The sequence below is a fragment of the Zosterops lateralis genome (genome assembly GCF_965231275.1).
Source record: "Zosterops lateralis genome assembly, chromosome: W".
Lineage (NCBI taxonomy): Eukaryota > Metazoa > Chordata > Aves > Passeriformes > Zosteropidae > Zosterops > Zosterops lateralis.
In genome coordinates this window covers 30081074-30225252 of record NC_139801.1, presented here as the reverse complement: position 1 = coordinate 30225252, position 144179 = coordinate 30081074, and the positions used below count along the sequence as shown (strand labels likewise).

Here is a 144179-nt window from a genome sequence, read left to right as displayed (position 1 = left end):
GAGCTTGCAAAGCCACTCTCCATCATTCATCATCAATCCTGGCTCACTGGGGAGGTCTCAGATGACTGGAAGCTGGCCAATGTGATGCCCATCCACAAGAAGGGCCAGAAGGAGCATTGGGGAAACTACAGGGCAGTCAGCCTGACCTCAGTACCTGGCAAAGTTATGGAACAGATCATCCTGAGTGCCATCACACAGCACCTACAGGATGGCCGGGGGATCAGACTCAGCCAGCATGGGTTTAGGAGGGGCAGGTCATGCTTGACCAACCTGATCTCCTTTTATGACCTGCCTGGAAGATACAGGAAGGACTGTGGATGTTGTCTATCTGGACTTCAGCAAAGCCTTTGACACTGTCTCCCACAGCATACTCCTGGAAAATCTGGAGCCCATGGCTTGGACAGGTGCACTCTTTGCTGGATTAAGAACTGGCTGGATGGCTGGGCCTAGAGAGTGGTGGTGAACAGTTCTGCATCCAGTTGGCGGCCAGTCACCAGTGGGGTCCCCCAGGCATCAGTGCTGGGGCCTGTCCTGCGTAATATCTTCATTGATGATCTGGATGAGGGGATTGAGTGCACTATCAGTAAATTTGAAGACAACAGCAAGCTGGGAGCATGTGTTGATCTGTTGGAGGGTAGGAGGGTCCTGCAGAGGGACCTGGACAGGCTGGATGGTTGGGTCAAGTCCAACAACATGAAGTTTAACAAGTCCAAGTGCCAAGTTGTTACGGATTTCCTCAGGAAAGGAGGGCATGATGTGTATTTAGACCTTCTTGAACTACCCTCACTGAGGCCTAACTGAGGCCTGGTTGAGGCCTAGCTGAGGCCTAGTTGGGACCCAAGGCCTACGACACAGCAAAAATTTCTCAGTTTGTTGTGGCGTAGTTAGAATTAGGTATTAAGGTGTTTGGGAAAGATAATAGGGTGTTGAAGGTCACTGAATAGAATTGTTAGCATGCAGGTGTAAGCTACCTTAAGGGTAAACCTAATAATGTATGTTTACATTCTTTGCTCTGCTGTGTGCCAATGAAAAAGTTGTTACATGTATAAACAATGTAGAATAGTTTATAAGTAGCTGCACTGCACGTAATAAACGAACTTCGTAGAATTAACCATACTGGTCGTATCTGCATTTGTCTAGTCTAACCCTCTCTTATCAGGACCCTGACTTCACTTGACCCTCCTTCCAAAGGTGATACACCCTCTTTTTTTTCCTTAGTTCCTTCAAAAGCTCCTTGCCCATCCAGGCCAGTTGTTTTCCTCGTCAACTCATTTTTCAGCACATAGGGACAGTCTGTTCCTGTGCCTTCAAGATTTCTGTTTTGAAGCACACCTATCCTTCCTGGACTCCTTTGTTCTTAAGGACTGCTTCCCAAGGAACTCTCCGAATAAGTCTCTTGAAAAGGCCAAAGCCTCCCCTCTGGAAGTCCAGTGTGTATGTTTTGTTGATGCCCCTCCTTGCTTCAGCAAATATTGAAAACTATAATTTCATGATCACTGTGCCCCAGACAGCCTCCAACCATTACATCTCCTGCCAACTCATGTCTATTTGCAAACAGGTCAAGTGTAGTCCCTCCCCTGGTAGGCTCACTCACCAACTGTGAGAAGACGTTGTCCTCCACACACTAAGAACCTCCTGGAGTGCCTCTTTTCTGCTGTGTTGAGTTCCCAGCAGATGTCTGGTAGGTTAAAGTCACATACAAGAACAAGGGCTGGTGATCTTGAAACATCCTCCAGCTGCTTGTTGAATAAGTTATCCACCTCTTCTTCCTGGTTGGGTGGTCTATAACAGACTCCCAGCAGGATGTCAGCCTTATTAGCCTTCCCCAATTCTTACCCATAGGCACTTGACTTTACCATCATTAGTTTCACTTTCCATGACATCAAGAGCATCCCTAATATAAAGAGATATCCCTCCACCTCTTCTCCCTATCCTGTCTCTTCTGAAGAGCTTGTAGCCATTCATTGCAGCACTCCAGCTATGTGAGTTGTCCCACCACGTTTTTGTGATGGTGACTATGTCATAGCTTTGCTGCTGTACCATGGCTTCCAGCTCCTCTTGTTTGTTACCCATGCTGCGTGCATTAGTGTACATGCACTTCAACTGGGCTGCTGATTTCACCCCTGGCTGTCGATTACTACCCTTGGGCTTGTTTCTGGAGAGCCCAGTTGCATCCACTTACCCCTTCAAACCTGGTTTAAAGCCCTCACAATGAGTTCTGCCGGTTCATGGGCTAAAATCCTTTTGCCCTGAACAGAGTAGCCCATCTGGCTCCAGCAGGCCAGGTGCTGTGAAAGTTGCCCCATGATCAAAGAACCCAAAATTCTGCCAATGGCACCAGCCCTTAAGCCACTTGTTGATAATGTGGGTTCTCCTGTTTCTTTCATCATTTGTCACTGACACTGAAGGGACTGAGCAGAACACTGCCTGTGCTCCTGCCCCATCAACCACACGACCCAGAGCCCTGAAGTGCCTTTTAATTTCCCTGGTGCTCTTCTTTTCAATGTCATCACTGCTAGCCTGGAGTATCAGCAGTGGGTAATAATCAGAGAGCTAAATCAGCCCAGGGAGTCTCCTGGTGGCATCCCATACCTGGGCCTCTGGGAGGCAGCAGACCTCCATGTGGGATGGGTCTGGTCAACATACAGGGCCCGCTGTTCCCCTCAGAAGGGAGTCATCCACTACGACTACCCTTCTTTTCTTTTTAATGCTAGAGGTAGTGATCCGTCTGACAGATGTAGTGTAATTGGGAAGCTCACTGGGCAGATCATTTTCTTCTACATCATCTGGCTGACCCTCTAGATCCAGGGCCTCATACCAATTCTGAAGTGGCACCTGGGTAGATGATGAGGGTCAGGAGGAATTTTTATTACCTACCTGTGGAGGGACCCATTTCCATTACCCTTCATCAATGAGGTCTCCTCCTTCTGCCTGATGGTAGGAGGCATGGGAGTCCTCTGACTCCTGGTGGGCTTCTCTCAGGGATGGAAGGGTGAAGCTCCACCAGTCTATTTCCCTTTCACTTTCCCTGATACTCCTTAGTCTTTCTACTTCCTCCTTAAGCTCGGCCACCCGAGGAGATCATTCACCTGTTCGCAGCACACGCAGGCATCTTTTGCACCGGCCCCTGGTACTACTGACAGGATCAAACACTCCTCACAGGAAGGGTCTGGACAGACACGTCCATCTTGGAGGGTTCTATTTGGCTTGGTACACTTTTCCTAGGTATAGATTTTGATCATTTCGACCATTGCTGAAAGAAAAAAACACAAAAGCAAAACCACCAACCAAAATCAAGATAAATAAAATAAAAACGCCACCAGCAGGAGGATGCCATCAACCCTGCCTGCTCGCCCTGTCTGTGCAAACTGCCATGCAAACTGCCATGCCACACCCTCAGAGACGTGCCACGCCCCTGTTTGCTCACTCCTGTTCTTTGCTCTCCAGGTTGCTGCACTCGCTAGAGTCTTCTTTTGATCACACCTCCCATGGCTGGAGGAAGCCCCACCCTGTGCTTGAATGGCTAGCAAGAACAAGGAAAGCATCTGTTCAGCTTCCTTTTAATCGCATCTTCGATGGCTGGATTGGTAGTCTTTGTATTGCTCCCATCAAGAAATGCAAAGGCTAGGCCCTTGCTACTCTGAGGTAACCAGCCTGGAGCAGGCTGGGATGACTGTGGGCTTCCTGCTCCATCCCTCTCCACACCAAGCCCCTCTCTCGCCTCAGAGCTCAGATACAATTTGCTCAGAAGAGGTTACATGGGGAAGCTGTTCCTTAGGATCTGTGGCTGCCCAGGCTGTGTGGCTCTTCCTCTGAAGTGTCTGTCAGGGAAGTTGGGGCCAGTTCAGAGTTAGAGACTGAGCCTCAGGCCATCTTGTCCTTCAGCCTGATGCTGAAGTGGTACACATAGTGAGTGAGGCAGGGATAGATTTACCTGTGAAGTTAAAAGGAAAGAAGGAAGGAATCTTTTGTTCATGTCAGTGCTTCATTGTGCATTAAGAACTCCTAAACACATGATGGGGCAGCAGGTGAGCAACCCCTTTACCCATATGAGTTGTGGCAATCACTAATAAATACCTTCTCCATGCTGGGATCTTGCATTTCTTTTAATGATGAAAAAGAGGTGTTATGTGGCTAAGACAAAAAAAAAAAAAAAAAAAAAAAAAAAAAAAAAAAAAAATTTTGTCCTCTGTTCTGCTGGAGCTGTTTTCAGATCCCAATCCACCAAGCTCACAGCATCCTTTCTGGGCTCCCCTACCTTTCGGCAAGAGGCATTTTAACACAAGGCTCACCATGTTGGATACATTTTTTTTTTACCCCTTGCTGATGAAATAACTTGGAGTGGGTCCAGAGGAGGGGCACGAAGATGATCAGAGGGCTGGAGCATCTCTCCTATGAGAAAGGCTGAGAGAACTGGGATTGTTCAGCCTGGAAAAGAGAAGGCTCCAGGGTGACTTTATTGTGGCCTTTCAGTACCTGAAGGGGCTTGTAGCTGTGTGTCTTTAAGGAGTGGAGCTGAAGCTGAGCCCAAAAGGCCTCTCTCATGGAAAAGCCCCTTGGGAATTCTCAGGCAGGGGGATCAGCTACCACACCTACACACACCACACGTCTAGCTCAGCTAAGAGAAGGCTCTGACCTTGGGTCAATTCCAGCCAGGTTTATTGCAGGAGCCAAAGGGAGCCAGGGCCAAGAGGGCAAACCCTGCCCCCCATCTCCCCTTAAGTAGAGGGTCTGGGGGCAGGGCAAAGGGCAGGTGAGGACATTGACCTGCAGCCAATAGAGACACTCCGAGGAGGAAGGAACCACAAGGCCAAGGTCATTGAGGGGGGGCAGAACCGGCCAAACCATTGTATACAGAGCACATTGGAAGTATCCCCTCAGGCAGGAGGGGTAGCTAGGGTCTGTCTTGCCAAGGCCAGACCCTGGGTATTACATTGAGTGGCTGAAGGGACTCCGCAACTCCCCTGTTTTTTCTTACTAAGAAGACACTTCCAATGGATTTCTGTAGGAACTTGGCTAGGCAGGGAAGCACGAGCAAAACAATAAAAACCATAATTACAACCAAAGGATCCCTTTAACAAGGGATGAAATCCATCCTGTCAGTCCCCATTGTCCAAAAAGTTTGTTGATCCAGTCCGAGTTCTCAGCCTTTAGTTCTTTCACTTGCTCTCTCAGCTTCTGGATGTTAGCATGGATGGATTCTGAGTGCGAGGAGAGGTTGAAGCAGCACATTCCCTCAAAGTCTTGGTAGCCATGTCCATGAGCAAGCAGCAAATAGTCTATCACGGCCTGGTTTTGTAGGGTTGCATGCCTGGTAATCTCAGTGTCACTAAGCATGTCACTGAGTGCAGAGGAGGTGGCGTTTGCCTGCTTACTAAGCCAACACTCCAGGTGAGAAAGCTCACCAAGAGCCTTTGCTGTGGCCACCCAAGGTAAAAGGAGTGAGACCACAACTCTTTCCTTTATTCCAATTGTAAACTTGGCTACCTCAATTTTCATCAAATTCAGAATATGACCTCTTTTGGCTTGCCAATTTCCCCTTTTGTTTCCAGTCCTGAAGTAGAATTATGTTTGGAGTGAGGGTAGTAAGCTGGCCAAGGCTACAGGGACCCCATTGAAGGCGTGAGGGGATCCCAGCCCATACTCTGTCTCCACAGATAAGAAACACTCTCCGAGGCAGCACTTTGGGATGGAGTGAGGACATGGAAAGCTTGGGGCTGGTATAATTGCACCAATTTAGGAGGGTATAATTTTTGTTAAATGGGGTCACATCCTTCTTGTGGGCAAACCTAATAAGTTCACGGTGGGTCAATAGCTCATTGGGAGGTTGATATTGAAATTGAATGCAGTAATGGGCTTTAGAGGACCCTAATAGCTCTAATTCTTGGGGTTCCTCTGGTGTTTGTGGTAAGGACCATGTCCACTCGTCCCAAGTGTCTACTGGATTGAGTTTCTTATCTGCATATGGGTATTCACTTGCTGTTAGAGGAACTCCTACTAGGCATGTTGACAGCGGGTTTTCCACGCTGCCCATGGACAAGCATAGGTTGTCTTGTTGTAGAGACTTGACTAGTGTGACCCAGATGTTGTGGTTGGGCTGAGGGACAATCCATGCAAGAAGGGTGAGGAGCATCCAAATTTCTACTCGGAGTAGTTGGGGAATCCCTGCTGCAGGAGACATGGCAGGATACTTGTGGATGATGAGATGATCTGTGAGTTTAAAAAATGACATTTTAGACCTGTTTAAATATAACAGCCCCTTGTATCTTCCCTCTTAACCCCTCAGTTTATACTGAGTAGAAAGAGCATAGGAAAACAGGAGGGGATAGCAGTGCAAAAACCAAAAGAGAGGTAGCAGTAAGGTAAACAAAAACAAAACAAAAGGTAACCATGTAACAATTTGGGAATGAAGTTGAGAGAGTTCTGTAGTTTCTTGAGGTACTGGAGGCTCGTCTTTTTCTGCAACGAATATCCATAGTCATACTCCTTTTCCTTCTTCTCCACGCTTCTCAAGCTTGACCTCCTTGCTGTGTCTGAGGTTCCAGAGAGGTGTCTCTGGGTGCTGCCTTCAGCGGTTCGATGTACAGCTTGACATTTCTGCCTGGAAGCCACCTTGGCTCAGAATCTGTGGACACACAAGCATAACCTCTCCCCCAAGTTATTAATTGGAATGGACCCATTATTTGCTTTGATTTGGGGTCCTTGATTAGCACAGGAGGTTTCTCCCAGAGCTGTGCTCTGCTTGTGCTGGAGAAGTGCCTGAGAATGGGCGGGTTTGGCTTGGTGAAAGAATTGTTAAGAAAATTGATAACATAATCTTTGCATAATCTTTCTATGTTTGATAGTGTTTCAACACCCCCACGCTGCTGATCAAGGACTCTCTTGAGAGTATGGTGAGCCCTTTCTACAATAGATTGCCCTGTTGGGGAGTGGGATATTCCTGTGTCATGTTTCACCCCCCACTGACTTAGGAACTGTTTGAACATTTTTGAGCCATAAGCGGGACCGTTATCTGTTTTGACGGCTCAGAGAATACCCAGGGTGTAAAAAGCTAGGAGGAAGTGTCGGATAATATCTTTAGTCTTTTCTCCCGAGTGTGCTGATGCAAATATAGCCCCAGAAAATGTATCTATGGATACATGAATGTATTTCAGTCTGCCAAAAGGTGCATAATGTGTGACATCAGTTTGCCATAACTGTAAACTCTCAAGGCCTCAGGGGTTAACCCCAGCCCTCAGAGATGGCAGTGCATACTCTTGGCAGTTGGGACAGGAATCTACTATTGTTCTTGCTTGTTCTCTTGTGGTTTTGAATATTCGGACTAGGGCCGGTACATTTTGATGGAAAAACTGATGGCTCAATTTAGCCTGATTGAAGATATTGGGTAGGGTGACTTGTGCTGCCATTGCTAAAATGTCAGCTCTCCGGTTGCCTTCAGTAATGGGTCTGGGGAGGTCAGTGTGTGACCTCACATGCATAATGTGGTATGGTTGTTCCCGGTGGGAGAGGAGGAATACTAGCTTTGAGAGCAATCTGTATAGATCGGGATTAGCCACTTCTTTTAACAATTAATGTTCTCCCCTCTCAACTATTCTGATAACATAGTCCGAATCAGTGACTAAATTTAGAGGTTGTCAGAACTTCTCAAAGGCTCTGACAACAGCTGCTAATTCTGCTGTCTGTGAAGATACCTGAACAACTTGGACATCAGATTCCCACTCCTGAGTGTCAGGATTTTTCCAAGTCATAACTGACATGTGGGAACTCCCTGAACCATCAGTAAAAACTGTCAAAGCCTTGAGAGGGGTTCTACTATTCCATGAGCTCGGGACCAAATTAAAACAAGTGTTAAATAGTTTATGCTTTGGAGGGTGAACAGAAATTTGACCTGAATAACTGTCAAGGGCGAACTGGAGATGTTCATTGGTTTGCAGCACAGGTTCTAGACTGTTTAATGTTACAGGGAGATATCTGCATGTGAATTCTTGCCCTGCTAAGGTCCTGAGGTGAGCTCTGGCCTTAATGATAAGCTGGGCCATAAGCTCCTGAGGTGTAGTGATGGTTTTGTTTGCTTTATGTGATTGGAACCCCCATTCTATGATTAGTAGCTGATCCTTTAGAGTAGGGTCCCACTGAAAAATGAGTCCATGAAATCTGGATGTCTTACCCAAAATGATGAATTGAAAAGGCAGAGCAGGATCAACACAGTGGGCTTGTCTTGTGGACAGTGCCTCTGATACCTTTCGGATCACTTCCTGGGCTTCCGGTGGAGTGGTTTGTGGGGAGTTGAGGCCAGCAGGGCCTCTCATGAGGTTGAATAGAGGTGCAAGGTCTTCAGTCGTGATCCCTATTCGGTTACTGTCCTGGGTTGCAGTGTAGGATGTACACAAAGTATTTATTCTATCACGATCTTCATGAACTATAAAAACCAAGTGGGGCAGCGTTCTTCCCAGGCCCCCTGCCTTTGGGCTGTCTGCTGTTAATGGCCCATCAATGCCTTGCCCATGACTCACAGGTAATTCCCTCCAGGAGTTATCTCTATTTAATGGGCCATCAAGGACCCACTTCACAACTCATCATCCCATTGTGAGATGCTCTGCCCAGGGGGAGGAGCCAAGCATTCCCACCTGGATATAAGCTGGGATTTGGGACAGAGCAAGCAGCCCTTACCTACTGGATTCCCAGAGGACCAGAGCTACCAGACCTTTCTACAGGATCACTGCTTCAGGAAGACCACCTCATCTGGACTGCTTCCACCATCCTGCTCAGTTTGTATTCTGACTCTCTCAGTGATCCTTTGTGTTATTGCATTTATTTCATTTTATTTTTACCTTTTTACCTTTCTTCTTATTAAATTGTATTTCTGACTTGGAGTCTCTCACTCATTTTGCTTTCAAACCACGACAGTTACTCACACAGTTTATACTGCCACAAGCTGTTGAACTACTGTCTCAAATACCAGCTTATATCCAGGTGAGAATGCTTGCCTCCTCCTCCTGGGCAGAGCATCTCACAATGGGATGATGAGTTATGAAGTGGGTCCATGATGACCCATTAAACAGAGATAACTCCTGGAGGGAGTTACCCGTGAGTCATGGGCAAGGCATTGATGGGCCATTAGCAGAAGACAGTCCAAAGGAAGGGGGCCTGGGGAAAACACTGCCCCACTTGGTTTAACAGTTCATGAAGATGGTGATAGAATAAATACTTTGTGTACATCCTACACTGCAACCCAGGACATAATCCACCCCTTATTCTATTAACGTCTACATCATATCCAAATCAATACATTCTTACAATAAAACGTTACACACTGTTCTCACTTAAAAATAAGTCTCCCTGTGGTACACAACGGGTTTCCCCATCTTTCTGCATTACCTACCAAGTGTGACCAGGTTCTTGAGCAAAGACAATCCCACAAATGGGTCTGCCTTTTCCTGAGGTGGGATTAATCCGAACAGTCTTCCCTAGAATGCCTTTCATATGTACTGCAGGGACTTTATCTCCATCCACTGTGTGCAAGGGTTCAGACTGGGCAGGACCACCTCGATTAATAGACCCTCGGGTGTTGACCATCCAGGTAGCTTTGGCTAAGTTCATTTCCCAATTCTTTAAGGTCCCCTCGCCAAGTGCCTTCAGGACAGTCTTTAGTAGTCCATTGCACCGTTCAACTTTCCTGGCAGCTGGTGCGTGATAAGGAATGTGATATATCCATTCAATACCATGTTCTCTAGCCCAGGTGTTTATAAGGCTGTTTTTGAAATGGGTCCCATTGTCCGACTCAATTCTCTCAGGGGTGCCGTGTCTCCACAGGACTTGTTTTTCCAGGCCCAGGATGGTGTTCCGGGCAGTGGCATGAGGCACAGGGTAGGTTTCCAGCCATCCAGTGGTGGCTTCCACAATGGTCAGCACGTAGCGCTTTCCTTGGCGGGTTTGGGGAAGGGTGATGTAGTCAATTTGCCAGGCTTCCTCATACCTGTACTTCAGCCATCGTCCACCATACCACAGAGGCTTCACTCGCTTGGCCTGTTTGATTGCAGCACAGGTCTCACAGTTGTGGATGACCTGTGAGATGCTGTCCATAGTAAGGTCCACCCCTCGGTCACGGGCCCATCGGTATGTTGCATCTCTTCCCTGATGACCTGAGGCATCATGGGCCCAACGAGCTAGGAACAGTTCTCCCTTGTGCTGCCAGTCTAGATCCACCTGTGATACTTTCACCTTGGCAGCTTTGTCCACCTGCTCGTTGTTACGATGCTCCTCATTAGCCTGGCTCTTGGGTACGTGCGCGTCTACGTGTCGAACCTTCACAGTCAGTCTCTCTACTCGGGCAGCGATGTTCTGCCAAATGTCAGCGGCCCAGATGGGTTTTCCTCTGCGTTGCCAGTTGGCCTTTTTCCAGCAATTCAGCCGTCCCCACAGAGCATTAGCTACCATCCATGAGTCAGTGTAGAGATAGAGCCTTGGCCATTTCTCTCGTTCAGCAATATCCAAAGCCAGCTGGACAGCTTTAAGCTCTGCAACCTGACTCGATCCACCTTGTCCCTCAGTAGCCTGTGCAACTTGTTGTGTGGGGCCCCATACTGCAGCTTTCCATTTCCGGTTAGCGCCTACAAATTGGCAGGAGCCATCAGTGAAGAAAGCGTATTGTCTTTCAGTCTCCGGTAGCTCATTATATGGTGGGGCTTCCTCGGCACGTGCTACTTGCTTTTCTTCTTCTTCAGACGATAATCCAAAAGTCTCCCTTTCTGGCCAGTTTGTTATAACTTCCAGAATCCCAGGGCAATTTGGGTTTCCGATACGGGCGCACTGTGTGATGAGAGCAATCCATTTGCTCCATGTGGTGTCAGTGGCGTGATGCGTGGAGGGAACCTTTCCCTTAAACATCCACCCCAGCACTGGTAATCGAGGTGCCAGAAGCAGCTGTGTTTCAGTGCCAATCACTTCTGAGGTGGCTTGAACTCCTTCATAGGCGGCCCAGATCTCCTTCTCTATGGGAGTGTAGTTGGCTTCGGAGCCTCTGTAACTTCGGCTCCAGAATCCCAATGGTCGGCCTTGAGTCTCCCCAGGCACCTTCTGCCACAGGCTCCAGGACAGACCATTGTTCCCGGCTGCAGAGGAAAGCACATTCTTCACATCTGGTCCCGTCCTGACTGGGCCAAGGGCTACTGCGTGAGCAATCTCTTGTTTGATCTGAACAAAGGCTTGTTGCTGTTCAGGGCCCCAGTGGAAATTGTTCTTCTTGTGGGTAACCAGATAGAGAGGGCTCACGATCTGACTGTACTCAGGAATGTGCATCCTCCAAAAGCCTATGGCACCTAGGAAAGCTTGTGTTTCCTTCTTGTTGGTAGGTGGGGACATGGCAGTGATCTTGTTTATTATCTCTGTGGGGATTTGGCGACGTCCATCTTGCCACTTGACTCCCAGGAACTGGATTTCTTGAGCCAGTCTTTTAACCTTACTTCATTTAATGGCAAAACCAGCTTTCAACAGAATTTGGATAATCTTCTCTCCGTTCCTGAAGAGCTCCCCTGGGGTGTTCCCCCATACGATGATGTTGTCGATGTACTGCAGATGTTCTGGAGCCTCACCCTTCTCCAGTGCAGCCTGGATCAGTCCATGGCAGATGGTGGGGCTGTGTTTTCACCCCTGGGGCAGTCGGTTCCAGGTGTACTGCACGCCTCTCCAGGTGAAAACAAACTGGGGCCTGCACTGTGCTGCCAAAGGAATGGAGAAGAAGGCATTGGCCATGTCAATGGTCGCATACCACTTTGTTGCCTTGGACTCCAGCTCATATTGAAGCTCAAACATGCCTGGCACAGCAGCGCTCAGCGGTGGCGTGACTTTATTCAGAGCACGGTAATCCACCATCAGTCTCCATTCTCCACTGGACTTACGCACAGGCCATGTTGGGCTGTTGAAAGGTGAATGAGTCTTACTGACCACCCCTTGGCTCTCCAGTTTACGGATCATCTCGTGCGTGGGAATCATGGTGTTGCCCGATTCGAAGAAGACACAAACAAGCGAAGTCGTTTATGCGGTGCTTTATTGAGGGCCCGGGAGCCTGTGGACTAGCGTCCAAAGACAGAGCCCCATCTCACAGAAAAATCACAGGGGTTTTATATGTTTCTTTACATGATTTCTTCATCATAACAAATTCTTACTTCATTTCTACTACCTGGTACAATAATCTCTCTGACATTTAAGTTTCTGCCAAAAGGTACATTCCCTCCAAAAGGTACATTCTCTAGATAAATGAATACACTCCTTAAGATAAGTGATTATCTCTTAGCTACACTGCTTACATTACAAAATCTGCTATAACAGTTCATCTGCAGGTTACATGCGGCCTCCCAAGCCTTAGCATGACTACTACTAATGTCAATTAATGTCAACTATTAAGGTTTGCTACTATCTTAATACAGTTTATTGAATCAAATGGCAACAATTCCCCCCTTTTGAGCATTCTTCAGTCTTCTGCAAGGATGCTCAACTCTTAATTATCATCGGGTCTTTCAAATGCTGGATTTTCTTGCCCGATAGCTACTTCATATCTCGGAGGAGGCAGGTGCATCTCATTAGTTCTTGTCAAGGCTTTCATCACTCTTCTGGTACGTTTTGTTTCCTTTTCGATGACTCCTAAAACACACTTATACACTAACCAAATAATTAATAATAGAACGGCAAACAACAGAATGTACTGTATTGCTGACGAAACCCATCTAGAAACCTGAAGTCCTAAAGATTCAAAAATTTCTCCGATCCAATTATGTTGTGCTTCTTTTTCAATTTCTTTTGTTTTGGATTCAATTGTTTCTAATTGAGAGATATCTTTTTCCACTTCAATAGTCATGTTTGGAATATGGATGCAGCAATGGTCAATTTTCGGTTTTAGATACTGACACACACCATGCTCTTTTAACAATAGCATATCTAATGCCATCCTATTCTGCAAAGTCATTCGGGATGTGGCTTGCAATTGCAAATCCATATCTTTGAATCCTTTCTTAGTGGCTGCTGCTAATCTCTCAGTCTGCCTTAGCAATTTGTACAGCATTTCTCTGTTCCTATAGGCGGCTACAGGTGCAAATAGTGATTCCAAAGCCCACCCAAATTTAACTCCACCATCAGGCTCGTGCCATTCATTTTCTAGCTCAGTGAATGCATCTACTTCTCTTTTCTTCCGGTTAGATTTTAATTTTGATTGTTTCCACAGAGGGCAAAGGGTGGGGACTCCTAGAATAATTTGTGTCACAGGCCCATCTATAGGAATATGTGTAGTCCATTGCCCATGTCCCATTACCCAAACTAGATTTCCTGGACTTCTAATTGTAGTATCTCTACAACTTACAGCTCTTTTAATTCCATTGTTTCTGCTCAGTGTGGCTACTTCTCCCATAATTGTATGATTAAATTTTCTACATTCACATCCCCACTTAAGTAATACTCTAAGAGGAGCTAGACTGATCTGACTTTCAGGGGTATCACATGTAATAACTTTAGTACAATTTCAGCTTTCTCTAGTTGCTTTAATTTCTCTTGTAGAGGTTTCTGTCTTATAGACTTCCACCAGGGTTTGATTTTTACTTCCTGTCCATTGTATACACCAGCTCACTGCTCCAATATAGCTGTAATGTTCCAATAAGCTTGGACCCCATACGGTTTTCCAATCATCCCAAATCACATGCTGCTGGCTTATGTTTTGACACTTAACTTCTTGGTAAGGTTGCTTTGTTTTAACTTTTACTTCTCTATACCCATACAGTGCTGCATGCCATACTTTTTCAACAGTCACTATTTCTTTTTCTTTCCTTTCAATGTGACATACGGTAGATGTGTTTTCTATCGCCTTAGGCGGTAATGGAATAGGAATTATTCTCCACGGAATTGGTTCTCCTGCCGCTTGTGGGAGTGGCAAGCATGCTGTGATTCGGGATACGTTTTGCACTATTCCAAAATCTCTAATCAATCCTACTACTAAATTTTCCTGTTCGTGACTTTGATGTACAGCTACTTCTGTATCTCTCAGCTTTCTATGCTTCTTGTGAGTGGGCCTGGTTCCTTGTCCAACTTCTACTATTCTTATTCCATAATCAGCATCAAGTTCACATATCACTAAACACAAGTATTTTCCTTCAGTAGAGCTAATTTGAGGGTTACTAATATTCAACCATCCTATACCTTTCTCAGACTTTTCCCACCAGCTAATTCCTTGGTCTATTCTATCTCATAACTTCTGATTGTTTTCTTTCCACCATTTAACTTGCAATGTCTGATTACATTCTTGTTTTAACACAAATGAACAGTTCACCTTCAAAGGAAGTCCATCCCACATACCTTGTACGGTCCAGGGGGGTTTCACCTCTACGGGTTCCTGGGGTGGAGTGTCTTTCCTCAATTTCCAGGGCACTACTCTCAATTTAATTTGCTTATAATCAAAGCTTTCTCGGGATTTTACAATGCACATGTATATTTCCATATTCTCTTGCCTGACTTGCTTCAGTTGTAATGTGGTATTTCCTCTCTGTGCATCCTTATCCCAAACTGTGACAATATTTGCTTCTGGATAATCAGCACCTTTCTTCCAGGTTGCTTGTACCTTCTGGACTTCAGTTTTCTGGTCATTCGTTATAAAACAGGTCAAGTTTACATCCATTCCATCCATAACACCAACCACTGGTTCGGTAACTGCAACTACAACAGAACCATTAACAAGAATTGGTTTTGTTATTACCAGTAACAATATAATTAAAAATGCTATTTTCTGCGAAAAATCATCCGTGTTGGAGAGACTGAGTCTCCCATTGTGCAGGGACTTTCTTGACCTGAGTATAATGGATTCATGAGTCGATTCCTTCGACCTTTACCGCAGTGTAGGTTGTCAGGATCACTTGACGTGGGCCATCCCATGCTTCTTTCAAGGGGTGGGTGGACCAATTCTTCACATACACTCGGTCTCCTGGTTGGATGTCATGCACCGGATTTTCCAGTGACATAGGTCGGTTCCACTGCCGGGCTCCCCTTAGGGCATTAAGAGTTTTGTTTAATGACATGACATAACCAAATATTGTCTGATCACCTTGCACATGCAAATCCCCTTTCAGCACATTAGCATGGTATGGCTTCCCATATAGGATTTCATATGGGCTAACTCCTAATCGCTCCCTGGGTTTGATTCTAATTCTGAGCAATGCTAATGGCAATGCCTGTGGCCACTGTATTTTTGCCTCTTGGCAAATTTTCTTAATTTGTCCTTTAATTGTTTGATTCATCCGCTCTACCTGACCACTCGATTGAGGTCGCCAAGGGATGTGTAAGTCCCAAGATATATCTAACATCCTAGCTACCTCTTGTACTATTCCTGCTATAAAGTGTGGGCCTCTATCGGATGACAATCCTAACGGTACCCCAAATCTAGGAATAATTTCCTTCAACAGTGTTTTGACTACTTCCTTTGCTTGATTTGTTCGACAAGGAAAGGCTTCAGGCCAGCCTGAAAAAGTGCATACATACACTAAAAGATACTTAAAGTTCTGTGCTTTCAGTAATTCTGAGAAATCTACTTGCCAGTAATCTCCTGGTTCGGGCCCCACTTGTAATTTCCCTAACTGGATCTGTTTCTTAACTATTGGGTTATTCTTCAAACAAGTTGAACACATGGCATTCACCCGTTTTGCCAATGTTAACATCTGGTTAGAAATTACTTCTCTTTTTAGAAATTTTACCAGTGCTTCCGCTCCCCAATGGCATTTATTATGTTCAGTTTCTAAGATAGCTTTCATGATTCGGGTGGGAACTACAACTTGTCCCATGGCTGTTACATACCATCCAGTTGCATTCTTTTGCGCTTGCAGTAGTGATGCTAGTTTTTCATCATCTGGAGAATACTTCGGTTCCTGGATCAAATGTGGAGTTACAGGACTCACCTTAGTGGGTATCAAAGCCATTTGGGTCCATACTTCTCTGGCCACTTCTCGTGCTGTGATATCAGCCAACCTGTTTCCTCGATATATTTTTCCTTCTTCCTTCTGATGACCTCTCACATGCATTACTGCAACCTCTTCAGGTTGGTGTACTGCATCTAGCAAGGCTAGAATTTCAGTTCTATATTTGATAGTAGTTCCTTGAGAGTTCAGCAACCCTCGTTCTTTCCACAAGGCGCCATGAATGTGCACAACTCCAAAAGCATATTTAGAATCAGTCCATATATTCACTTTCCTTCCTGAGCTTAGCATTAGGGCCCTGGTGAGTCCAATGATCTCAGCTCGTTGAGCTGAAGTTCCAGGGGTCAAGGCCTTTGCCTCTACTACGGTTGTAACTGTCACCACTGCATATCCCGCATACCTGGTACCATTTTCCACAAAGCTGGACCCGTCGGTAAACAGTTCCCAATCCGGGTTTTCCATTGGGACATCTTTCAAATCAATTCGGCTGGCATACACCTGTTCAATCACCTCCATGCAGTCATGTGCTAGTTCTCCTTCTTCCTGCTCACTGCGGAGAAATTCTGCTGGGTTAACATGATTAGTTATTTTCAGATTCACATCGTCCTGTTCTCTCAGAATTGCTTGGTATTGTAGCATTCTGCTGGACGAAAGCCAGTGACCCCCCTTTTGTTCCAGAACTGCCAGTACCATGTGAGGCACAAATACCTCTATTTTCCTCCCCAAAGTCAATTTTCTGGCCTCCTGGATGAGGATCACTGTGGCCGTAACTGCCCGCAAGCATGACGGCCAACCAGCACTTACTGCATCTAGTTGCTTTGAAAAATACCCTACCGGGCGTTTCCAAGAACCAAGTCTCTGAGCTAGCACTCCCAGTGCTAATTTCTGTCTCTCATTCACATATAACTGAAAGTCTTTATTTAAATCTGGAAGGCCTAATGCCGGAGCTTCTTTCAAGGCCTGTTTCAAGTCTTCAAAGGCCTTTTTCCTTTGTCGATCCCAGTTCAGCTGCGGTTCTTTCAAAGCTTCATATAATGGTTTAGCTAGAAGTCCAAAATTCAGAATCCACAACCTGCACCATCCCACCATTCCCAGAAAAGACCTTAATTCCTGATGGTTCCTGGGAAGGGGAATAGCACAAATAGCTTCCACTCGATTGACTCCCAACCGTCTCTGGCCTTGGGTGATTTCACATCCCAAATATATTACACTTTCTTTTATTAACTGTGCTTTTTCTTTTGACACTCGGTAGCCAGCCTGACCTAGCATATTCAACAAAGCAATAGTCAATTTCAGACACATTTCTTTTTCCTCTGTTCCTAGAAAGATATCATCCATGTACTGGAGAATGACATAAGAGAAAGGTGACTCTCTTACCTCAGCAGTCTTCCACTCTTCTAATTCTTTTGCCAATTGATTTCCAAATATTGTAGGACTGTTTTCAAAACCTTGCGGCAACCGAGACCAGGTGAGCTGTCTCTTTCTTCCAGTATCAGGACTTTCCCATTCAAATGCAAAGTATTTCCTACTTCCCAATGCCAAAGGGATGCAGAAGAAAGCATCTTTTAAATCAATAACAGAAAACCATTTAAATTTTTCTGACATAGATGTTAATAAAGTATACGGATTGGCAACCACTGGGTGAATGTCTTTAACAATATTATTAATTGCCCTTAAATCTTGCACTAACCGATACTTACCATTTGGTTTCTTAACTGGAAAAATAGGAGTGTTAAATTCTGATTCACATTCCTGCAGAATCCCTTGTGCTAGAAACTGAGTTATCAAAGGAGCAACACCCTTCTTAGCCTCTAATTTAATTGGGTATTGTTTTATTCTGACTGGCTGAGCCCCTTCTTTTGATTCTACTACCACTGGCTGGGCAGCCTTTGATTTGCCAGGGTTCCCTGTCTCCCATACCCAAGGTACTACAGCTTGATCCACTTCGATGGGGATAGGAGAGGGATCAATTTCCTTTATTACAAACAATTTAGCAATTTCTTCTCCCGGAACTTCTAATTTTACCCTTCCATGCTTGAATATAATTTTGACATTCAATAATGACAATAAATCTCTGCCCAGCAATGGCTTGGGGCAATTAGGCATATACAAGAACTGATGGTCCAATTCCTTCCCTCCAAATTTCAAATTTAATGGTTGTAAAAAGGGTCTTTCTTCCAATTGTCCTGTAGCCCCTACTACCTGTATGGTAGTATTACTAATAGGTCCCAATCTTTTATTTAAAACCGAATACGTTGCCCCTGTATCCACAGTGAATTCTTGTTCTTTCCCATCAATATCAATTCTAACCTTCAAGTCCTGTTCTAGTCAGCTTTGATTCTGATAGTTTCCCAAAACTAATGCTTGGGCGACACCTTCTGGATTCATGGGGTAACCTGCTGGGCTATTCACTGGCACTCCTCCTGGTACTCCTCCTGGCACTCCTCCCAGTCCAGCTTTCACTGGACACTCATTTTTCCAGTGTCCTATCTGACGACAGAACGCGCACTGATTGGGAGCAATCCCTCCTTGCTGGGGACCGGGAGGGGCCATCCCCCGTCCTCCAAATCCAACATTCTGGAATCCTGCCCTACCACGTCCAAAGCCACGACCGCGCCCAAAACCACCTCTGCCTCTTCCTCTATCACCGGCTTGCTGCATTATAGCTAATATATTCGCCTGCTGTTTCTTGGCCGTTTCTTTTTCTCTATTATTATAAACTTTCCAGGCCACTTCTAACATTTTATCCAAGTCTCGAGTATCATGTCCCTCTAATCTCTGTAGTTTCTTACGTATGTCTTCCTGTGTCTGACCTAAAAAGATTAAAGCAAGCTGCAATTTTCCTACTTCACTGCCGATTTCCAAATCAGTGAAGCGTCTAGCAATTTTTTTAAGTCGCTCTAAAAACGCTGAAGGTGATTCATTCTTATTTTGTCTGAATACAATTTTGACCAATTTAGTGGTTTAGGCATTCCAGTCCTGATTCCTTCTACTAACAACTCCTGATATTCCCTGATAGATTCCATTCCTTCACCCCTGTTCGGATCCCATCCCAGATCATCACTCGGTACCAAGTCATTCACAGTCCCTCCAGCTAAACGCAGTCTAATCATTTCTCGAGCACGCTCTTTAATTGCCCGCAACACCATCTCTTTCTCAGTGGAATCCATTAAGGTATCTAACAAAACCTGCATGTCATTCCAATCTGGATTTTGGGTTTTAATGATCATTTTGACCACCCGTGCCACTCTTTCAGGATTCTCACGGTAACTGCCTGCTGACTGCTTCCAAATCACCAAATCTCCTGGGGAGAAAGGCACTTTCACAAGCACTTTCTCTCCTTGGGGTCCCATAGCTTCCCTTAAAGGGGCAATAAGCTGGGGCTCCCCATGATTCTTACGTCCCTGTCTAGTTTGTGCCGCGAGCGGAGTATTTCGCCGATTTTGGGAAGAAACAGGGGAAGGGGTTGGAGGACGCATAACAACCTTTTTCGCATTCCCTGGTACCACTGTTATGTTTGCCATCTCTTCTTCCTCCTCCTCCTCCTCCTCTGTACTGCTTTCAGGTAACGGTGGATACAAAGAGGAATGGGGTGAGACAGAGGGGAGGGGTGAGACAGCAGGAGGGGGTGAAGTGGAAGGCACACCGGGTGACACCATTTAAGACAAATCCTCTTCTGGTCGAGAGGTTAAGGCTAAGCACTGAACACATTTAGATTTCTCTTTACAACCCCCGCACTCAGATTCTTTCATTTCCAATACCATTATTCCACATTCAGTCTGCCACTCCTTTTTAGGGCGCAGTAAATAAAACAAGTCTAAATACTGTACCTCATCCCATTTTTCATTTTCATTCAAATACTGCATTAATGAATTCAGAGTATCATAATCCACAGTACCATTTTCTGGCCATGACGGCCCTTCTCGCTCATATTCTGGCCACCAATGATTACAATAATCAATCATCTTATCCTTACTCATCTCCTGGAAAAACCCTTCACTTTTCCACCTCTTCAATAAACATCCTAGTGGAGTATTTCCGGGTATACCCTTATTGAACTGAACCATAGACTTAAGTGCCTTGAATGGCATTTTGAACCAGTTTCACTTACAACTGTACAACAACTCGACAACCGTCCGCAACAACCAATATGCAGCGACGTACAAAACAATGATAACCACAATCAATATTGACAGTTAAACAGAATCAATCATACCACATACTTACACAACAAAAATAAATACCAGATAAATACCAGACCAATCCAACTTGCCGCTTCTCGACGCCGCGAGGGGCAAGTACCGGACCTGCGCAGCTTTTGCCGCGTCTGACAGCCGGCGCCTAGGCTTACCAGACCAACCAGACGTCTTAGCCCAATCCTGCGAGAATCGCCGCCTCGTCTTATGGGCAGGCACCCAAACCAGAACCAGAAAATAAAGCACCTTCGGGCTTACCTTTCGCAGTCGTCCGCAAGGCGCAGGGGTCGGGCACGAACCGATGACTCCCCGAGAATCACTTGGTGCCGGCGTGGAGTGGATCAGAACGCGAACTGCCCCAGCCACCTTCGGAGTCCTGCCGCGGTCGCCAGAAAACTGTTGCCCGATCCGAAGAAGACACAAACAACCGAAGTTGTTTATGCGGTGCTTTATTGAGGGCCCGGGAGCCTGTGGACTAGCGTCCAAAGACAGAGCCCCATCTCACAGAAAAATCACAGGGGTTTTATATGTTTCTTTACATGATTTCTTCATCATAACAAATTCTTACTTCATTTCTACTACCTGGTACAATAATCTCTCTGACATTTAAGTTTCTGCCAAAAGGTACATTCCCTCCAAAAGGTACATTCTCTAGATAAATGAATACACTCCTTAAGATAAGTGATTATCTCTTAGCTACACTGCTTACATTACAAAATCTGCTATAACAGTTCATCTGCAGGTTACATGCGGCCTCCCAAGCCTTAGCATGACTACTACTAATGTCAATTAATGTCAACTATTAAGGTTTGCTACTATCTTAATACAGTTTATTGAATCAAATGACAACAATGGAGTCTCTGTTAGTGCGGTATTGGTGGCAGTGTACTGTTGTTGTGGCAGTTGGTACCTGTTGTTCTTCGACTCTCAGCAGTCCCACAGCAGAGGGGTCATCTGAGAGACCAGGCAAAGTATTCAACTGTCTGATGTTTTCTTTCTCAGCTGCGGCTATCTCAAAAGCCCAACGATATCCTTTCGGGTCTTTGAAATATCCATTCCTGAGATAGTCTATGCTGAGAATGCATGGGGCCTCTGGGCCAGTCGCGATGGGAGGTTTTTGCCACTCGTCCCCAGTTAAACTTACTTCAGTCTTTCATACAGTCAGTTCCTGGGTCCCTCCTGTCACCCCAGAAATAGAGATGGATTCTGTTCCTACATACCTTGATGGCATCGTGGTACATTGGGCCCCAGTGTCAACCAACGCCCTATATTTTTGTGGGTCAGATGTGCCAGGCCATCGGATCCACACAGTCCAGTAGATCCGATTATCCCTTTCCTCTTCCTGGCTAGAGGCAGGGCCCCCCTATTCCTGGTCATGGCATACATTGTTCTCCTCCTGTACGTATGTTTCTGAGGTCCTTTCAAGAGGATCAGTCATATCATCATTCCTGTACCGCCTGGAGTTCTGAGAGACTGGGGCAACATTGATTCTAGATGGGCTTCTTGTGGTAGGTGTTTCTCTTTTCAGTTCACGTACCCAGGCTCCTAAGAAGGAGGTGGGTTTTCCATCCCACTTCTTCATGTCTTCTCCATGCTCTTGAAGAAAAGACCATAGGTTACCTCGTGGTGTGTATCTCCTCTCCCTGGCTGGGGGACGCCTGCTCCTAATGGCAGAGACTCTCATCGGCTCTGGTGAGATATGGTAAATTTCTTCCTTAAATTCTTTTAATTTCTGATTGACTTCTTCAATCAAGCTCTGGACTTGCTCAGCCAGTCTTGTTTCCACAGACAAGACATGGGTACGAACTGGGGCGGTGACAGTGTTGTTGTAAATTCTTAATTTATTAGCCAAGACATTCACTTTCTTCTCACCTTCCCTCCATTGCAGTGTTGCCAGGTAATGCGAGTACATCTCTGGACCAAGCCGTGCAAATCTCAACCACATCCGTGATATGCAATGGACATCACCTGGGCTTTTAGGAAATCTCTCGTCTTCCGAAAAAATGATCTCCAGCACAGCCAATTCCCTCAGGCATCAGATACCTTGTTCTATTGTGCTCCATTTTCCTTGGTGCACTTGGAGGTCTTCTTTACAAAGATATCTGTCTTTCACACTTGTTAGCAGTCGCTGCCAGAGGCTGAGAGGTACTTGGGTTTTCCCGATCCCCTGGTCAATGACCACATCCCGGGACAGCGATCCCAGTCGCCTGGCCTCAATTCCATCCAGAATGGTGTCATTGGCTGCAGCGTCCCAGATGCGGAGCAGCCAGGTCAGGATGGACTCATTGGTCTGGCGGGTGAATTCCCTTTGCAGGTCACGCAACTCACCCAGAGATAGGGAGCGAGTGATGATCTCTATCTTTGTCTCTTCTGCTGGCTGCGAAGGTCCTGCTGCATCCTCGTCAGTCACTACGCGGACTGATTTGCTCCTTGACTTCTTCTTCTGAGTGGTGGCAACTGCTACCGGTTTAGGTTGTTCCAGTTCAGTGACGGTTTGTGTGGGGATGCTTACGGCACCTTTGGTTCCTTTCTCCTCTGTGACAGTCTGCGTAGATGTGGACACTGTTGCCTCACTTTTGGCTTTTTTCTCTTCTCCGATGGTCTGTGTAGATGAGGACACTGTTGCCTTGCCTTTGGTTCCCTTCTCCTCTGTGTCGGTCTGTGTAGACGTGGACACTGTTGATTCAGTTTTGGCTTCTTTCCACTCTGCGGTGGTCTGTGTAGATGAGGACACTGTTGCCTTACCTTTGGTTCTCTTCTTCTCTGTGACAGTGTGTGTAGACACTGATGCTGTTGCTTTGCTTCTCTTTCCCTCTTCCTCTTCCTTAAGAACACACTGCATCACACCATGTAGTGTTTTGATCCTAAGTATGGTGCAGAAAAAACAAAGGGCCGTGCAGAGAAGACAAAGCAGGAGTAACAACAACATCATACTGTCCTGGGCATCCAGAGGGTACTCAATATTTTCAAAAACTACTGTGTTATGCCTGAAAAGCTGGAAAAAATCATTCTTTACTCCTCCTCACAGGGGTTGGGTGAGATTGTTGAGGCCCCAGATGTAGCATCCTAGACCAGAACACGAATACAAAACTGGGTATATATTCTGAATGCTGTTCATTGCCTCAGAGTTTATCAAGCAATAGACATAATAGACCAATAAGGCAATTTTAGTACCATACCCTGGTCTACACAGGAGCATTAAGACAGGCAGATAGTGCCCCATGTTCGGAAAAATATAGAGAGATAGGCATAAGACACATGTAAGCATGTTGAGCATCATAGCGAACAGGTGTCTTCTTCAATACAAATTTGCAATTCTGACTTTTCTCCGTGCCTCTGGCCCCACGTTGGACACTTAGAGCATGTCGTGGTTTGAAAGCAAAACGAGTGAGAGGCTCCAAGTCAGAAATACAATTTAATAAGAAGAAAGGTAAAAAGGTAAAAATAAAATGAAATAAATGCAATAACACAAAGGATCACTGAGAGAGTCAGAATACAAACTGAGCAGGATGGTGGAAGCAGTCCAGATGAGGTGGTCTTCCTGAAGCAGTGATCCTGTAGAAAGGTCTGGTAGCTCTGGTCCTCTGGGAATCCAGTAGGTAAGGGCTGCTTGCTCTGTCCCAAATCCCAGATTATATCCAGGTGGGAATGCTTGGCTCCTCCCCCTGGGCAGAGCATCTCACAATGGGATGATGAGTTGTGAAGTGGGTCCTTGATGGCCCATTAAACAGAGATAACTCCTGGAGGGAGTTACCTGTGAGTCATGGGCAAGGCGTTAATGGGCCATTAACAGCAGACAGCCCAAAGGCAGGGGGCCTGGGAAGAACACTGCCTCACTTGGTTTAACAGTTCATGAAGATGGTGATAGAATAAATACTTTGTGTACATCCTACACTGCAACCCAGGACATATGTTTTGAGACATTTTGGGAGCTTGGTATGTGTGGTAAGGGGTGGGTCAGGCCTTGCACTGGTGAGGTGGTACCCTGCCCCCATGCCCCCCAGCTCCACAGTGTCCGTCAATCATGGCTCATTGTAGGCAGCCCTCCTGTGTCACCTAACCCACCCCTGAGTGGATGAGAGACCAGAAGTCCCACCTGGGAAGAAGGCCCAGGATGGGCCAAGGCTTTAAGAAATCTGGCCACAAGACAAGCATATTGTCCTTTAACCCTACCTTCATCTTGGAGCCTTACATCTCTGGAACCCAGGTAGCTATGTCTGTTTTTCTATATCTTTCCTGTCTTTCTGTTTTTCTCCCTTTTTTATTCTTCTTCTAACTCTCTTTTCACAAAATGTAACATCAAATGGATTATAAGGTTCTCTGTGTTCAGTGGGCTAAGTCTATGCTAAGTGATGTTATGTTGTATTTACTCCTTTGCCAAAGTTCCTTAATTTTCTATAGCTTGCCAGTAAACTTTTGTGTATTTTTACCTCTTGGGATTATTTGGTTGGAATTTTCTCCTTTGCGCCTACCCAGAGCAAAAGAACTTTGGTTTAGCCCTAGGTTTGACTGACCAGGGTATAACACCACCCCCCACCCCACCAAGCTTCCTGACAGGTCCCTGTAGCCCTGCAGAGGGTGGAGAGGGTGCCATCAGCCACAAACTGTGACGACTGATTGCACTGACTCAGATCAGTGGGAATACTGAGACGTTTATTGTAAAAAACAAGCTGCTTTTATACACTTCTTCAAGACACCGTCTTTCCTTATATGGTATTTCTTCACTAAGCAACTCTCGGGTTTAATGGTTTCTCTCACCCAAGATTCCAAGGCTGGTGGTTCGTGTGGGTCTGAGGGAGTGTTTTTCCCTCTCCGACCTCTGAAGGATTTAAATCTGACGCAGGGCTCAGCGCGAGAATGATATGGAGTCTCAAGGTCTTGGTTTTCTTGGTTTCTCACGTTGTTTATTAATTCTTATCTTACAATTCTCTGTGTCCGGCCAAGATGTTCACAGCAGCTCGGACACGATGTGACTCCTCTCGTGATGGGAGGTCACTCTGCTTTTATTCAGATAACTACGTGGTTACTATTTACCATTTTGTGCCAATGTCTATCACCTATACTAGAAGGGTCATTTCTACTTTGCCCCAATCCACTGAAACTACTTTGTGCCCACGTCACTGCAGAAGATGGATGCCAAGGGAGAAGAAGAAGAACCCAGGGATCCATCCTAATTCCACCATCATGTCCCCTTGCATCTACATCCTAAAAATCCCAAAACTACAAAATCTTCCACACAGTGATAAACTACACTACTGTCTGTTACACATTTGTGACTTGGAATTCTTCTCTGTGATGGATGTTTTTCACATGGACCAAAATCAAAGACTGTGTCTTCCTGGTCTCTGTGCCAGGCAAACCCCCCTGCACAGACCCCAGACCCTCTTTTTTGGGTCCCAGACCTCTCTACCAAGGTCTGTGACTTTCCCAGGGCGCCCAGAGGGATGCCCTGGACTCCAACAAGCAACCTATTACACATTGCCCTGTCAGTAACATACATTAACGTCCTTATATGGGGGTGATCACGTGGTGTTCACTTGTCCAGCAGGCTCCAGCAAGCTCTTCTTTGTAGGGCGTCTGCTGTGTGGCATTTCTCCCTTTTAAGGTCTGGCAGAGACAAGCTTCTCTGTGCTGCCATGGCATGCTGCAGGTGCATCCCATGTCCTGTAGCTCAAATCTATCTTATCTCCCTCTTTTTTGTTTTCAAACTGTACTACCATAACTTTTTTCAGTGCTTGATCTACTATACAAACAAGAATCATGAAACAAAACACTTCCAACATTAGAACATGTTTGACCTACAGCCCAAACCCTACAAATCTCATGCATCTTGTTCTCTGTTTCCCAACAAGGTGATGATGAAGCTGGAGCAACCAAGGCTGGTCAGAACACCCCTGCAGATACCCATCATGGACTGGAATCTGTGGAAACACAAGCATATCTTCACCCCCAGGTTATCAATGGAAAGGGTCCTTCCTATTTTCAACTTTCAAGATTCTTGATAAGTACTTGAGCTTTTTCTAAGTTAGACTGTGATTCACTAAAATGGCGTTGGATGGGGGTTTGGTCATTCTGAATGTGATTCAAAAAACTAAGGACAAATAAGGCTTTTTGCAATCTTTCGTGGGAGGTATATCCCATCCCTACACTCCCTCTTTTTTGTTTTAACAACATGGGCTTAAAAGTGCTATAGGCACATTCAGCAATAGCTTGACCCATAGGGGAATGTGGAATATCCGTGACATGGCGCACCCTCCCCCTAACAATGAAAAACATTTGCCCTCTATTTGGATATATAGGCCAGCCCATTATCACACTTTATGGAGACAGGTATTCCAAGGGTTGCAAAAGCAGACAAAAAGTGACGCTGAACGTCTTTTGCGCATTCACCTGTATGGGCAGAAGCAAAAATACATGTGTGTGGTAGTTTAGCATAGATGTGAGGAATTTTTTTCTCTAAGGAAGTTATAGCAGATGTTGACAGTTTGGTTGACCAATTAAAGAGTTAGTAACACCTCTGGAAAACCCCAGCTGAAAATCAGAGGATCCCAGGTGACTGGTCCTTTTCCCTCCAGCCAGCAGCAGGTAACAACTGGCCCCAGCAGCTGCTCTGAGGAGCAGCAAGGCCGGCTAGGCCCCTGCCACTTTCCCCTGATAGGTGGGGGAGCAGCCCGAGGCCTGGCAAGGCCTGGCTGGGCTCCATCGGTTCTTGGTGGGGAAGGGGAGGCTGTAGCTTAACATCAGCTAATTTTAAAGCTGGATGAGCCAAGAGGGAGCCGCCAGCTGGGCCCTTGATAAGAGTTATGAGCCTGATTATCACCGAGGGGTGGGCAGGGTTCCCCCCTCCTCCAGTGATTCCTGGGCAGAGAAGAAAGGAAGAAGGGGAAAGCCCGGCTCTGAGATCCCAGCTGGAGAAGCTGCTGCCGCCTGGCAGAGATCACATGACCACTGCAGGCCTGGGCAAATTTAACTCTTTCCTGGCAAAATGAAGTTTCTAAAACTTAACCCTTCCCTCTTCCATGGAAGACAGAGTGATTTAAAATGTAGAGAGACAGCATGAGACAAAGTCAGTGAAAGAACTGATAAAGACTATTGGAAGAAGGGATGGAGGAAGTGGACATTTTTGGCTGGACTTCTTTGGATGTAAACCATGGAGAAATGGACTATTTCTTGTAATATCATAATGCTGTTTGAGGGAATGCAGGTTCTAGTCAAAGGGTTGTGTACTGATATAATTGAGATCTAATTGAGAATTGTGAATAGAGTAAGCCCTTGGCTCCTGGGATAAAATAAGGAGGTCTCAGCTTTTGAGACAAAGATAATTCTAGAGAGAAAGTGATTTGAAGCCCCGGCTCTTGGGATAAAGGGAGGTGTCTATTTCTTTTGAGATAGACACAATTTTATAGACAGAAGAAGAGAATCCTTGTTTTGTATGAGAAGAAGCATTCTTAAACAGTACCCCAAATATGCTGAGGCCCATGTGTAGCCAGGGGAAAGGCTGCTAATGGGTGGGACTGCACAATCTGCAAAAATTCTGGGCGGTGGCAGATTTATGACATTGAAAGCCACCAGACTGTTTCTCTTGTGGCAAATGTCTCCATGAAACTCTAGAGAGACTCCTGTCCCAAAGTGATGCAAGATTATGTTTAAATGGTTGCAATTGACTGAAATTCATAGCTTTCTCTCTATGTTGCGTGGGAAAGTGAACAGTTTGTGGTAGGAGAAGGGGTTGGTTTAGAAGTTTCATTTGTTTTTTTCTTTTTTTCTTTTTCTTAGTGTGTGTTAATAAAACTATCTGTTTACCTTAAGTTGGGCCTGTTTTGCCTTTTTCTCCCAAATCCTATCTCCCCGAGGGAAAAGAGAGTAGACACTCAAACCACTACACTAAATTAGGCCAAACAGAATTTGGTGAATGTGAAACCACTACAACCGTATCAATTGTAACATGAATGTATTTCAACTTACCAAATTCAGGAAAACGTGTAACATAGCATGCACTTCTCTTACTATGAACAGTAAAACAATACATCTAATAAAACAATCATCAACTTCCTAAATACTTTACCATCACCCAGAGTCTGCAATTGCTGGGGAGCCCCATTTCACAGTGAGGACCTGGAGGACCTTTCCTGGGAAAGGTTTCAAAGTTCACCTTGCAAGGGAGTCCAGCTTTTATAAGACCAAATCAGAAAGTCAAAGTGATTTGACTGCATTTTTAGTGCAGAAGCACCTGGATCTGATACTATAGTTCCCGACCAGCCAGGGCCAGGGCTTGGCCAAAGCCTAAGCCTTGACTGGGAGGGTTTCCCTAAAACACCTACAAGCAAACCTCTATTAATATCAGTTAGGAACATGACTTCACAAGAGTTTATCTTCCCCATGAACAGGGGGACAGATCAAAAGACCCAATAACTGGTAACAATACACATCTCCTTCCCATGAATGGAGACAGTGATTTAACAGACAGAACCTTGGGAATCAAAATTACAAGGGAATATTTCTGCCTACAGACAGGAACTGAAAATATGCAATAAAGAAAAGAGTTAATGGTTTTGTGTAATTTCAACTTGAAAGGACAGCTTACAAATCCAGATTATTACAGGAGCATACTTTGATGAGACTATTCTGTTATCTGGAAATCTCTGTGGAATGTATGCTTCAGTCCCTGGAGGCAGTTCATGATGCCCAACATAAATAGTCCGACTGTCCACCCAATTCTCTTCTCCAGCACAGTATCAGCTCACAAGGGTCTGCAGGAGGCTGTAATCCATGGTGGGCAGGCAGGCAGCTCAGGACGGAGCCACCAGGTGCTCGCCAGTGCCACTGGGCTCCCTGGCTCGCCTCCTCACTGCCCACATGCAGAGAGCCGCTTTCGCCCCACCGGACCTGCTGCGATGCCAGTCCGGCACTTGCTGCCGTTCCCCAGCTATACCATGTACTCTCCACCATGGAGCAGCGCCCTGTGGCCCTGCATGCCCCCTGTCGCTGCTGCCGCCACCACTACACTCTCACAGAGGGCAAGGCAGAGAGGAAATAGGCTGTTGGGAAGGGCTGCCCCAGCTCCCGCCACTTGCCGTGGCACTGCTCCAGCTAACCCTGCATAGCATGGGGTGGCACGAGCTCTTTTATGATACCGTAAGGCAAGCCTTCCCATCTGGGTGGTTGACTGGGCTGGTAAATAACTGGAAAAGCATGCAATAAATCCGCATCCCCCTCTGGGGCAGCTTGTTTTCTCACTGCTGCCCATCAATCATGCAGATCGGAGGGGGGGAAAAGATCAGGCTTGTCCTCAGGATCAAATGGACCGGGGGACCAGGGGTCATCTGGTTGTCCTCCCACAGCCCTGACAAGCTTGCCATTAGAGCCTTGTGTTTCGCACAACGAGAAGGCAGAAGGGGCTGGCGTGACTGTCGAGGCAGCACAAGAGTCCTTCATGCCACATGCACCATGAGTGCCTCAAATACTGTCCGCCACCAACACAAAAACTCTGCCAGTGCTCTTTTACTCCATGTAACTTGGTCCCACAAAGGGCACCCTAAAGTGTCCCGTCTGAGGGTCAAAAACATTGGTACTATTTAAAGTTGGATCACAGTCTTTAGCCCATAACAAGAGTCTGTTTGAATCTGTAGATTCAATTTTCCTGCTGTGTTTTTTCAAAATCAGTTTCAACGTCTCTGGGATGTCCTTTTGTTCCTGGGATACACCACTCCCCATAGTTCTTGGCTGCTTACCTTCCATCCTGCAGAAAGGTGTATTGGCATGCCATGGGCTTCATTTCAGCCCTCCGGGCTTCATTTCAGCCCGCTGTAAAGTTCAGCCGAACGTTATCACCGGTACAACCATTAGTTGCCTATTTAAGTCCCGATTCGGGAAGCCATATGTGACGACTCATTGCATGGACTCAGATCAGTGGGAATACTGAGACATTTATTGTAAAAACCAAGCTGCTTTTATACACTTCTTCAAGACACCATCTTTCCTTTTATGGTATTTCTTCACTAAGCAACCTATCACATGTTGTCATGTCAGCAACATACATTAATGTCTTTGTATGGGGGTGATCACACAGTGTTCACTTGTCCGGCAGGCTCTGGCAGGCTCCTCTCCGTAGAGTTGTTGTGGTTTGAAAGCAAAATGAATGTGAGGCTCCAAGTCAGAGATATAATTTAATAAGAAGAAAGGTAAAAAGGTAAAAGTAAAATAAAATAAATACAATAACACAAAGGACCACTGACAGAGTCAGAATACAACCTGAGCAGGATGGTGGAAGCAGTCCAGGTGAGGTGCTCTTCCTGAAGCAGTGATCCCACAGAAAGGTCTGGTAGCTCTGGTCCTCTGGGAATCCAGTGGATGAGTGCTACCTGCACTGTCCCAAATCCCAGCTTATATCCAGGTGAGAATGCTTGGCTCCTCCCCCTGGGCAGAGCATCTCACAATAGCATGAGAAGTGTGAAATGGGTCCTTGATGGCCCATTAACAGAGATAACCCCTGGAGGGAGTTACCTGTGACTCATGGGCCATTAGCAGGAGACACCCCAAAAGTCATTAGCAGAAAACACCCCAAAGGCGTTAATGGGCCATTAGCAGAAAAGGCAGGGGGCTTGGGAAAACACTAGCCCACCTGGTTTCAACAGTTCATGAAGATGGTGATAGAATAAATACTTTGTGTACATCTTACACTGCAACCCAGGACAAGAGTGTATGCTGTGTGATGTTTCTTCCTATTAAGGTCTGACAGAGACAAGCTTTAAGTTGTTTCTCAAGGTTCTATCTGTTTAATCACTGTCACCATTCATGGGAAGGACATGTGTGCGATTACCAGCTATTAGGTGTTTTCATCTATCCCCCTGTTCATAGGAAAGATACTGCTTTTGTGAAGAATGGAGCTTGTTTGGTTCGGTCGGTGGGCCAAATGTTCTAATGTAAGAAGTGTATTTTCATAATTCTTGTTTGTATAAAACAAAAAAGAGGGCTTTGTGGGAAGACATGGGATGGAGTTGAGCTGCAGGCTGTGGGACATGCCTGCAGAAGCACATGGCAGCACAAAGAAGCACATGGCGGCACGGAGAGCTTGTCTCCACCTGACTTTGGGGGCAGGAGGTGCCACGCAGCAGACCCCTACAGAGAGGAGCCTGCTGGAAGCTGACAGACAGGTGAACAGCACGTGATGACCCCATAGAAGGACATTAGGAAAGCATGTTGCTGACGAGGCAATGTGGGATAGGTCATGCAGTAAGAATTACCATATAAGGAAATACTGTGCCTTGAAAAAGTGTATAAAACCAGCTCGTTTCTTTGAATAAATGATTCAGATTCCCTGCCGGTCTGAGTCCATTTCTTAGTTGCTCACAGTGGGACAGTGACCCTTACAAGCTAAGTGGAAAGGGTCATTCCAAGTCCTGACTACACTCACCAAAAGCAAAGGTGCTGGCAGAGAACCCTGAATTCGCTGCTCCAGAGTTAAGAAGACCTCTGTTCCTGAAACAACTGGAAAACAGAGACTGATAGAAATCAAGATGATGTGATTTTAATTGTTCTTTTTGTGCCTGTTATCTGCACAGTTGGTAACCATGACTCAGATTTGGCCCCAAAATTTGCACGTGACTTTAGCCCAAAATGTATCCAAAAGCTCTTCATAAGAACAGCTTTTCAGGGTGGTGTTGAATATATGAGAATCTGGCCTGGTAAGTTTTGCCCCTAGATAAAGACTGGGCCTGTGCCCATGGGGCTGTAATTCCAAACATAATATTTGATCATATTAAGGGTTATTGAACATAGTGAAAATCAAATTTCAGATGCAATTTCAGCCTTATAAGAAGTCGTCCATGATTTGTCTGGTATAGTTTTACAAAAAACAATTACTCTCAATTTCCTACTAGCTGCAAAATCATTAACACTGGTTGTTGTTCTTATGCAGATCAGAGTGAAAGAATTATTTATAATTTGGTTGAAATTTGGAAGCAAACTCAAATTCTACATCGGGTAATTCTCAAAAGAGTTCACTGAACCTTGAATATACCTTCAGTACACTCACTTCATGGTTACCAAACTGGGCCTGGATAAAAGGAACTGTTTATACTACTTATATCTGTAGTTAGTCTTTGCATAATAGCTGGCTGTATGACACAATGGTGTGGTTAAATATGGAGTAGAGACTAGACGAGGTAGAGTCTTGTTAGTCTCTAAAAAAGAGAGGAAATGATGCCAGATGATTTTTTGCCTCTTTTTCTTTCATATATTCTCTGTATTCTTTACACACATAGTTGGAGCTCTGTAGCCTATTACTGCATTTGTAGCTAGTTTTCCCAGTACTTTTCCCTGCCCTGATAGGCAGAAAGACAAAACATATTCCAAAGCCCCTATCCTATCTTGATTCTCTTTAGAAACCTAGGCCAAAAAACAGCTCTTCAAGACACATTTTCATCAACAAGTTCAGTTTCCATCTGAGGGGGGAAGACTTAGAAGGGGCTTGAACTGGGGGAGGTGTACAGGTTTAGGGCAAATTTGGGAGGAAACCTCTGAATGGGGGTCCCTTTGAGAAGCAAACCCAAATGGCCCCTCCCCTAACTGGTCCGGGAAAGAATTTCCTTGGAGAAAAGTGGAAAAAGCTATTTATTTAACAAAAAACATGTCCACAAGCATAAAAAAAAAATAATATGAAACAATAAAACCTTTTGCCGCTCTGAAGAGAGAGAAATTGAGAAAGTCCTTTCAGTTGGTGTAGCCCGGCTCGCTCTTATCAGTTCCTCGGCCCTGGAAAATTCTGTTTTGGGTCCCGGTGGGCCGCAGGTGTGAGCTCTCAGTGCTCTTCTGGGATTTTCAGTCCAGGACAGGTTTAAACAGTCCCAAGAAAAAGAAAAAAAACAGTCCAGGGAGCTTGTCTGCCTCAGCTAGCTAAAACTAACTAAAAGCAAAAGAGATCTCTGTCCCACTGTCTGTCCATGCCTCAGACGAACACAGTCCAGGAGCAGAATGTGGAGGAGGGCGTGCAGTATCTGCAAACAAATTCTGCTCTGCTTTTTTCTCCCCCTTCGCTCTTGGAACTAGTCTTAAAGGTACAGAACTTAATATACAGCACAAACAGAACAGACAATTGGGGATACAAGCATCAAAAAATCACCCCAGGACAGGGGGGAATTGCATCACCACTTGCGCTCCTAATTGGTGATTTTTGTCAAATATGCTAATTTCCTAAACCTATAAAACTGTATTCACCCTCATGGGGGGTGGGCTTTTGTGGATGTTTTACATATCTGTCCCTGGAGGCCTCCAGTAAAGATCAACCTTTATATTACCTCCTATACTATCTCAAAAGTGTGTGTTGTTTCATTTTTAGGTTCTTAAGGCATCACCTTCATAAGCTGCCAGCATCTCCTTTTCAATTGGAGTATAGCGGGCCTCAGATCCTCTGTATCCCTGAAAGGAATGAGAAGGAGGTGTCTTTACAAACAAACTGTGGGCCTGCTGGTAGATAAAGCCAGATACTAATAGGTGAAAGAACCAATGGGAGGAACCATAAATTCCAGGGGAATTCCACTAATTCACACAGACTGTTGCTCACCCAAGGACTTGCTAAATTCCTGGACTTAGAGAAAAAGAACAGACATACAAAGAAAAAGGGGATCTGTATTAGGTGATTCAGCAAGTCTGTACCTCTCAAGTACCTCAGCCAATGGGGAAAGAGAGAGGGAAATGCAGCCAGGAGATTAGAATAAAAAGGAGGCTGTGCCCTCTAGGAATTTGAGACACCCCATTGGAAATGCCCCATGGCCTCTCCTTTTATTCAAATAAAGTTACAGAACTCCTCTATCTCCTTTTTGGATATAAACCTCTGACATTGTGGATTAATGTTCCTGACATCCCCAACCCCAAAACAATAGGGGTCGACCTCAAGTTTCCCTGGTGCTTTCTGCCAGAGGCTCCAGGTAGGGCCATTCTCCCTAGCTGCAGTATGAAAAGATTGAGGGAATTTTCTTTACAAACAAATTCTGTGTCTGCTGGTAAATAAAATTGAATACTGAGAGATGAAAGAAACAATGGGAAGAACCATAAATTCCGTAAGAATTCCACTGATTGACACAAGGAAAATAAAAAGAGAGGGGTTATACATTACAAGGGGCTCTTAGGCATTAGGCATTTCAGGAAGTCTGTACCTCTCAAGTACCTCAGCCAATGGGGAAAGAGAGAAGGACATGCGGTCAGGAAATTAGGATAAAAAGGAGGCTGTGTCCTCCAAAATTTTGAGAGACCTCAGGGGAATGCCCCATGGCCTCTCCCTTTATTCGAATAAAGTAACAGGAGTCCTCTGACTCCTTTTTGGGCACAAGCCTCTGGTGTTTGTGGATTAATTTTCCTGACAATTTGGGGGCTCTTGTCCAGGATATTTCCACCATCTGGGGGTGGTGGGCAGTGAGCGCAGCTGAAGATGCGCCTCACCCAGTTTCGGTGATCAGCTCCCCTTGCTGGTGGCTGGCACTGGACAATTGATGGAATTCCCAAGACTGTCCAGGAGACAGATGAATTCCAGACCAAGGGGGTTTGTGAAGAGTCTGCAGGGAAGGACCATTGAAAATCTTGCCGGTGAGTAAAATGGGATCTTCAGGGAATAAACCTGGTAGGGCACCCATGCAGGGTAACACAGGTAAAACAAGGCATCCATGGAAGGTAGCAAAGGTAAAGCTGGGAAGGGGTCCCAGCAAAAGGATGATGATTCCAAAATATCTCTGAAAAATTGCTTGGAAGAATGTTGAGTTGATTTACACATTCTCCCAGAGGTAATTAAGGGCATAGATGCCCAAAGGGGGCAATAAGGGAAAGTCAAGAAGGGGTCTTGACAATCCATGCCCAGGTAGGGCATTAAGGGGAGTTGAGAAGGGATCTCTAGAATCCATGCCCGGGGAGGCAATAAGGGGATGAGGCATTGATTTAGAAGAATTAAAGACTGTAGTCAAAATAGATAGTGCTGAGATAATGTAGCTAGGACTTCCCTTTTGCTAACAGAAGCCAGACTGAAGGAACTGATAATTCTTGGAAGGAACTGATAAATCAGAGAAGCTGTCAAACTAGGCTTTTGCATCCTGAATAATCAATAGACCCCATGAACACAATACAATCATAAATCAAACAGTCCTGGGAAAAACAAGATTTAGCTGTCACGAACACTAAAGGTTAAAAAGTCAGAGCTGAGGAAGACAATCTTACTTCATCATTTTGGGACCCCACCCTATAAAAAAGACCACTGACCCATTTCAAAGAACAAACTACGCATGCCTGATGGCTTTTTGGGCTAATTACCATACGAAGCGGGGGAATGGGAGGTACCAGAGTCATGAATATGCATTTGTAGTTTGTGTATTCAATACTCCTGTAGATAAAAGACCCTGTGATGATCTGTAAATTGCGCGTGTGTTTCTGGGAGCGATCCTGATCCCGCACGCTGCCCGATCCCGCACGCTGCCCGGCGTCGTAATAAACATACACTTTCTAACTTTAAACTGTTAGAGAGCCTTTGTCCGTCATAGTTGGATATTGGTATTAGATCAGTATCCATAGTTTTTTTAATAAATCAGGGAGTCAAGGAGTCTTGACAACAGGGGATGGATGGATAGTGTTGGTGTGTTGGAACAGAATTGGTTGAAGGGGAGTGTGGAGTGATGTGGTTGAGGCAAGAAGCAGCAGGACCGGGCACAGAGGTGCAGGACCAGGAGACTGGGGGCCTGTGGGGACTGTAGGGCAGCCGGAGCTCAGCGCTGGGCAGTGCCTGACCCTGCCACCCCCAGGCAAGGGCGGCAGTGGACGTCGGCCCCATGAGGCTGCGGGATGCCCCAGCTGCCTGTGGTGCTGCTGGCCGGTGCCTGCCAGAAGTGCCGGATGGGGGAGGAGCTGTTTGGACACTGTGGCAGGACAGGGACTGGCTCTGGTATACGGTGTGTGATAAAGAGAGTGAGCATAAGGAGGAAGGAATATCCAGAAAATGCAGATTGTACGTAGAAAGATTCAGATTTTCTTTTAAGAATGTTGTTTAATTCACTGGAAAAAATGAATGGTTTTGAGCTGTGGGAAAATGACTACCCACAGGCAGTAGCGGGGAGGGATTAGAGGAAGAACAGAAGTCATCCCTGGATGAACTGGTTAAAAAGATACAGCAAGTGTATGTAAAAAGGGATAAAGTAAAGGAGAAAACAAATGCAAAGGTGATGGCAGAATTTTTACAGCCCCAGAAGAATAAGCCACAGGAACTATGAAAAAAGAGTTTCACTCTCTTAGAAACATTTATAAGTTTAATAAAAATAGACAATTGGGAGACAGAGAAGCAAAAGTTCCAGCTGGGGTGCCTCACCAGAAAGCACACCCTTCTGTTTCAAATATTATGTTTTAAGGATTGCTGTTACATATTCAATAGATCTTAATGCATGATTCAAACATTTTCTTCAAGTTTTATCTGTTTCAAGTATCCCCAATCATCTTATCTGGTAGGTTTATTTGTGGGTGTCTCCACTCTGTCTGGTAACATGGGTCTCATAAATCTTTCTCCTGAGGTTTCTGATTATTTTTATTTGGATAAGAAACAGAAAGTTAGCCTTTATGCAGGGTTACAAGGTGACCCCCTCTCCCCATACCTTCTGGCTTGGTCAGTTTAGATGCTACAAAGAAAAAAAAAAAAAAAACAAAAAAACAATCCAGTCTTTTTACTGTTAACCCTCTGGTACAATCAGAAAATATACATTCATTACCTTTCTAAACTCTATTAATAAAACATAATACCAAACAATTATACATATAGTATTCATGTTAATATTTTCAAAAAGCCAACTATATAATATGCATTTATAACAGGATCCAAGGGGTCCTCTGGGACAGAGGGGATGGGGTCTGCCACAAGGATGTGGCAGAGGCATTCTCTCCTCGGCAGGGGAGAGTCGATTCAAACAGCAGCTGGGAAGGAATCTGTAGGGACACTGTGTCCTGGATTTGTGAGATAAGAATGTATTCTATTTGCCATCTGTTGGAGGTGGGGGGCAGTTATCTTATCTCTTCCAAGAACAATGTCTCCCTCCGGGGAGATGTCTCCTGCTAATGGGCCATTAAGTGACTCACTGCATGACTGATAAGGTACATCATCCCATTGTGAGATGCTCCACCCAGAAGGAGGAACCAAGCATTCCTACCTGCATAAAATAAGCTTGGTCTAAGCCATCGGCCCAGTTTTCTTCACTGGATTCCCAGAGGAGCAGCCATCTTCGCTGGATTCCCAGAGAAGCAGCTTCTTCCCTGCTGGATTCCCAGAGGAGGACCAGGCCCATCTACTCTATCACCAGACCTTCACAGAGAACTATACCCTTCTACAGGATCTCTGCTTCAGCAGCATTTCATCTGCCACTGCAGGAGGCACAGCCACCATCCACCTGGACTTTTACCAACACCCTGACTCCTCAGGGTGTCAGGTTTTCTGAGTGTATCAGTAGTTTTGTTTGTACTAATTACATTTGTTGTTCTTTTTTTTCTATTTTAGTTTTTTCTAGTAAATAACTATTATTCCCATTCCCATACCTTTGCCTGAGAGCTGTTTTTTTTTATTTTGAAATTGTAGTAATTCGGAGGGAGGGAGGGGGTTTACCTTTCCCACTTCACAGGAGGCTTTTGCCTTCCTTTACAGACTCCTGTCTTTTCAAACTAAGACAGATCTTGGCGCCCAACGTGGGGCCCGAGGGCATTGAAAGGAAAAAGGGAATAATAGTTCTTAAGTAATCTAATTGTGTGTACTGATATAGAAACATCTTTGAGTGTCACCATGTGGTCTAGCTTACCTTGGTTTGGGTGGCACGTGATCGTGGCTGTATTTCTCCCATTTGCAGGCCCTTATCTAGATATGGGTCCTATAACTAAGGCTACTGTGGCTGTTATCCAGTTTGGCTTATGGGTCAATAAGGTGAGGAATTCATGGATCTTTAACTTCCTCTGGAAGGCAGGTACATGGATTCAGAGCTATCATACACTAACTGTGTGTTTTTGGGGTTACCTTAATAATGGTACCTATTGTGAAGAAATGACACCAGGGGAGATTTTCTCCCAACCTTTTAACCATCTTTTTGGGTCTGCTCCACCAGTTTTTGAAGGGTTAAGATCCACTCTGAATGCTAATGATGTCATACAATGGGTGGTGTTGTTGATATGCCTGTTATATTTAGCACTCAGAGATAAGGGAAGATTAACATGGAGAACTACCCTGACACCTGCCCCAGAGACTAGAGATGCTGCTGTTCCAGAGCCTGACCCTGCCCCACAGTCTGTCTCAGAAATGAACCACCCAGATTGGGTGGGGGTTCTGGTTAAGGAGATACGTGAGATGAGTCAGATGCTGAAGGAGTGCATTTCCCCAGCTATTGAGAAACCCTCACTTTGCCTTCAAGAGGGACAGCCAAATAGTACAGCAGTGGAACCCACAGGTGTTACAACTGTCCAGGGTCCAGCCGAACCACAAAGGCAGTCACAGCCAGCAGCAGTTGCCCCGGTAGAAACAAGGAGGTCTAAGATGAAAGCTGAGCACCCAGATAAGGATAGGAATGGAGGAACCTCACAACCCACAGGGGAGCCAGAGGTTGCAATCATCACCGAGTCCCTGAGGTACGAAAGTCTCCGTAACCTGCACAAAGACATTGTGCGACGGGGACGTGAGGCTTATACTACCTGGTTACTCCGGGTCTGGGATCTTATGGGTACAGGCGTGCAGCTGGATGGTGGTGAGGCAAGGAACTTGGGACCCTTGACCCAGGACTCAGGTATGAATCAGATTTTTGTAAGGGAGCCAGGGTCTCTTTCTCTCTGGGAGCGGCTTTTAATGAGTGTCAGAGAGAGGTTTGTCCACAGGGAAAGAATGCAGGAGCACCACCATAGGATGCGCTGGAAGACCCTTGAGGAAGGGATCCAACAGCTGAGGGAAGTAGCAATATTGGAGGTACTCTTCGGGAGGGATGGACAGCATGACAATGACCCCGACAAAGTCAGGTGCACAGGGCAAATGCTGTGGAGCCTAGCAAACCTTGGGCCATCTCAATACACCACTTTTATTGCAACAATTGATGCAGATACTAACCGAGAGACCGTGGGTTCTGTTGCCAACAAGCTGAGGAATTATGAGAGCATGATCAATGGCCCAATGCAGGCTCATATCTCAGCTGTGATTAAGGAGTTCAAAGAGGAGATGAGGGAGATGAGGGAGGAGATGAAGAAAGTTAATGCAGCCCCTGTGCGAGTTACAGGCCCCAAATTCAGTGCCCAACATTCCCCAGCTAGAGACAGAGGGTACACCCCAAGGGCCAATTTGTGGTTCTTCCTGCGTGACCATGGGGAAGACATGGGTAGGTGGGATGGGAAACCCACTTCTGTCCTGGCAGCACGGGTGCGTCAGCTCAAAGAGGGAAACTCTAACCGAGAAACTTCCACCAAGGTGAAGGTAGCCTCGACCTCCCATGACCGAGCTGCCGGGTATGATGTGTCAGATCCCCTTGAAGGAACCTCTAGTATGTATGCCCAGGAAGGGAATAATAACCAGTGTTAGAGGTGCCCTGTCTCTAGCCAGGGAGAGGCACGGGAAAACCGGATCTTCTGGACAGTGTGGATCCGATGGCCTGGCACATCAGAGCCACAAAAATATGATGCTTTAGTTGATACTGGTGCGCAGTGTACTTTAATACCATCGGGACAGGTGGGGGCAGAGGCTGTTTCCATTGCTGGTGTGACAGGGGGATCTCAGCAACTGACCCTGGTGGAGGCCGAGGTGAGCCTGACCGGGAAGGAGTGGAAGAAACATTCTATTGTGACCGGCCCAGACGCTCCATGTATTCTAGGCATAGACTTTCTCCGGAACGGCTATTACAAAGACCCAAAGGGACTCAGGTGGGCTTTTGGAATAGCTGCTGTAGAGGCAGAGAACATTAAGCAGTTGAACACCTTGCCTGGATTATCAGAGAACCCGTCTGCAGTAGGACTCCTGAGGGTGGAAGAGCAACGTGTGCCAATTGTGACCTCGACAGTGCACCGCCGGCAATATCGGACAGATCGAGATGCTGTGATCCCCATCCACCGGATGATTCGTGAGCTGGAGAGCCAAGGGGTGGTCAGCAAAACTCACTCACCCTTCAACAGCCCCATCTGGCCTGTGCGCAAATCCGACAGAGAATGGAGATTGACTGTGGACTACCGTGGCTTGAATGAAGTGACTCCACCGCTGAGCGCTGCCGTGCCGGACATGCTGGAACTCCAGTACGAGCTGGAGTCCAAAGCAGCAAAGTGGTATGCCACTATTGACATTGCTAACGCGTTTTTCTCCATTCCTCTGGCAGCAGAATGCAGGCCTCAGTTTGCTTTCACGTGGAGAGGTGTGCAGTACACCTGGAACCGACTGCCCCAGGGGTGGAAACACAGCCCCACCATCTGCCATGGACTGATCCAGACTGCACTGGAAAAGGGTGAGGCTCCAGAACACCTGCGATACATCGATGACATCATTGTGTGGGGGAGCACAGTGGCAGAGGTGTTTGAGAAAGGAGAAAAAATCATCCAGATTCTCTTGAAAGCCGGTTTCGCCATTAAGAAGAGCAAAGTCAAAGGACCTGCCCGAGAGATCCAGTTCCTTGGAGTGAAATGGCAAGATGGACGCCGCCAGATTCCCACTGAGGTCATCAACAAGATCACGGCTATGTCTCCACCGACCAGCAAAAAGGAAACACAAGCTTTCCTGGGTGCCATAAGATTTTGGAGAATGCACATTCCCGAGTATAGCCAGATTGTGAGCCCTCTCTACCTGGTTACCCGCAAGAAGAACAATTTCCACTGGGGCCCTGAACAGCAGCAAGCCTTCACCCAGATCAAGCAGGAGATTGCTCATGCGGTAGCCCTTGGCCCAGTCAGGACGGGACCAGAGGTGAAGAACATGCTCTACTCTGCAGCCGGGAACAATGGCTTGTCCTGGAGCCTTTGGCAGAAGGTGCCTGGTGAGACTCGAGGCCGACCCTTAGGATTCTAGAGCCGAGGTTACAGAGGGTCCGAAGCCAACTACACCCCAACAGAGAAAGAAATCTTGGCTGCCTATGAAGGAGTTCAAGCCGCCTCGGAGGTGATTGGCACGGAAGCACAACTCCTCCTGGCACCCCGACTCCCGGTGCTGGGCTGGATGTTCAAAGGAAAGGTTCCCACTACCCACCATGCCACTGATGCTACATGGAGCAAATGGATTGCCCTTATCACCCAGCGTGCCCGTATTGGAAATCCGAATCGCCCTAGGATTTTGGAGATAATTACGAACTGGCCGGAAGGTGAAAACTTCGGTCTCACTGATGATGAGGAACAGGAACAAGTGACAAGGGCTGAAGAAGCGCCACCATATAACCAACTACCAGCAGAGGAAACATGCTACGCTCTTTTCACTGACGGTTCTTGTCGCATCGTAGGGATAAACCGAAAGTGGAAAGCAGCCGTATGGAGCCCCACACGACAGGTTGCACAGGCTACCGAAGGAGAAGGTGGATCGAGCCAACTCGCTGAGCTCAAGGCTGTTCAGCTGGCCCTGGACATTGCTGAAAGGGAGAAGTGGCCAAGGCTCTACCTTTACACCGATTCGTGGATGGTAGCCAATGCTCTGTGGGGGTGGCTGGGAAGGTGGAGAAAGGCCAACTGGCAGCGCAAAGGAAAACCCATCTGGGCTGCTGATATATGGAAAGACATTGCCTCTCGGGTGGAGAAACTAACAGTAAAAGTCCGTCATGTAGATGCCCATGTCCCCAAAAGTCGGGCTGATGAGGAGCACCGAAACAACGAGCAAGTAGATCAGGCAGCAAGAATAGAAGTGTCGAAGATAGACCTAGATTGGCACCATAAGGGGGAGTTGTTCCTGGCTCGATGGGCCCATGATGCGTCAAGTCATCAGGGCAGAGATGCCACCTACAAGTGGGCACGAGACCGAGGGGTAGACCTAACCATGGACAGCATTTCTCAAGTTATCCATGACTGTGAGACGTGTGCTGCCATCAAACAGGCCAAGCGGGTGAAGCCCCTATGGTATGGTGGACGGTGGTCCAAGTACAAGTATGGGGAGGCCTGGCAGATAGACTACATCACACTGCCCCAGACACGCCAAGGCAAGCGCTACGTGCTGACCATGGTGGAAGCCACCACTGGATGGCTGGAGACCTACCCTGTGCCTCATGCCACCGCCCAGAACACCATCTTAGGCCTAGAAAAGCAAGTCCTGTGGAGACATGGCACCCCTGAGAGAATAGAGTCGGACAACGAAACCCATTTCAAGAACGGCCTTATCAACACCTGGGCCAGAGAACATGGTATCGAATGGATATATCATATTCCCTATCATGCTCCAGCTGCCAGCAAAGTTGAACGGTGCAACAGACTCCTTAAGACCACCCTGAAGGCACTTGGTGGTAGAACTTTTAGAAACTGGGAAATGAACCTGGCAAAAGCAACCTGGATGGTCAACACCCGAGGGTCCATCAATCAAGCTGGTCCTGCCCAGTCTGAACCCGTGCACACAGTAGATGGAGATAAAGTCCCTGTGGTACATATGAAAGGTATTTTAGGAAAAACTGTTTGGATTAATCCCACCTCAGGCAAAGACAAACCCATCCGTGGGATTGTTTTTGCTCAAGGACCTGGTTATACTTGGTGGGTAATGCAGAAAGATGGAGAAACCCGTTGTGTACCACAAGGAAACCTAGTCTTAAGTGAGAAATGGGTGTAAGATTTCATTGTGATGCAGATGGAAATAGAATAAGGGGTGGATAATGTCCTGGATTTGTGAGATAAGAATGTATTCTATTTGCCATCTGTTGGAGGTGGGGGGCAGTTATCTTATCTCTTCCAAGAACAATGTCTCCCTCCGGGGAGATGTCTCCTGCTAATGGGCCATTAAGTGACTCACTGCATGACTGATAAGGTACATCATCCCATTGTGAGATGCTCCACCCAGAAGGAGGAACCAAGCATTCCTACCTGCATAAAATAAGCTTGGTCTAAGCCATCGGCCCAGTTTTCTTCACTGGATTCCCAGAGGAGCAGCCATCTTCGCTGGATTCCCAGAGAAGCAGCTTCTTCCCTGCTGGATTCCCAGAGGAGGACCAGGCCCATCTACTCTATCACCAGACCTTCACAGAGAACTATACCCTTCTACAGGATCTCTGCTTCAGCAGCATTTCATCTGCCACTGCAGGAGGCACAGCCACCATCCACCTGGACTTTTACCAACACCCTGACTCCTCAGGGTGTCAGGTTTTCTAAGTGTATCAGTAGTTTTGTTTGTACTAATTACATTTGTTGTTCTTTTTTTTCTATTTTAGTTTTTTCTAGTAAATAACTATTATTCCCATTCCCATACCTTTGCCTGAGAGCTGTTTTTTTTATTTTGAAATTGTAGTAATTCGGAGGGAGGGAGGGGGTTTACCTTTCCCACTTCACAGGAGGCTTTTGCCTTCCTTTACAGACTCCTGTCTTTTCAAACTAAGACACACTGGAAGTGAGAATGTTCGCAGAGACAGCTGGATCCTCAGGAGGAGGAAGTACAGAAGATAATGGAGATGGATGGTTAGGAGTGTCAGGGGCTCCCATTATACCAGGGACCCACTACACTGGAGATCTTGCTAACTTTTAAGGTGTGTCCAGATCGAGAGGAGGTGTGTTTCCTAGTAAACACAGGGGCCTCTCGATCCACCTTAAATTTTATCCCTAAGGGGGGAAAATTGTCAAAAAGATCTTTGTTCAAGGAGTTGTGAAAATCGTGGTTTCTTCTGTAGGCTAAGAAGTTTGAACACATCTTTTAATGAGGTGTTATAAATGTGTATTATAAATTGGCTTTTCGCAAGATGTGTGCTATATGATTAATAACATTGTAAGGATATAGGATATAAGTTTATTTCTGCTATTGGTAAAAGAAGATTAGACAAAATGGGAGTAGTTGATGTAAGTATGCTTAAACTGTCTGTTTGGTCGGGATAACATCCAGTGAACATGTAAAGAAGACTCTGCTACTGATATACCAACTATCAGCATCTACCACCTGCAGAAAGCACAGACCAAGGCCCAAGCTGGAAGTGATAATAAAGACACAGCCACAAACCACGCATGCTCTAAAAAGGCGGACCCAAGGAGGGACCATGCAAAACAGTTCCTGGAATATGGAAACTAGTTTATGGAATTCATAAACTATTGCGATAAGAAGGGTATTTAAAAAAATGTCTCTGAGATAGCAAAGTGTGGACTTGGCTAAATGCCAAGTCACCTGGCTGGCCGTACTTGGCTTTTTTTTTTATTTCCTAATTGTCTTAATTATTTTATTAAACATATTTCTTAAAGTTTACCAAAAAGCGAACCTCGTTTTTCACAGAGAGAATTGTGGAAATTGCGAAAATTGTGATAAATTAATTTGGGGATTTAATTCCTTTGTCTACATAGGATTTTGTGTGGAGCCAAAAAGCTCCTGTTTGGAGGAGACCCATGCCCCTCTGCTTTTTGTGTGTTTTGTTGTAAAAAGCCAGAATTGACAGTTTTCAGTCCTGAAGCCAATTCTGGAACTCCTATCTTGTGGGGAACAACCCCCCCACACCCATCTGTGGTCTGTTGTGGAGAACTGGAATTGGCAGGTTCTAAACCTGAGGTCAATTCTGCAGCTGCTGCCTTATGGAGATGGTGGTGTCCCTATGCAGGCCTAGGTATTGATCATGCAGCTTCCTCTGTGGGGGCTATAGGAAAACTTTAGGGGAAAATATTTTATTATCCTTCCTTGGTTAATTTGTTAGTCATCTCCCTATCCCTAGGGTGGACTTGATGCAAAAACTTGGGACAGGGTACTGATAAAAATGAAATTTGGAATGTTTATCTTGTAATGTAACAGTAAAAAGCCACCTCCGTGGCAACCCCCAGACCACCTTAAAAACAAACCTCAAAAGCGAGAGCCGGTTCCCTTCAAAGAAGCTCGGCAGCCGCGGCCCCCACCCGCTGCCGCCGCCGGGGCCGAGAGAGAGAAAAAAAAAAACCGGCCGCTCCCCCCGAGCCCGGCATGGGAGATCCCGAAGCCCGCCCCGGCCCCGACTCCCGCCGCTGCGGGGCTGGCTCTCCGCGGTCCCCGCCGAGTCGCTGGCTCCCCGCGCGTCCCGGCCCGGGCCCAGCGCTGCCCACCGCAGAGACCCCGCCCGCCCGCAGCCGCCGCCGTCGAGATTCTGCCTCAGGCTTCCCAGCGCAGCGTAGCCGGCTCCGCCCGACCCGAGCCTGGCACGGGGGAACCCATGCCCGCCACGTTCCACCTCCACCTCACAAGCCCAGGCCGACCCCGCATGCAAATCAAAAACCCCAGGTGCATCTCAGGACTCTTTTAACACCAGAAATCCCTTATAAAAATAAAACTAAGTAAAATTAAAACACACAGGAACCAATGCTGGGCCGTGTAGACCCTAAAGTATCGAGAGAACTGATTTTTCCAGTTTCTGTGATTGGCTGTGACTTAAGAGTGCCAAACCAGAAGTGAGACCCCCGAAGAAAACAAAAGCAATTCAGAACTCTGGGATTACTCCCCGCGAGGGACGAGTTCTCCAGCTCTGTTGAACTTCATGCAGCACAGCTGAAAGGACCCTCCTCCTCCACGGCGCACGGGCTGCCAAAAACCCCTCGAGCAACCATTATAAGAGCTGATTAATAAAGGCATTTTAAGGAGATTAATATTATCTCCGCCCTTTTATTCATAACAAATTGGGGAGTCGTCCGGGAGTGGCCATGCCTAGAAGAGAACCGAGACGGGAAGGCTCCGCCCACCTTGGACCTCCTGGACAGCTGGCCTCCTGGACCAAAGAGGACAACGCACGCCAGCCTCGAGGGACAACCAAAGAGGACAACGCACGCCAGCCTCGAGGGACACACGGCAGCCACAAGGGGGCGCCATTGAGGAGCACCGGGTAAATATAAACTCGCTGGCGGGAGCAGGAGACGGGCGAGTGTGTGTGTGAGTGAGACGGGGGCCGGCAGCTCGGACCCCCGAAGCGAGTGAGGACTCCTCAGTACTGCATTTCCACCTCTTCGCGAGAGGAGTGGTCAGGAACAGGAGGAAGCGAAAGGAAACAGAGTGAGAGAGGCGTCTCCAGGGGTATAGAGGACCCCCCTCCGGACGTGCGGAGGCTGAATAGAGTGTGAGTGGCACGTCATAGAGTAAGTGGTACTGTAGGTTTCCCCTAAACCTGTAGGGGCAAACCACCCAGGTCACCTCAAGTCTGTGGGGAGGCCAGGGACGAGTGTGTGAGGCACGCACCACACCGACGCAGGAGAAAGGGTGGCTAGGGGCTGCTCCCAGGGACCTGCAGGGGTGTGGGGAGAGCAAGAGGTACTGGCCGAGGTTACCAGGGGCTGCTCCCAGGGGAGGGGTGGCCAGGCTGAGGTAACTGACGGGGTACAGGACGGTCACACTGGACGGGGGTGTCCAAAGGGGGGCATGCTACCGGGTGTGAAGAGTGCATTGGGCGGGGGTCAATTTAGATACGCTACCGGGCTTGAGTGTGTCGTGTTGGGCGGGGGTGGTCAGGAGCGCCATGCTACCGGACACGGAGTGGTAAAGCTGGGCGGGGGTATCTAAGGCCGGTGCTACCGAATGCAGTGAGTGAAAGTTAGGGAAGTTCCAACGTGCGAGGAACTTGACGATAGGGCGAGTGAGTGAGTCGCATACTGTGTGTGTGTATCCTGACAGAAGTAGCGACTGGAACCCTGGGCCCAGGTTGACCGGCTGCTTACGGGGATACACCAGACGCGCAGGAGTGAAAGAGGGTACCGGCTGGGGTGGTGACGAAAGCACCAGGAGTGCTCAGGCCATTGACGGGTACCGGGGGCTGGCTGTGGCAGTGGTCGGAGCCCTAAGGGCGGGTCATACGAACTGCTTCCAGAGCTCACGAGTGAGTGTGAATCGAGTGAGTGTGAGTGAAAGAGCTTTCAAGAAATTTGAATAAAGTTACCAAGTAGAATGGGTGCTTGGATAAGTAGGCCTAGAGAGGCTGAAACACAGAAAGAGAAATACCACACATCCCTCCAGGGAGCCCACTAGGAAAAATGTTAGAACAGTGGGACAGGGAGGAGAGTACTAGAAATTTAGATAAGATCAAGATGATCCATTATTGTATAGAGGTATGGCCTACTCTGGGTTTACCTGGAGAATGGCCATGGCACGGAACAACAGACCCTTGGATGTGTGCTCAGTTAAATCAGCATCTGAGAGCCCAAGGTGACAGAAAATCAGAACAAGTGCAGTATGCTGCTTGTTGGGAAGAACAGAGCAGAAACAGAGAGAACATAAGGATTTGGAAGTTACAGGGGAAAAAAGAAAAGAGTGATAAAGAAGAGAATGGCCCCATCTGGGATCCACTTAGTTTCTTACCTCCCCCTCCCGCATATCCAGATATGCCCCAGGTTCCCCCTGGAAACCCCTTCCGACTTCCCCAAACTGTAACCCCTGTTTCCCCCCTACCTTCAGCCCCAACCCACCCTCAAATCCCTCAAACTAATTCCCCTATTCCTCCCTCTAATCTTCAAACCAGACCTACCAATACCCTTGTCCCCTCCCTAACCAGCCCTCCGGTGAGTCTCCCCCCATCCAGTACTAACCCCTTCTATACAACAGAAATACCCCTAGTTTCCCCTAACAGTAGCTATGTTCTTTCTCCCTTGCCATCCATGGTTCCAGCCCCACCTGCAAACTGGGAACCGAATTTGCCCACCCCAAGCATAGAGTGTCCCCCTGAAAATAATCCAGAGGGACATTCTTATAACACCAGATCTAAAGCTAAGCTTTTTCCTTTGAGAGAAGTTCCAATAGGCGGAGTTGCTGGAGGGGTGGGATTTGTAAATGCCCCTCTGACAGCCTCAGAGGTCAGGAACTTCAAAAAGGAACTAAGAAACTTAGTAGAAGATCCAGTGGGGGTGGCTGAACAGGTAGATCAGTTCCTGGGTCCCAACACTTTCACGTGGGTGGAAATAAATTCTATATTCAGAATTTTATTTAGCCCCGAGGAGATAAGGATGATTCGAACAGCAGGGATACGGATTTGGGAAAGGGAGAATAAAATAGGGCCCCCAGGTGAACATAAACTGCCAGTAAGTGATCCAAAGTGGAATCCAAATAGGGAAGAAGACAGGAGGAATATGGATGATTATCGAAATTTGATAATCAAAGGAATTAAAGAGTCAGTCCCCAGAAGCAATAACTCAAAACTTGCATTTGATAGTATGCAAGGAAAGGATGAGACCCCAGCCACTTGGCTGAGCAGAATTAAGCAAAATTTCCGAGTATATTCTAATATTGACCCAGAAAGTCCTGAAGGCCAGGTGTTACTTAAAACACAGTTTGTTACCAAGTCCTGGCCAGATATTAGAAGAAAATTAGAAAAAATAGAAGACTGGCAAGATAGAGGAATAAATGACTTGTTAAGAAAAGCCTTAAAAGTCTATTTAAGAAGGGAAGAAGAAAAAACCATAACAAAGGGAAAAATCATGGTAGCTGTGGCTAGAGAAAGTGTATCTAACCAAAGTTCACCCCACCGAGAGGATAGGAAGCCAGTCAGAGGGCAAAAAAATAATCTGTTACCTTGGGTGACCCCTAAAAGACAAGGAGAAACTCGCAAGTGTTTCTATTGTGAAGGAATAGGGCACCTAAAAAGGGATTGCCAAAAGATATCATTTGATGAGGCAATCAAGAGAGAAAAAGATACATTAGAAAGTATATTAAAAAAAGAAGATGATGAAACTTGAAAAGTCATAAAATGTATGACTTTCAAAATTGTAAAAACCAAATTAATAGAGGAAACACAGCTAAATTGGCTCAGCTGTTTGTTTGCCTCTTGCTCTTCTGTAAATTAAAACCTGGCCCCAATTTAACATAAAAGCTTCCCCTTATAAAATGATGTTTATACTTCCATTCTTGTTAACCCCCTAACCCAAGAGGTTACCAAGAAAGAAAAACCAAAATCCAAAAATCCCCAAACGTCTCCCCTTACTCCATTAACCCCAAAATATAAGTCCTTTCCAGGTGCTGCTAAAGACCAGAGTGAAAAGACCAGCAGTACCACCTCCAAACAGCCTGTCCAGCCCAGACCTACCAATAACATCATCCCCAGTGGACTGTTGTTTCATATTCAAACTCTTCAAAAATAACCTTCAAAGAAAACCCAAAAACTGCATAATTCAAGTATTATATACAAAAGGTTCTTTTTACTGTTTGTATTGGTGGTTGTGATATTGTTGTTAAAAGTTTGTTGTTGTCATTGTTGTAATGTTGTTACTGAGAGCACATATCAATCACAAAAGTTGTGGGATTGTTTGTTGTTTTAAATTAGTATAAATTATTGAAAAAATTACTACAAAAATTTAAAAATCTCTCATAGAGCATACCCCAAGAAAGCTACCTAAAAGTTAACAGCCAAGTGTAAAAAGTGCAAGAGAAAAAAAACAACTCTAAAAACTGAACCAGGAAAGCTCCTGAAACCAAGAGGCAAGCCCAGGTGAGACCTAAAGGAAAAGGTTCATACTGGACTCTTGGAAAGACTAATGATAGTCTGGGTAATGAGTAGACCCATAAGAGGAGCTGGTTCAGGGGGACATTCTCCCATCAGTGATGGGAAGAGCTTGAGGTCCTCGATGAAAAGTTTGTACCAACACAAACCACACTTGCTTTGCTGACTTTAAACTCTCAACCTGTCAGAAAGAGAGAAAACCAATTAGTCATAAGAAATATTGCCACCTTTGAGCAAGGCCTGATTGGAGAGTGCTCTATAAGAGAATGGTTTTAGCTAGGCAAACTCCTCAGTAAAAATTTGTTTATTAATTGGATAAAAAAATTAACTACAAAAAGTCCCTAGTAGTCAAAGATGTGGCCCAAATTCGAACTCCTTTCATCACCAAAAGCACCTCAAAAAAAGCCCCAAAAATTAAACAAAAAAAAAAAAAAAGACAAAACAAAACCAATCTGTGATTGATATGAGCAAGGTCCAAACTTAGACAAGTAAAGTTTAAATCCTCCAAAAAAAAAAAAAAATATATATATATATATAAAATTACCATAAATAAGTTGATGCAGGTTAAAAAAACCTGATCAAAAGAAAAGATGAGGGATTGATAAAAATGAAATTTGGAATGTTTATCTTGTAATGTAACAGTAAAAAGCCACCTCCGTGGCAACCCCCAGACCACCTTAAAAACAAACCTCAAAAGCGAGAGCCGGTTCCCTTCAAAGAAGCTCGGCAGCCGCGGCCCCCACCCGCTGCCGCCGCCGGGGCCGAGAGAAAAAAAAAAAACCGGCCGCTCCCCCCGAGCCCGGCACGGGAGATTCCGAAGCCCGCCCCGGCCCCGACTCCCGCCGCTGCGGGGCTGGCTCTCCACGGTCCCCGCCGAGTCGCTGGCTCCCCGCGCGTCCCAGCCCGGGCCCAGCGCTGCCCACCGCAGAGACCTCGCCTGCCCGCAGCCACCGCCGTCGAGATTCTGCCTCAGGCTTCCCAGCGCAGCGTAGCTGGCTCCGCCCGGCCCGAGCCCGGCACGGGGGAACCCATGCCCGCCACGTTCCACCTCCACCTCACAAGCCCAGGCCGACCCCGCATGCAAATCAAAAACCCCAGGTGCATCTCAGGACTCTTTTAACACCAGAAATCCCTTATAAAAATAAAACTAAGTAAAATTAAAACACACAGGAACCAATGCTGGGCCGTGTAGACCCTAAAGTATCGAGAGAACTGATTTTTCCAGTTTCTGTGATTGGCTGTGACTTAAGAGTGCCAAACCAGAAGTGAGACCCCCGAAGAAAACAAAAGCAATTCAGAACTCTGGGATTACTCCCCGCGAGGGACGAGTTCTCCAGCTCTGTTGAACTTCATGCAGCACAGCTGAAAGGACCCTCCTCCTCCACGGCGCACAGGCTGCCAAAAACCCCTCGAGCAACCATTATAAGAGCTGATTAATAAAGGCATTTTAAGGAGATTAATATTATCTCCGCCCTTTTATTCATAACAGTTACTAAAAAAATGTGATTGGCTTTAGGCAGTGGCATTGCTTGCCGCTCAACCCTGATCATGTCCAAAAGGAAAATCTCTGGAACAAAAGGAGGAAACTGATAAGGCAAACTGCTCCAGGACGAAAAGGAGATGTCTGTTTCACAGACTGCACAACTCTTGCAAAACGTTTTAAAAGCAGTCTCACTCCCTCCACTGAACAATCAATTGGAGGACACTCCACTGAAGACCTGTGGGAAAAAACAAAAGTGGTGCAACAATCACTTCATAGAATAAAAGCGAAAACTCCACCTGAATAAGTTAATGCAATTAACAACTTATTTCACTCAGGCATATTTTGCTGGGAAAGTTTGTTTCTTTTCTCTTTTCTAGGAATGATAAACATCCCTGCATTGGAGATAAGGAAAACATTTGAGAGCAGACAAACTGCAAGCAGCAAAATCACACCTAAATGTGATAACCATTTCTTCACGTGGACTCTGCCACTTTGTGTTAGCCACAAGAGGTTTTTACTTCTTTTTAATAATTGGTCTAGTAGTCCAAAGTTTCACTTTTCTTTTATAGGAACTTACCCACACATGAGATGGAATTGTGTGAAAACAAATGAAATTTCAAGTGCCACATTTTGTCAGTTTGTTAATGTTTGTAATTTGTGTTTTTATTGCAAGTGACTTGGTGGGAGATCAAATGGTATAAATGTATATTATAAAGTTGGCTTTTCACAAATACTGAAATGAATGCTATATGTATAATGTGGGAAAGTTTTTCTAGTTTCTTTTTAACAGGGTTTAGAAATGGTGATGTGATGAATGTGTATATTTTTTGGGTTGTAACATAGTGTTCAAAGTAAAAAACTGTTTCTGTAACATCTAAAGTGGCCAAACCGGAAGACAGAGGGGATCCTCCTGCATTCCTGAATTATCCAGATGAAGATAGCAGTGAACCAAAGCTCCAAGAAGGAATTTATTGATCTTCTGTTATCAGAAAATGGGACATGAGATGACCAAGAGGAATAATAAAATTCTAAATTAGTAACATGGGGCAGGTTGGGGGAGGCGGAAACTAGGAGGGCATCTGAAGGAAGAGGAATGTTTGAATAATGCATTAAGGTCTATTGAATATGTAACATACTGATCCTTTTAAACCAGTGTTCTGAAAGGGTAAGGGGTGCACTTGGCAAAATGCCAAGTCACTCCCAGTCAAGATTCTTTTGCTTTTCTGTTTCCTAATTGGTTTTTTATTATTATTTTTATTAAACTTATAAATTTTACTAAGAAAGTGAACCTCATTTTCCACAAAATATTAGTCAAAGGATCCTATATATTCTCGAGTTTGATTTTTGTCTAACTTGTTTTGTCTTTTTACAGAAAAATGGTGTGGTTAAAGGTCTTATGGATGCACAATTTGTCTCAACCAATTTTATACTGAGAGTTGGTATAAGAATTTATACATATTTGAAGTCATACAAATATGTACTAACCTTCCCAGTTCTGCCTCGGAAGGCTTTTAAATAACTACAATTTGGCTAATTTTTTTGGATTCACTAACAAGTGAATTAAAGAAACTTAACAAAACCAAGCAAATGTTACATGAGAAATGATTGAATCCCCCTTCCTAAACCAGGAGGAGTAGCCATGGGCTGCAAATAGGACATGAATAAAATACAAAAAAAAAGCCCTCTACCAGCTCTCAAACTAATGTACTGTTACATTTCATGCTGTTATAAATGCATATTATATAGTTGGCTTTTCACAAATATTAAAATAAATACTATATGTATAATGTGGGAAGATTATACTGTATTATCTTTTATTAATAGAGTTTAGAAAAGTGATGAATGTATATTTTCTGATTGTAACATAGTGTTAAAAGTAAAAGGACTGGGTTTTTTTTCTCTTTGTAATATCTTAACTGACCAAACCAGAAGGTAAGGGAAATCACTCTGCATTCCTGCATAAAGACTGCTGACCAAAGGTATTGAACTTCTGTTATCAAGTATCTTATCCAGATGAAGATAACCAGAACCTCAAGAGAAGAATTTATGAGATCTATGTTTCCAGACTGTGTTAGTTTAGCACAGATAGTAAGGAGCAATTGGTGATTTCCTTTAAACTGACAACTAAAATAGGCAATTGCATACAAAGATACACCTCTGGGTCACACAGCCTTAAAAGCTAGAAGGAAGCCTGGGATCTCTCTCTTCCTTCTGCCCTCACAGGAGGTAAGGCAGTCCCGGCTCTCTCTCCTTTGGAGGGGGCTGGGATGGTCCGGCCTGCCCAGGCCCGAGCCTTCACAAGAGGCCCGCCTGCCTGGCCCAGTGACTCCCAGGCCAGGGGAGGGGATGATGTGCCTCCATCCCGGCCCGGATCATTTTTTAGCAGCTGTAAAACACCCTGCCGCTCCCCCTATGGGGGGGGGAGCTTTCCCAAGGCCTGGCCGGGGGCCTGGACCCTTTCCCCCAGCAGGGGCGGGGAGCCTGCAGCCTGCAGCCGCTCCAAGCTGGGCCCACTCTAAATGAAACCAAGGGGTGGGGGCAAAAAAACTTTCATCAGCTGGGCTGCTTTGAAATCTGCCTGCTTAAGTTTTCTCCCCATTCCCACAGCTTATGAAAATCCTGGCTGACGCCCAGCAGAGATCATGTAATCACTGCAGGCCTGAGCAAGCTTTAACTCTTTCTTACCAGCAGATGGAACTTCCAGAGCACTAGTTCTTCCCAGAGGGAGAACAAAGTAATTAAGCATAAAAAAACCCTTAACATAACAGTCAAATAAAAAGAGTGAAAAAAAAATTAATTAAGAAAAAGATAAAAGAGTTGCCTGCTGGATAAACTTTCTTGTTTAAGCTATAAAAATAAATTCTATAAGTAAATTATCCAAGTTTCCCTGGGCAGTTGTTTCTGTGAGAGTTCCAACCCACAAGAAAAGTTTTCTAAATTGTCAGTGGGAAAATTCCATAATAAACAAGAGACTCCTCTCCTGAAAAATTAATAAAAAACTATATTTAAATACTAAAACTGACTAAATATCACAAGTTTTGTCTCTATGCTGTTTGTAAGAAAGTAAACACTTGTGAAAAAAAAGAAAAAAGCTTTAAAAGTTTCATTTTCTTTTCCTCTTTTTTTCTTACTGTATGTTAATAAACTATCTTTTTACTTTTGAGTTGAGCCTTTTTCACATTTTTCTCCCAAAATCCTATCTCCCAGTTAGCAAACAAAATTCAACAAACATAAAACCACCACATAAATCCACTACATTAATTAATATTTCTGCCCGATTACGGCAAACAAACTAAGATAAAATTTAATAAGAACAAAAAAAACAAACAAACAAAAAAAACCCAAACCAAGTAATTAAATATAAAAAAAACCTTAACATAACAGTCAAATAAAAAAAAAAATTAAAAATTAATTTTAAAAAAAGTTGCCTACTGGCTAAACTTTCTTGTTTAAGCTATAAAAATAAAATCCATAAGTAAATTATCCTTTAAATCATAAAAAATATGCATTTAAAGAAATGATTTGTAAATTTTTAAACAAAAGTATATATAATAAACTGTATTACATTAAAATCTATAATTCTTGTAATCCCATAAAATGGCTAAACAAAAAAAAAAATAAAAAGCTCCCTCACCAGTAAAAAAAGTAAAAAAAAAAAAAAACTCTGTTCCTTGAAATAAAAAATCCTTTACCTTAAAGTTACTTATCTTTAAAAAATAACACCCTAAATACCTAAATTCCACAACCCATAAACAACTAAAAAAACTACTACTAAAAAAAAAAAAAAAACTACATAAAAACAAGTTTCCCCAGACAGCTGTTTCTGTAAAAGTTCCAACCCACAAAAAAACTTGAGAGAAAAAAAGGAATAACAGTTCTCGAGTGACCTAATTTCTTGTGTACTGGATATAGACACCTCGTTAGGTAACACCATGTGATCTAACTAACCCTGGTTCAGGTGGCACATGGTCGAGGCTCTATTTCTGCCATTTGCAGGTCCTTATCTAAACATGGGCCCTATAACTAAGGCTACTGTGGCTGTCATCCAGTTTGATTTATGGGTTAGTAAGGTGAAGAATTTATGGATTTTTAACTTCCTCTGGAAGGCAGGCACATGGATACATGGCTATCACAGACTAAGTGTATGTTTTTGGGGTTATTTTAAGAATGGTACCTCTTGACTACAGGTTTCACATTTTCAGAATCTTTTGCCAAGCAATCATATTTATAAGGTTTCCCTGATTCATCTTTCCCAACAGGTACCTATTGTGAGGAAATGACACTGGGGGAAATTTTTTCTCAACCATTCACCCAGCTCTTTGGGTCTACCCCACTAGTTTTTGAAGTGTTCAAATCTTCCCTGAATGCTAATGATATCATACAGTGGCTGGTGTTGCTGATATGCCTGTTTTGTTTAGCACTCAGAGATAAGGGGAGATTGACCTGGATAACCACCCTGATACCTATCCCACAGAATAGGGATGTTGCCCCAGAGCCTGACCCTGCCCCACAGCCTGCCTCAGAAACGACCCACCCGGATTGGGTGGGAGTTCTGGTGAAGGAGATACGCAAGATGGGCCAGATGCTGAAGGGATACACTTCCGCAAATGGTGGGAAACCCTCCCCCTGCCCTGAAAAGGGAGTCTGATGGTGCAGCAGTGGAACCCACAGAGGTTACAATCATCCAGGTTCCAGCTGAATTGCAAGGGCAGTCACTGCCAGCAGCAGTCGCCCCTGTGGAAATGAAGATGTATAAGATGAAATCAGAGCACCCAGGTAATAAGGATAAGAAAGGAGGGCCCTCACAACCCGCAGAGGAGCCAGAGGTTGAGATCATCACTGAGTCCCTGACGTCTGAAAGTCTCTGTAATGTGCAAAAAGATATTGCACATCAGGGACTTGAGGCTTATACAGCCTGGTCACTTCAGGTCTGGGACCTTATGGGTACAGGTGTGCAACTGGATAGTGGTGAGGCAAGGAATTTGGGACCCTTGACCCAGGACTCAGGTGTGAATCAGATATTCGTAAGGGAGCCAGGCCCCCTTTCCCTTTGGGAGCGGCTTTTAATGAGTGTAAGGGAGAGGTTTGACCACAGAGACAGAATGCAGGAGTATCGTCATAAAATGCACCAGAAGACACTTGAAGAAGAGATCCAACAGCTGAGAGAAGTGGCAGTATTGGAGGTACTCTTTGGGAGGGGTGGACAGCATGATAATGACCCCGACAAAGTCAGGTGCACAGGGCAAATGTTGTGGAATCTGGCAACTCTAGGGCCATCTGAATACACCACCTTCATTGCAACAATTAATGCCAATACCAAGTGAGAGACAGTGGGTTCTGTTGCCAACAAGCTCAGAAATTATGAAAGTATGATCAATGGCCCGATGCAGGCTCATGTCTCTGCTGTGGTTAAGTAACTCAAAGAGGAGATAAGGGAGGTAAGGGAGGAGACGAGGAGGAACAGTTCCCATGTGGCACCGGTGTGAGTTACAGGCCTCAGAGTCAGAGCTCAATGTCCCCCAGCTAGAGAGACAGGGTACACCCCATGGGCTGAGCTGTGGTCCTTCCTGCACAACCATGGGGAAGTGGGATGGGAAAACCACTTCTGTCCTGGCAGCACGGGTGTGTCAGCTCAAGGAGGGAAACACTAATCGAGGGAGTTCCACTAAAATGAAGGTAGTCTCAGCCTCCCATGACCGAGTCACCAGGTATTACAGAAGTGAGGATGATCTATTGGATCCCCTTGAAGGAACCTCTACTATGTATGCCCAGGAAGGAAATGATAACCAGTGCTAGAGGGGCCCTGCCTCTAGCCAGGAACAGGCACAGGAATACTGGGTCTTTTGGACAGTGTGGATCTGATGGCCTGGCACATCAGAGCCATAAAAATGTGAAGCTTTAGTTGATACTGGTGCGCAGTGTACACTAATGCCATCAGGACATGTGGGGGCAGAACCTGTTTCTATTGCTGGGGTGACGGGGGGAATCACAGCAACTGACGTTGTTGGAAGCTTCATGTGCCTACCCACAGACTGTGCTGAAATAGTCTCTATGGGTATCCCTCCTTTCGGATCTCCAGTCACTGGGGGGCTAATCCTTGCTGTCATTGTTTTCTTTATGTTAAGTTGTTTCTGTGCCTTCACTCGCCACAGGTGGTGTGGAAGACAAGGTGAGAATTAGATGAGGAAATTAGATTACACCATTAGAATGTTTTTCTTAATAACTTACCATTATATTGTCAGTTAGGTGTGGGCCAAAAGTGAAAGAATAATTTTTCAGTCTTAGGAGAAGCAGCAAAAACCTTTAACCTTAGCAATTGTTGGATCTGAAGAAGGCCAGGATGATCTGATGACAGGCCATGGGTGGCCAACATGCCTATCACAGGTTACCTCCAAACTGGTCAGGGATATGTTATGTAGGATATATTAGACTGTTGTTTGTTTTGCTACTACAAATTCAGGGAAATCAGTTAGGAATCAAGGTATATGATGATTTAATTAGAAAAAAAAAACCCAGGCAATTCATGCATTTCTGGCTGGAGGGAGCACTCAAAACTGGAGAAAAGATGAATAGCCACCTGAGCGAATCGTACACTATGGACCAGCAACACAGAATCCTAATTAATTAATATCAGATGCCAGAGAACCCATTTATAATTTAAATCAGATAATTAGGTTACAAGCTGTCTTTGAAATAATAACCAACCAGAGAGCTACAGCTCTTGACCACCTTGCTGACCAATCCCCTCAGATGAGAAATGCAATATTTCAATATCAGATGGTATTACATTATCTATTAGCAGAAGAATGGGGAGTGTGTGGCAAATTAAATTACTCAAACTGCTGTTTGCAAATAGATAACAATGAAAAAGTGGTGACACAAATAACAAAGGGAATAAGAAATTTAGCTCATGTACCTGTCCAAACATAGAAAGGATGGGAATGGAACATGTTTTTGTGGTTACCTGGTGGAATATGGGTTAGACAAATGCTTTTTTTCCTCTTATGTGCTGTAGCAACTCTCATATTTTTACCATGCATAATCCCTTGCTTTGTGCAACTTATTTGACATGTGATCAAAGGGATGCAGGTAGTAGCCATGCCTACTGATCCAGAAATGGCTACAAAAGGACAGAAAATTATGTCACTGCAAATAATTGCAAAACTAAAAAAGACCCAGGTGTCTTGGTTTGAATAGACAGGTATCTGCCAAGGAAGATTGGAGTCTCCCTTGGAATGTAAGCCCTCCTCTTCCCCTTTTCAAATTATTATAAATTTGCAATTAAAAGGCTGTCAGGCAAAGATTTTGGGAATAGGTATAGCAGTTCTTTACTAGGGATATTTAAAAAAATACAAATGTTGTAGTACAAAAGAATAAGCAAACAAACAAATAAGGATTCTCAGAAAACCCTGACAAAGTCAGAAATACAACCTGACGCCCTGTTAGTCAGGGCATTGGAAACAGTCCAAAGTCAGCCCTCCTGGAATGGCAGATGTGGTCCTGTTGGAAGCAGAGATGGTCCTGTGGAGCCAGGGGTTCCGAAGTGGGTCCAGTCTTCCTTTGGGAGTCCCGTGGGAACACCGGAGTGTCTGATGACACTTGTGGCTCCTTTTTATCTAGGTGGAAATGGTTTGGCTTCTTCTTCTTGGGTAGAGCATCTCACAATAGGATGATGAGGTGTCATGCCATTGGTGAGCTTTAATGGTCCATTAACAGAAGATATTCCCATGGGGGTAGTGGAAGAGTGAACAGAGACACTATTCCATTTGGTTTTAACAACTGGCTTGGGAAGCAGTGGAAGACTGAGCAGAGATAAGAAACAATACCCCACCTGGTTTTTAAGAGCTGGCTTGTTATCAGAGAAGGCAGTTACTCCCTCCATCCTGGAGTTATAACAGATAAAGAAAAAACCTCCCCAACCGAGCTTTGGCCATCTCTTTGTTTTGGTCAAGTACTCTTAAAGTATCCAGCACTTAGTCTCCTTGGTAACTTATGGGGAAAAAATTTCTTTGAAGTAAAAAAGAAGCAAACCTAACCCCCAACACCAGGAACAGAAAGTTAAGTCAATGATAACTAAGGTTTGTAAAGACAATTATTAAACCAAAAAAAAAAACCACAAACAAACAGGAGGGATTGAAAGGAATGAGGGACTTGTCTTTACAAACAAATTCTGGGTCTGCCGGTAAATAAAATTGAATACTGAGAGATGAAAGAAACAATGGGAAGAACCATAAATTCCATAAGAATTCCACTGATTGACACAAGGAAAATAAAAAGGGAGAGGTTATACATTATAAGGGGCTCTTAGGCATTAGGCATTTCAGGAAGTCTGTACCTCTCAAGTACCTCAGCCAATGGGGAAAGAGAGAAGGACATGCGGTCAGGAAATTAGGATAAAAAGGAGGCTGTGTCCTCCAAAATTTTGAGAGACCTCAGGGGAATGCCCCATGGCCTCTCCCTTTATTCGAATAAAGTAACAGGAGTCCTCTGCCTCCTTTTTGGACATAGACCTCTGGTGTCTGTGGATTAATTTTCCTGACAAGTATAAAGCATATTTTTTTACATCTCACCCTGTCTGGACTGGCCCAAGGGCTACAGCATGAACTTATTTCCTGTTTGATTTTTTCAAAGCCTTGTCCTGGCTCAGGGCCCTATTGGAAATCATTCTTCTTCTGGATCACTTGATAGAGAGGGCTGATAATCAGCCTGTAATTTGGAATGTGCATTCTCCAAAATCCCACAACACCTAAAAAGCTTGTGTTTCTTTCTTGTTAGATGGTGGAGACATTGCTGTTATCTTCTTAATGTCTATTGGGATCTGATGACATCCAACTTGCCATTTTATTCCTAAAAGGTGTATCTCCTGGGCAGGTTCCTTTACCTTACATTGTTTTATGGCAAAACCAGCTTTCAGAATTATTTGAATTATTTTCTTCACTTTCTCAAAAACTTCTGCTGTGCTGCCCCACTGTATACTTTAAGACAATTATACAGGGCAGACTCCACAATGAGTTACCGTCCCTTAGTTTTAACCACTCCCCTTTCACCAATAAGGAGAGACGAATGCGAGGAAATATAATTGAAAAAAATAACAGTTTACTAAAAAGAAAAACAGCAACAACCAAGATAATAGCAATAACCACTAGATACAAAAGTGGTGAGTCCTGCCCTTCTCCAGAACAAAGAAAACAATATGGTGGAGAAGCCCCCTTCTCCAGACCACATGACTGAAAGAAAAAACAAAGGAAAAACAACACACAAACAGCCTCCATGGTTCCAGAACTCCCTTCTTCCCCAAAGAACAACCAACAGGGGACAGGGACAAAGCCAAAACCTGAAATAATTTTTTTTTCCAAAAAATAGAGTCAGTGCTGCCGAGCTGTCCACTCCATGCCACCCGACAGGGGCTCTCCCAGGGGCAGCGGTCCAGTCGGCAGTTTGGGGTTGTGAAATACCATTTCCTGAGGCTGCAAAGGTCCCATCAGCAGTAACAGCTGTGGGTGTAGAGAATAAATTGTTAGAAAGTTGATACAAAGTTCCAAAGTTATAAGTTAATGAGGATAATGAGTTGTTGGTTGAATGAGTTGTTGTGTAAATTCCCTTACCGTCAGGTATGGCCCCCACTGCTCCGCTCTCCTCCAAGACAGTGAACCATCTGAGACCATGAGGAGGAGGATGACATCACCTAGTATGCAAATGTCAGATTCCCATGGGACTTAGGGGAGAAGGAATTCATCTAGTGGAGACCCCGAAAAACAATGAGCCACAACCCCCTGTGCAGGTAAAGAGCTGAAGTAACACTTCTAACCAGAAGGGACATCAAACGACATCAAAGCTCTAGTCAGGATTCCTCGCCTTAGTCACCCTAACTAAAGTGAGCCAGGAGTGACATGGGGATCCTGAACCTGAAACCAGTAGGTGTCTTCTTGGGGACTCTCATGAGGAAGGGAGACCCAGATCTGCTAGACAACAGAACTGACATCCTCCTGAGACATTAATTTTTAAGAATTAAGGACTTTAGTTAAACTAGATATTGCTGAGGTAAGAGAGATAAACTTCCTTCTATTAACAGAAGCCGGATTTCAGGAACTGATAAATCATGAGGCCTGTTTATGTATTCTGACTAATCAATAGACTCCAAGAATACAATACAATCATAAATCAAACAGTCCTGGAAAAACAGGATTCAGTTCTCATGCAACACTAAAAGGTTCAAAAGTCAAAGTGAAGAAGACCCATCTTACTTCATCATTTTGGGACCCCACCCCCCAAAAAAGACCACTGACCCATTTCAAAGAACAAACTACACATGCTTAATAGCTTTTTGGCTAATTAACATACAAAGCGGGGAATGGGATGTACCAGAGTTATGAATATGCATTTGTGTTTTGGGTATTCAATACTCCTGTAACATAAAAAGACCCTGTGATCATCTGTGAATTGCATGTGTGTATTTGGGAGCTATCCCCGCACGCTGCCCTGCGTCGTAATAAACATACACTTTCTAACTTTAAACTGTTAGAGAGTCTTTGTCCGTCATAGTTGGATATCAGTATTAGATCAATATCCACATTATTTTCATATTGAATCCAAAACACAGCACTGTACCAGCTACTGAGAAGAAAATGAATTCTTATCCCAGACAAAACCAGGACACCTGTGTTTCAAACTGTGAACAGTTTAGCTCATCAATTGCTAGCCTGCACCCACAGCTCCAGTGTGTATGAAGAGCTTCCCCCTTGTGTCTGCTCTGAGAGACCATGGGCTGTAGCTTAGCAGGACTCCTCAGGGCACAAAAGGGTTGACACCAAGCCAAAGCCCGGTTCTGTGATGGCAAATGGGAGGGCAGAAGCTGGGGGCGGGGTAAACTTCTTAATGCTTTGATACTCCCTCTCTTTCAGGCCTTTCCCTTTGTACCTGGTTTCATGTCTGTGTGAGTTGACACAGGCAGGCAGCCAGAATAACCACAAAAACATGGCTGAAATGCAAAAAGTAAATTTATCTCATTACCTCGCTATCCGGAGGATCCTGAAGCAACACCTGGGCAGAGACACTCAAGCAGGAACACAGCACCTTCAGGCTCAGTCCATGCTAGTAGGCAGTGTGGCTGCTGTTTGCAACCATTTATCAAGGGCCCACACACGTATTTTACCAGCATGCTGTGATTTCTGTGCTTTTTATGATCTCTGAGCTTTGATCTTCTCTCTCCCAAAACAGGGAGCTCAAGCATGTCCATGAGAGGGCCTCCAAGTCTCTTCAATGACCTACTTTATCTCTACACAGAGATTCTACTTCTCAAAACAGATGGAGGATAAACAGCAGTAGGCATAATATATGGGGGTTCCCACACTGTTATCCTCCAGGCCTTGGCATTCCCAGCTACAAGGTCCCTTGAGGAAATCTACCACCCTCCTCACCATTCTGCTTTTAAACCGTTCCTCCCAACAGTGTCTGAAACAGACAACCTTCCCACACAGTGAGTCTCTTGCCAGAAGCATACAGGATTATTTTGGGACTACAAGACAGGACCCTTCAAGCTAACCCAGTCAGGCTCTCCATCCCCAACTGCTGAAGTCTCCTGGCACCAGGTTGGCATGAAGCCTTTAAGGCCTCCAAGACACAAAATTACTCTTGGATAAAGCTGGATTCCCAAAGGAGTGAAACAGACTAGATCTCCTTTTCTAATAGAGCTGAGGCTTTATTTTAAATTTTACTGTGTTCTTTTTCCAGAGTGAACATTTGCAGTCATGGCCTTGATGCTGCCTAGAGCTGTTGTGAGCCTATGAGCTATGCCCTGGGTTTATGGGAGTTCAAGGGCAGAGATGTCCTCATTCATTTGAAATTGGCATCTACTGTGCTGCTGTATAGAGTGGGGCCAGCTCTGTGCTTCCTGCTCCAGGGAGCTGGTGTCAGAGCCAGATCATCTCATAATGCAAAGGGTTTGTCAAATTGTCTGTCCTACCTGTGCTTTGTATACTGGTGCTTTACTCGATCACTGTAGTTTGGAGCCCAGAGAAGTGGTTTTGCCTGAAGCATGCAGCTCTAGGTCTGACTTCTATCACCTTGCACTAGCCAGGGAAGGTGGCAGTGTTGAGACCTGTGCCCGTGTCTCCCCTCTAGCCCCGCGGGGAAGGGGTCTGTCCTAACCACACTGCATGGCTCTGGGCCCCTTTGTGTGACAGTGAGCAAGGGCGAAGGGGCACCTGCTCCCACTTGGTGTTTGGTGCAGCTAATTTTGTATGAGGAAGGTCCCGCAACTGCATTAGCCAAGCTTTTGACAAGCCTTCTCTCCCACAAGAGGGAAGAAATAGTTTGGAACTGCAAGGCAAGGGCTGAGTTGAGGAAGAGGAAACAGAATATGACAGAGAAGTGTGAGGTAGGAGCTGCTGTGGCCTCTGAATGCTGAAGGGGCCCTAAGTGGGACTTTGCCCTGCAATTCCTTCAGAAAAAAATATCTCGGACAGTGAGGGATGAACAGAGGGGATTGAAAATCCAGATGCTAGGGAACAACGCTGTTCTGGTTCTGGCCAGGACAGGGTTAACTTTTGCAGTAGTCGGAAGGGAGGTTATTCTATACTACCTCACATCATTGCCGGGGTGGGGAAAAGGGACTCTTGCTTCGGAGAAGGGGTTACTCCGTGTTGAGAAAACTGAGTGGCAGACTGAATGGTCTGGCATTTGTTTATTGTTGGGGACTTTCCATGTAAATTGTTTCTTTTCTTATACCTTTTGTTATTAATATTGTTGTTGCTACTGTTCAGTTTTCTTATTTCATTGCTGTTTCCAGTAAATAGTTCTTATCTCAACCCATGATCTTCACCTTTTGTGCCTCCAATTCTCAACTCCATCCCGACGGTGGGAAGCAGGAGGGGAAGAGGGAGGGAGAGAGCAGCCTGTGGTTTGGGACAGTATAGATGGGGACACCAAATTGGGGAGTACCATTCCTAAACCACGACAAACACCTTGCTGGGAGAGGTTTAATTCAGCAGAGAGACTCCTCTGGGCTGGGAGAGCCCCACGGCTGCTCTTCTTCAGTCTCATCTTACTGCTTGGGCTTTAAAAAAAGGATGGCAGAAGAGAGGAGGCAGGGATTAAGTACTAGTCGGCTCCTTGGAAGAGACCACCAGGTAATTAAATTATTCATAATCATCTAGGAGAAAACAAGGGAGTGCCTACCAGCACTGGATGCTTGAGAACAAGCATCGTACATGTCTGATTCCTCCTGATATGAGCAGGGCTGGGGCTGTAGATGCAATGCTACTTTGCTGCAGCAGTGTTTCTAGCCCTAAGGAAATACCACCCAGGTGAGGATGTGAGTGCCCAAACAGACCAAGAAGTGGTTGTGGAGGGGTGGCTGGTGATGGAAGAGCTGTGGGATGGCTGTTTCATGTGGTTCAAAGGAACTAGAGTTTCAAACCCCTGGTGGAACAGGGTCTGTGCTGGTACGAGCAGCTAGGAACATGAGTCCTGCAGTGGGGCCTCGTGGGGCAGTCCAGTCCTGCCTAAAAAATCAATCAGGGAAAAGAAAAATCTAAAAATAAATTTAAAAAAATGAGGAAAGGAGTCCTACAGGTACCTTTGGGTGGAGAGGAAGGGCTGGGTCCCTACATACGCCTTTTCACTCGGGGGAAAATCAAGCCTCTGGGGCATGTCCCCCGCAAAGCCTCGCCGAGGTCGCAAAGAGATCACCTTCTACGGGTCCAAACCGGCCTCACTGCCCGAACTCAGGCGCGCGTTCTAGTCAACTAAGCCCAGGCGCGCAAACCGCACTAGAGCTGCTCCCCGAGCACTCACCTCCCGCCCCTCCTGCTTGGCTGCAATCCTTCCCACACGTTTCCCTTTCCTCGGGTGCTAGCCAATTGCTAGGCGAGGGTAGCTCGGATGGCTGTCGTAGTGGGACTTTCCGCCTGGATTTTCGCGTTGGTGGATTTTTGCCATTGGCTGCTCGACCCGTATTGCCCTGTAGAACAGCCACAGCAAGGAAGGCGCTGCAATTGGCTGACGGGTGTTGCTATTGGCTCGTGATGATTGGAAGGAGGATAGGAACGGAGCGGAGAAGGGAGAGTGTGCGTTCTTTTTTTTCATCGTCCCCTCGCTTCCACCTTTCCGATTGGCTGAGATGGTGGCCGTACGAAATTTCCGATTGGTCAGCGCATGCTGTTGTTACGCCGGTGAGGCAGCGCGAGGCGGAGTTTCTTCTTCCGATGAGTCGGTTCTGAGGTTCAGACAGCGTGAAGCGTCTTGACGTACCATCGCTTCTGCGAGTCTGTCCGACACCTACCGTCACCCGTCTTGAGGAGCTGCTGCCGGCCGCCTCGCCTCTTTTCCTCTCAGCGACATGGCCTCAGGATCCGAGTAAGTATGGGCCATCCGCCGGCAGGCCGCGGCCTAGGCCCGGCTGCGGTGGCGCTGGGCCCGGCTCGGCCTAGCTCTCCTTACCTCGCCTTCGCGTGGCGCTACCCAGGCTAGGCCCGACGGCGGGCCCAATCCTCCCGATCCCGCTGTGTCATTCAGGTTCTGAGGAAGTGGGGGTGGGGCCGGGAGGGGGATGGGCTGCTCTTCGTGTTTGCCCAGCCAGGAGCTTGTGCGCAGCGGGGCCCTGGATGCCGCCGCCCCTCGCCTGCCGGGCCTCCTCGGGAAGTGTTGAGTAATGAGGGGCGAGGCCTGGCCTGGGCCGTCTCGCCTGGGCTAGGCCTTAGCCAGGGAAGGCTTTGTTTTCCAGAGCCCGGGGCGCTAGGGTGAGCGGCTGGCCGGGACATGAGGGGGAAGAAGCATGTCCTGGTCTCCTCCCCGCAAGTCCGCAGCGGCCCTCGGATTGGGGCTGGAAGAGACTTGGTATTGGAATAGGAAGATTTGTTGTACCAGACTGGCCCCTGTGGCAGCTGAGGCAATCAGCTATATTTTTGTCTCCAGTGTCTTGCCTCACTGTCTTCAGTTCCAGGCTAAGGGTCATATTTTGTGCCCCTCAAAAGTCAGTTGAGTAATACTGGCCTCTCTGCTCCCAGCCCACTTGTGCAAGTCACTTCACAGTCCCTTGAGAGGAGTAAAAATAAAACCTAAAGCTAATTTCCAAATCCAAGAATACTTCCAGTAACTTGTTGGCTTCACCAGAGGCTCTTTTAGTCCCTTTAGTGTCTGGTTTATCTTCTCCTTTTCTTTTCCAACTTCTGCAATTTAGACCCACTTGGTCTTATTAAGTCACTTCCAGCAAGGTGTGCCAAGAATTTAAGGTCTGTGGTAGAGCTTGTGATGGAAGTGATGGTCTCAAAGGTGTATTTTGAGTCTTAGGTGAGCAGTGTTTTTAAAAAGAAATTTATGTTTTTGCAAAGTTATTCTCACCGCACGGGAATCAAAAAAGTTCCAGTACAACTGGAAAACAGTTACTTCTTAGTTACAATTTTCAGGTCAATGCTGTTGGCAGCCATCTTGCCAAATTGAGCTTTAGCACAGAGTGTAGCATTGCAAGACCTAATAGAGTGTTTCTGAAGAGATTCTTGGATTTGTGTGCATACCTGTCTGAAACAGTATTTGAGAATTTGGCATCTTGAGCATGGGTATGAACTCGTTACTTGATTGTCATGTGGTGTTCCAGTAAGTGGCTGCAGTCATCAGATATTCCACTCATTTACTTCAAGGGATTTTTTTTAATACTTACCCAAAAAGTAGTTCAGACTAATTAGGATGTTCAGGATGGTAAAAAAAACTGTCAGGTTTTATCTAGGAAGTGAGTTAATGAGGGTATTGATAAAAAGGTACACCAGCATACAGGAGGCATGACTGTTTTAACTTTTATTACTAAAGCTGGAATAATTTTGAGTCGGTGACTTTTCATTGTATGTTTAACATAGACATGCAGGAGCAAGTTAGTTCTCTACTTTATGTGGAGCTCTGAAAGTTGGTAGTTGTTTTCAGTAGATTCAGTAATTACTTTCTGATCTCACTCTTTATCTGTCTACCATGATGCATAGCCTCTGGGCATTATCACATGCTGAACAAGGAGAGCTCTGACACAAAAAAAGTGATGAAGCGATTTAATTGTAGAATCACAGAATGGTTTGGGTTGGAAGAGATCTTAACAATCATGTAGTTCCAACCTCTGCCATGTGCAGGGACACCTCTTGCTAGACCAGGTCTATGCCCCATTGAGCCTGATCTTGAACACTTCCAGGGCCAAAGGCTGGAACTAGATGATCTTTGAGATCCCTTCCAACCCAAACTATTCTATGATTTTATGAACCCCCAGGAGAGGTGCAATGATAGCAAATGGTGATAATGATATTCTAAATTGCTATTGGAAGATGGGTAGTGCTTGTCTGTCAAAGTCCTTACTCTTGTCTGTAAGAGAAATAACATCACTTTCCTGTGTAGCTGTCATAATTTCTTAACACTTTTGTTTCTTTGTCAGCAGAACTGTTGGGTCAGATAACTGAAGCTGACTCCATGCATTTAAATGCTTACATGCTGTGTTTCTTGGAGAGCTTTATTCCATTCTTAATGCCTCTGAGCTTTTCAATTGCTTTAAATGCAGCAATGTACTGACAACATTGATCCAGTTTTTGCTTCTTAGGAAACTGCAGATTCAGTTCTTCTGTACTAAAACTTTTTTTCTCACATTCAGCAGAACTAAGTGGACATCTTGCTGTGCTCTTCAGCACTGCAGTGTGTTGGAAGGTATCTGAACTTTTTTTTTTCCAGATATGTATAATACAACTTTTGATTTATTGGAAGTTTTGGTCCAAAAGCTTCCACTTGCTGCCTAGTTCCTCTTCCATTTATTTTTATCTTGTATCCCAGACCAATTTTTAGGCTGCACAGTAATTTCTGCATCCTGAGGGACAGCTGCTCAGTTTTAGTGATGATTTATATAGCCAAAGTCTGGCACTGGTTTCTTATCAAAAGGCCTTTCGATCCACATTTCATGTGCAGAAGGATATAATTTGCATTTACACTTTGAATAGGCTAAATTGTTTTTTTGGTGTTCCTTAGCTCAAGTTTTAAAATAAACATGCTAAATTAATTTCCAGTGTCCAGAATGTTGAGGCAAGGTCCTTACAAGTAGGTGGTTGTTTTTTATCCACTGTTTTAACCACAAGATCCTGTTTGGCCTGATGATGTATTGGTTTCAGTTTTCTTGTTGCACTCTCAGTTTTCCTGGAAATCCCAGACCTTTTAGGACTTTACTAGGACCATGTTTTAGGTTTAAGATGGAATGAATTCATGAGCTCCTCTCTGGATGTATCCAATAGCCTTTTTTATGTCTTCTTTGGGTTTAGAAAATGAATCTGCTACATCTCACATGGTCATTGAAGGAGATGGATGTTGATTTCTCACTTCTTGCATTCTTTAATGAAGAGAGGGAAAAGGTGGCTTTTAAAAATGCAGTGAACATGTCAAATGATGCACTGCTGGTACAGTCTGTGTTTATGCTGTGTAGCTGCTTGCTCTGCCACTTCCACTCAAGGTTTGATTTCTTCTGGTTATTTTGTCCCTAAAACAGCAAAATGGAGCCAAATTGTACATCCAGCACCATTGTCCACAAAGCTTCCTACTCTTTGCTGGTGCTTGCTGTTTTCTTAGGACAAAGGAAGACTCTTTTTTTTTTTTTTTTTTGTGAGAATCAAACCAAACTGTGCTAAGTTTTTGTTTTGACCTAATCACTGGCACATCTGGACTGCTTTGAGAGTCAGATGCCCACAAAGGCAAGTTACAGTAATCTGCTGCTATTGTGGCTGGCTAATGTACAACTTGTAAGAGCTCCTTAGGAATCAGTTGGTTCAAGTTCATATTTCTTTTGTAAAATAAATTATTTGCTATATTAGATTTTGAAGTAAATCAATTAATCTGCCTTTCTTCCATTTCCTTGTTGTTTGGTGTGCTCCATTTTGTCAAGGCAAACAAATTATCTGTCACATATCTTATGGCAGAGTAGGCTAGAGCTGTAGTAAGTCCTGTGAAGGTATTATGAAAAGGTGCTTATATCTTAAAAAAGAGAGTAAACCCCATTTTTCATGAGCACTTGAATATTTCTACTGGCTTGCTAGGTTTAACTAATAGGCTTTGACAGGCTAAACTCTTACAACTCTTCCTGTCAGGGGAGCTACAGCATTGTCCTTTAATTCCCCTATTTATCTGGGATTTGGCACTAAATAGACTCGAACTTTTGTTTCTGTGGCAGCAGTTATATGTGATTTCAGATGAGTGTCTGACTAATTCTTTTAGGTAAAGCATCTTAGAGTCAGCAGCATCTCACTGACCATTTCTTTTTATAGATAGCTTCATAGCTTGTATCCATTTGAGTTGTAAATTGACTGATGCCAGACCTCCTTCCCAAACCCAGATTGGCTCCTCTTCCTGGTACCTCCCCCCAGTTTATGTACTGAGCATGACATTCTAGGGTGTGGAAGATCCCTTTGGCCAGTTCGGGTCAACTGTCCCAGCTGTGCTCCCTCCTGGTTTCTTTTATGCAGCTCCTCACTGGCAGAGCATGAGACACTGAAAAGCCCTTGACTCAGGGTAAGCACTGCTCAGCAACAACCAAAACATCTGTGTTATCAACATTATTCTCATACTGAATCCAAAACACAGCGCTGTACCAGCTACTGAGAAGAAAATGAACTCTTATCCCAGATGACAGCAGGACACTTGCAAACAAGTATAGTTTCTAAAAGACAAGACAACAAAGAAACCTGTAGAAAATGGAGAACAAAACAGGGATGGGTGTGAAAGGGGGAGCAATATCACTTGGACTTGTTAACTTCTGGTTTTTTTCCCAGCTCTAAAGCCGATGACTTATCAACTGCTATTCTGAAGCAGAAGAACAGGCCTAATCGGCTAATTGTTGATGAAGCCATCAATGAAGACAACAGTGTTGTGTCACTGTCCCAGGTATGTCACCTAGAAAAGCAAAGCATTTCATCTGGCAATTTGCAAGCTGTTGCTGTCTTTTAACTTGAAATATAATTTTGCAACATGAATCTAAGTATTTGTGTCAGAAGCTGCAGCAGTTACAAGTGAGGGAGGTGGGTTAAATAATCATATATAATAATTATTAATAAATGATAAAACACATTCTGATTCTAACTGTTAGGATTCACTTGAGCTCATGCCCTTAGTCTGGCTTTAGGATTAGATCTTGACTAGTGTAGTGAAAACCCGTGTCTTTGTAGCTCTAGCTAGTATATTGCTTCTAAGATGTAATCCTCCGAAATCAACTCTCCTTCAAATGCTTGAATTCATAGAATCATTAAGGTTGGAAAAGACCTCCAAGATCAGAGTCCAACCTTTGATGAAACACCACCATGTCAACCAAACCATATCACTAAATGCCATGTCCAGTTGTTTCTTAAACACTTCCAGGGATGGTGACTCCACCATTTCCCTGGGCGGTCTGTTCCAATGCTTAACAACCCTTTCTGTGAAGAAATTATTCCTGATGTCCAACCTGAACCTCCCCTGGTGCAGCTTGAGGCCATTTCCTCTTACCCTGTCACTGGTTGCCTGGGAAAAGAGGCCAACGCTCACCTGGCTACAATCTCCTTTCAGGTAGTTGTAGAGAGTGATAATGTCTCCCCTGAGTCTCCTCCAGGCTAAACAACCCCAGCTCTCTCAGCCACTCCTCATATCACTGACTCTCTAGACCCTTCACCAGCCTTGTTGCCCTTCTCTGGATGTGCTCCAGCATCTCAACATCCTTCTTGTGAGGGGCCCAAAACTGGACACAGTACTAGGTGTGGCCTTACCAGTGCTAAGTACAGGGGGACAAACACTTCCCTAGTCCTGCTGGCCACACTATTTCTGATACAAGCCAGGATGCCATTGGCCTTCTTGGCCACCTCGTTACACTCTGGCTCATGTTCAGCTGCTGTTGACCAGCACTCCCAGGTCCTTTTCCACTGGGCCACTTTCCAGCCACTCTTCTCCAAGCCTGTAATGCTGCATGGGGTTGTTGTGACCCAAATGCAGGACCCAGCACTTCACCTTATTGAACCTCTTACTGTTGGCCTTGACCCATCAATCCAGCCTTCCCAGATCCCTCTGCAGAGCCTTCCTACCCTCCAGCAGATCAACACTCCCACCCAAGTTAGTGTCATCTGAGAACTTACTGAGGGTGCAGTTGATCTCCCCATCCAGATTATCAATAAAGATATTAAACAGGACTGGCCCAACACTGATCCCGAGGGACACCACTGGTGACTGGCCACCAACTGGATGCAGCACCATTCACCACCACACTCTGGGCCATGCCATCCAGCCACTTCTTAACCCAGCAAAGAGCGCACCTGTCCAAGCTGTGGGCTGCAGCATTCTGCAGGAGAATGCCATGGGAGACAGTGTTAAAGGCTTTACTGAAGTTCAGGTAGACAACATCCACAGCCTTTCCCTCATCCACTAGGCAGGTCACCTGGTCAGAAAAGGGGCTCAGGTTGGTCAGGCAGGACCTGCCCTTCCTAAATCCATGCTGGCTGGGCCTGATCCCCTGGTTGTTCTGTGTCTGCTGTGTGATCGCACTCAAGATGATCTGTTCCATAATCTTGCTGGGCACCGAGGTCAGGCTGACAGGCCTATAGTTCCCCAGATCCTCCTTCCAACCCTTCTTGCAGATGGGTATCCCATTGGCCAACCTCCAGTCCTTTGGGACCTCCCCTGTTAACCAGGACTGCTGATAAATGATAGCGAGCAGCTTGGTGAGCTCTTCCACCAGTTCCATCAGTACTTCCAGGTGAATCTCATCTGGCTCCATAGATCTGTGAGAGTGTAAGGGGCTCAGCAGGTCACTAACTGCTTCCTTCAGTTGTTTTGTCAAAAGTTTGTTCTAATGCTGTTATTGGTTACAGGCAAAAATGGATGAACTGCAGCTGTTCAGAGGAGACACTGTCCTGCTAAAAGGAAAGAAGAGGAGAGAAGCAGTCTGCATTGTTCTGTCAGATGATACCTGCTCAGATGAGAAGATTCGCATGAATAGGGTTGTTCGAAACAACTTGAGAGTGCGCCTGGGTGACGTCATCAGGTGAGGACTAGTTTGTTAACTGTTGTGTATCCCTGGGTTGCCTAAATTATTTGTGCCCTGGCTTTGAATTGTTTTGGTCCATAGCAGAGACAGGGTCCTGCAGGAAGTATTCTTGGATCTTCTGGAGGAGGTCACAGAAATGTTTTCAAGTGTGTGTCTTACATCAGGGATCTCAGTTTACTTTTGTATGTGTTTCTGGCTGTATGTATATTCAGATTAATACTAAAAAAATATGCTCAAGATTCTTGAAAACTCTTTGGGACCTTCACAAGCCCTGGTCCTGTCATTAAATTAAGTAGTTGAATTACCCCACTGTTGTCATAGTATTCTTCCCAAATTTACATTGTCAAATGAATTCACAAGTTTTTTCCATCTAAATTTTTAATGTTCACAAGATAACTGAAAACTAGTAAGCAACACTGTAATTGATCCTATAGTATGGCTAGCTCAAGCACTGAGCTGCTCTATAACAAACAGAAGTTAAAACTTGAAGCAGTCAAATATCAAGATTAAAAATCCCTGAAGATTGTTTATATTCCAATTTTTGTTATAAAATTAGGAATGCTTGAAGTGTTGCAGGAATTTTGTACAATGCTTACAGAAGGTAGTGGGAAAGCATTGAAGGATATGTTTTGGCTTACAGGAGGCAGGTTCCATTCTATGATGGGAGTGGAAAGAAAAAATATGTCAGCATTTCTTAAACATAAAAATGCTAATTTGCAGGTTTAGATATGTGAAAGCAGACAGTTATTTCTCCCGAGCATTTTTCTAATCTGGAATATTGTGCATGTTCTGGGAAAATTGGAGCCTGGTTTCTGACACTAGACTTCCTGGTGTGATGTCTGAAATAATCTTTAAAACTTGCATTTTCTAGTGGTAGAGAGATGGGTGGAACAGACTTGTTCCTCTCCTCTACAGTTCATATGAAACACATTTTGGTTTTAAACATGACTGTAGTTGGAACAGAACAGTGCTTTGAGCTAGTCTGTGGATTTAAAATAAAGGTGAATCCTTACTTTAACTCTATATGAGGTTACTGTTGGAATAATATCTAGTGTGACAGTTCAGCTGGTGCCATCCCCTTCTCTGCTTGGACTGTGTCTGTAATGGTTCTCAGTCTTTCAGATGTGTTGCTGATTGTCTTGGCTTCATTGCAAGGGTCAGAGAATTTTCACACTTCTTGCCCTCAAAGTTTTTCTTGCTGATCTTTAAGTACTTATTGTGTTAATTTCTTTGGCTTGGTTTCTGCCAAAATCCAGATTCGTGCACTAATCTCTTCCTGCTTGTAGTGTCAGCTGTTTTCCTTCTGTGGGTCAGTCTGTCTTTTCGTTTCCTCTTCTGCTATATCCTCACTGTAAAGCATGTAGTTAAAGAATCTCTTAATAGTCTAACAAACTAGCATATGAAACTTGCATGCTCAGCTGCAGTTGCATGTAGGCTTTTTTTAGCTGGCAAAGCCAGTTTGAGCTTTCTGCCTCTGCCACAGCTTGATGCTCTGATGTGTCGCTACAGTAGGCTATTGGCCTACATTGTAAAGTAATACCTGGAAATTTTATTTAAAAAGGGGGAAGGGGCCTTCAGACTTTAACCTAAATGTTAATTTCCACAAAAATGGATTGACAGACACTTGGCTATCCCTGGTTGGTACAGAGAACCTTTGTTCAGAATCAGGTTTATCAGCAACAGGAACTCTATTCTAAGTTATGAGGAAGAGAGGAAGGAACAAAGATTTCCCCTCAGCTCCCTTTCCCTTACAGTTAGTTCAGCAGTAGCTCATAGAATCAAAGAATGGTTTGGGTTGGAAGGGACCTCCAAGATCATCTATTTCCAACCATCCTGCCATGGGCAGGGACACCTTCCACTAGACCAGGCTGCTCAGAGCCCTATCCAGTCTGGCCTTGAACGCTTCCAGGGATGGGGCATCCACAATTTCTCTGGGCAACCTGTCCCAGGGCCTCACTACCTTCAAAGGAAAGAATTTCTTCATTTCTTCCTATTATCCAATGTAAATCATCTCTCTTTCAGTTTGAAGACATTCCTCTTTGTCTTGTCACTGCATGCCTTTTTACAAAGTCCCTCAAGCCTTCCTGTAGGTTCCTTTCAGGTACCAGAAGGTGCTATAAGGTCTTGCCAGAGCCTTCTCTTCTCCAGGCTGAACAGCCCCAACTTTCTCAGCCTCTCTTCATAGGAGAGGGGCTCCAGCCCTCTTATCATCTTTGTGGCCTCCTCTGGACTTGCTCCAACAGGTCCATGACTTCCTTATGTTGGGGGGGCCAGAGCTGGACACCATACTCCAGGTGGGGTCTCAAGAGCAGAGAGGGAAAATCTCCTCCCTTGACCTGCTGACCATGCTGCTTTAGATGCAGTCCAGGACACAGTTGGTTTCCGGGATGCAAGTGCACATTACCAAGTCATATCAAGCTTCTTGTCCACTAACACCCCTAAGTCCTTCTCAGCAGGGCTGCTCTCAATCCATTCTCTACCCAGCCTGTACTTGTGCTTGGGATTGCCTTGACCCATGTGCAAGAGCATGTGTTGAAACAAAAGTTAGCTCGTGACTCTTACAGGGCTTGAGGCTGCATTAGTAACTTGTGAATGTATCTTGGGAACAGCAAAGGGGAGCTACAGAAGAGCGAGGGGGAGATAGTATGAAACCCCCCAGCAGTTTTGAATAGGGCTGAGAGGAGTGAAGGAAAGCATGTGTTGTGAAGACTAGCTCTTTGATGGGCACGATTTTTGCCTTGTTAGCATTCTTATGCACGTGGGAAGTCTCACCAGGGCTTTGGAGGGTCCTTTCTGGCATTTATACTGGCCTGAGAAGGGACATCACTGCCTTTCCCAAACTTGGATTTCAGTCCAGCATGATATGGTTAACTGGAGTTTTCTTCTGTTGCAGCATCCAGCCTTGCCCAGATGTGAAATATGGCAAGCGTATCCATGTGTTACCAATCGATGACACAGTAGAAGGGATCACGGGGAATCTGTTTGAGGTCTATCTCAAGCCATATTTCCTGGAAGCTTACAGACCCATCAGGAAAGGTAATAGCACCTGTTATTGAAGTCCTGATGGCAGTGAATGCGGGCTAGTCCTGATACCAAAGAAAAAGAATTTCTGGAAGCTTGTACAGATCTCCATGGAGCATTAGACTGACAACTGTAGAGTAAGATTTTGCTGTTGTGGATTTAATTTTTTCCCAAACTTCAGAAGAGTGATATCTATTGCTGGCTGGTAGAGCAGCTTGGTAGTTCTCTGTCATGGTTTAATCCCAGCCAGCAACTAAATACCATGCAGCTGCTTGCTCACACCTCCTCCCTCCTTCCCAGTGGGGAGGAGGATTGGAAAAAAAGTAAAACTCATGGGTTGAGATAAGAACAGTTTAATAATATTAATTATAATAATACTAATAATAATTGGTGAGAGAGAGGAAGGGAGGAATAAAACCCAAGAGAAATAAGTGATGCACAGTGCAATTACTCACCATCCGCTGACTGATGCCCAGCCTGTCCTTGAGCCATGATATGTGGCTCCTGGCCAATTCCCCCCAGTTTATGTACTGAGCATGACATTCTAGGGTGTGGAAGATCCCTTTGGCCAGTTCGGGTCAACTGTCCCAGCTGTGCTCCCTCCTGGTTTCTTTTATGCAGCTCCTCACTGGCAGAGCATGAGACACTGAAAAGCCCTTGACTCAGGGTAAGCACTGCTCAGCAACAACCAAAACATCAGTGTGTTATCAGCATTATTCTCATACTGAATCCAAAACACAGCGCTGTACCAGCTACTGAGAAGAAAATGAACTCTTATCCCAGATGACAGCAGGACATTCTCCTGTGGTTTTTTGCTATGTGGGATGGGAGGACATCAGAAAAGGCTTAGGTAGAACTCAGTTTAATGAGATTTTTCTCCTGAGTTGCTCCCACTTGATGGGATTGGGGAGTTGCCCACATATTAATCAATGAGTTAGATATACTAGCTGGCACCCTGACTAAATGCACTTTTTCCAAGGTAATTTAATTAATAACTGGGAAAGTGCATAAAAAAACTCAAATATACATTTAGAGTTGTGCTAGTAGCACTTCTGCTGGAACAAATAGGTCCTAATACAATATACACACAAGTTGAATTTTTTCAGCTTCTGTAGTCCAGTTTACTTACGATTCATAGTGCAGTGTCATATATTATTCTGTTTCTGGAGACAGCCAGTCTAGTTATAACAACTTCAATATTAATTTAGATTAAGTCAAGACTTTTTGCTATTTTTAAAAATGTTAAATTGAAACTGGATAGAAAAGAAACATGATTCCTTGCCTTTGTGTTTTGTATTTAGGCAAAATATTATTTTTCTATTGTTTGCTGGTTTTGTTTGCTGTTTGTTTCTCAATGAAATTTGATGGTGCTTGAGTGGTCACAGTACATGCAGCTCTTGAATTTAAAATGCAGAGCAGTGTTAAAAATGCCAGCAGTGTATACCTGTGTAACCTACTTCCTTGTCCTCTGGGGCTGCTGGTAGTACAAGGGTTGACATTTTACGGCAGGCTACTGAAATGTGGAGTTTTATAGGTGACATCTTCTTGGTGCGTGGAGGGATGCGTGCAGTGGAGTTCAAAGTGGTGGAGACAGATCCAAGCCCATACTGCATAGTGGCTCCGGACACAGTGATCCATTGTGAGGGAGAGCCCATCAAAAGAGAGGTGAGCAGAATCCTGCTATGCAGTTCTACTGAATCCCCTCTGTCTGAAATCTGTTTTAGTGGCACTCCTTAAGAGCAGCAGTGTTTGCAGTTCCTGTTTTGGCATTTTGTGTATTGAATGTAATGATTAAAACCTCTGGTTTCAGGAGATGAGCTGCTGCTGAAGATAGAGAAATGTGCTTCCAGTATCCTTCCTCATATGCTGAGATAGCACCAGTGCATAGGTTTGCTGATGAGATGGCCATACTTTGGCAGCAGTTATTTTGTATCTGCTTCCATATATCTCATGCTGGACTTAGATTCATCTTTTAATTCCAAATTTCCCTTGATACATAGCACGGAGGGCTTACAATGTTGCTAAATTTCATGCCATGTGAAAAGAAAGCAAATGGTAGTTTTTCAGGGAGAAATTTGAAATCTAAATTATTGATTTTTTTTTTTTCCTCCCAGTCCCTTAAGGTGTCTAGCCTTGAGTGTCCCAAGCTTGAGGCAGCCTGAGTGGATTGTCTGTCAGGTCTTGGCCACCTTACTGTTACAGAGTAGGAAATCTCAGAAACGGGCTAAGGTGGCTGTATGCTTCATAAAGTAAGTGCCTTTTTACTGCCTGCAGATCAGGGTGAGTCTTAGTTTATAGTTAACTCTGCCTTTTGAAAAATTCACCTCTATTTGACACTTGTGAGGCCATGTCTGGGTACTAGATGAGTCCAGTTTGGGTTCTTCAGGAAACAACAGAGACAGGAGCAATTCAGCCAAGGCCACCAAAATTGATGAGGGAGCTGGTGGTCAGAATGAATGAGGAATAGCTGGGAGTGGGTTGACACAGCATGGAGAAGGGAAGGCAAAGGTTCAGGGTTACTGGCAGCTGCCTGATGGGAAGGCGTGGATAATCAGGCTCTCCCAAGAGCTGCACCCAGGGACAGGACTAGAAGCAATAACAAGCTGGATCAAGGAAAATTCCCAATGGAAAAAGGTTTCTTCAAACCCTGGAACAAGGCCTGGAGAGGGCAGGAACCTCCAGACCTGGAGACCTTCAGCACTTGATAGGGCTAGACCCTGAGCAACCTGCTTGAAGTGTAGTAGTTCTAGTTTGTGGGACTCTGACTGAGCCCCTCTGAGATTCTAGGCTGTGTTAATTTGTTTTAGCATGGCCTAATGTTACAGATAACTAAGGCCAGTAGGAATTTGGAAAGCTAAATGAATAGATACTATACAGCTATACTGAAAGGGTTGGTTACTGGTGGTCTTATCTGCACATCTGGATCGTAACATTTTTCTGTTAATTTGAGTCAATCCCAGGAAAAAACACTATGTTGGAGAACTGTATGGTAGCTAGGGTATGTCAGGTAGTTAGAAATGACACTTAGAGATTAACAAATAAGTGTATTTTATACTGGGTTTCATTGTCTTATTGCTAGCCAAATCAGAGGGTCACACAACTTGTTTTGCACTAGTCTGTAGGGGCCCTGGCAGCAGAGGCTGTCATTCAGGAGGGTAGGCTTCAGTGAGGAATTTCCCTCTGCATATCTGGGAAGAGAGAGCTGAGAAACAATTGAACAATTGTAGAAGACACCAGGAAGACTTGAAAATGAGAATCTCAACACATCAAAGAAACGGCAATGAGCAAAAACCTGGGTTCAGTAGACCAGGATGGATTTTTAAGCTACTGTTTTAACTCAGATGTTTAATGTATTTCCTCCTGGGTAGGATGAAGAGGAGTCGCTGAATGAAGTGGGCTATGATGACATTGGTGGCTGCCGGAAGCAGCTGGCTCAAATCAAAGAGATGGTGGAACTTCCTCTCCGACACCCTGCTCTCTTCAAGGCCATAGGGGTGAAGGTATGTCCCCATGTGCACCAGGTGGATGAGTGGGCTTGTCCTTGAAGATGACTTGATATCAGAGATTCATGAGGTCTTGGGAGGGGAATAAGTAATTTGGGGTTTTGGGGGGGGAGTTTGGTTTGCTTATGTTTGGGAGTTTTTTAAATGCTGGTGTTAGGAAAGTATTTCCTTACATATTTTGGACACAGATTAAAGTACTGACAACTTGCAAAGCAGAGGGATCCTTTGAATCAGCACTGCCAGTTACTGGCAAGGTTTTTGTTGTGTGTTGTGTAGAGTAGTAAGGGTGTTGATAGCAATGCTGACATGGCAGCTGTTGCGTGAGATTCCATCATAATTTCAGACTGGCTTTATCAAATGCTTACAGATTTGCTGTAAATCTACTTAGGCATTTAGATACTCACCACCTAAATCCCTTGCCTTTGTCCTCAGCCTCCACGTGGGATCCTGCTGTATGGTCCTCCTGGCACTGGTAAAACACTGATTGCCCGAGCAGTGGCCAACGAAACGGGGGCTTTCTTCTTCCTGATCAATGGTGAGTTTTGTGGCTGCTTTGGCCCCAGATCTGCTGTGTGCTCATTTGTCTATCTTATGGTAAGGAATGCTGTTAATAGGGCTTGTAGAGCTGTGCTGTCTCCCTGACATCCTTCCTTACCTCTTTGAAGTGTGCATCTGGGGACACTTGGAGGCCATTTGTGTGGAAGTGTCTGTAGTGGCACTTCCCTTAAGCTTGATTGTTTTGTAGCTGGCTCGTTGGAAAGACAGCTTTGTAATACAGGGACCTGGAATCTGTTTGGCTTAGTGTTCATATGTTGGTGAGGGCAGAGCTGGAAGTGGTGAGATATATGGGTGCAGGATGCTTGTTTCTGTTGCTGCCAGCATGTTCCATTCAGAAAAGAAGCTGATCTGCTGTGGATTTGTTTTTCCCTCAAGTAAAGCCAAGACCTGTTCTGTTTCATATAGCATTAATTGTGAGGAACTATCCTGGAAGCTATGAGTACCTTGGGACTTAGCTACAAGTGACAGAACCTCCTATTGATCACTTCACCTGTAGCAGTTGAGGTGGATACTGGTTTATGTCCTGTAAAGATCAGACTGACTTTTCCTCAGTGCTTTTCTGTGCCATTTTACATTCAGTGTTGGAATAACTGAACATTTGTACTTAAGGAGTGACACTTTTCTTCTCTGATTTCAATCGCTTAGACCCATGAAGGTGAAAGCAAAGAAGTATATAGCACAGTATAGCAGTGAGCAGCAGCAGGGAAGTGACTTACTTTATATCTCAAGATATCAGATACCAATGGACTATTTTTAACCATATGTTGTCCTTGTCATACTTTTTCTAAGTACGTGAAAGGTGTTACTGCATGCTAATGAGCTGGACATTTCTTTAGACACTTGTATTTCTATTGCATAATAAAAATAACATTGTCAGAGTTAGCAATGCATTCTCTGTCTGCTAGTCCCAAGCATGGAGCTGCAGTGTTGTAGATGAAGCTGATATGAATTTGTGAGTTACCTGTAATGAAACATTCTTAGTACTTGATTGTACCAGTGTCTCTGCAGCTGGCCTGCTTCAGTCAGCTGGCAGCCTTGCAGTTCCAAGGGTCAGGTTTCTTTTTCTTGGATCCTTTAGAAGCATACTTTTTCTTCATTACCACTCCCTTCAGCATGATGGAAAATCTGTAAAAAAACGAATAAATCTGTGAGCCTGCACTAGTGTTCAGCAATTGTAGATCTCAGAGGAATGCTGCCCTTCCTTTTGGGATTAATGTGCTTACACATTTTTATTATTTATTCTTTGAGAGGAGATGGGGTTTGGGGTGTTGGTTTTTTTTTGATGGTGGCTTGCTGGTTTTGGTTGGTTGGTTAGTTGGTGTGTGAGTCAATAAAGACAGGCAGCCAGGGCAACCACAAACCCATAGCTAAAACAGAAAGTAAATTTATTTCCATTACCTGGCTAACTGAGGGATCCCTGAAGCAATACCTGGACAAGGGCACACAAGCAGAGACATGGGCACTGTTCATGCCAGAGGATCACTGGCTACTGTTCACACAGGCTTATCAAGGGTTATTTCCAGCTGCAAGGTCACTTGAGCATTCACCAGTGTTTTGCTTTTTAATCCATTCCTCCCAACAGTTGGGTTTTTTTTGAACTCATTTATAAGATCTTACAAAGGTAAATGTATACCTGTGTAATGCATGCTATAGACAGCTCCGGTATCTTACAGCTTTTTCTTTCCCTACCCTGATAATTTGTCACCATATAATTTGACTGCTTCCCTTGTGAGCATTAACTGTGTGTGGTGGCACATTACAGAGAAGCTCACCAAGTGTGAAATAGGGTAAGGGAAGAGGCAGCTAATGGTAGCTCATTGGCTAGTGTTGTATTCTGTTAGAGTAAACTGAAAACACCAAAATGATGATAGTAAGTAATTCTGCATGCTGGTCTTGCCTGTTCAGATGCAAATTTAATGAACTTGGTTGATAATATTTACTTTGGCTTGCAATATAGATACATGTTAACCTTGTACTAAAAAAAAAATTCAGCTGCATGTTTTTGGGGCTAGCTGCCTCTCTTCTGGGTGCCACAGTTGTTATTTTTTTAGGTCCTGAGATCATGAGCAAGCTGGCTGGTGAGTCTGAGAGTAACCTGAGGAAAGCCTTTGAAGAAGCAGAGAAGAATGCTCCTGCCATCATCTTCATTGATGAACTGGATGCCATTGCTCCTAAAAGAGAGAAGGTAAAGAAAGCCTTTAGAAAGTAAATGAGTACATCCTTTTTGGTAGCAGTTGTCATGAGTCTCTGCATTTGACTACAGGGTAAAGCATTATTTAACTTAATGCTTGAAAGCAGTTGGATGTCAGAATTTGGGTGTCAGAAGAATCTGATGTAGTTCACAATGTTTCTTAACAGCTCATGTCTGTTGTATGTCTGTTTTGGTGCAGTACTAGCTCCTGTTCTGTGTTTTAGAGCTTTTGGTCTAATTATTACTTTCTCTCTCCACAGACACACGGAGAGGTGGAACGTCGCATCGTGTCTCAGCTGCTGACTCTTATGGATGGACTGAAACAGAGAGCACATGTGATTGTTATGGCAGCCACCAACAGACCTAACAGCATTGACCCAGCTCTCAGGCGATTTGGTAACCATGATTGCTATCTTTTTTGTGTATCAGATACTTTGTTATGGACTGTGCTTCAGCGGCCTTGGAAAGATTGAGTGGAAATTAATATTAAACATCTTATGTGTTATATAAGCTTCTTTTCAGCTACTTGTTTGAAATTAATTTCTAGATTTTAGCCTTTAGTATAATCTTTTGTGCTTTATTAGATTAGAACTTGTAGAAATAATGAAATACTTAGAGGGCAGCACATTTTTTTCACTGCATCAATTAGGTGAGGCTATTTCAGGACTAAAAGCTTAAGGGGTTGCCTGTGCCTCAGGTTGCAGGAAGCTCTGAATTGTCCTATTTATCTTTTATTGATGAGAAGTCTGGTAGTTTCTGAGATTCAGGTTTTCAAAACTTTGCAGTGTAAGTGAATGTTGTATGACCAGTTGGTAAAGTCAAATTTGCAGGAAAAATGGCCTCTTAAATGTCTAGTGAGGCATTTGAATGCGCATCTATAGCTAGAAGAAAATTATAGATGTACATGCCCTAGTTAATATTGCAGTAATACATGAGTTTCCTGCCTCCCCAGATATTGGGATAGTTCATGTTTTTTACCACTTGGGTACTGCTGTGAAAGTTCTGAAAAATTTAGACTCTCAGTATTTGTGGACACAAAGGTAGGAATAAATAAAAACGTCCCATGGTGTGTTGGTTAGGATAGCATATTTTCCTGTAAATGAGACTTGGAAAAAACCAGAAATTCTCTGTGTTTATATAATCTTGAACTCTACTTAATGTAGTAGTCTCACTTTCTCTAAATGGCTATAAGCCTTTCTGCCTTCTCTGATCTGACTCTGCTACTGTGCTGATTGATGCTGCAGAGAAACCCAAAGCTCTGGCATTTTCCGAAATTGTTTGTGGCTTATCATCATGTTCCTGTGTCAGAGGAAGGCAGCAACTGCAGCTCCCTTAGTTTGTAGAATCAGCAACTCAATGTGTGCTTGTACTCCCCAGGTCGTTTTGACAGAGAGGTAGATATTGGTATCCCAGATGCTACTGGGCGCCTGGAGATCCTGCAGATTCACACAAAAAATATGAAACTGGCTGATGATGTGGATCTGGAACAGGTGAGTAACATGCTATTAGGAAATCTTGTCTCTGCTCATTTAGGACAGCATGAAACTGGGCAAATATGTGATCTCTGGGCTTCCTTCTAACTAGATTACCAGTGACCAAAAATCCTAACTTGCTAGTTAAGAATGCTGTGGCTAAGTGAAACAAATGTGTATTGGTCCAATCTGAAAGTGCCTTGCCACTGTCCTATGTTTGTTTGCTGTGGCATTCTCTTTAAAAATAAAGCAAACCTGAAACAGCACTCAGAGCTGGCTGAACATTGTGGTAATACTGGATGGATCTAATCTCTGTCCTGAATGAAGAACTGCAGTCCTTAGGGTTATCTTTCTGCACACTATCTATTCCAGTTGCAACTTTGTTCTCAAGTAGGAGGTGGAACAGCAGTGTATTTGACTGCTAAATGTGATAGCACTTATCTTGAATTTGCAGCAAAGCACTAATTTATCTGTCCTTCAGAGTTTTGTTGCACCTCTGAATGAGGGACCAGAGCATGCATTGCCCTTGCAGAGTGCTTGCTTGTATTCCTGAGAGTCATAGTCAGTGCTCTGCTTTCAGGTGGCAAATGAGACCCATGGCCATGTTGGTGCTGACTTGGCTGCTCTTTGCTCAGAAGCTGCTCTTCAAGCTATCAGAAAGAAGATGGATCTCATAGACCTAGAAGATGAAACCATTGATGCTGAAGTGATGAACTCATTGGCTGTGACCATGGATGACTTCAGGGTAATGCAGGAGTGCCCTTTTTTCTTTTGTGTGCAATGTCTAATTGCTTATCTGAAGCAAGTGAACATAAAATGTTAGAATTTATATAATGCTGTTTCTTCTAACGACAGTGGGCTCTGAGCCAGAGCAACCCTTCTGCTCTTAGGGAGACTGTGGTGGAGGTGCCACAAGTTACCTGGGAAGATATTGGTGGTCTAGAAGATGTAAAGAGAGAACTTCAGGAACTTGTACAGGTAAGGGTTTCCAACAGATTTTTGCCTAGTCAGCTTGAAAAATAATAATTGTCATGGTTTAGGAATGGTATTCCCCAATTTAGTGTTCCCACTGAAACACTCCAAACCACATGCTGCTCACTCACTCCCCCCTCCCGTGTGGCAGGATGAAGAGGAGAATTGGAGGTACAAAAGGTAAAGATCATGGGTTGAGATAAGAGCAATTTACTTGAAACACAAATGAGATAAGAAAATGGACAGTATTAATAACAGTGTACAGGACAGGCAAATTATTCACACGTGAGTGCTCACCATACGGAAAATGACATTATCCCTGATGCTTGCTTCATGCTACCCGACTGAAAGGGACCCCCTCCCTCTGCCCCCTGCATGATGTGAGGTGGTACCCTGTCCTGGCTGGAACCAGGACAATAATAAAATTCAGAACCTCTGCACATTTTTGTTTGGGCTGTGACCAGGGTAAATGCAAAGTTTATATGCTATTTTGGTGTAATGGACTGAAAATATCATGCTATTCCACCTTAGTGAACCTGGGGAGAGGGAGATGCTGGGAAGCAGCATCAGGCTTTCCTGAGCTGAATCTGCAGGAACATCTTGGGTGGATGTTGTGCTACGTGCAGGAGCAGCAGCAGTTTGCTTCCTTTAAGTGGAGACTAGCAATAGCACTGCTGCCAAGAATCCTGTTATGTGATGGCTTTAATATGCTAGAAAGTAGATGAAGATTCTCATGCAGAGAGCCTCTGAAGTGTTTGCATCACTTATCATAGATAGAGGTGAGAAGTAATTGTGAAGCCTTCTATGAAAGAAGCTGGGACAAAGTCATGAACGGTCTGTGGAATTGGAGTGGTTTGGGTTTGATATATCTCTGCTTTTAGTTGCACTGTAGAAACAGCCTGTCTGTGAATAAAAGAATCTAATTTTCAATCTAACTTCTGGCATTAAAATCATCACCTCTCTGATCATGTTGGAAGGATAAATGCTCACATCAGACATCTTGACTGTCTTTGGAGGGCAGAGAAAATAGGTTAGATAATGAGCTAGCTATTCTCATTTGCTTTTGCAGGACAGACTGAAGTTGGGGTTAAATGTGCTGGAAAACTACCTGAACTGGTACTTAGTTCATAGGCTTTACAATTTAGCTGTGATGCTTTTCAAAACAGTGCCCATTTAAAAACACCAGTGGCACTGAGCAGGCAGACTCTTGTGTTTAACCCACCAGAAATCAAAATTATTTGGGTTGGAAAGGACCTCAAAGATCATTCCAAATTCCCTAGCCATGGTGTAGTGGGTTGACCCTGACTGAATGCCAGGCACCCACCAAAGCTGCTCTCTCACTCCCCTCTGCAGCTGGCCTGAGGAGAGAAAATTTAACAAAGGGTTCATGAGTTGAGATAAGGACTGGGAGACAGCACTCATCAAATACCATCATGGGCAAAATACGCTCTAATTAAGAGTATGAATTGAATTTATTACTAACAAAATCAGAGCAGGACAATGAGAAGTAGAATGAACCCTTAAAAAACCACCTTTCCCCCTCCCTCCTTTCCAGCTCTACCTCCTACCCCAGCAGTGCAAGGAGACAGGAAATGGGGGTTTTGGTCAGTCCATTACCTGTGGTTTCTTCCACTGTTCATGGAGAGGAGTCGTTCCCTTGCTGCAGTGTGGGGTCCCTCACCATGGGAGACAGTTCTCCATGAACTTCTCCAGCGTGAGTCCATCTCATGAGCAACAGCTAAATGTGAACTGCTGTAACGTGAGTCCATCCCATGGGCAACAGTCCTCCTCAAACTGCTACAGTGTGAATCACTCTTCCATGGAGTGCAATCCTCCAAGGACAGGCTGCTCCAGCAAGGGCTCCTCTCTCCACAGGCCTCCCATGGGGTCACAGCCTCCTCTCAGGCATCTACCTGCTCCAGCATGGGTGTCCTCCACGGGCTGTGGGTGGATCTCTGCATCCCCACTGATCTCCATGGGCTGCAGGAGGATAGCCTGCTTTACCACGGCCTTCACCCATGGGATGCAGAGGAATATCAGCTCTGGTGCCTGGAGCTCCTCCTCCCCATCCTTCTCCACTGACCTTGATGTCTCCATAGTTTTTTTTCCTCATATTCTCACCCCACTCTTTTCTGGCTGCCATTACATCTGTGCAATAACTTTTCTTTCTTCCTAAATGTTATCACAGAGGTGTTACCACTATTTCTAATTGGGCCAGCCTTGACCAGCAGTGTGTCTGTCTTTGGAGCTGCCAGGGATTGGCTCTGCCAGACACGGAGGAAGCTTCTAGCAGCTTCTCACAGAAGCCACCCCTGTAGCCCCCCTGCTACCAAAACCAGGCCATGCAAACCCAATACACATGGACAGGGACACCTTCCACTAGGCCAGGTTGCTCAGAGCCCCATCCATCCTGGGCTTGGATACTTCCAGGGATGGAACATCCACAACGTCTCTGGGCAACCTGTGTCAGTGCCTTACCACCTTCACAGTAAAGAATTTTTTCCCAATATCCAATCTAAATCTACCCTCCTTCAGTTTGAAGCCATTCCCCCTTGTCTTAACACTACATGTACTTGTAAAAAGTCCCTCTGGCTTTCTTGTAGGCACCCTTTAGGTACAGGAAGGCTGCTCTAAGATCTCTCCAGAGCCTTTTCCAGGCTGAACAGCCCCATCTCTCTCAGCCTGTCTTCATAGGAGAGATGCTTCAGCCCTCTGATCAGCTCCCTGCTGGGCTTGCATCAGTAGGTCTACATCCTTATTTTAAAGGCCCTAGAACTGGATGCAGTACTTCAGGTGGGGTGTCACAAGAGCAGAGCAGGGAGTTAGAGTCACAGAACAGTTGAGGTTGGAAGAGACTGCAGTGGATCATCTCGTCCAACCCCCCCTGCTCAAGCAGGGTTATCCCAGAACACATGACACAGAATTGCATCCAGACAGTTCTTGAATATCTCCAGTGAGGGGCACTCCACAACCTCTCTGGGCAATCTGTTCCAGTGCTCAGTCACCTGCACAGTAAAGAAGTTCTTCCTAATGTTCAGGTGGAACTTCCTGTGCATCAGTTTCTGCCCATTGCCTGGTACCACCAAGAAGAGCCTGGTCCGTCTTCTTGATGATCCTCTCTTCAGATACACATTGGTGATGTCCCCTCTCAGTTGTCTCTTCTTAAGGCTGAACAGGCCCAGCTCCTTCAGTCTTCCCTCATAAGAGAGATGCTCTAGTCCCTTAATCATCTTTGGCACCCTCCTCTGGACCCGCTTCAGGAGCTCCATGTCTCTCTTGTGCTGAGGAGCCCAGAGTGGGACTCAACACTCCAGATGTGCCTCACCAGGGCTGAGTAGAGGGGCAGGACCACCGCTCTTGACCTGCTAGCAATGCTTTTCTTAATGCACCCCAGGATCCCATTTGCCTTTTGGCCACAAGGGCACTGCTGGCTCATGGACAGCTTGTTGTCCACCAGGACCTCCAGGTCCTTCTCTACAGAACTGCTTTCCAGCAGGTCACCCCTAGCCTGTACCGGTGTCTGAGGTTATTCTTCCCCAGGTGCAGGCCCCTGCATTTGCCTTTGTTGAACTTCAGACAGTTCTTCTCTGCTCATCTTTCCAACCTGTCGAGGTCCTTCTGAATGCCTACGCAGCACTCTGGGGTATTGGCCACTCCTCTCAGCTTTGTGTTGTCAGCGAACTTACTAAGGAGGCATCTACCCCTTCATCCAAGTTATTGGTGAACAAGTTAAACAATACCGGGCCCAGTATTGAACCTTGGGGGATACCACTAGTGACAGGCCTCCAACTAGACCCTGTGCCACTGATTACGACCCTCTGGGATCTGCCATTCAGCCAGTTCTCAATGCACCTCTCTGTCCACTCATCTAGTCCACACTTTCTGACTTTGCCTATGAGGATATTGTGAGAGACAGTGCCAAAAGCCTTGCTGAAGTTGAGGTAGACAATATCCACTGCTCTCCCTTCATCCATCCACGTAGTTGTTTCATCGTAGAAGGTAATCAGGTTGGTCAAGCATGATTTCCTTTTAGTGAATCCATGCTGACTACTTCTGATCACCTTCTTGTCATCCATGTGGATAGAGATGGCCTCCAGAATGAGGCACTCCATCACCTTTCCAGGGATTGAGGTGAGGCTGATTGTCTGCTAGCTCCCTGGGTCCTCTTGCTTGCCCTTTGTGAAGACTGGTGTGACATTTGCTTTCCTCCAGTCCTCAGGCACCTCTCCTGATCACCATGACCTTTCAAAGATGATAGTGAGCAGCCTCGCTCTGGTGTCCATCAGCTTTCTCAGCACTCGTGGATGCATCCCATCAGGGCTCATGGACTTGTCGATGTCAAGATAGTTTAGGTGTTCTCTGACCCAACCCTCCTTGACCAAGGGAAGGTCTTCCTTCCAACATTCCTTTGCCTTGGTATCCTGGGTCAGAGATCCCTGAGGGCTGGTCTTGTCAGTGAAGACTGATGCAAAGAAGGCGTTCAGTAACTCTGCCTTCTCTGCATCCTCTGTCACCAGGGTCCCCTCTCCATTTACCAATGTTCCCACATTGTCCTTAGTTTTCCTTTTGTTACTGATGTATTGCAAGAAGCCCTTCTTGTTGTCCTTGACATCCTTGGCCAGATTTAATTCCAGGTGGTCCTTGGCCTTCTTTGTGTCATTTCTACTTACTCTGACAACCCCTCTATATTCATTCCAAGTGGCCTGACCCTGCTTCCATCTCCTGTGTATTTTTTGCTAATACTTGAGTAATGGTGAGAGATCTTTATTCATCCACAGAGGTTTCTTTCCCCCTTGGCCCAATTTCTTTCTTATTGGGATGTTCTTGAGCCAGGAGGAAGTGGTGCTTGAATATTGACCAAGTCTCTTGGACTCCTCTTCCCTGCAGGACTTATTCCCATGGGATTCTTCCAAGAAGGTCCCTGAAGAGGCTAAAGCTAGCTCTCCTGGAGTCCATGGTTACAATCTTACTCGCTACCCTGCTTCTTCCTCACCCGATATTGAACTCCACAATCTCATGGTCACTACAGCCAACGCTGCCCCCAACCTTTGCATCTCCAAAAAGGCCTTCCCTGTTTGTTAGTTTAAGGTCAAGCAGCACATCATTCTGTTGTTACCAAAAATTTGGTAAAATAAAAAACTCCCTAACACCAATGTAGCATTAAGAAGCAGGCATTCTTTATTTGGCTGGATGCATGGGGGGATAGCTCCTCCTCAAGTTGTGCATGCTCAGTACAGGAAGGTTTCTGTTTATATACTGTATTTTACATACATAATCATTGATAGTCCCAGAATAAACATACTTATGATAATCATTTCCCTGAAATCATTAACATATTTTCCTTCCCATTTATGCATGTGTTCTTTTGTCCTGGGGGTCTCTTTGGTGGTCTCTAGTGATTGGGGACCCCAATGTAACACCTGACCTGGTTGAGTTGTCAGGGCATTGGGACTGGTGAACTTCCAGTTCTCCTTCTTACACAATTGGCATTGTGCAGTTCCATAGGCTAGTGGGTTTTGGAGAACAAGCATTGTGTTAGCTCACCAGCTGTAGACAATTTTTCATTGGTAACATTCTGCCCTTTGAGGCTTGTGAAGCTTGTCTTTTTAAGCCTTCATAAGCCTCACTTTGATTTTTAATAACATCATATAAGTTCCTTGCATTGCATTAGCAGTCGTGTTTTTATGCAACTTAAAGCAAACATCATAATCACAATTATTACTATGATCACAATTATGCTTTGCAAAAGTGAGGCCAACCAACCACTCAGAGAAAATCCAAATCCTTTAAATATTTTATTTAACCAGTTACTTTCTAATTTTGTCCTTAATTTTCTGCTAGATGCAGCAACTGATTTTATCCTCACTATCTGATAATCCAATTTAGCAGTCACATTCAGAATGTGCACACAAAAAATATTGTTGTTTAAATTCAAGTATCCACATAGTCCATGTTCATGTAGTAGTAATAGATCTAAAGTCAATCTGTTTTTTAAGGCCATTTTTGTCATGCCTTACAATTGATCATTTATTTCAGCAAGCCCCAATTGAGTTGTATTTGCTAAAGCTTCCATTTGCAGAGTCAAATTGTGTATAGCTAGTCTGTTCCTAAAGGTAAATGTTTGAGGAGTAAAAATGGATTTTTATTTCCATCCCACTATAGTTTTTGTATTCTCATATGTGTTCCCAGATTTTTGTCAAATTGCTGCCTGAAGTTCCCCATGGAACTGGATTTTCTGCAGTGGTTGGTATTGGTAGGCAAGCTGTTATAGAAGTTACATTCTGTAATCTGACTTTAGGACCATATTCCCCTTCCAAAAATTTAAGATCATAGTTTCTATTATTATTATTATAAATATGCAATTATTTATCATCTTCATCTAGGTCCAATAAATAGCATCCCTCTAGAAAATCATTCTATATCTAAAACTATAGGATTTATATGAAAAGCCTCCAAGGTGTTAGTCAGTCTTGTTTCTGCTGTGTTTAATGTGCGGTTGCTGGTTTTACCCACGTGATGAAGCCAGGGTTTGATTCCTTTTACCTTGAGTGCAGTGTAGGTTACCAGGAGGACTTGATATGGTCCCTTCCACTTCTGGATTGGTCCAAAATTCCAGGTTCTGATGCACACTGTATCTCCTGGTCAGAAAGGATGTACAGGCTAGTCTAGCCCCAGTGATCTGTTGACAATGATGTACCTTTTAAGACTTAAAAGAGTTAGTTCCAGTGCTATTAAATATTAATTTCAGTAAAACTTTTGAGACTTCCCTTGCCTTGTTGGTGCAACATGGGAAAGCTTCTGGCCATCCAGAAGAAGTATCTACCAATACCAAAATGTACCAGTCCCCATTCTGCCTGGGCAGTTCTTCAAAATCAATTTGCCAATAATCACCTGGTGAATTCCCCTGTTTTACTACCCTGGCAGTGGCCTTTTTCCTTTCTTGGGATTATTTTGCAAAACAAATCACACATTTTCCAACAACTAATAGATTATTTTCCGTCATCTTTGTGCTTACTATGTTCCTTGATAAACTAGTTACCATATTCTCTATTTCCTAATGTGTTTCCTGATGTTCTAGTTCTGTTATCTTATACTTTAATTGTGGAGGTACAATTACCTGCCCACATGGGGTTACCAATCACCTGCTAGGATTTCCCATAGCTTCTAATGATGGGGCTAACTGTTCTGATTACTATAATTTGGTTTCTGTTCCCAGACATTCAACTTTTTGCTAGGTATTAGTGCAAGGATGCCTTTTTCAGCAACCTCTTTAGTTGTTTTGTCAGCTAATCGATTTCCTGTATTAACTGGGGAGTTTCCAAACTGATGGGCTTTACAAGGGCATCATGTCCACTTCTGAGTTTTGCATACTCTGTAGTAGTTGACTAATTTCTTCTTTGTACTTAATAGGTGACCTCTGTGCCGATAACAATCCCCTTTCCTTCCATATGGTTTCATGGGTGTGCATTATTCCAAAAACATATTTTAAATCAGTCCATCTGTTTACTCTTTCAGTGATTTCTAGTACTCGCTGTAAAGTCATTACTTTTGCTTTTTGTGCTGATGTGTTAAAAGGTAAAGCCTGGGCTTCTGTTGTCTGGGTTGAGGTTCCCACTGCATACCCAGCTGCCCGTTTTCCATTTCGTACCATGCTGCTTCCACCACTGTATAGGTGCAGTTCCTGGTCCTGGATGGGATTGCTCTTGAGATCCACTCTGCCAGAACACACTTGTCCAATGGTTACCAGGCAGTCATGGTACAAAGGTCTCTGGGCTTCTTCTGAAGCCTGGAGAAAAAATGGTTGGGTTTAAAGTAATCATTACCTTAAGCACCTCAACATTGTCCTGCTCCAATAGGGCAACCTGGTATTTCAGCATCCTGCTGGCAATATCCAATGTCCTTCTTTTTGTTCCAAACCAGCTATTACCATGTGTTTCTCTGCAGCTACCACTGCTTTCAGGTATCCAGGTCATCCTTTACTCACATTGTCCAATTGTTTGGACAGGCTGCTTCTATGACCCCAAATGCTGCACCAGTCCCCCTAGTGCCAGGTGCATCCCTTCATGCCCAAATAACTCAAATGGTTTGGTTCAAATGTGAGAGTCACAGTGCAGTGGTTGTCATTAAGGTTCTTTTAGGACTTCAAAGGCCCTCTGACTCTCAGGAGTTCACACTAAGTATTTTTCAGTGGAGGATTGTACAAGGGTTTTGCCAGTACCCCATAATTGTCAATCCATAACGACACCATCCAGCCATACCTAAGAAGGCTTGTAGTCTTTTGCTCTGGAGTCTGACAAACTACTTCTTTTTAGCTGCTTCCCAAGCTTTTTTCCTGCAAGATCTCAAAACTAAGATATATTACTGTTTTGCTTGAAGGCTTACCCAGCTCCTCCTTGGCTTGGAGGGCACTAAGCCTGTTTGTTAATAGCAAGTCTTCAGGAGGAACAAGAGCATTCCTCCTTGTACAGAGAGTGGTTAGTTGTCGCGGTCTGGTCAGATGGTCAAGGTGCCACAACCTTCCTCGCCAGAAGCGTCTTTAAAAAGACACCTGGTATGACAGGGGCACGGGCACTCTTAGGCGTAGAGTGACTAGCTCTTTTGTGAGGCTGCCTGAGCAGCAGATCCACACTTGCCACCTTGCGTGACACAGGAATAAAACAGCAAGATGAGGTCTTTCTGATCTCCAGGAGAGCTTCTTTATGATGTCCAAAGGGGAAAGAACCAAATAGCCCAAGGGAAGAGGGACTATATAGGGTAGCCAGGGGGTGGGGTTTCATAACTTGGCCAATGGGGAAAGGAATTGAGAAAGGGACCAGTCAGGGAGAGGATCCAAAAAGAACCAATCAGGAGGGGTAAAAACCAGGAACAAGGGGAATAACCAATAGGGTATGGAACATTAACATAGAACTGCAAAGGCTCATGGGTTGAAGCATTTTGCTCACCCTGAGCTACAAGGAAGTCTCCCAAGGGGACTTCCCAAAGAGGAGTCACTGCTATCTGAGGCAGCCTAGAGGCTGCATACTCTCCAAGAGAGTGAAATGTCTTCTGTGGATGGTCTAGGGACCACTACAGTTTCCAGCCTTCTTTTGACTTTGGATTTCTTGAGACATGGTGCAGAGCCTGTGTGCATCTCTGATGTAGAGAGGGGCTGAAACTCCTCAGTCTGTAGGGTCTCTGAGAATATCCTGTCTATCTCTTTCTCATCTTCATGAATGCTGTGCAGTCTGCTTACTTCCTCACATTACTCCTTGACTTGGTCACATAGCTCCTTGACAGGGACACACCTTCTGCAGAGGAGATGATTCAGCCCCAGCTTCCCAGACAGGCATCAGGCACTCCTTATAACCAGAGGCCTGCAGAGCTGCATCTGCTGTCAGGTCTGTCGCTGGTGCAGTAACTCAAACAGCCACTGGGGAACGAGCTCTACAGTGTCATCACCATAACGTTGGGAGGTCACACTAGTAAGACTGGGAAAGAAGGGGCTTCCTTTGCCCCTTGGTGTTAACTGCTGCTCCTATTTACTGCTCTCTGGTACTGCTACTGTGTTGGCCCTCCTATAGAGAGGAGCCCTTCATGTCAACTGCAGTGCAAACTGCTGCAACCCACCTTGGCTGACATGCCATGTCCTGTTTACCCCCTCTGTTTGCTGTGCTCCTGGTCTCTTGTGCTCTGAGGGCTCCTGCACCTGAGCTGTTCACCTCTGTGAGTGACTGAGCTTAAATCAGCTGCTGTCACTCCTGGCCCTGCCCATGCTGAGTCAGCTGCTCTTGTTCAAGCTCCACATGGGTCTTGATGCTCTCCTGGGGTTACCCTGCCTTTAGAAACTCACTGTTTGCTACAATCTCCTGCTCTGCTGCAGGATGTGCCTGCACAAGAGCTGTTTGCTCCCTCAATGTGCTAGCCATGCTTTGATGTAGCCCAGGACACAGTTTGTTTCTGGGCTGCGAGTGCAGATTGCCAGCTCGTGTTGAACTTCTCATCAACCACGACCCCAAAGTCCTTCTTGGCAGGGCTACTCTCAATGCATTCTCTGCCCAGCCTGTACTTGTGCTTGGGATTGCCCTGACCCAGGTGCAGGACCTTGCACTTGGCCTTGTTGAACTTTATGAGGTTCACACAGACCTACCTCTCAAGCCTGTCCAGGTCCCTCTGGATGCCATTCCTTCCCTCTAGCACGTTGACCACACCACACAGCTCGGTGTCATTGGCAAACTTGCTGAGGGTGCACTTAATCTTGCTGTCCATGTCACTGACACAGATGGTAAATAGTGCTAATCCAAACACTGACCCCTGAGGACACCACTTTTCACTGGTCTTCACTTTACATAGAGCTGTTGACTGCAACTCTTTGAGTGTGACCATCCAGCTAATTCCTTATCCACTGAGTGGTCCACCCATCAAATCCCAATCTTTATAGTTTAGAGCCCAGGATGTCATGTGGGACACTGTCAAATGCTTTGCACAAGTCATCTCAGGTAGTGGTTCTGGTAGAAGCAGAAACAAAACTGGTCTAGTGGAAGGTGTCCCTGCCCATGGACTAGGTGATTTTTGAAGGTCCCTTCCAACCCAAAAAATTATGTGATTCTAAGATATAGTCCTATTCTGGCTTATATTGAGAGGTTTTTATTTGTTTGTTTTGTTCTCTTTCAGTATCCTGTGGAACACCCAGACAAATTCCTCAAATTTGGCATGACCCCATCAAAAGGGGTTCTGTTCTATGGGCCACCTGGTTGTGGTAAGACACTCCTGGCCAAAGCCATTGCTAATGAATGCCAGGCAAACTTCATTTCCATCAAGGGGCCGGAATTGCTCACCATGTGGTTTGGCGAGTCTGAAGCCAACGTGCGTGAGATCTTTGACAAAGTAAGTGTTTCTTCTATTCCTTGTGCTATGTTTGTGCTGAGGTACTCACAAACCCTCTACTGCATTCGTCTTACTGGCCTGGCTCTTGTTTGTGTGTTTTGTTTTCTCTGCTTGCACTAAGAGCAGAGGCTGCTTTTCTGATAGGGTATGAATTCTCTCTGGCAATATAGCTATTTAGATGGTTTTCTCCTACTGGAATTTGTATCTGTTGTTACAGGATTGTAAATGCCCCAGTGTCTTAGCAGTGAGGCTAGCATTAAGATGGCATAGATATTCTCTGCATCCCTGAAAACTTATTTCAACACCTCATTAGCCATCACCTACAGATTTTTAAAGCATGTTATGTATCAGCGATTGATGGAGAGACGGGGAGACTGACCATGATCAGAATCCGATTTTACTCAGATTTTCCAAGAACTTATATACCATTTCAGTAAGGTTAATAATTTCTACTACAATAATTAGGTTAAAAGATCATACAAACAACTCATACATTTTTCAACATCTTCATCGTAGGGGGTTGATTGATTCTTCTTCTGTAAGCAGGTTTCTAATCCCATCTTCTCATAAGCTCAAAGTTCTGTTTGTCCTCGCCAGGGCATCCTAGTCACCAGACTGGATATGCTAATTAAGTCTGTCTCACTCTTGTGAATCCCCACAGTTACGGATTCTTCTTTTTCTGCAGTTGGACTAAATGATCATTGTAGGTCACTTCAAACTGAAATTATTCTATTCTATTCTATTCTATTCTATTCTATTCTATTCTATTCTATTCTATTCTTGTCCTGCAAATATATATGGCTTGCAAAGGAGCTCACTTCCACTGCCCAGTTTCCCTGTAGACAGTTTGACCTCCTGTCCCAGGAGGTTATCTGCATAGATTATCTCAGGAATCCTCACTCCTGTCGTCAGGGAAGGTGCTGAAAGAGTAAAGTTGGAAAGAGAGACAAAAATTTAGGTTGAGAGAGAACCTCAGGTTATTTGGTCCAGCTGTTTGTCCAGAGCAGGGAGGTAGCTTGGAAATTCAATCAGATTGCTCAGGGCTGTCTTGGTTTGAAAGACGGGTGTCTGCCAAGGAAGGTGTGAGAACCTCCCCTGGAATGGAAAATATGACCCTCTTCCCTCCAAATTATTATAACTTTGAAATTAAGGGACTCTCAGGCAAATATATGGGAAAAGGAATAACAGTTCTTTACAAGTATGTATATGTGTAACAAGGCAAACAAACAACAATGGCAGCAACAACAAACAAAACCAGAAACCAAATAACAGCCTTCTCTTGGCTGTCAAGCACTTTCCCCTTTTGGTGTAGTTATGGTCACAGATGGCAGGGCTGCTGTTGACTCCCAGTGGGGCAGGGCAGGTGCAATGATTCACTCGCGGCTGCAGGCACAAAAGTAATTCTCGCGCTGTGGCATGAGCTCAGCTGTCTCTCACCTGGGTAATGGTGGGCACAGCTGGTGGGAGAGGTGTAAAAGGGGCTTCCTTTACAAACTCATGAAGGAGCAGTCAGTCCCGGTGTCCCTCCGGATAGCGAAATGAGCTGTAGCAAGAACCTTGGAAGCAGCAAGCTGGAACAGCAGAAGTGAGCAGACCCGGGGTAGCAAACAAAATGTATCAGAAACTCTGCAGCTGTAGCAGGAGCCACGGGGTGTCTCGATAGGCACAGTGCTGGGTTAAAGTGTAGCAAAAACCCCAGAGCAGTGGCAGAAAAACAGCAGGGCTGGGCAGTGGCAGCCCAGCTCCCAAAGGCAGCTGGGGAGAGGCTCTCTTGGAGAAGGAGGGGCTCAGGGTCTCAGGGTTTTCCCCTGAGGCATCCAAGTAGATGGTGAGGGTCCTTTCCAGTGAGGTAGGGTGTTAATAAGGTCTCAGTGCAACAGTCACTCTTGCAACAAGCAAAAGCCTCACTTATGGTAGGAGAGAACAATAAGGGGCTGGACTCTATAGTAGCAGTGATAGCAGCAGCTTGACTGTTCCCTCCAAAGAGAGGGAGAGGAGCTGAGCCCAGGCCAAAATCTCAGGGTATCTTTGGCCTTCCAATGAAAAAACCCCTCAAGTAAGAGAGTAGCCAGCTGCACTCTTCCCCTTCCTCCTCCTCCCAGACACATATTTTGTCTCTCTTAAGTATCGGTAGTTATTGTCTCTTGGCAACAAATGGGACAAAATTCCATGAGAGAAAGGAAAAAAAAAAAGGAAAAATTCTAACTTCCAACAAGGGCCTTGTGTTCTGAACATGTGCTAAGGATGGAGAATCCCTGACCTCTCTGGGCCCTGTGCTAGTGTTTGAGCTCTCACACTGTGAAGTTTTTTTCCCCCCTTATTTCTAACTGGAATTTTCTTTGCAGCCATTTGTGTCTCTGATCTTTCATCCTTATGCTGCGCATTTTGAAGAAGGATATAGCTCCCTTTTCCCTATAACTCTACATATTAGGTAGTTGAAGACAGATTGGATTTCCCCCTTCCATATGATATTTGTTACCTGTGTGAAAACAGAGTTCCACTCTCTTTTAAAAATTTATAAGTTTAATAAAAATAAAAATAGACAATAAGGAGACAGAATAGGCAAAGTTTTCTCAGCCGAGGGTGCTTGGCACAAGGTCTGCCAGCAGCACACTTCACCCTTTTGGATTTCTACCTTTAAGGATTGCTGTGTTGAATATTCAGTAGATGTTAATCAAACATCCCTTTTTGATCTGTTTTAAGTATCCCGGATCATCTTATCTAATACATTTATTTGTGAGTGGCTCCACTCTGTCTCGTAACATGGGTATAAATTTTCTTCTGAGGTTTTCTGGTTCTTTTCATTTGGATAAGAAAACAGAAAGTTAACTGGTTTTTTATGAAAGGTCACAAGATGACACCCCCCCCCAACTTCTGGCTTGGTGGTTTAGACATTACAAAGAAGATAAAAAAACCCAGTCTTTTACTGTTAACCCTCTGGTATAATCAGAAAATACACATTCATTGCCTTTCTAAAATCTATTAATAAAACATAATACAGTACGATTATACATATAGTAGTCATGTTAATATTTGCAAAAAGTCAACTATATAATATGCATTTATAACACCTGTGAGAAAAGAACCCCACTCTTGAAATTTTTTAAAAGTTTAATAAGGGACAAATCAATAAAGCAAAAGTAACAGTGTTGAGTGCTTAGTGATGGCCAGAGGCACACCAGCTAACCATAGCAACTCTTCTTATATACTTTTTCTATTGCATTGGTCAAATACATATTCATAAAGATTATACATATTCAGACATTTTTTTTGAACTCATTTACATGTTCCAGGAATTCTTTAGCTTGATTCAACCCCTGATTCGCCTTTTTAGAGTACGTGCACTAATTGTGGATGTGGTTTTGAGGGTCATGTGTCACTTCTTCACAATGGCCCCCTGTTCCATGGTTTCAGCAGGTGACAGTTATTGGTAGTCGAAGGGTCAGTAGCAGGGGTCCTCATCACATCGTTCCTCAAATTTGATCTGACCATGCAGATGGTTATAGCTATTTCTGTTATTGTAAGTTAACCACGAGTACTTTAAATCAACATCAGCTATTTTACAAATATATCTGAGTTATTTTCATTATTGTCAGTTACAAAAATAAAAGCAATAGTTATCATTTCACAACTACAGCTACTTCTGCAAAAGTTAACATTTTAATGCACAACACATAGCATTCACTTTAATATTTGTGAAAGTCAAAACTATAATATGTGTTTATCACACTGTCCACAAACTAAAATATCATCCATAAATGATATTCTGAGGATATGAGCTACACAGGGGCCAGGGCATTGGCCACAAAAAGCTGACAAATTATACTATATCAAAAGCAGTTAAAAGTGATTACAAACTGTACTATATCAAAATTGTTGTGATTAATAATAATTTGCAAAAGCCAATACAAAATAGCAAAAGCCAACAACTACATAGTTATTTATAACATAACCTACTGATACTCAAGTGCCTAAATGTCTCAGTTTGAGACAAGTTTAGGAGGAAACATCCTGAAAGGAATGTCTCCTCTGAAGAAGGCAGGTTTTGGCAGTCAATCCCTGTAGTGGATTGACTGCTGGCCAAACGCCAGCGCATTCACGAAAATCATCTACTCATCTTCCTCTGCTATAATTGGGGCAGAGGAGGGGAAAAAAAAAGTTAAACTAAAGCTTGTGGGATTGAGATAAGGATTAGGCGAAAATGCTTTAGGTGCAAAACAGGCTCAAAATTTTAAAGGATGTGAAGAAAACTTTATTAACAGAACTAAAAGAATGATAAGAACTAAATAAACCTTTATAACGTTTTTCTCCCCCCAGCCATTCTTTCCTTCTCACTGACAACGTATAGAGACAAAACCTGTGATTATCAGTCAGTTTACCACTTCTAAAAAAGAATCTTTCTTCAGTTCATTTAAGGATAGGAGTCTCTTTTGCCATGCACAAGAAAGTTTCCTTCGGGTTTTAAGTTCACGGTTAAACAGTCCGCCTGGTAAAAACTTGTTTGCTTCGTGAAAGTCCCTTCCATCGACTTACAGTTTTTTGCACAACTGCTCTCGAGGGCCATTTTGGCTAATGGGGTATAATTTTAAGGATGACCTGTTCTACTATAGAAGCAAAAGTTCTCTTCTTCTGTCTCTGAAAGCAAAAGTTCTCTCTCTGTTCAAGTCAGATCACAGCTTCTTTCAACATCTATATTTTCTAATTCTCTTCTGAGCTGTGGATGAACGCTACATCCCCCCATGTGCTTTATGAATTACAGGAAAATAGTCCGGTGTATTATATTCTCACCTTGGCTTGCAAAAGGTTTTCAGCTCCGAAACTGGAGCATCTCCTGTCCTTCTTTCTTCTGGACTTCAGCCCCTCCTTCTTCACTGACCTTGGTGTCGCCCTGCTGTTTTCTTCATGTGCCTTCACCTTTCCTTTTCTCTGACTCGGGAGAAGATTGACATCTGTAGGTTTTATCTGTTCTCAAGTGGAATTTTACAGCACTGAAAGGGTTAATCTCGTCCGGGCCCTGCATCCAGGAATTGCGGCTTCTGCCTCTTGCTGCTGGTCATGTGATCTTCCCCAGCACTGCACAAGCCATGCCGGCCACCGTTTTCTGTCCTTTTGTCTGCAGTGTGGCTGATTAGAAGCAGACAGACACGCAAAGTCTCTTGCTGGCTGGGCTAGGATGGCGGCAGCCGCTCCGGCCGCATGGCTGTTTTCCAGCCCCGGCCGCTCTCAATTCCAGCTGCGGGGCCACTTCCTGCAGAGAGTGCAGAGCTGCTCACTGGTCTCAGCCGCATGGTGCCCCATGGCTCCATGGGTGGAGCTCGGCAGCTTGCGGCTGGAACAGGGTCCGGCCTGGCCTGGAGCCCAGCAGAACCGGCCCAGCCCGATGACTGTGGGAGGAGCTCGGCAGTGGCAGGATTTCAGCAGCCACACCACAGCCCCGGCTTCCCCTCCTCCCGCCTGGCAGCCAGGCCACACGGGCCCGGCTCAGCCTTACCGGGAAGGGGTGGGGGTGAGAGGGCCTCCACTCTTGCAGAAAGCAGGAAATAAGAGAGAACTTTTTGTGGTTTCACCTTTCTTAAATATGGTATTCATAGAGGCGGTTCTAGCTTCTCTAATTGGCTAATTGGTGTATCAGTTCTCAAAGCCAGGCAGCTATTGGTTTTGCCAGGCATGGAGGAAGCTGTAATGTTCTTTACAGAGAGAATTACTTCTGTGCGTGATGTTTTTTTCCCTTAACTAAAACCAAGCTATTTCAAACTACCATACTCCCCCACCACTGATACAAAAGGAATTTCTCGGAGGAAAGTGAAAAAAACCTGTTTATTTAACACACACACACAGAGTGCACGCAGGCATGGGAAAAAACTAATAATGTTAAATATTAAAACCTTCTCACTGCAAAGAAAGCTGGTGGATTCAGAGTTCTTTCTGTAGGTGTGGCTTGGCTCCTTCTGAGGTCCAGAGTTGGAATGCAGTGTCCCAGGGCCTCCTCACCGGCTCCCAGTAATGGTCTGTTCTTGGACCAGAGCAAAGCTGAACAGTTCCAGAAGAAGCCACAGAAGTCAATGGAGAACCTGTATGCAGTACCAGGAAAGCTTCTTGCCTCAGCTAACAAAAAAGCTAGCTAAAAGCAAATATATACTCCCTCTTTGTGCTGCACAGCACAGCTGAGAGAACTAAGCAAAGGATGTGTGTTTGAACACAGACTGCAAAAAGAATTCCCCCAGCTTACCCCTGTCTCTTGGACCCAGCTGAAAGTTACAGGACCCATTCCTGGGCATAAAGCAGACAATAGGGGATACAGTATCATAAAGTCACCCCAAGACACTAAATAACCAATTGATGTCCCCAGATCCTGGAGGGAGATCTGGTGTGTAGAAGGGAATACAGGTGACCTTGCTCCTGATAAGTATTAGCTATGTTAATTACCCAATTCAGCCTCTCCCCTGATGAGTCACAGCTGATTTATTAAAAAAATATGGATATTGATCTAATACCAATATCCAACTATGACGGACAAAGACTCTCTAACAGTTTAAAGTTAGAAAGTGTATGTTTATTACGACGCAGGGCAGCGTGCGGGATAGCTCCCAAATACACACGTGCAATTCACAGATGATCACAGGGTCTTTTTATGTACAGGAGTATTGAATACCCAAAACACAAATGCATATTCATAACTCTGGTACATCCCATTCCCCGCTTTGTATGTTAATTAGCCAAAAAGCTATTAAGCATGTGTAGTTTGTTCTTTGAAATGGATCAATGGTCTTTTTTATGGGGTGGGGTCCCAAAATGATGAAGTAAGATGGGTCTTCTTCACTTTGACTTTTTAACCTTTTAGTGTTGCATGAGAACTGAATCCTGTTTTTCCAGGACTGTTTGATTTATGATTGTATTGTATTCTTGGAGTCTATTGATGAGTCAGAATGCACAAACATAGTTTGACAGGCTTCATGATTTATCAGTTCCTTAAATCCAGCTTCTGTTAACAAAGGGAAGCTTATCTATCTTACCTCAGCAATATCTAGTTTAACTAAAGTCCTTAATTCTTCAAAATGAATGTGTCACAGCTATATCCAATAAAGATAAGTGTGATAAAAGAGAGTGGATTAGCCGGTGAGGGAGGAGGAATCTTGAGGAAGTTGGAATGAGAGGATCCTGAAGAAGGATCCTGAGGGGAGAGAATCCCTGCTGTGAGATCAGTCTGGGTCTGCAGTTAGAGCCTGTTGTTGGAACCTGCAGTCAGTCTAGCTAAGTAAAAGCCTGCATTCAGAGTCTGCAAACTAATATATGCAGCCATAGTTTAGCAGGAAATAACCAGCAGTCAGAGGCTGCAAGGGAAGCCTACAGTAGGAGCTTGCTGGAGCCAGAGTCGGTGGATAGCTGGAGTCAGGATGACTAAGCTGTAAAGAGGAATAAACCAGGACCCTTTTCATGCTATGATAAACAAAAAGTCTGTGTCTTGGATCATTTTTACCCTCTAATGAGGGCTGCTGCAACTTGGCAAATTGGCTCCAGCTTTTCCTCTAGGCATTAGAGTTACCACCCTTCCGCCTGGTTCACAGTGCTCTTAGCTTTGGGAAATGCAGCTTGTTGTTCAGGAGAATTTAATTGACTGTTTGTGTGGCAGGAGACTGTTCCATAGCAAGTCCTCCAAGCTGTCCTTGTGGCAGCAGAGCTCTGGTGTACTTCTCTAAGCTGCTTTAAATGTAGGGTAGACTTATTGTTAAGTCAGCATGTTCCTTGCCTAGTGGTATTAACATGGAGTAATTGTTCCCATTTGCTTTTTGCAGGCCCGCCAAGCAGCCCCATGTGTGCTCTTCTTTGATGAGCTGGACTCCATCGCCAAGGCCCGAGGTGGGAATATCGGTGATGGTGGTGGTGCTGCAGATCGTGTCATCAACCAGATTCTGACCGAGATGGATGGCATGTCCACCAAGAAAAACGTCTTCATCATTGGTGCCACCAACAGGCCAGACATCATTGACCCAGCCATCCTGCGCCCCGGCCGCCTGGATCAGCTCATCTACATCCCCCTGCCTGACGAGAAGTCCCGGGTTGCAATTCTTAAGGCCAATCTGAGGAAATCACCAGTTGCCAAGGTAGGATCTGTGCTTTGACTATGTCTGGCTTTGGTTTGTTATAAGCTGCACATGTTCTTCAAAAGCTGGGGATAGAGTAGAGGGCTAGTGACTGCTCCATGCAGTCTAGAGCTGGGAAACCTTCAGTCCCTGAAGGATGGAAGTGAAGAAGTAGGGGGAGGCTTGAGCTCTGAGAGTAGATATTAATGAAGGTAGGTGTTGGTGTGTAAGCACAGCAGGTCTTTATCACATGGTGGAGTTTGCCCACAGTGTAGGAACAGGAAAGCCTGTTATGGCAAGATGGAAAAGATTCTTGTACTCTGAAAGAAAAGTAAATGTAGTAAACAGGTGGGAAATGGAAACTGAAGAGGAACTACTGAAGTTAATTGTTGCTGAACTTAATTTTTGCAAGAGTTCCTTGCATAGGGAGCAGGCAATATTGAAACTGATAGTTAATCAGAGAAAAGCAGATGTCAAGTGAGAGCACAAGCTATTTTATGCCAAGCTTACCTTTTTAGGTGCTATTGGGAAGGAAAGCTTCAAAGGAGGTTGCAGTACTATTCCCTCAGTTGAAGGGAAGGAGCAGAAGGTTGGTTGTCTTGATCTGCCTGTGTGTCATTCTTTTTCTAATCTGACAGTATTTCATTTGACTCCTAATGCTGAGACCAGAGTAAATCATATCCTAAATCCACAAGACAACTTGCCTCTTCTTGAGGGTAAACAATGCAGAGGCATTTTTCCCCTTTACTCCACTCTCATGATACCCCACCTGGAGTACCGTGTCTAGCTCTGGGGCCCCCAGCATAGGAAGGACATGGACCTGTTGGAGCAAGTCCAGAGGAGGCCATGAAAATACTCGGGGGGCTGGAGCTCCTGCTATGAAGAGAGGCTGAGAGACCTAAGGCTGTTCAGCCTGGAGAAGAGAAGGATCTGGGGAGACTTCATTGCAGCCTTCCAATACCTAAAGGGAGCTTGCAGAAAAGATGGAGAAGGGACTCTGTCAGTTTGTGTAGTGATGGGACAAGGGTGAATGGCTTCAAGCTGAAAGAGGGCAGGGTTCGATGGGATACTGGGAAGAAATTTTTTACTGTGAGGGTGGTGAGGCCCTGACACAAGTTGCCCAGAGAAGTTGTAGATGCCCTGTCCCTGGAAGTGTTTAAGGCCAGACTGGATAGGGCTCTGAGCAGCCTGGTCTAGTGGAAGGTGTCCCTGCCCATGGCAGGAGGATTGGAAATAGATGATCATTGCGGTCCCTTCCAACCCAAAGCATTCTGTGATTTACAGCTGCTTCCCAGGATCTTGCTGGGTGTGTGGGGATTATGGCATGCCTTTATATGTGGTTAACTTTTCCCAAAACCAAGAACCTTAATAGCTCATCTTTTCAAAGTTGGCCAAAGTTGAGGCAGCACCTTTATACCATGAGATCTAAAGACACTTTTTTGTCACCTGAGGATGTAAAGTATAAAGGGCAGGCCTCTCTGGCAGGATGGTTTTTGTTTGTTTTGTTCTGTTGTTGTTTTGTTTGGGGTTTTTTTCTACTAGGACGTTGACCTGGATTTCCTAGCTAAGATGACCAATGGCTTTTCGGGAGCTGACCTGACAGAAATTTGCCAGCGTGCCTGCAAACTGGCCATCCGTGAATCCATCGAGAGTGAGATCAGGCGAGAACGTGAGAGGCAGACCAACCCTTCTGCTATGGTGAGTGGGATACTCCAAGCTTTCCCCACTTATGACCACAGGCAGCCCACCTCTGCCTGTGGGTGAAGCAGGATGCATTCATCTTCATAATCCTCATTTGGGGATGGGTGGGGTCTCAGCAGAGAGCATGGAATGGGAGCATGAGGCCCTCCTGGGGTACCTCACTGTCAGCATTGCTCAGAAGGACAGCCCCTGCTGCAGCCCTGACTTAGTCTGCCACAGTATCTCTCTCCAGCTCCAGCTTTGGTGGGTGTTGGAGCCTCCTGATCTAGTGGGAGGCTGTGGGTGGCTGTTGGGCCACAGAGCTTGGGCATGCAGCTCACCTGGTCCCTCTGTCCTGCTGCAGGAGGTGGAGGAGGACGACCCAGTTCCTGAGATACGCAGGGATCACTTTGAGGAGGCCATGCGTTTTGCTCGCCGCTCTGTCAGTGACAATGACATCAGGAAATACGAGATGTTTGCACAGACCCTACAGCAGAGTCGTGGCTTTGGCAGCTTCAGGTAAACATGAGAAGGGCAGTGCGGCTCAGTTACCCCAGAACAGAGCATTGAGGCAGCTTTCTGCTGGATTCTGGGTAACAAATTCCTTCTTCCACTGCATTTTCCCATTTTCCCCAGCATGTACAGCACCAAGCTGTGTGTGGCAGGTGTAGGCTGTGCTGCAGGTTGTTTGTAGCTGCTCTGTTAGTATTCCTGAAGTCCAACAACCCTTTTTTCTTTAACACAAGTGTCTTGGTTTAAGACAATTTAAGAGGGAGACTCTGAAATGAATTACCTCCCCTTATAGCTTTAAATAATCCTTTTCTACCAATAAAGAGAGACAAACACGAGTAGATATAAGTGAAAAAATAAAAGTTTACTAAAAAACCCAAAACAGTAACAGGCAAAAAATAACAGTGATAATCACTAGTTACAAAGTTGCTAAATCTCACTGAGTCCCCAGGAAGAAAGAGAAACTCAAAATGGCAGAGTAAACCCCCTGAAGATGGCGCCCTCCACAGATGACCACATGTGGGGAAACAAAGGCAAAACGGTTTAATCTCCACCCATAAATGCAGAGGAGGTCCCCCTAATTGTCCCATGGAACAATGACAACATGGCAGAGAGTCTTCTTTCTGGGCCATGCATTTGAGAGAGAGCAAAGGAATCAACGTGCAAACAAGCCTCCACAGTTCCAAAGCTCCCTCCTCCCCAAAAATGAACAACCAGAGCAGGGGAAAACAAAACCTGGGAAAACTATTTCTGTCCAAAAAGAGTCAATGCTGCCAGGGAGCTGACACAGGCTCTCGTGGTGGCTCAGCAGGCTTCCTCTCTCTCTCTGCCTCTTCCTTGGCCGGCTGGATCCAGCCAGTGTCAGCACTGCAGCCTCCAAGCCACTGGTGTTGGTGCTACTGTCTGGGGTCTCTGTTCTGATTGATGAGGGAGAAAAAAAACCTGACTTCTGAGCACCAAAGAGCAGTGGCCCAACCCTGACTGGCAAAATTCACTCTGAAACAGTTTTTGATTGCAAAATGCAGCTTCTCATGTTGCTACTGTTGCTAGTAGAGGTGAGAGAGAGCTCTGCCTTCATGCCTTGACCTCAAAAAGCCCAGGCATCCCCCAGCCCCGCAGTTCCATTTCTGGCCGCAGGGTCTTAAAGAGACAGTAACAATCTTTGGGCACAGATAGATATGGAATACAATAACATTTTGGGGTACCCAGGACAAATGATAGCCAGAAGTTGTATAAGCCTTTTGCATGATCTGCTGTAAGGTTTCATCCCATTCTTCCTGCCTGTCCTACTTGTCACTGGGGTTTGGCATGGAGGGAGGGGATGGTGCTGAGCTCCAATGAGGCTTTTGAACAGCATCTCTTCTCTCCTGTCCTGCACTGCTGCATGCAGGTTCCCATCAGGCAACCAGGGTGGTGCCGGTCCGAGCCAAGGCACAGGAGGTGGCAGCGGGGGCAACGTGTACAGCGAAGACAATGACGACGATCTCTACGGTTAACTCTCAGCTTGGTGGACCAGCTCCACATCAGGCCACACTGTACAGCAAAAAAATCCAATGTTCAGTGGACTCTTAGCTTCTTCATTCTTCAGTCAGAACAGTGTAGCTGCATACCAGATTTTGTACAGGGAATATTTTCTGCAAACACAAATCCAGAGTGGTGTTCAGTTGAGAGGCAGTGAATTAACAAGGAGGGGAACTGACTTAATTTCTGAGAAATTTCTGTTCTAGTTTATGTGGCAGAATCAGCAGCTTTAGTAAAGAATACAATGCTAGCCTGAATAAAAAAATCCCACAAAAATGATTAAAAATAATAAAAATCCCACAACACTCCTTCGTGTGTGCCTGGTACAGTGTAGTTTGTGCTGTCCCTGTAAACTCCATGTCTCATATGCTATCTGAGCACTCCTCAGTCTGGTGGAGCCTATCTGTATGCATGCTTCCCTGGTGTGTTTGAGGTTGTTTTTTGTTGTTATGTCTCTTAGCCCAAGTTAACAGAAGAAATTGGTCTGGCAGTCTGTCTCTTCTCTGCTTCAATTTGGCAGGAAGCACCAACTAAAAGAGCCTGGTAGCAGGTATCTCTTGCTTCGGTGATGATGGCCTTGAGCTGTCGGGTCTCCTGCTACTTTGGCTCCTCTGCAGCAAAGGATTTCAGTAATCCTGGTTCTATCAGCCCTGCCGGAAGGTTGGTACAAGGGGGGCTCTTGGGCTGTCTCTGAAGTTTGTGGTGCAGCATGACCCTACTATTAGAAAAGAGGATGCTGCAGCATTGTTCATCAGGCTTTATGGAGAGATTTTTCCCCCTTCCCCTGCAATATTTCATGCATACTTTGGGGGTTCTAATGACAGGCATGGCTCTCTGCTGCCAGCCTGCCCCTTTTTTTGCCTTGTACTCTGTAGCTGGGTTCTGATCATAGTTCTTATCCTTCCTTTCTGGTTACAGGTTGCTGCCTTGCTCCTTGGTTTATTTTCCCTTCTCTGAACTGTACTGCTATGCTTCAGTGTTTTATATGAGAGAAGCCCTGGATCTGGTCTCATCATGCACACAGGAGCAGTGTGGCATGCTGGATATGACCCAGTTGTGAACTGAAGGGGAGAGCCTGTTTGAGACAATGGCCATAAGATGCACAGAGCAGTCATGTGCTATTGACTTGGAGAGGGTGCAGGAACTGAGGATTTCTGCAAAGTTTAATTGTTGATTGTGTGGCAGAAGGGTGTCCTAGGCTTTTGGGGCTCAGCGACACTGAAGAGGGCAACCTCCCCTGTGGCAGGAGTTATGTGGGGCCTGAGCAATGTGAGTTTCAGCCCCAAAGTTTGGCAGACCTAGGAGGACTTCATCAACCTGGCTAGATTCAAGGGGAGAGGGGAGACATGCAAGTCTTGTCTCAAAATGGTAGAAGAATGGGATTATCCATGAAAGGGGGACTAGTGCATAGCAATGGGGAAAAAGGCTACCTGCTGTGGTAGAACATGTAAGCCTCTGGGAAGTGAGGGTAGCCCCTTCTCAGGTCCTCTGTCCTGCTTAAGAGCTGTCTGCCCGCCAGCACCACTCTTGCCCTGTCCTTATGCCACCTCTGTTCTCCTTTGCAAAGAAAATGCTGTCCATTGTCTATGGCAGCAGGGTTAAGGATGGCCTGTCCCTCTCAGGCTGGCATTTCCCTTTCTGGGGATAACTGGCACCTGAAAACCTTTTACTCCAGGGCTGCTCCCCTGCCTGTACTTTTCTCTGCTGCTCTGTGCTCCTCCAAGCAGGGTGGATGCAGGTACTGGCTTTGCTTTCATTGTGTCCTACCTGTTGATCAGTGCAAGCCCAAGAGAGGCAGCTCCAGCCAGGGAAGGAACCAGCCACCTGGGAAGGTTCTTCATCCCTGCTGAGAGCTCTCTAGGACTCTTCCAAAAGCCTTCCTCAGCCCTGGTATTGGGTGAATTTCTTCTTGCCAGTTTGGGGATGTGACCATTCAGCAAGCCCCCAGCACATCTACCCTGGCATCTCTGCTGTGGAGGCTGGGACAAGCAGTGTATAGGAGAGCTATATGTGTCCCAACTCCCCAAAGCCTTTCCTGCTACCTTTCATAATTGCAAATGCTAACTAAATCCATCACAAGGGCTGGAAACCCTCATCTTTTTTCCCTGCCACCTCTGGGACATGATTCCGTGGTTCCTTGTGGGGACAGCACCCACAGTGGCACTGAGAGCATCCATCCTGCACTGTAGCTGTGTAAAACTGCTGAGGGGCTGAGGGTGTCCCCCAAATCAACACCTGTATCAGGGAGCTTGGCTAGGGTCTCCCTCACCCCCATGCATCTCCACCACCAGCAGCCCCAAGGACTGTATTTGGCCCCAATCCGTGTTCTTTTTCCAGGGGCCATCCCTGCAGCAGAGACTCCTGGAAGCTGCATGGGCAAGAACCTTCCCACAGCATACTCCTCCCCTGCCCAGGATCTTGCTTGGGAGACTGGGCAGCCCCAAAGGTGCTGGCAGGAGGAAAGTGCTGTCAGCTGGAGCTTGTCCTGAATGGAGCAAGATTAGTGAGTTGAGCAGCTGAGGGAGGCCCTTTCTTCCCTGCAGTGGTTGGCATCTTCTCGTGCCCCCTGGGGTTCCCCATGTGGCCCCAGAGCTACATCCCCATGTCCTTGTGTGTCCCTTGTCCATCCCCTGCCCCCAGCCTTACAGCCAGGCTCCACAGAGGGCCATGTGTAGCCCAGCTGTGGTGTATGCAGAATAGAGGATTGCATCCCCCTGCCCAAGCCAAAGCATTGGCATTAGAGGTTGGTCTCTGACCCAAGAGATTGGGGCCCTGCAGCACCCCAAGTCTCCAGGCTTAGCAGGGTGCTCCTGCCAGCAGAGGGCAGTGAGTCATGTCCCCCATTTGGGGTTTGGCAGCCTCTGCCCAGGCCCCTCCCAAGCACAATGCCCATGGGATTTTGTTTAAACCATCTGCCTTTACAGCTGCTCTTGCTTGGTGCCTTATGAGCAAACATTTTTCCTGGTATCAGTGGGGAATGTCCCTGGGTACAACATGTGCTGCTGCCTCTTACCCAGCCCTAGGGCCACCTTTTCTTTTTCAAGAGGTGAGCACCAGCATTTCTTCAGCCCCCTTAAGCAGTCTGCCAGCAAGGTGCCCCCTTCACTGTTCCAGCTCCACCACCCCACCATTCATGGATTCTCCTCAGCTGGCCTCCACTCCTTCTGCCTGTGTCAGCCACATCCTGGGAGCCCCAAGGGGATGCAGAACTCCCATGAGGTTGCCCTGGTACCAGTGAGAGACAAGCCCCTTCCCTGGCCCTGCTGCCTGCACCCAGGCCAGGGCAAGCACAGCCCCAGCATCTCCCATCACAACACACCCCAAGGATGTATATTTTTACTTTATTTTTTTCCTCAATACTGACATTAAAAAATAATAATAATAATAATAATAAAACCTACTATAAAGCATTCAGGTCTCATTAAAACTGAGAAAAACAAAGCAGCTTGTATCTGTGCATTGACTTGTCTTCTCCCTCCAGGTTTCTCTATGTCAAACTCCACCAGGACCAGTGGAGTGAATCAGTGGCATACCCTTGCCTTTCAAACCAGGCTATAAATTAAACAGTGCTTAATGAAGTCTCCTCACCCTGTGCCAGAGCTGTGGCAGCAGCCAGCCTCCCTGCCCTGTACAATGCAACATACAGCTGTACACCTAGCCCCTGATGGACACCCCATGCTTGCCCTTTCTCCCCTGTCCAAAAGGACCCTCTGTTTCAAGTCAGTGATTCCTTCTTAAAAAAAAAAAAAGGATTCCTGGCAGAGGTTTTCTCTGTGGTGCTGTAGTGGAAGAATACAAAGGTCAGTCAAATGTGACTCCCACTTTGTAGGAGCCCTTCCCAGGAAAAAGGCTCAAGGCAGAGTGGGCCAAGAAAGGTAAGAACTATAAAAATTCTCCCAATGGCAATACAAAATTTTTTTTAAATACTGCATTTAAAAACAAAGACAGATTGCCTTGTGAGAAACAAACTCTCACTTTAAAATTTTAGGTTTATTAAACCTTAACAAAATACAACAAAGGACTGAATAAGGAAAAAGGACAGCACCACTGTGAGTTTGTGACCATCAGTCACATGCTCATCTACAAAATGGCTGCTCCACCTTTTATACCCCTGGGAGTTGCATCAGGCAGCCCTGGCCTCTCCCAAAGTCTGTCAATCAACTCTTCTTTGCCATTTATTGGTGGAGGCTACTTTCTTGCAACTTAATTGGAAGTCAGGTGTTGTCATGCTGTGCCCCCCTAGAAACAAGCTTTTCCCATTCTCAACTGCCCCATGCAAGGGGAACATGTACATGCCTTCTCTCCACGTCCTGGACAACCCAGACTGTCTGGTGGCAACAATACAGAGGGAGGGGAAAAGGGGACTATGGGGAGAACAGAGGACATCTAAACAACAAACCACAATAACATAACCATACATCAATAAAACTTTTAACATACACACAATATTCATCCCCTAATTGTGAGAGCCAATCATCATATTACCTATCTATAACAGCCTCATGCGCCTCCCAGTTCCACATTAACGCCTGGAAATGCCTCCTGAATTAATTGTTCCTGTAGAAAAATATATACATGCATTTCTCTTCCTAGTAAAATCCTGAAGGTTGAATACAAACACTATTGAAAAACCACAGCTCTGCTCATGTTTGGCTCTACTTTTGGACCCATGCTTGTGGTATGTGTGTACGTATGCATGCACACATGCACACACACAGTGCACCACTCCAGGAACCCCAAAACAGGCTGAGAAAAAACCTTATGGAGTTTATCCAATGAGCTCTCTATATATGTGTATAATTAAAAAAATCCCAAAACACAGCAATGCAAACTCAACACATCTGAACAAGAAAGCTCCACCCTGGGCTTTACCTCTTCCTCCTGCTGGCTGGGGCTCTGCAGGCAACAAGTGCAGGCAGATGCTGCCCAGCTGGCCTGTAGTGGTTTCATGTTCGCCCATTTCTGTTTCCCAAAATTAGTGTAGTGGTTTAAGTTCCTACTAGAATCATTTACTCTTTTTCTGCTGTGAGATAGGATTAGGAGAAAAGAAAAGCAGGCTCAAACTTTAAAGGTATAAAGACAGGTTTATTACCAAAACTACAAGAAAGGAAAAAAAAAAAAATCAGAATGAAACCTTCAAAACACTTCTCCTTCTCCCTACAACTGTTCACTTTCCCACTAACAACATAAAGAGACAAAACCTGTGATTTTCAGTCAGTTTCACCACTTTAAAATAGTCTTTCATCAGTTCTTAGGGAGAGGAGCCTCTCTTAGAGATCTCATGGAGACATCACCAAAAGAAACAGTTCTCTGGTGGCTCCCATGTCATGAATCTGCAGCTGCCCAGAAACTGCAAACTGTGAAGTCTCTCCCATTTGGCAGCTTTCCCGCAACTGCACTCATGGGCATATCAGCTTATTTAGGGTACAGTTTAAGGATGACTGTTCTAGTATAAAACAAAGATTCTCTTCATCTATCTCAAAAATCATCTCCATCTCAAGAAACAGAGGTCTTCTTTTTTCCCTGGGGGCAGAGGGCTTCATATCTCTTTCTCTCTATCTTCTTCTGTTCAAAATTCTCCATTAGATCACAGCTACATCAGCTCATGACTATAACTAGAACTTTGCATCCCTTCAAAAAGCATTCTATAAGTTACAGTGATATTTTAGTCCATTCTCCATGGCCTCACAAGAGAAGTCCAGCCCAAACTAGGCAACTTCTAAATCTTCCTTTCAACCTAGGACTTTTACTCTCTCTCTCTCTCTCTCTCTCTCCACTGACTTCAGTCTTATGCTGTGTCTCTCCACATTTCACTCTGGCTGTTCTCTCACTCAGAGAAAGGTTAGTGCTTTGCAAGTTTCATCTGTGCAAGGAAAGAGTTAATATTCTCCCAGGTATGCAGAGGACATGATTGCTCTCCCCTGGGAAATGGCCAAAGGTGGTAGATTCAGGCTGTGCAGGGGCTGGAGCCAGTATCTCTTGTGTGGCTGGGCCCCTCCCTCTGCAAGAAGTCTTGGTAGCTTCTTGGGCCCGATCCTGGCTGGGACAGGGCATACTCCTCTCCCTCTGCCCAGGAGCCGCCAGGCCTGAGACGGCTGCAATGGCAGGGCCATGCTGGCCTGCCAGGCCCTAGAGCCATGTGGTGGAGCGGGGCCAGCCTGCTGGCCCCTGTTACCTGTCCTGAGGCCAGAAGGAAAAGGGGTTTTCCTGGAATTCCTCTGATTTTTAACCTGTGTAGCCCAGAGGCATATCCAGTATTTAATTGGTCAATCAAGCTGTCAACATTTTGCTATAACTTCCTTGGAAAAAATCACTTCCATGCTAAACCAGCACATGCTCTCAGACACTGGGAACAGCCCCAGCCCTGTGAAGAGGCAGGAGGCGAGCCAGGGCCATCCCCAAGTGCTTTGCACTCCATTGTTTGGCACAGCTGAGGCTCAGCTGTGGGCTCGGCACAGGAGAATGGACCATGGTTGGACCTGGTACAGTGGTCCCAGGTTAGAAACAGTCCAGCTCCAGGGTGGAACCACTGTGGGCAGGAATGATTGATTTGTCTTAAGTGCATGGGACAGTCTCCTCAGCACCACAGTACAGCTGGGGCCCCAAACAGCAGCAAGCATCAGAAAGGAAGATAAAATTTGTAGTGGAGATGTGGGATCCTGTGGAGTCCTTTTTACACTGCACTGAACCCCAACAAGTCCAGGCACTGAAGCTGGGATTCCTCTGCAGCTTGTGGTGAAGACTATGGTGACTATGGGGCTGTCCCCTTGCAGCCCGTGGAGATCCACGGGGATGTAGAGATCCACTTTCAGCCTATGGAGAAGACCCACACCAGAGCAGATGGATGCCTGAGAGGAGGCCATGACCTTGTGGGAGATCTGTGGAGAGAGGGGCCTCTGCTAGAGCAGCCTGTCCTTGAAGGACTGTATGGGTCCTCAGAGTTTGTCTCCCTGGCTAGCTTGCTCTTCAGATACCATATAAACGAGTTATTCCTTTGGGTCCAGATTTCAGACCTGAGATGTGATCTTGGCTGGAAGGAGCGGACTCATACTTGGTGGTAATTATAAGGTGTTTATTCAGGCCGAAGCCCCAGTGTCTGAGAGCGTGAGTATTTGGGGCTCTTACCTGCCACTAAGTACAGGGACATTACTGTTGGAAATGAGGGGGAGTGACTTAGGTACAGGGGGCATTGACATTGCCATTTTGGGACAAGAGCGGTGTGGGGATACCTGAAGCCTTGGCTGAGCCACCTGACTCTGCCAGAGCCATCAAGTACTAGGGTGTGTCAATGGATAAAATACAATGGAAGATATAATGGGGAGGGAGAGGCCTATTGAGGGGGTAAACGACAGGTATTTGAGAAAGGGGGATGGGGGTAGGGATGAACTATTACAGAAACTCAATAACAAAAAACTATACAGAACTTTAGAAAACTCAAAATGCACCACAACAGACGACCCAGTGGAAGAGTGACCCATTGTAGTGGGTTGACCTTGGCTGGGTGCCAGATGCCCACTAAGCCATTCTATTGCTTCCTTTTCAAATAGGACAGGGGAGATAATAATAAGATGGAGAACAACCAGTGAGTGAGATAAGGCAGTTTTATTACAGTGAAAGGAAAGAGTCTGCATGCACATAAGCTAAGGGAAAAATAAGTCAATCTCTACTTCCCATCAGCAGCGATGTTCAGTCACTTCCAGGGAAGCAGGGCTTCAGCACATGTAATGGTTCCTCCAGAAGGCAAACTGAAGAATCACAAATGCCCCCCCTTCCTCCTCTCTCCCTTAACTTTGTATATCTGAGTTGACATCATATTGTATGGAATATCCCTTTGGTTAATTTGGGTCAGCTGGCCTGCGTCGCCCTGATTTTTCAGCCTTCTGATGTTTTACATTTCTGTACTGGAGTTTCTCATGCATTGTAACATAAACAAAGAATGATGTTTTGTAAATTATGCCTTCCTTCCTGGGGGAAGGACAAATTGATGGACTTCTGGCTGGACCAGTGGGGTCAGAGAGGTGTCAGGCTTCTGTTTCTGGGGATGATTTTCGGCGTTTGTATTTTTATGGAAAAGACCAAGGTTTTTTTCCTATCGCTAAAACAGCTATTTCAAGGGACACCTGGAGTCGCTTTGGCAACTTTTTACTCCAGATTTTTCTTCAGGCTACAATGCAGACATGATTGAGTTGGTGATGCTCTGGAAACAGTGTGATAATGTTTTAAGGAGTTATGGGAGCTCGGAAGCTCCCGTGAGTGCCTGTGACTCTCCTGGAGAGCTTTCCAGCTTGGACGCTGAGGCTGAGGGGGAAGAAGAACCCCTCTCAGAAGCCGAGGCAGATTTCGAGTCCAAGTGGGGGGCAGAGCCCTCGCTTTGCCCCCAGGACGCTGCTCTGGAGGACGTTTCCGTCCCTGGCAGTGAGTTTGGTTCCCCAGGGGAAGATGGGGCTCCCGGCCAGCTGGTCCCGGCTGACCAGCAGGTGGACAGGGGCCTGCGAGCGCCTGGGGTTCCTGTGGAGCCGGCTGTCCTGACCCCGCCCCTCCCTGTGCCCAGAAGGTGGAAGAGCGGGAGGGCTGCGCCCCCTCTGCACCTTCCTGACGCTGGGGGGGTGGGGAGGCGCTGGCTTGGCCTGTGCCTTTGTTGGAGCCTGATGCTGTGACGACTCAATGCCCGCACTGTGGCATTGCCACCAAATACCCCCTCAGGACGGCGGATGTGGAGTTGAGTCCATCCTGCAGTGCAGCAGCAGCGTAACCCCCACCAGTGGCGGCTGCGGCTGGCTCTGTGCCAGCCGCTGTGCCTGTGCAAGTGGTGGAGGCCTCGAGGGGCGGGATTCTGATCGACCTTCTTTCGGACCTGGTGCCAGTGGGCGCAGTGTCCATCCCACCCCATGCAGAACGGGCTGCGCCCACAGTGGGTTTCCGTGCCACAGACGGGACTCTGCTAGATGCAGTGCCGGGTCCCCCCTCCCCAGCGCCGGCCTCGCCAGGCGCAGCGGGTGACACTGCTCGCGGCGCAGGGGCTGACCTGAGTTCAAGTGTCCCTGCGCTGCGCCCTGCCCTGCCCACGGCTTCTTCCCCTCCCACGCTTCCTGCGCCAGCCCCCCCACAGCCAGGCGAGTCTCTGGTGGCGGCACGGGTGGTGCCGCGGCTTCGCAGGGCATTCCCCTCCCTGCGCCCCGTGCCCCCTCCACACTGGGGGGGAAGCCCTGCGCCAGCCCCACTCCATCTTGCATCGGGTCCCGCAAACGCCGGGGCTGCGGCAAGTGCCAGCCCTGGAGTGTTTTCACTTTTGGCACAGGTGGGGACACGGCTGCCAGGAGGCCGGTGCCTCCCCAGGGCAAAGGGTCCCGGGATGGATCCTCTTCAGCGGGTTTGTGGACTTTACCCCCATGTCAGGTGACTGTACAGCTGAGAGATCATACAAGGTTGTGGAGGGATGTGAAAGCTAAAGTCAAAGAGGTGAGCGACTGTGACTTGTGACTTGGCACAGCGCCCCCTGGAGGACGGAGATGGATTTTCTAGCCCTGCTGGTGTTCCAGGGACCACAATATCAAGTGGGGTTGAGGTGCCTCCCAGTCAGGGGTCTGCTCTTTTCCCTGTGGAGTCCACGGGACGGGACTTAGCAGGTGCAGACGCCTTCCCAGGAGGTTATCAGGCGCTCCCTGTGATTTGGGGTGCAATTGCTAACACCCATCAAGCTTTATCATGGAAAGCCCTGATGGATCTCCATTATAAGGTTGGTAAATATGGGCTGGGGTCTAGTGAAATCATGCAGATGCTTCGAGTTTTTGATGCTGATACACTGCCACCCTATGATATCCAGTGTTTGGCTCGTGTTCTTTTTCAGCCTGTCGAATATGACATCTTTGAGTCCAAATGGACTCAGTTGGCATGCAGAGTTGTGGTGCAGAATACCACATTGGGTCAGTGAGATCCCAGGCATGTGATTGGAACTGATGAGTTGCTGGGTACAGACAATTTTGCTGATCTTAACAAGCAGGTTTCCTTTGACCCCCTGGTGCTTGATCAGTGCCAAAAAACGGGCATGGCAGTGTTGGTTCAGACCATAGAAATGGCTGCTCCACAGTGCTCTTTTGTGACTGTTGTCCAGGGGGCTGAGGAACCCTTCCTGCGATTTGCAGAGAGGCTGACTGCCTCTGTGGAGAGGCAGGTGGACGATCCGACTGCAAGGATGCTTTTGCTCAAACACCTTGCGAGAAACAACTGTAATGCAGATTGTAGAAAGATCATTGAGGCCTTGCCGGGCGATCCTTCTGTATTGCAAATGGCAGAGGCCTGTGCAAGGGTAGGCACCACAGCTTGTAAGGTGGCTGCCGTGGCTACTGCTCTGCAGCCAGCCTGGAACTGGACACAGGGCAGGCAGCAAAAGCAGGGGAATGCTCAGGCCAGCAAGAAACAGGGAAAGAAAGTACAGAGGGTAACAACTCCCTTGTTTTTGTGTGGTCAGTGTGGAAGGCCGAATCATACCGCAAATGTCTGTAAGGCAACAGTTCATGTAAATGGTCAGCCTTTGTCAAGCTCAGGAAACGGGAAGTGGAGCGCGAAGGGGAGACGCGCCCAGACACAAGCCTCTCTCCAAGCTCCAGAGTTGATTGAGTTCTGCTTGGCCGGCTTACAGCCAGCACCTGCGGCTCAGCAGGTCTTGATGTCTGCACAGCAGCAACTGTCGTTTTAGACTCTTGTGGAGTGCACAAGGTTCCCTTGGATGCCTTTGGTCCCTTGGGTGATGGCATGAGTGCTTTCCTAATGGGGAGATCTAGTGCCATCTCTCAGAGTATCATTGTGCATAGGGGACTCATTGATGCAGATTTCACCGGACAACTTTATGCCATGGTTTCCACACCCACCCCCCCGTCACTATCCCCGAAGGAACCAGAATTGTTCAACTTGTGCCTTTTAAGTCTTCTGTTCACAGAGCAGAGAACCGGGTGCGGGGAGACGGCGGCTTCAGGTCCACTGGACTGCTGTCATGACTGAAGAACGTGCTGAGAAGGTGTGTACCCTGTCCATCCCTGGTGTGTCACTGCCAGAGATCCACCTCCGCAGGATCCTTGACACTGGCACAGACATCACAATTATCTCCCTTGCTGCTTGGCCCCTGGAGTGGCCCTTGGATCCAGTGTGGACGTCTGTTGCGGGGTTGGCAGGAATGGCGCAATGCTATGTGAGCCAGAGGCCTGTGGTGATCACGAACCCAGAGGGACAGACAGGCATGGTGTGGCCTCATGTCACAGTTGAAGCTCATGCCAATCTCTGGGGGAGGGATGTTCTGGCTGCGTGGGGGGTGTGCATTGGGATGTATTTTTGATGTGGGCCACTGTGATGAAGGGTGCAGAGTGTCCTATGCCTCCTATATGGTGGCTGGTGGACAAACCTGTCTGGGAGAACCAGTGGCCCCTCCCTCAAGACAAATTAGTTGCCCTTCATACCTTGGTGCAGGAGCAGTTGGACCAGGGTCATCTGGAACCTTCTACCAGTCCCTGGAACACTCCTGTCTTCTGCATCAAGAAGTCTGGGAAATGGAGATTGTTACAAGACCTCCGAAAGGTCAATGCCATGATGGAAATGGGGATGTTGCAGGCTGGTATGCCGTCGCCCACCATGCTTCCTGCAGATTGGCCGGTCCTCATCGTGGATCTGAAGGACTGGTTTTTTACAATTCCTTTGCATCCCGATGACAGACCAAAATTTTCCTTCTCGGTGCCAGCAATCAACAATGCTGAGCCCACACAGTGATATCAATGGAGGGTTTTGCCCCAGGGTTGTCGCAACTCGCCAGCCATATGCCAATGGTATGTGGCCTGAGCGTTGTCTGGAGTTCGCAAGCAGTTTCCTGATGCACGTTTTTATCATTATATAGATGACATATTGGTCGTTGCATCCACCCAGGATGAGTTGCTGAGGATACAGCCTCAGCTGCTCAATGCTTTGCACTCTCATGGGTTGCAGGTGGCTCCAGAGAAGGTTCAGCAACAACATCCTTGGAAATATTTGGGGGTCAAAATTTTGGAACGAACAGTCCAACACCAAGAGGTGCAATTTGCGCATTCAGTGAAAACACTGAATGATGCCCAGAAATTGGTGGGTGTCATCACCTGGTTGCGCCCATATCTGGGACTGACCATGGCAAAATTGTCTCCTTTGTTTGATTTGTTAAAGGGAGACTCTGATTTGAAGTTGCCTCGCACATTGACCCCTGAGGCACGTCAGGTGCTGCAGGAAGTTCAGTGAGCTATTTCTGCTTGCCAAGTTTATCACATTGATGATTTTGTTGATGTCACTGTGTTCATAACCACTACAGATTTGCATCCCACAGGTATCATTGGCCAATGGAATGACAAATGGTCTGATTCCTTGCACGTCTTGGAATGGGTCTTCCTGCCCCATCAGCCACAGAAGATGGCAACAGCACTGTTTGAGCTGATTAGTCGATTGATAATTAAATGCAGACAACAGTGTTTGCAATTGATGGGTGCAGATCCTACAAAGATTGTACTCCCGGTACTGCAGGAGGACTTTGACTGGAGCTTTGCAAACAGTATTTTTCTGCAAAGTGCTCTGGAAAACTTTTTAGGGCAGATCACTTATCATCTGCCCAGCCATAAGCTATTGCAAGTGGCAAAAGTCACAGAAATTTCTTTGCGGCCAAAAACTAGTCAGGAGCCAGTGCAAGGACCCACCGTCTTTACTGATGGTTCAGGAAGAACAGGGAAGGCCATTGTTAATTGGAGGGATGGATCTGAGTGGCAGGTTCTGGGAGGTCATGAGGATGGGTCAGCCTAATTGGTTGAATTGAGGGCTGCTGTCATGGCATTTCAAAGATTTTCCCAGGAACCTTTCAATTTGGTCACAGATTCCGCTTATGTGGCCGACATAGCACAACGGATGGGTCATTCAGTTTTGAAGGAAGTGAGAAATGCTGCTTTGTTTCATTTGCTGAAGACCCTGTGGTGTGCCATTCAGGCCCGGGTTCATCCGTATTGCATTCTGCATGTGAAGAGTCATACCAATTTGCCAGGGTTTGTAGCGGAAGGTAACGCAAGGGCTGACAAGTTGGCTAACCCAGCATGGATAACACCTCAGCCTGATACACTGCTGCAGGCCAAGGCATCGCATGGGTTTTTCCATCAGAACACACATACCTTGCAGAAGCAGTTTCAGTTGACGCCAACTGAGACCCGTGACATTGTCGAGTCGTGTAATGACTGTCACGCACTTGCTGCGCCTTTGCCGGCAGGGGTAAACCCCAGAGGCCTTAGGGCCTCGGAGCTTTGGCAGACTGATGTCACTCAAGTTGCCGAGTTTGGCTGGATCAAATATGTGCATGTCACTGTCAACACCTTCTCCTCTGCAATGTGGGCTTCTGCTCACATGGGGAAAAGACCCATGATGCCATTGCCCACTGGAGGCAGGCCTTTGCTGTTTTAGGCATACCTTCTGCTGTGAAGACTGACAATGGTCCTGCATACGCCTAGCAGAAGGTGTGGCAGTTCCTGCAGTTGTGGGGTGCGTCACACAAGTTCGGTATCCCTCATTCTCTGACTGGTCAAGCTATTGTAGAACATGCTCATGGTACTCTAAAGCGGGTTCTTCGAAAACAAAAATGGGGAATGCAGGGTGAAACCCCACACAGTCGGTTGTCAAAAGCTTTGCATACCATCAATCACCTTATAGTGCTGCAGAATTCTAATAACCCTGTCATGTTGAACCATCACCTTTTGTTACAGGCTTCGGACAAGATGCATCATGTTGCTTCGCGTATCTGTCTCTCAGGCCAGTCCAGCGGTCGGCTGGACCACCCTGCTAGCTCTGATACGCCCCAACAGTACCTTTGCATGGGTCTTGGCTCCGCAGTACCTTTGCCTTGGCTGTCACGGCCGTGGTTCGAAAGAGGGTACACTCTTAAGGCTCAGGAAGAAGGTTTTATTCGGGGATCACAGGGGCAGTCCCTGGTCCCAGGCCTGTGCCTCTGGAGAGTGACCCAGGGCCTGGTTTGCAAGGGGTTTTTGTTCACCAGAAATCTCAGGGGTGGGCACAAGTTACAAGACCAATGAAACAAAGCAAGGTGGCTAATGCCAAATGCAATACACAACATTAACAAATCAGGTTAATTGGGGTGGGGTCCTTGGAGATCCACCAATCACTGTCCGACACCTCTCCGAAGGTTTCGGGCCTGGGAGATGATGGGCGGGGAGGGGAGATGCATTGAGATGAGGGAGAAAGACAATGGGATGACCGAAACTCCAGGCAGAGGATTAGGGTTGTCTTGGAAACTCTTATCAACTTCTGATAAGAACCATTCTAAGACAGGAGCTTTACCTGGCTAGGGTTAAAGTCCAAACCACACTAAACTTCTAACTAAAAACCTAAAAACAATTCCAGCACCCCCACACCTCCCCCTTTTTCTTTTATTTGTGTTACTGTTCTGGAGTGTAGATATCTGAATCGCACTCGCTGCTGGAGTCAGAGTCAGGTGGGAATTTGATGGCAGGTGCCACGGAATGCACTGAGGGGGTAGTAGTGGGGAAAATTGCATTCATGATCAGGCTTTTGACCAAACCAGAAGCAATGGCTACAATTAAAATGATGAACAGAAACAGCAGTCCGGTTTTGACCCACGAGCTGGCAATGTTTGAGAGTCCAACACCTTTGAAGAGGTTGTCAAACCAGTCCCTTGTTTCTTGCTTGATGGAATCGACCATTCCTCGCAGCCGTTGGATCGATTTTTGGACGTTCTCAGCCTTGGATGATAGAACTCAGAAAAAAGGTTAGTTAAACAACCACTGAAAACATTCAGCTGGAGGAAACAGCTCTTCTGCTTCCTCCTCATGCCAGAAAACCCAGGAGGGAAGAGTAATTGGGCAAGGAGGACTTGCCTCTGGGTCCGCTTTCTCTTCCTCCTTTTTCCTCCTTCTCCAGGAGGCCACAGTGACCTGAGGTACTTTTGTTTCTGAAGCCTTGGGTACATAGGGTCTCACATTTCTGGAGGGGATCCACCGCAAGCCGGTGGGAGTGGAGACGCAGGCGTACCCGCGCCCCCAGGTGACCAAATTGTGAGGACCCTGTATCCTCAAAGTTTCTGGATCTTTGACAAGGACTTTTGGCCTTTCCCGGGGCTCTAACTGTGAGCTCCCACGGAAGTGCCTTGTCACCGGCGGGTTCATGGTCTCAAAGGAACAGTTAAGAAAATTCAAAGTGAACACAGTACGGGCTAGTCTTACAGATGGTGGTTCAATTTTGAGGATCGGTTGCTGCTGGCTGAGGACTCTTTTGAGGTTCTGATGAGTCCTCTCCACAATCGCCTGACCTGTTGGGGAGTGGGGGATACCAGTTTTGTGTTCCACTCCCCATTGCTGCAGAAAACTGCAGAATTCCTTGGATTTGTACGCTGGCCCATTATCTGTTTTCAGGGACCTTGGGATGCCTAGGACAGAGAAAGCCTGGATGAGATGCTTGATAGCATCCCCAGCCTTCTCCTCTGTGTGGGCAGAAGCGAAAACAGCTCCTGAGAACGTGTCCACAGAGACGTGCATGTATTTCTGCCTCCCAAAGGGGGCAAAGTGCGTGACGTCTGTCTGCCACACTTCACAACTGGACAAACCACGGGGATTCACGCCTGTGGGCATGGATGGGATGGCACATTTGTGACATTGTGGACAGCCGGTCACAATCGCTTTGGCCTGGTCACGGGTTAAGTTAAACTTCCGGACCAGACCTGGCGCGTTTTGATGGTGAAGCTGATGGCTGATTCTGGCTTGCTCAAAACGATTTGGCAGCGGGGTCACCTCCACAGGGGCAGCAAGAGCATCGGCTCTCCTGTTTCCCTCTGCTATGAACCCTGGGATCTCTGTGTGTGATCTGGTGTGCATCACATAAAAGGGTTGCTTCCTGTGGGAAATCAGTTTGACCAGCTTAGAAAACAACTGAAAAAGAGTGACGTTGGAAACCTCCTGCAGCACAGAATGTTCTGCTCTAGAAACTATCCCTGCAACATAACTTGAATCTGTTACCAAATTGAAAGGTCCAGGGAACGTCTCAAATGCTCTAATGACTGCGGCCAACTCAGCGACTTGAGGCGATCCTTCCACCTCAGCAACCTCTGATTCCCACCTCTGGGTGAGAGGGTCCCTCCAAGTCATAACTGATTTGTGGGACTTTCCGGACGCGTCAGTGAAGACGGTTAGAGCTTTAAGAGGCTCCTTGCTTTGGACACTTTTTAACTCCAATCGAAATTGGGCATCCAAATTGAAAATTTTGTGGGCAGGCTGGTGAATAGAAATTTGACCAGGGTAGTTATCTAGGGCAAACTGCAGTGCTTCGTTCTCTTGAAGCAGATGCTCTAACATTGCTTTTGTAATTTGACCCGATTTTAATTTGATTGGCATGTGAATGCACTCAAAGTCACAACCAGCCAGTTCCCTAAGGCGAACTCTGGCTTTCCGAATCAGGTCAGCCATCAATTCTTGTGGCTTTGTCATCCTTTTGGTCCTGTGGTGGCTCAGAAAGACCCACTCTATAATAGAGAGAGGATCTTCTTTGCCTTGGACCTCCCTTGATTTTTTGAGGGTTTTGCTGTTCCATTGGAAAATCATCCCATGGAGGTGTGACAGCTTTCCTAAGATGATGAAAGGAAAAGGCAGGTCAGGTTTACATCTGTTGGCCTGTCTGGTGGACAATGCGTGTTGAATGTTATCAAGTGCAATCTTTGCCTCTGGGGTGAGGGCCCTGGGTGAACTCAATTCAACTCCCCCTTTTAACAAATTGAAAAGGGGGGCCAGGTCTTCGATAGAAAGATCCAGCCAAGGTCTCACCCAATTCAAAGCTCCACACAGCTGATGGACATCTGCAAGGGTCTGAATTTGGGTCTTGATTTCCAATTTTTGAGGAACAATGGTCCTCTTCCCAGTTTCAAGCCCTAGGTATTTCCAGGGTGGCATCCTTTGAATTTTGGATTCTTGCAGCTCAAAACCTGCAGAAACCGGTGCAGACACTGTGATGTCGAGTGCATGAGCCAACAGGTCGTCTGTTGGTGCGGAAATCAACACGTCGTTGATGTAATGATGGATTATTACTTGGGGCACCGCTGCACGCACAGGTGCGAGCAGGGAAGCAACAAATTTTTGACAAATCACTGGCGAAACTTTCAAACCCTGAGGAGGAACTTTCCACTGATACCTCTTTCGCGGAGCCTCTCGGTTCAAAGTGGGCACCGAGAAGGCAAAGCATGGGGCATCATCAGGATGGAGAGGAATGTGGAAAAAACAGTCTTTTATATCAATGACAGTCAAACTCCAGTTTTCGGGGAGCATGCTTGGGGCGGGCATCCCTGGTTGCAGGGATCCCATGTCCTCGATTACCTCATTAATTTTGCGGAGGTCATGTAGGAGCCTCCACCTGGTCTTATCTGCTTTCTGAATGACAAACACTGGAGAGTTCCACGGTGAAGTGGTCTCTTCAATGTGGCCTTTTTTCAGCTGTTCTTCCACAAGCTCATTGAGCGCCTTTAACTTTTGCTTAGAAAGTGGCCACTGTTCAATCCAGACTGGTTCATCTGACAGCCAATTCAGTTTCTGGATGGGGCGCTCCTCAGTGACCGCCACCTGAAAAACCTTTGGAGGGTCAGGAATGTTAATTGTGACCCCCCCATTGGGACATCAAATCTCTTCCCCACAGAGGTTCGTCAAAATCCAAAACGAAAGGGCGTAGAGTGGCCAATTGCCCTTTTGGCCCTTCAATTGTCACTGCCTTTTTTGACTGCTTGGCCAATTGCAAACCTCCAATACCGTTTACATGTTTGACAATGTCCTGCAGTTCCCAGTGTGATGGCCACATCCTTTCTGGGACGACCGTCACATCAGCGGCTGTGTCCCAAGCTCCTTTAAGGAGTTTGGATTCCCCACCCACGGAGAGCTTACAGTAATCTTTTGGCCTATCTGAGCCTATCTTTTTTACCACAGCAACAGTGGTGTCTTCGTCGCTTTCTCCTTTGCCACTTTCTGTGGCACTGTCCTCTGGACTTGCTTTTACTGCAAGCCCTTGCACTGCTGGGATGGCCTGGGCAATAATTTGCCCTTTTGGTAGAAAGGTGGGTGGGTTTTCACTGTGGAGCCACACAACAAATCGCTCTGGGTCAGTTGTGATTGTCCCAGGGGCAATCATTATGTCTGAGGGGGTGAACTTACAGTCTCCGATGACAACAAATTTTGTCTCCACCATGTGCCACATGCCGGGTTCCTTTGAGACCATGGCTGTTTGCCACTGACTGTCCCGCAGGTGAAGAGGCTCTGCCAACTGGAGCCTAAAGGGCTCTTACCTGTCCGTTGTTGTCAAGGATCCTGTTGGCTCAGGCAATACTATGTGCCTCGGTTTCCCTTGCTTTGTCAGGTCCTGTGAAGAGAGAGACAAATCTGATTTAGGTGACCTTTTTTCTTTTCGGGTTAATTGGGCTGCCCGATTGGGGTCTTCACGCTGGGCAGTCCCGCGCTCCCTACTTAGTTTTTTGACACCCTGGTGTTCTTTTTGTTCTCCCTCCTCTCATTTTCCCTTTCTTGTTTTAAAAAATTGTCAAATCGTCCCTTCAATGGACACTGGTTGATCCAGTGACCGTTCTTTCCACAAAGAAAACACGGGCAGTTAGCTCGTGCAGGAGTGTTCTTGCGTGGCTCTGGTGTTTTAGGTGTTTCCATGGCAGCAGCGGTGATTTTCTGGCTCGATTTCCCCTCTCTCAGGGCTGGTTTTCTGCAGTGTGGAATGATGGCGCTCATAGCTTGCAGCATCTCCTTGAGAGGAGGTATCGAGCCTGGTTCTCTGGGTATGAGATTTATGGCAGCAGTGCATTCCTCGTTCGCATGGGAGAATGCTAACTGCTGTATCACTTGTTTCTGTCCCTCTTCTCCAACCAACTGCTGTTCAACTGCTGATGCAAGTCGCTTCACAAACTTGACATAGGGTTCTTGTGGTTCCTGAAAAATCTCTAAGTAACATTGTGAGGGACCATATGGTTGCATTTTTAAAAAGGCTTTGCAAGCTTGATTAGCTACAAACTCAAGGACATTTGGGGGAATGTTGGTGGCCTGATCTGAGGCTGCTTTCCAATCACCCTCACCTAACAGGTGGTTTAGGGTAATAGGGTTGCCTGCATTGTCAGTTGCTGTGGTTGGATCTTCCAGCAAGCCTGGAAGGGCAGCTTTCAGCAGTTTTCCCCAAGTGACCTCCCAAAGCTCAAACTCCATTTTGCTTGAGAGGCACTTGAAAATCTGCCTCAAATCAAATGGGACAACTGTGATCCCACCAAAGGAAGAAAACAACATGCCTTCAAAGTACAGGCTATCTCGCCCATACTCCTTTAAGGCTTTCATGAGATCCTTGACCAGGGTTTGTGACAATGCTTTCCAGGTGGCAACAGTCGTTCCCTGCCCCCGACTCCGTCGGTACGTCACCGGAGTAACTGTGGGCACACCACCTGAGGTCACGCCCCCCGACGTCTGACTTCCTCCGGCTGGGTCCCCCATCGCAGCATCAGCTGCTGGCTCCGGGGCAGCTGCCGCTTTGCAGCATGTCTCGGAGCCCCAGTTGTAGGCTGGGGAGGGCATCCAGTCCGCCTGTGGCACGGGCAGCTGGGGTGGCTGGAAGCTCGGAAGAGCGTTCCCCAAAGGAGGTGCAGTTGGGAAAACCGTGTCACCGGGTGGGGGGTAGGGCGGGAGTGGGGGGGCAGCAGCACTCGCGCTGGAAGGGGGCTCCAGGGTCCATGCTCCCATCGGCAGTGGCTGCGGCTGGTGTGGGGGGGCCGGGCTGGACTGGGGCGCCCCGGCCGCGCCGCGCAGGGGCTGCGGGAGGGCGGGCTGGGGCAGGGGCGGCGCCTTGCTCGCGCCACGGGGGGCGGGGAAGGGGCTCCACGGTGCTATTGGGGGCGGCCACGGCGGGGCGGGGAAGGGAGCCAGGATCGTGGCAAGCGGCGCCGGGAAAATGGGAATCGCGGAGCCGCAGCGTGTGGCGGGGGAGGAGGGGCCGGGCAGGCAGGGGGGGAAGCGAGCGCCGGCGGGAACGGCGCCGGCGGAGCCGGGGGGAGAGCGGGCGGGCGGCAGCAGCCCCACGCTGTTTGGGCTGCGCCGTGATCTCCTCCCGGTCCCAGGAGCAGGACCGGCGCGGTGGGGGGATGTGGGGGGTGTGGGGCTTTCCCGGGGCCGCATGGCTTGGAAAAGCTTGGCACCGAAAAACTGGGGGGAGGGAAAAGGGGTTGGGGTGGAGTCGGGGCGGTGCCCGCACTGCAGGAGGCGGGCACACCCCACCCCTGGCTCTGCTGGGGTGGGGGAAGGGGTGGGGGAAGGGGCGGGGGCAAGCCTTGAGAGGAAAGGAGGCGCGGGTACAGGGGAGGACCGGTGGGAGGGGGGGGAAAGGGATTCTGGGAGCAAGAAGGGGGATGGGGAAGTGAACAAAGAGACGATGGCTGCTCCTCGTGGCTGCCGCCATTATGGGGGCACTTTTCTTTGTTCTCTGAAGAGGGGGGGCCCTCTGCGTCTCCCTTTGGGGGGTTTCCACAGCCGTTTTCGCTGCCGATCCCGACAGGGGGTGTTGGGGGCTGGTTTTCCTCAGCAAACGAAAAACGGACTCTGGGTTTGTTGGCTGGGGAAATCGGGGGGGTAACGGGGGGGGGTTTGGGCGTCCTGGCCAGCCAGACTGCCCCGGGAACCCCTCGCAGCCCGGCCGTGGCTGCAGGGGGGAAGGGACCTCGGAATTCCTAAAGTGTCCGGACTGGGGGACCCCTGGGGGGCCGGGGCACTTTTCAGAATACCTGGGGGGGTTTTTGGGGACTTAGGGGGCTTGGGAGACTTGGAGGGGGGGGAAAGGGAAGACTTGGGGGATTTGGGGGACTTCGGGGAAGCAGAGGGGCAGGACGGGGGGGCTTGGGAGACTCGGGAGAGGCAGGGGGAGGGGGAATGGGGGAAGGGACTGAGGGAATGCTTTGAGAGGATGCAACTTTGTTCTCTTGCATTCCTGTGATTTCTTTTAAAGCAGCTTTTATCTGCCATGGCCAAAATGCAAATTTTGAAGCTAGGACGTCTCCTGACTTCACTAACTGTTCTAACTTTTTAGAAGCATTTTCCCAGAACCAAATGCTGTTTACCTGGTCCGAATTAACATTTGGAAAATGCAAAAACAAATACCTAATAAATTTTTTCAGTTCCTTTTTTGAGTATTTAATTTTGGCGACAATTAAAACTCCAATTAAACTTTTAAAAACCTCTTTCTGGGTGGTGTTTAGTCCATTTCCCATTCCGACTAGCTGTTACTTTTTTCACCACCCCTTCCCAGCAAAACCACCCCAAATCCCTGCGAGCGTCCTTTCCTGGGGGTAAGGGCCTGCTCAGGGCGGACCCCCGGTCCCCCCGTCCCGTCCCTCCCAGGCGTTGCGCAACCTAGATCCCTGAGGCTTTTCCAAGCCTCTGTGGTGGGTATCCTGCCCTCCCTTAGAGGAAAATTACTCACCCAGCCCTCGGGATGCTGGAGACGTTGCTGGGGCAACCACAAGCCAGAAAGGGACTCCTCTGGGCAGGAGCTGTTCCCTTCGTCCACCAGGGGCGCTTTTTGAGCAACCCCAGTGGCGCGTGGAGTGCTGAAGATCTCGGGACACGACAATGCGATATCCTCTCAGAAGGTCTCTGGGTCACAGGGTCCAAGCGTTCCCTCGGGCCTCCGTGTCAGCCCCCACGGCACAGCCGGGTCGAAAGGCGTCTGCAGGCCCCGCGTTGGCACGCCAATCTGTTGCTTCGCGTATCTGTCTCTCAGGCCAGTCCAGCGGTCGGCTGGACCACCCTGCTAGCTCTGATACGCCTCAACAGTACCTTTGCGTGGGTCTTGGCTCCGCAGTACCTTTGCCTTGGCTGTCACGGCCGTGGTTCGAAAGAGAGGACACTCTTAAGGCTCAGGAAGAAGGTTTTATTCAGGGATCACAGGGGCAGTCCCTGGTCCCAGGCCTGTGCCTCTGGAGAGTGACCCAGGGCCTGGTTTGCAAGGGGTTTTTGTTCACCAGAAATCTCAGGGGTGGGCACAAGTTACAAGACCAATGAAAACAAAGCAAGGTGGCTAATGCCAAATGCAATACACAACATTAACAAATCAGGTTAATTGGGGTGGGGTCCTCGGAGATCCACCAATCACTGTCCGACACCTCTCCGAAGGTTTCAGGCCTGGGAGATGATGGGCGGGGAGGGGAGATGCATTGAGATGAGGGAGAAAGACAATGGGATGACCGAAACTCCAGGCAGAGGATTAGGGTTGTCTTGGAAACTCTTATCAACTTCTGATAAGAACCATTCTAAGACAGGAGCTTTAGGTTAATCCTTTAACCCTTTAACTAGGGTTAAAGTCCAAACCACACTAAACTTCTAACTAAAAACCTAAAAACAATTCCAGCACCCCCACAGCATCAGCCTCGAGCAAAGGTTCGGGTGCAGAATTTAGTCACCAAGCAGTGGGAAGGTCCCTATGACCTTATCACTTCGGGGCGTAGGTATGCTTGTGTATCCACAGATACTGGGGCACGCTGGGTACCTGCGAAGTGTGTTCGTCCTGACCTGTGACCGCAAAGGCAAAATCCGGCCGATGGGCAAGCTAGACATCATGGCCAAAATGAAAGTCATCAAGTGGATGAACCATCGAGTGACGACTCGGATGCAGACGACGCAAGCGATCGCTCCGATGGTCCCTCCACAAGCAGACACTGAACATTGTTCATTTTTTTCTTTTTTCCTTTTCTTTTTTTAACAGAAAAAGGGTGACATGTTGCCCTGATTTTTCAGCCTTCTGATGTTATACATTTCTGTACTGGAGTTTCTCACTCATTGTAGCATAAACAAAGAATGATGTTTTGTAAATCATGCATTCCTTCCTGGGGGAAGGACAAATTGATGGACTTCTGGCTGGACCAGTGGGGTCAGAGAGGTGTCAACCTCATCCCCCAATCGCTGGTCAAAGTCCAAACCCTATTTAAACCCAAAATCCAAAATAAACTTCCTTTTTTCTTGTCTCACAACCTGAGGGTGAGTGTGATCTTTTTGTGTCCGTCTGGCGACAGGCCTGGTTGTGTCCCCTCCCAGGATCCTACCTACTCCCATCCCTTTGATGGGGGAAGGAATGTCAGAGGGACAGTGCTGCTGGTCAGTAGCCAAAACACTGGTCTGTTATCAACACCCATCCAACTACTAATGCAAAGCACAGCACTATGAGGGCTGTGAACTTTATCTCAGTCAGACCCAGTACAATCCTGGATCCCATATAATCTATATATCTTCCAATTCTTCCATTATATGTATTTCTCATTACTGGACTCCTTTCTTACCCACACATACAGCTTAAACTACACCCTTAAACTATGTCTATACCAAACATACATTTTTTCATTAACTACTATAGTCAGTCCTTTCACATCCCTACAGGTCTCCATTCCAGCAGGATGAGGGGTCAGGACAGGAGAAGTAGTACACTTGATGGTTAGGCACTGACACCATCCTGGTTCATCATTGCATTCTTGCTCTTCACAAAATTTCTTCTTCATCAGTTCATGCCACTCCTGCTACTTTACCTCCTGCAACATACAACTTATACCATAGATTATTCTTACCCCAAAGTTAAATCTCCTTGAGGTCCACACCAGGTCTCCCACTGGATCGCTGCCTCTTCCAGGCATCCGCCCACTCCAGCATGGACACCTCCCCCAGGGACTGTGGGTGGATCTCTGCATCCCCTGTGGATCCCCATGGGCTGCAGGAGGACAGTCTGCTTCACCATGGTCTTCACCATGGCTTGCAGAGGAATCTCGGCTCCAGCGCCTGGAACACGTCCTCCCCCTTCTCCACTGACCTGGTGTCTCCATGTTGTTTCCCTCACATGTTCTCACCTTCTTCTCTTCTCTGGCTAGAAAAAACTGTGCCGCACTTTGTTTTGATTTTCTTCTTAAATATGTTACCACAGAGGCATTACCAACATCTCTAATTGGCCCAGGCTTGGCCAGCAGCATGTCCATCTTCAGAGCCATCAGGGATTGGCTCTGCTGGACATGGTGGAAGCTTCCAGCAGCTTCTCACAGAAGCCACTTCTGTGGCCCTCCTGCTACCAAAAACCAGGCCATGCAAAACCAACACACCCATGCTGCACCAGTTTGAGGAGGACTTGTTGCCTGTGAGATGGACTCATGGAGAAATTCCCAGAGAACTGTCTCCCATGGGAGGGACCTCACGGGAGAACAACTCTTCTCCCTGAGCAACAGAAGAAATCATGGGTGATACACTGACTAATCCCCTTTCCCTGTCTCGCTGCACTGTTGGTGGGAGGAGGTAGAGCTGAAAGGAGGGAGGGGTGGGAGGAAGGTGTTTTTAAGGGTTTATTTTATTTTTTATTCTTTTATTCATTATCCTGCTCTGATTTTGTTAGTAATAAACTCAATTCATATCTGTTGGGGGTTAGATTTGCTCCTTTTTTACTTTAAAGAATTTTTTCCCCATAAGTTACCAAGGAGACTAAGTGTTGGATACTTAAAGAGTACTTGACCAAAAACAAAGAGATGGCCAAAGGTTTTTTTTTTTCTTAACTGTTGTAACTCCAGAAGGGAGGGGGTAACTGCCTTCCCTGTTAACAAGCCAGCTGTTAAAAAACGGGTAGGATATTGTCTCTTATCTCTGCTCAGTCTTTCACTACCCCCATGGGAATATCTTTTGTTAACGCACCATCAAAGCTCACCAATGGCATGACACATTTCATCATCCTATTGTGAGATGCCCTGTTGCTCTTGATTTTCTTGCTTTCAAGTGTTTGAACCTTTGCAGCACCATTCTCACGCTGCTTGATGTAAACTATATGTATTTTTAGAAATTATCTGTATGTTTTGCATAATTCTTCTCTGAGAGGAGAACTTGATTGAAAGTAAGAGTGACCAATCAAGTCAGGAGGTTGTAACCTCCTTGGGCCAATCCTGGCCCTCTGTAAAAAGTGTATATAAGTTAATTGAAGTCAGAGAAATAAAGAGCCTTCCATGTTTGACCCTGCTGCTGCCTGCTGTCCTCTGTGAGGGTTCACACCCACATTGCGACGTGTTACCCCTCTAAGTGAAGGGGTAACAATGCTCTACTAGAGAGCAGAAGGGCAACCATTTCCACCAAGATTAAAAGGAGCCGCAAGTATCACCAAGCACTCTGGTGTTCCCACGGGACTCCCAAAGGAAGACTGGACCCACTTCGGGACCCCTGGCTCCACAGGACCATCTCTGCTTCCAACAGGACCACATCTGCCACTCCAGGAGGGCTGACTTTGGACTGTTTCCAACGCCCTGACTAACAGGACGTCAGGTTGTATTTCTGACTTTGTCAGGGTTTTTTTTTCTGGGATTCCTTATTTGTTTGTTTGCTTATTCTTTTGTACTACAACATTTGTATTTTTTTTAATATCCCTAGTAAAGAACTGCTATACCTATTCCCAAAATCTTTGCCTGACAGCCTTTTAATTGCAAATTTATAATAATTTGAAAAAGGGGATGGAGGGGCTTACATTCCAAGGGAGACTCCAATCTTGACAGATATCTGTATATTCAAACCAAGACAATATCTCTAAGTTGAGCCTGTTTTGCCCATGACAGTGAAAAGAATGAAGGACTTGTCTTTACAAACGATGGGTCTGTTGGTAAAGCTAGATACTGAGAGATAAAAGAAAAATGAGAAGGATTCCACTGACTGATAAATGGAATGAGAGATTCGTTTTTGCAAACAAACTGTAGGTCTGCTGATAAATAAAATTGGATACTGAGAGATGAAAGAAACAATGTGAAGAACCATAAATTCCATAAGGAATTCCACTAATTGACACAAGGAAAAGACAAAAGGGGTGGTATACATTAGAAGAGGGTATTAGGCATTTCAGGAAGTCTGTACCTGTCAAGTACCTCAGCCAATGGGGAAAGAGAGAGGGACATGCAGTCAGGAAATTAGGATAAAAAGGAGGCTGTGTCCTTCAAAAATTTGAAAAACCCCAGGGGAAATGCCCCATGGCCTGTCCCTTTATTCAAATAAAATAACGGGAGTTCTCTGTCTCCTTTTTGGACACAGACCTCTGGTGTTTGTGGATTAATTTTCCTGACAACAATATTTAATGAGTGAACTCTCCCAGTCCTTAGCTCATGAACCTTCATTATATTTTCTCTCCCATTCAGTTTGCTGAGGGGAGTGAGAGAGGGGCTTTTAGTGGATGCCTGGCATCTGGCCAGAGGCAACCCACAACAGCACAGCCTGTGTCCCATCCCCACCACCAACAGTCCCCACAAGGCTATGCTGGCATGGGACAACATTGCCACTGCAGCACAGCACTCAGTTTTCTTGGAAGCTGAGGTCTCAGAGGGGCTGGTACCCATGTCTGGTCCCTGATACAAAGCCAAGAGCAAGTGTCAGAGGTGTCACCTCACTGTACCCCAGCCCCTGGCAGCAGCCAGTGCCATGGATGCCATGGCAGCTGCATGCTGCCTTGCATTGGCAAGCCATGTGATGTGGGAATGCAGCAAGAAAATCCTTGTGCCCTTAAATAAGTCAGCTTTAGGGTACACGTGGGCAGGATCATCTTCAGGCTTTCAGCAAGGGAAAAATGCTGAGGAGAGCAATGTAAGGAGCAGTGTTTGGGGGATGGACAGGGTGGCATGAGTATAGCCTCGAGCTTCCCAAGTAGTGGGCTGGTACAGGCTCATCCCTGCTCAGGATGCTAAACACTCACCCCTCTGATCCAAGTCTGGGGGAGGCCCAGCCCTCCCCTTCTTGCCCTCACCAAACACTCTGCAAAGGAAGAGGAGGAGGATGCAACTTGCTGTTTCTGAGGTATATGGTAGGATATTCTGCATCCCCCTCCCCAGGAAAAGCCTCTGGTGGTAGAGAAGCAACAAGCACCAGGAGAAACACCACTTCTCATGCTGTTCACTGGCTCAGGGCTCATGGCTGCAGCTTTTACAGTGGAACCAGGGCTTTACACCACAGCAATCATAGAACACCTGTGTGTTGGAGACAATGTTATAATTTATGGCTTAAACATCTTCATGAAGGACCTTTGCCCATTATGGAAAAACTGTATTACAAAAGCTGCAGAGAAGACCACCACATCCTGAATAGGCCTTCTGACTGAGGCCCTACACTGCTCACTGATGGAGATAAGATAAATTCAGGTCTGGGGAAAGAAGAAATACATTCACAGAGAGATCAAGCTTAACACCTTCGGGGTGGACACCATAGCCTCAGGGCTATCAGCTGCCAGGCTCGAACACACCCTCACACCAAAGGTCGGGGGGGGGGGGGGGGGGGAGGGGGGCAGGGGGAGAGAGGTTTTGGGTGGGTGGTGAAAAAGCCTCTGGTCAGAGGCAGATAACATCCATCCTCTGCTGTGCAGAAGGAGCTCAGCTGTGGGGCTCCTTCATCTGGGAAAATCTGCATCTGTGAGAAGGACAGCAGGGTCATGGCCCATCAAAGGCTCTCCCAAAGGGGTCCCCAGACCCTGCACCAGAGCACTGCAAAATGATGCAACAAATCCACAGTGTTGCAAGGGATAGTGTCAAACCTAGCCCCCTCAGGAGGCATGTGGGTGTTCCCATAAGGCCCAAATGTATATTAATCTATTGGATTCTATACTTTTCAGCACGGTGGCAGGAGCGGGGGACCCTCACCACCAATAAGACCAGATGGAGAGGAGCAACAAGACATCATTGGGATCCTCAGAAGGGTGATATGTTTCTACCTAACCCCTGTCACTCTCTCCCTGTCCCCCAACCCCCATGCACATTTCTTTTCCTATTTCTTTCTATCTTTCTTTCTCTTTGCCTCTTTAACTATTAAATAAAATATATCAATTTTTTGGCACCAACATCTAACCTCGTTTGGTTTAAATCACTTTTTTTGGGTATATTCCAAACCTTTCTGGGTTTTATCCATTTTATTCACAGAGGCTTAGCTTCCTTTGGTCTTCTGTGTTAAACCGGTTCGTAACACTGTGCCAGAGCCAACTCTTGGGCTCCGCTGAGCAGAGAACAGGAGAGCTGGAGCCATCTGCTTGCACAGCTCCTCTGCACAGGGCCTCCTCATGGGAAGAGCTTTTCTGGATGCAGGATAATGCCCATTGCCATCTTCATAAAAGTAGTGAATGCTTGGCTGGATCTCTAGCAGGTTGGAGGGGAAGCGAAGGACACTCTTCCCATGTCAATGCATTTCTGCCACATGCTTACCCAAGGATGCTGGAGCCCTCCTACTTTTTTGTGCCCACTGTTATGCACCACAGAAGGCTGTATCGGTTCATGTGTGTCAGAGAAAGGACATTTTGAAAAACACCTGGTGTGGGTTTTTTATCTTCTTTTCTGTTAGAGCCAGGATTAAATGTTCGAGAGATGGGTTTTTGTGTTCGATCTCAGATGTTTATTAATTCTTATCTATAGTACAGTCTCACAAGTTGTGAGTTCTAGCTAACAAGGTGAAAAATGGCTCCATCTCTCTCTTTCCAATGTCTTTTAAGCACAAACTGTCCAATTATGAAATGACACCTAAATTATTTTTACTTAACCCAATAACCAACCACCCGTGATCTGCAATGTAGATTATTCTACCCAATTACAAAACACCACCCAAACCATGAAGAAGAAGGTGAAAAAGAAGGACTTATCTGTAGTAGCATCCGTGGATGGCAGGGACAAGGAACTCTGCAGACCTGAGATATTCTAGAAACACGTGGTTTTATTACAAGGGTCGTGGGTAAAGAGGGCCTGCTTTCAGCCACCAGCCTCAGCTGAAGCAAAGCCCCAAAAGAGAGAAAGGGAGAGAGAGAGTATATGAGGTGAGGGAGGTAAAAAAGATATCAGGGGTAAGGGAGAGAGAGATAGAAGAGAGCTAAGGGGTAGAAGCGGGGTAAGAGAGTAAGAGAGCAGGGAAAAGAGGGTGGAAAGAGCAAGGGCATGGGGGGAAAGAGCAAAAGAGCAAGGTCCTTGTTACAATACATTATATCTCATTTTGTGTTGAATATTCTAATTTACAGTGACCAACCGGTGCAAGATACAAAACCTACAAACTTTTCATGCAGCCTATAAGAACAACCATATTACCATATCATTTTATATTCTAAACTCTAAAGACTACTTTCTTATCTGCTTTCTCCTTGATGTCTTAGCAGGGTGGAAGGGCTACATTCCTGAGTCCTTTTGTTTTCCTGTCCTTCAACCCATCTCCAGCTAATCACCGTTTCCCTGCCTCCCATGCCTACATCTCAAAGCTGGCTTTCATTTCTATTTCACTCACAGGTTTTACATCTGCAGTATTTCTTACCAGACAATCATATCCATAAGTCCTTCCTGTCCCATCTTTCCTAACACTTATCCTACACTATAAATCCTCCATGTTGCTTTATATATATTACTATATTTTAAAACCTTAAATTCTAAATTTTCCACCTTGTGATATTACGCCTTTCTACTCAAACTACATACCCACAATCCCAGTGCTGTCACTCAATTTTGGAATCCTCTTCCAAGGCCTCAGGTCAAATGTAGCATTTTCTTGGGAGTCAATGCCTGTCAGCACAAAAAGTCAAATTTTCAGTGCCCAGGGTTCCAACAACCTGGAGGACAACACAGTCATTAGTCACACCCAGCACATATTCCTGAGGGGAAAGTCCTGCTTGTTGAACTGAAACAGAGGATTTAAGAGTTAAAGGGATTTTAGAATAGTTGAGGTAATGTATATAAACATGTGGAATTCATTATCTTGCTCTCCAAGGACTGAAAGAAAAGTGAAAAAGATAAGGGGTCCTTTGAAGGACACCTGGTACCTATTAAAAGTTGCTGAGCTTGCAAAATAAGAGGGGACCCCTTTGCAAAACTAGGGGGGAACATCTCAGTAAAGAGGGAATACACATGTGCAAACCTTATAAGGTCAAAAATTCACAGGAGGTAGACTTTTGTTTCTTCATCCCTACAAGACCCCAGACTCAAAGACCACTGACTCAATAAAAAGGACAAACTACGCAGCCGCAACTGATTTACATACAAAGCAGAGAGCAGGCGGGGACAGGTAATAAATATGTATAGGCGCTATAGAATATGCATGATTTTTGTAGATAAATAGAAGGTTAGAAACTGTAAAAGGTACGCAGGATTTGGTAGAATGCTCTCCCCCTGCGTCCAGCGCTGAATAAAACGTGTACCTACTTTACAACTCTAACAGGTTGTGGAGTCTTGAACCGCATCTCAGAACCTGATTTCCTTCTACGACAGGGTGACCCACCTAGTTATCTAGGAAAGCCAGTAGATGTAATCTTTTAGGACTTCAGCAAGGCTTTTGATACTGTCTCTCACAGGATCCTTCTGATCAAAATGTCCAGCACACAGCTGGATAACCATGTTATTTGATGGGTGAGCAACTGGCTCATGGGTCGGGCACAAAGGGTTATAGCAAATGAAGTAACATCAGGCAGATGACTGGTCACTAGTGGGGCTCTGCAGGACTCCATCCTCAGCCCAGTGATCTTCAACTTCATTAACAACCAGGACATAGGACTCTAAGGAATACTAAGTAAATTTGCTGATAGCACTAAACTGGGAGTAGCTGTCGACTCCCTGGTGGCAGAGAGGCCCTGAAGAGAGACCTGAACAAATGAGAGAGATGGGGAATCACCAACTGTATGAAGTTTAAACAGGGCAAATGCTGGATTCTGCACCTGGGACAGTGTTGGAATTCTGGAAACTTAGATTTGGGGATTTTTGTTTATAGTAGTATATGTGAAGAAATATGGAGGATTTAAGGCATTGTCTAAGTCCTTCTTCTTCACCTTCTTCCTTCTTCTTTATGAGTTTGGGTGGTTTTCTGTAATTGGTTGATGAAGTCTGCATTGCAGACTTCAAATGGTTGGTTCTTGGGTTTAGAGTGAAAGTGGTCTGGGTGGCATTTCATAATTGGATGGATTGTCCTTGAAAAGACCTGGTAGAGATAGACAAGGACTCCATTTAACCTCATTTCTCTAACTTACTAGTTAGAGCTCACAGCTCGTGAGTCTGTAAATAGAAATAATAAACATCCAAGTCTGAGCATGAACATTGACTCCTGTGTATTAATCCTAACCTTGACGGAGAAAAAGAAGCCAGAACCGTCACAGGACAGGGCAACCCTGATTGTGTGTATAGACTGGGGAACAAAAGGCTGGAGAGCAGTGCTGCAGAAAGGGACCTGGGGGTCCTGGTTGATGGCAAGTTGAATAAGAGTCAGCAGTGCCCTGGCAGCCAGGAGGGCCAACTGTATCCTGGGGGGCATCAGGAACAGCATCGCCAGCCCAAGGGAGGTGATTATCCCACTCTACACTGATGTGGCCTCACCTTGAATATTATATGCAGTTTTGGGCATTGCAATATGAAGAAGACATTGAATTATTAGAGAGCATTCAAAGGAGGGCCAGGAGGATGGTGAAGGGTATGGAGGGAGAGCCATATGAGGAGCAGCTTAGGTCACTTGGTTTGTTCAACCTGGAAGAGACTGAGGAGAGACCTCATTGTGGTCTTCAACATCTGCATGGAGGGGAAGCAGAGGGGCAGTTGCCAATGAAGTTGTCTGTCACGGGGGGTTTAGGTTGGCTATCAGGAAAAGGTTTGTACTGGTTTGGCACGGCCTGGTGTTAGGTAGCAGGGGGCCCACAAAGATGGCTCCTGTGAGAAGCTTCTGGAAGCTTCCACCATGTCCAGTAGAGCCAATCCCTGATGGCTCTGAAGATGGACGTGCTGCTGGCCTAAACTGGGCCAATGAGAGAGGCTGGTAAAGCCTCTTTGATGACATATTTGAAAAGAAAATCAAAACAAAGTCACACATTTTGCTTCTAGTCAGAGAAGAGGAGGAGGTGAGAACATGTGAGGGAAACAACATGGAGATACCAAGGTCAGTGGAGAAGGGGGAGGACATGTTTCAGGCACCAGAGCCGAGATTGCTCTGTAGGCTGTGATGATGACCATGGTGAAGCAGGTTGTCTCCCTGCAGCCCATGGGGATCCCTGGGGAATGCAGAGATCCACTCGCATCCTGTGGGGGAGATGTCCATGCTGGAGCAGGTGGATGCCTGAAGGAGTCTGTGATCCAGTGGGAGACCCGGTGGAGAGAGAGGGCCCTTGCTTCCAAGATGAAGCAGCCTGTCCTTGGAGGACTGCACTCTGTGGAGAGACCCACATTGCAGCAGTTTTGGGAGGACTGTCTGCCTGTGGGAGGGGCTCATGTTGCAGCAGGTGCGGTATGGCTGCTGCTCGTGAGAGTGGACCCATGCCGGAGAAGTTCACAGTGAACTGTGTTCTGTGAGAAGGACCCCACGATCTCATAGGGGAAGGACTCCTCTCCCAGAGCAGTGGAAGAAAATGTCAGTGATGAACTGACCAAAACCCCCACACCCTGTCTCCCTGCACTGTTGGTGAGAAGGAGGGAGGGGCTGGGGGAAAATGGTGTTTTAAGGGCTTATTCTATCTCTCATCATCCTCCTCTGATTCTGTTAGTAATAAATTCACTTTTCAACTAAAGTTGAGCCTGTTTTGCCCTTGAAATATTTCTCCTGGTCCTTATCTCACTCATGAAGCCTTCGTTAACTTTTTTTCTCCTTTTCCCTCCTTTGCACAGCTGTGGCAGGGTAGGGTGAGTGAGCGACTCTTGTGGGTGCCTGGCATTGGACTAGCGTCAAACCACAACAAGGTTCTTCACTCAGAGGGTGGTTGGGCACTGGAATGTGCTCCCCAGGGAAGTGGTCACAGCATCAAGTCTGCCAGAGTTCAAGAAGTGTTTGGACAATGCTCTTAAGCATACGGCTTCCTAAAGCCAAGGTGCAGAACCAGAGGTGATTGTTCCTCCACCATATATTCCTGCTTTTGTTCTTCTTGGCAAGCTTCATTGGCATTTGGGAAATTGATTGCTGAAGTAACATCAGTAAACCACAAGATCTGCCCTGCATCCTAGAAAGAGGCTTAGTATTATTAAATCGCCACAGGTTTGATAGCTGAGCTCTACACTGCGAGTCATCATCCACTCACAGCAAAGCTGGGTGGATAGGGGGAGAATTGTCACCACTGATTGCAACTCAGCCAAGTGTTGTGCATAGATGCTTTGAGGAAGGTTATGCCAGGTAAATGATGCAAAGTGAGTGGCTGTGGGGGGCAGGCACTAGGCAGTCAGCCAGGCAGATGCAAGCCCCTGCTGGCAGTGCTTCCTGAACATCTGCCTCCCAGGAGAGGCAGCTGTTGGCAGAGCAGTGTCATTCTTCCCTCTCTTGACTTCCCACTGTTATGCACACCTGTAATTTTAAGAACAGACACTTACTTCCCTGCAGTCTACAAGTCTCTGGGGAAGACCTTTTACAACTCTGACTTCTGCAGCAGCCAGGCAGTGGCAGCCACTAGGCAGTGACCATTCCATGCTGCCCTGGCTAGGGGGATGTGGCAGCCAGCAGGGCATTGCGTCCCCAGGCTGCTCTGAGGAGGGGAATCTGTGGGATGGGGGAGGAGGATTGCCTCCAGTACACCCAGTCACACCCCCAGCTGAGATGCAGAGCTATCACAAAGCTCTCCCGACTCATTGGCACACTAATGAGTTCACGTTTCCCTACCCTGTCTGGCCCATTGAGCTTATTTCTGTCAAACGCATTTGAGAATGTTATAAATTACAATATAGTTATTGGCTTTCACATTTATGTATTGGCTTTTGCAAGTTATTATTGATCACAAAGATTCTGATATAGTACAATTTGTAATCCCTTTTAACTGCTTTTTGATATAGTATAATCTGTCAGCTTTTGTTACCACCATATAGCTTATATAAATACTAGTCTGATAAATATATTATAGCTTAGACCTTTGCATAATATTAAAATAGCGACTATGTACTGTTAAATACTTTGTGTAACTAACTCAGATAATGGTGTGAAATAGATATATTGACTCAATGTATTTGTGGACTATCTTATCTGAATGATAGTGACAAGAACCAGGACACCAAGAGAAAAAATTACTACTGACTCTCCAGTTATCAGGAAGTGTCAAAACAACAAAATGGAGCCTCGAGAAGAAATAAAATATATTGATTTAATCTACAGGATGGCATGCAGACAAGTCAAAGGTTAAAAGCAAGCAAAAGAATTCCCAGAACATGTAAATCCACAGGAATGTCTGAATATTCATAATCCTCATGAATATGCATTTAACCAATGTAATGAAAAAGTATATAAGAGAAATGTTTTAAGCTAATGTTGTGCTTCTGACAGTTTGCTAGGCACCCCAGCACTGGATACTGTCTCTTTTATCCCTTATTAAACATTTATTTAAAAACAAATTAAACAGTGAGCCTTGTTTCTCACAAGAACATAAATCCATCTTCAGAAAAAAAAAATCAACTCATTAAGATGACACGTCATCTACAGTCTGAAAGGAACATCAAATGACAGCTGCCAAAAACATTGATGCTAAACGCAGCTGCCATCTGGGATTTATTAAAAGGTAGTTATACAGTAGTGGCAGTGACTGGCACATCTTATGCTTGGATAATCTCCCCTTCCTTTGCCACCTTTGCACAGATTGCCAGCTCTGATGCATCTAGCCCCCCCATGACCTCCATGACCTCCAGGACTGGCAACCTTGATGTGTTGGGTTTTGATCACTGCCTGGTTATTTTGTTTATTTGTGTTTTTATCTAGAAAAGCCATAATAAAATAAAAGGCTAAATCATTGCTCAGAGAGGGCAAGGTACCACCTTTGTCCCCATCACACTGCTCTGTGGGGAGACATAACCTGTGCTATCTCATACAGTAACTAAGCCACAGCAGGTTTGTCTCTGAGAAAAAACAGGGATCAGACACTCATGCCAGAAAATTTGTTTTTCCCCTTGTTCTTACAGAGGATCTGGGCTCTCTTCCACATGTGAATACACTAAAATAGAGGGACAGGACATATGGGGATAGGAGAAAATGGGTAAATACCACTTATATCGACTTAAGAAACAAGACGTTCATCAAGCACTGCAGCACCCATATCCTACACTTGGAACAGAGGTTGAGCATCTCCAAAACAAACTATGAGCTGGTCTCTGCAGCTCCTCTCTGCAAAAGTCTTTGCACATGTCTTTCATGATCTACCTGGTCCTTCCTCATCAGTACAAGACAAGGACTGACTCCCTTCTTGGTTCCATGTGCCACAACCCATTGACACTTCACATTTCATGAGTATTCCCACACATAACCACTTCTTTAAGACTGATGTTTTTGGTGTAGACCATGTGTCGTGGTTTGGAAAGCAAAACGAGTGAGAGACTCCAAGTCAGAAATATAATTTAATAAGAAGAAAGGTAAAAAGGTAAAAATAAAATAAAATAAATGCAATAACACAAAGGACCACTGACAGAGTCAGAATACAACCTGAGCAGGGTGGTGGAAGCAGTCCAGATGAGGTGGTCTTCCTGAAGCAGTGATCCTGTAGAAAAAGGTCTGGTAGCTCTGGTCCTCTGGAAATCCAGTAGGTAAGGGCTGCTTGCACTGTCCCACATACCAGCTTATATCCAGGTGAGAATGCTTGGCTCCTCCCCCTGGGCAGAGCATCTCACAATGGGATGATGAGTTGTGAAGTGGGTCCTTGATGACCCATTACACAGAGATAACCCCTGGAGGGAGTTACCCGTGAGTCATGGGCAAGGTGTTGATGGGCAGAAGACAGCCCAACACTAAAGCACTGCCCCACTTGGTTTTAACAGTTCATGAAGATGGTGATAGAATAAATACTTTGTGTACATCCTACACTACAACCCAGGACACCATGTTTGTCCCATCCCTCTTGAAGTGCAGGTGAGGCTTGTCCTTGAAGAAGAAGACAATGTTGGTAGGGATGTTGTCTGGAGTGACATTCCCTTCTTTGAGGAATGTGATTTTGGTTCCCTCCTTCTAACCTTGTTTGATGTCAATGTTTAGGATCTTGTCCTCAGTCCACATGGTCCGGCCATCAGCATTGAGCTTTCTGTGAGTAATCTTCATCCTCTTGGTGGATCCATGGTAGATCTCTTCCAGGGACACCTTGAGCTCGTGGGTGACAGGTGTGTCTTGGACCTTTCTCAGCATGTGCAGGGACTCCTGGTGCCGCTGGTGAACCCCATTAATTCCAATGTAACCAAACTGGATGAAAGCACTGAAAGGGTTGCCGTCGTCATCCATATCCATGTCTTCCTGGTCAAAGTCATTGAACACTCATGAGCAGCTGCTGGCAAAGAAGATATCAAAGGGGTTGGAGCCTCCAAGGAAGGATATGGAGGTGGCATGGAGGTCTCCATGGAAGGTGTAGTGGAAGATGTCCCCTGAGCCTGATGCCTTGAGAGGCTACCTAGAACAGAGGCTAGACAGTGTTAAAGGAATAAAGTAGGTATTTATTAAAAAGGCCCTCAAAGGATACACCTTGGGCAGTACAAGACCCTGGCCAACGCTACACCCAAGATGGATGACGGGTCACACATTTTCATACTTTTATAAGGTTTTGTCCATTTACATACTGGGCTTAATTGTCCAATTACAGCTTCAGGTTATGAAGTTCTATCCTCCCAGATTGCTTTCCTCAATTTGCTGTTGTTTATACTTTTTGGGGCCTGAAGCTGTAATGCTGTCCTTGATTCTCGGGCTGGAAAAGGATTGTTTTGTCTAACTAAACTGTGAAAAGAACTTGCAAACACTTTATATGAAGTTCAGAGTTATATACTAATGCAGTACAGAATCTGGAAAATATGAAAGCTAAAACTTAAGGCATCAAGCCACCTGGAGAGCCACCTCCAGTTTTGAGACCTGGAAGAGAAGTGGAAAGATGAGACATTAACACTCCCTGCAGGCAGATGCTATGCTGGGACTGCACTTTCCACACAGGAGCATGGTCTGTGCTGGCTCCAGGTAGCCCTTCCAGCTGCTCCTGGAGGTGCAGGCCACCCCCTCCAGCCCAGACATCTGTGGAGACCATTGTTCAGGAAGGCACCATCCCAACCCATGACACACAGTCCTGCCCCTACACCCAGCAAACTCAAAAGCTGTTCAGAATTTGTCCCCACTACCCTGACTGAGCATTTGCTTTCTTCTCTCCACCTAATTCATGGCCTTTTGATTTACATTTCCTGATCAGCCCATTTCCATTTTTCCCCATGGGCAGGCTCCCTTCTGCTTAAATAGCACTGTCCTTTGGGCTGCACTGATGTCTGCACTCCAGAAACATCACGTCCAGTGAGCGACCATGACTCTTGGTGGCAAAGCAGGTCAAGGTCAGCAGACCTCCAGGACAGCACATAGTAGGAGGGATACAGCTCTCTGTTTACAGACTATAAAATGTCAGGTAAGTTCAAGGTTTGGCTCTTTTGGCAATCATTCCCACAGGAAACTCCCCTTCCAGATGCTGGGCAGGGCCTTATGCAACTGCACACACACACACTCACCTCCTGAAGTCCCACGCAGCCAAAGCACATTACAAACCAAAGAGGTCATATACTCTGCAAGGCTATTTTTGACCAGTAAGGCCTGGGAAGGGTTAAGCCAAGCCTAGCTCAAGGACATTTTTCAGGGCATGCGGGTGACAGTGAA

At 46.1% G+C, this 144179-nt stretch overlaps 1 protein-coding gene, 1 long non-coding RNA gene and 1 pseudogene across 3 annotated transcripts in view; 1 reads left to right on the top strand and 2 right to left on the bottom strand.

The window, feature by feature from the left end:
* Positions 1–60243: 60243 nt before the first annotated feature.
* LOC310922140 lies at positions 60244–65089 on the bottom strand. The gene is made up of 3 exons (XR_014592303.1): positions 64964–65089; positions 60775–60854; positions 60244–60663 (listed from the first exon to the last, which is right to left on the bottom strand). It is a non-coding gene; the product is annotated as an uncharacterized lncRNA (long non-coding RNA).
* Positions 65090–65358: 269 nt separating this feature from the next.
* LOC310922139 (transitional endoplasmic reticulum ATPase) lies at positions 65359–106859 on the top strand. Its single transcript, XM_083882536.1, has 17 exons — positions 65359–65524; positions 69943–70054; positions 72004–72176; positions 75073–75215; positions 76735–76865; positions 78569–78700; positions 79136–79238; positions 81313–81446; positions 81713–81848; positions 82830–82942; positions 83505–83669; positions 83780–83902; positions 94547–94759; positions 102553–102861; positions 104383–104538; positions 104885–105039; positions 106421–106859. The coding sequence occupies exons 1-17, from the start codon at positions 65508–65510 to the stop codon at positions 106524–106526; spliced, it is 2421 nt and encodes an 806-aa protein (XP_083738662.1). The 5' UTR covers positions 65359–65507; the 3' UTR covers positions 106527–106859.
* A 35508-nt stretch (positions 106860–142367) lies between these two features.
* Positions 142368–144179, bottom strand: part of LOC310922244 (dnaJ homolog subfamily B member 5-like) — a 4470-nt pseudogene continuing 2658 nt past the window's right edge. The window contains exons 3-4 of the transcript in view: positions 143373–143399; positions 142368–142927 (exon numbers count right to left, since the gene is read on the bottom strand). The product of the transcript in view is annotated as a dnaJ homolog subfamily B member 5-like (transcript). The remainder of the gene's footprint in view (positions 142928–143372; positions 143400–144179) is intronic.

Coding starts and splice junctions, on each gene's coding strand:
- LOC310922139 (XM_083882536.1), top strand. Junction 79,239..81,312: donor TTTCTTCTTCCTGATCAATG/GTGAGTTTTGTG, acceptor TTATTTTTTTAG/GTCCTGAGATCATGAGCAAG. Junction 105,040..106,420: donor CGTGGCTTTGGCAGCTTCAG/GTAAACATGAGA, acceptor TGCTGCATGCAG/GTTCCCATCAGGCAACCAGG.